We start from the raw sequence: 144,179 nt of genomic DNA, 5'->3' as shown, positions 1-144,179 counted from the left end.
AACACTGAAGGTTAATGCAGGTGATTAAATGTTACCCTTTGTTATTATGGTATGCCAATATATAGCTCAATAACAAGTCACAGAAAGAAAGATCTCACACATACACAAAGATCTCATTGTCAAGGCCACTACACCAAGCTACTGTTAAAGCTTACAGCGTGATACTAAAGCTTTAACAGAGGCACATACCCTGATGTGTAAAGCTATCACTGGTCATTTCCTTTAGGCTCATCAGCTGAAAAATATAGAAACGTTATGTTATGTGAGTTTGTGTGTACTAACACACTATATAAAATGGCCTCTTTCCTCCTCTAAACTCTTTTGCTTCCAAGTACCAGTAATGTATTTGTTTTCATTCGTTATATCAAGTGTCTGCTCAGTCTCTTAATTTTTTGTAATCCCATCCGCAGGCATTTGCGCAGTACTGTAAAGTCCATATATTGGCTGTAAGATCTATTCAAAGCATGTGTCTGTTTGTGGGGGTTCCTTCATGCTCAGAGTGCATTTGTGTAAAAGAAGCTATTTAATTGTGTTTAGAGACAAAGATGATGGAGCAGAGCGTTCAGGCTATTGATATGTTTCTGTGCCTGTGTGAACGCAGCATCCCATCATACCCTGAGATATTTCAACACAACCATCGATCAGCTTCAGCAACACCCAGATCAGATGATACCAGGCTGGGTTACAGGAAGCCTGTGTGTGTGTGTGTGTGTTTAGGCCAAGGACAAAGGCAGCAGAGAAAAAAAAAGAAAGCATCACCTGATTTTTTAGGCAAATTATTAGAGAAAAAAATGGAATTAAGTAAAAAATAAAGTCAAATAAATCATCTGATGAAAGGTGATGGTGTAAAAAAAGATTAGGGGTCACATTTATCCAAATCTAAAACTCACCCTCAATCAAGTACGAGAGCAGATCCTCCACCATCACACTGTGCAACCCTCTGGATGCAGGCCAAGCAGGAAAGAGAGGCTGGCAGCAATTACAGACACACACACACATACTGATCACACAGCACTGAGAGCACAGAGCAGTGAGGCCAGTTCCATCTGTGATTCTTCAAAGAGTTTGGCTGATATTGATTTGGTGCCAAGGTTAGCAGCTCATTCAGGCAGAGTGGAGCTTTCAGGAGCAGCTGGAAGGAGCTGAGACCACAGCCGGAGACGGAGGCTGAGACCTTGAGCTGAAACACACGGCAGCAATCCTCTGTTGGGGCTAACAATGTCTCAAAGCACACCATCACAATCGCAGTGCAGACAAAGACAAATAAACACACCGACACATAGGCGCACACACACACACACACACACATGGACATGCATACATACATGCACTATTCCTCTCTCAGTCTTGGGCGTGCTGCAGAGAATGCAGAGTGGGAAAGAGGGCAAAAGAGTGTGAGAGAGGGAAGAGGTGTTCTGTGTGTGTTTGTTGTGAAGAGACAGAGGATTAGTTGTGTTTTTGAGAAAGTGATTGAGGCTCTGAAATTCAGCTGTCGTCCCTGGTCAGAGGACCTCAGGGGTAACACAGTGTATACTGTGTTGTGTTGCAACATTTGTCCATGTGCTCCGTAGGAGTGTGTGTGTGTGTATGTCAGAAACTTTGCTTTGTAGCTACAGACCTTGCTTTATCAATAGTGTAAATTTGCTTTGCTGAATAGAGGCAGTGCTGTGCGGTGCAGTTTTGTGGGTTTAATTAGTATTTCTCATAATTCTCGTTGTAGGATCTCTGAGACCTTTTTCCTTCTGACCAACTACTCAGAAAACAAACACAGACAGAAAGAAAAAAACACTTTCAGAGCAACTCTAAGAACACAAAAATACCTGCATTGTTGCTTGTTACTGTTCATTGGTTGTCTGAAGTTTCTTTTAGAGCGAGATATGCTTTGGTCTTGTCAAAATGCTTTCCCCTCCTTTGTCATGTATTTATGTATTTAAGATAGAAGGCCACAGGCCAATAAAAAGGTTTTTATACAGTTTAAAGTGGTCTCTTTTTAATGGCGCTACTTATAAACTAGTGCAGCACATTGTGTAAACTTTCATTTCCACTGTAAATAATGCCCGTAAAAGAAGATGATTACACTCTAAAGTTGTACTGAGCCAGGGCAGAAGCTCACCAAGGATAAGGTAAAAAGTGTGACATTTATCTGGAAGAGAAATAAAATAGTAATTTGTCATAAAACAGTGTTAGATAATAATCTAATATCAAATGTATGTATCAGTGTTCTGTTCAGCTTCTGAAAAGTTTACTTTGACAGATCTGAGGTTTTATTACGACAGTACCAACACACTTGTGTATGTGTGTCTGGGCGCGCTCACACACCCACGCACATCACCGCCTCTGCCGTCATCATTCAGACTAATCCCCTCACAGACCCCTCATGTTGCTCTTTGAACGGAGTACAAAGCGTGTTCTGGGCTTAAAACAGCAGCACAAAGACACAAATAAAAAACCTGCTGAGACTTTTGACCTTTCGGCTGGGATTACAGTTTTCAAACAGCGTTCAAGGAATTCAGCTCTTGCATCCACACAGTTTTTCAAACAGTCTCCCCGCTCCCTTCATCTCTGCTTGCTCGCCAACTTAATGGCCCTCATTCTTGTTAAATACCACAAGCATGCCAGAGCAAAAGTGTTGCATCTTAGCTTTATATTGTGTTGGGATATTTGGGATGATGTCAGGTACATTTACAGGGATCAATTATCTACTTCATGACACTAAACACATTGCTGAATATTAGAAAACTGACTAACCTGAAGGGAGTGGCTCAAAGAGTCCATGTCCAGGGTGAGAAGTTTCAGCTGTGATCCAACCTGCACGCCTCAGAGAAGATTGGAGGCTGCAGCCGATCACCTCCTCATCAGAGTGCACAACACGCTGCAGTCTGTGCTTCTCCCTGGCCATGGCCCCAGTCTACCACACTGTGATGGAGGAGGTGAGGATGGACTCAATGATGGCTGTGTAGAACTGAACCATCATCCTGGCTAGTACCTTGAGTTTCCTCAGCTGCCACAGGAAGAACATCCTCTGCTGGGCCTGCTGATGGTCAGCTCCCACTTGAGGTCCTGGGTGATGATGGTGCCCAGGAAACGGAAGGAGTCCACAGTGGAGGTGTGGGTATCTGTCAGGGTGAGGGGGAGCGATGGAGCTTTCTGAAAGTCTACAGTCGTCTCCACTGTCCTCTGGGTGTTCAGCTCCAGGTTGTTGCTGGCGCACCAGGACAACTCCTGTAGGCAGACTCATCCCTGTCTGAGAAGAGTCCAATGAGGGTGGTGTTGTCATCAAACTTAATCAGCTTGACAGACTGGTGGCAGTTGGTGTAAAGTGAGAAGAGCAGAGGGGAAAGTACACAGCCTTGGGGTGGTACCGGTGCTGATAGTCCAGGTGTCCAAGACATTCTTTCCCAGCCTCACATGCTGTCCCCTTTCAGTCAGACAAGCAGTGATCCACCGGCAGATGGAGTCAGGCACGTTCAGCAGGGACAACTTGTCCTGGAGGAGAGCTGGGTGAATTGTGTTGAAAGCAAAGCTGAAGGCCACAAACTGGATCCTAGCATAGGTTTCTGGGGAGTCCGATGCTGCAGGATGTAGTAAAGATGAGGGTCCAGGAGGGGGACTGGTGTAAGAGTTCTTGTGTAGGGGGAGGATTTGGGAGGGGGATTGACATCCAACATTGTCGTGACATTTAAAAACAGTATTTTTTAATCCATCCAATAATAAAGTGTGACTAGACACGGAAGCATTACACATCACCCGGCGCTCTTTGTTGAGCTTTGTGTGGTTGAACCCACCACAGCAGACAGTTTCTGCAGTTGTTTCATTTCAGACATTGTGACAACACCCAGAAAATATATTTTTCATTCCTCACAGTTTTGGAAATAAAATGATTCGTGTGGATGTCCACTGAATATCTCTTGGATAATTATTGATGAGGCCAGGGCTCTGTCTTTTGATTACATCACAGCCTGGAACTGTGGCTTTCTGGTTTCTGGCTTTAGGAGACAGTTTTTCATGTGCACAAATATTGATTGAAGTGTCGAGCATACAAGGAATAACTTATATGTATTCTGTTTTCAGGAAGGGTCTTCTTCCGCTTCAACTGGTGTTGCCTACGAGCAGTTTTCTGTGAATCACTCAGCTCAAAGAAAACATTTATCTATAACTTAATGAGCATATACATTAAAAAAAATGACACATAAACACATTCAGGTTATAGTTTGTCTAAAATGTTTGGTGACATCAGAATCTTACATGACATAAAAGCAACTTTCATAAAGGATATAAACAAACAGTTTTAAAACAGATCAGTTGTAAGGAGTCTGTCCCATGCAGGTGTATGTGTGTGTGTGTGTGTAGCAGCGAGAGTCATTGTCTGATGATCCTGCTCCAACCTACGCTCTCCCTCTCTCCTCTTCATCTACAGCCCATCCCCCATCTCTCTCTCTCTCTCTCTCTCTCTCACATACACAAACACACACACTCATTTTCTTCTCACTCCTGCTTGGCCGTTTACGCCTCTGCGAATCAATATGTGCAATTCTGGAGAAATACTGCATCACCATGGCAACCAGGCCTCCTGTCCTACGTTAAGGAGAGCTACAAACCATGCAGTCTGGTTTCCGTCCCGCACTTCTCCCCTGACACTTAATGACTTTGCAGTTTTTTGTTTGTTTAGTCAATGATCAACCAATGAGTGATTAATACTTAATGATCCGGAGCAAATTTTGTCTGCTTTGTGTCTTTCTTAGTTTTAGATGTTGCTGCAGAATCATTATTATTATATTGCTCGCTTTATCATTACTTGTATATATTTTATTACTGCATGAGTAAACCCCTTTTCATGTTTATTTCTAATTTGTCTTCCTTTGTCCGAGTGCCCCCTGCAAACATACCATAATGACCCAAATGATATTAGCTGGATCACAAAGCTCCAAAGACTTATCTGCCTATGATAATGGATGCTGTCTGTCAGGAGGAGGCCATGATGCTTATTTGTGTTTCCAGATTGGAATGTTTGTGGTGTTTCTGTTATTCACAATTAAGACACATTTTCTTCTGTCCTGCTTCCTTTCTCTCATGTTTTTCACCTATAAGTTCTGCTGAAAGTGTGTGTGTGTGTGTGTGTGTGTGTGGGACCATTTCCCCAATGCAAGGCTGAGGGCACCACGCTCCAGAGACCTGATGGACAGCAGCCATCAAAGACAGAAAGTCTAGTGACAGATATACAGTTAAAAATAGTCTTACACCATCTTTTCTTCCTTTTCATTTACCTGCTTGCTGCCTAAACATCTATAATTGCAGAATGACCAAACTTGATTTCCTTTTAAAAAATATAAATATTGCCCCATATTAAGTCAAGCATGGAAATAAAACAGTGTGAAGCCCACACAATGTGGTCCATAAAAGATGCCATGTTAGAATAATCTAGATTTCTACAAGTGATTGTTTTTTTTATAAATTAGGTGATTTTACTGCCTCCTGTTTGAACCAGCTACCTGTAGCTGCTGCTGGCACATAGCCTGAGGAAAACTGCTTTATGGAAACGGAAAAATCAATGGCAAATTCATGAAGGACATTCAATGACATTCACATTCAACACTCAAAAAGAAGGATTAAAACATGAAACAGTGGCGCTTTTCAGGTCTTCGGGGAGCATGCCCAAGAGGGAGAATAAAAAGACAACAGTCATTCACACCAAACTTTTTACACTATTAAAAACATCCCTGAAAATACAGCGGTTACAGAATCTAATGATCATGAATAGTGATTCATGCTTAAGATTGTATTAGTCTCATTGTACGGAGATGTGTTTGTTTGTGTCTGATGTACCAGACCTCCTCTGTTAGTCATGCCTCATCATCCTCAGCTGACACATACAAACGGGAATTACTCACCAGCTCATCAAAAGGAAATCAGTCCAGCACTGTGGAGAAAATCAATGACAAAACCATCAAGGACATTCATGGACTATCACATTCAACATCCTGAAAGAAGCCTAAAGAGAAAACCAACCAAATCTACGTGATTATCCTGCACTCTTCAAAGTATGAGACCTGCTACATAATGATCAATACTGTCTCATCTCCTTGTTGCTGTAATGCAGGATGCATAACATCTTGTAGCACTTGATTCAGGAAGTGCCCATCTCAGCATATGTTTCCTTGTTAAAGAGCAAGAGACAGGAAATATCTGGTCGTGTAGACAGGAGTGATGCTTAATATGAAGAAGAAAAACACACACGCTCCTTCAGTAGATTTGAATGAAAGCATTGCCTGCACCACAAAAAAAACTGATGAAGGACTGATCATTTATTCCTTTCATCTTCAATCGCAGTAAGGTTAATAAAGCCCCTTTTAGAATAGACAAAACCTATCACACTCTCTGAATAGCGCACTGACTCACAGCTGAGTTAAAAAAAAAACAGTGCTAGAGATATTTTACACTTTACCTGTCATTTACAGCACATTGAATAGTTCTGAAATGTTCATTTCAAGAACTTCACTTTACTGCTGAAGGACAGACACAATATTTTATAAATCCACCCTCTTCGGTGGAATATGTACACCTACAATTCCTGAGTGCTACATTAATAAAATATTTCTATATCTATCTCACAAGGGCAAGGACGACAATCTATTTACTCTGTCTTTTGGTGGAAAGATACATTTATATCTGCAAGAATGTAGGTATTCTCTGTCTGCATGTCTTGTATATTAGTTCACATGTCTGTGGATGCTCCCATATATTAGTTCACATACTTTTTCAACTTTACTGGAGAAGCAGGTGCAGTAGTAGGTGTGTTTGAGACTGTGTTACCTGAAATTCAGAGTGGAGCTGCAGCAACAATACGTCAGGTTATGCAGCATAACAGCTCAGCAGGTCTGATACTTGTACATTTTACACATGTCCATTGCTCTGATTGCCTGGTTATGGAATGGATAGCAAAGCTACTGTAAGTGAATTGGGTGTCTTCAATCTTCCCCAATCACTTAGAGCCTGTGCATCAGCGCATGTCATCCATCATGTAGACCAGAACATACCCCAGACAAACGGTGGATCAGCATTCTGTGGAGCCTCGATGCTGTCACCGAGGCTAGTGGTCGAGGCTACAGTCCCCCTGACCGTTCAGAAGAGAGATGACCCTGCAATTATATCACCATTGATATCAGACACCTGAGCTGACCTCTGGTGTTGCTCTTCAGCTGAAGGCTTTTGATTTTGCTGAGTGCCACAAATGCCTCATAAAACTATACAGTCATCTCAGGAGAAAGACAGATGGGGTCTGTATGAGATGGAGCACTCAGGGAAGCAGAGAAAGAAGAGATGTAGAAAGACAGTGAAAATGTGTGACAATCCCTGCGAGTGTCACCTGTCTGCACTGTGTCACAGTATCTGCGGTTAGAGGCAGGAACTTGGAGAGGTGTTGCTCGAACAGGGTCAGCCTGGTAACCTTGGTAACATGTCACTATAGGACAGTTGAGCTTATTACTGAATGCTTGACCTGCACCTCAGGCCCTCTCTCAGAGTGAAGGAGCCATCTCCTGATGGCCTAACCTAATCCGTAGATGGAGGGACTGCTTAATGGATTGCTACACCTCTTTCCCTCTCTCTCTCTCTTTCTCACTGTCTCCACACAAAGGCATGCACATGCTCACACACACATAGACACACACACTTGTGCTCACACAACACCTCAGACAAAAAAAGACTCATACAAATTGTCAGTAACAGTCCTGAGAGGTTGATACTCGTAAGTGGTCAGTATGTTGCTAACACTGATGATACTTTCTGTTAAGAGGATTGGGTTTTCACTCCTAGTGTATGAAGAAACCAATATTGAAGTCTTTAGATAAAGCCAAGCTGTGTTTGTGTAGCTTCTAATAGATATAATTACACATAAAATTATGTGACATCAGTCAAACATCAGAAGATCAGAACACATCAATCTTTATAAGAAATACAAATCCAGCTTCATTAACAGAATTTTCATATCTGCAGCACTTCAGGTGATGCAGAACCAAATACTTTCTGGGTTAAAGAATGCATTAATTGAGCATTATGTTTTATAGAAAGAGAATGAAACCACATTGTAACAAATTCACATCTGATATTATAATTACATCTGGCAGTGTTTTTCTATGCCAGGGTTGGACATCTGCAGGAATGAACTTCACAATGTTAAAGTAGAACACATTTTTCAGAGAAATGTTAAAACCTCTGATATCCATCTTTGGGAAAAGGTATTCATACGGCAGCAGGAAAATGTGCCCTAACAAACTCAAATCTTTAAAAAGGTACTTGAGAACCAAATGCAATGAATGGTTTACTGATACCTGACCTGACCTGACCTTAAATCAGATTAGTCCTCATTAGTGTCTGCTCCTGACTCAGCTTTAAATGTTAATAAAATAAAACCACAATAAAAGGCATCACTGTAGCTGCAGAAATGTTTTTCACTTGCAGTAGAGAATGTGTGTGTGTGTGTGTGTGTGTTCATGCCCATCGGAGAGTGTGTGTCACAGCATAGCAAGGTAATAGAGTATTTGTGAAAAACTAGGTGACAACCATGTCTCCCCTAGGAACCAATAGAGCCATAGCTCCCCCTGTGTATTAACGCAGTGCTGCAAAAATAGACTTGGCTCATGCAGCCTTTACTGGGCTACCTGCCTGTTACCTGCCCGGAATTCCAGAAGGGTTTCTGTCATTGTAACATATAATAACACTTCAAGTGTCACACAAGAACATGCAGCATTCATCGGAATCCTCTGATCCTAGGATCCCTGAGAAATGACCTTCTAACTGAATTCACCTCCGCTATGAAACTGTTCAAGGCAACAAAGACAAGCCAGTATAGAGATAGGCTATTGTATATGGGCAGCACTGACAGACAAACTGGAGCCCAGTAACATGGAAGCCTCACACACAGTCAGACAGAAAATTCCCCTGAGCAAAGCTATCGACAGGACAAACATCAAGGAGTCTCCGTCGTCTGTGCCTCTCTTTCCTCAGTATGTCAAAGCACACCCTTTTGACCTCGGGACTCCAGATCCTCTCCTCACACCAGTGGTCACATCAAACATTCAGAGGCTACAGCTGCCATGACATGAAATGACACACACCCAGCTGCATGCACACACACGCAAAGGACATTTGTGTGCAAGGACTTGGATGCAGAAAGAGACTACAGATGGATCCTGAGGATGCCTGATGAGTTGGAGTGTATGACTATTTCTCAACAACTGTGGAAACTCTGTGTTCAATATAAAAACAAAAACAAAAGTATTTCTTGTCAAAAGTGTCACTTACAAGCAGTTCAGCTTAGCAAATGGCACTGACTGAGTAGCAAAATTGATCACAATCTAATAATCTGATGATAAATGCTACTCCTCCGTCTCACATTGCCCATGCACGTGCCTCGGTGCCACCCTGCATGAACCCCCCCTGCCATATAGGACTATGTTGCATTATAGTGCTGTATGACAATGTAATTCTATAGTGGAGAAACAGCACTCCCACCATCTTCATTAGTAGGAGTTTAAATTCCTGCAGCCTCTCTGAGCACCCTCAACTGGGGGAACTGTATCCCACGCCACACCGGGGCAGACGGAGGTGGCGCCTCTGCAATTTCATTTTGTTTAAAAATACTCCCCAAATGTTGTTAGGGCTGCATTAAAGGATCCTGTGTTAAAACAGGCAGGAGGGGAGGATTGAATCAGCTCACCGTGGGCTGGCACTCCTCACAGCTCCACTCTACATTAAAGGCCTGTTGGGTTACACTCTCAGCAGGAGACAGTGCTACAGCGGCCCACGCTAACTGCATTAATTCCACTGTGTTGTTAGATATACAGCACCTGTGGATACAACTTGCTCCGTTGTCTGTAATTACTGTCTGAACAACAAAGCAATACATGCTGGAAGCGGCTGCTAGCTAGGTCAACACAAGAATCTCCTCTGAGGAGCTGACGAGAGGCTTGAACCTGCAAATGTTTGGCAATGTTTTTGTTTTTGCTTGGAGAATTTCTGTAATGATTGGCTGAAAATACAAATACAAAATAATTCAATCAGTGAAATCAATATGGACAAAAAATACTGTCATATAATTAGATTTGTGATGAAACTCAGATAAAAGTATTAAAGACACGTACAGTGAATCTCTGCCCTTGGATGAAACAAATGCTGCTGCTCTGTTCATCATTCAAGGTTTAACAGGCCATTCTTTTTCTCAATGTAAAAAATGTTGAATCTTTCAGCAGTCCACCCTGGAAAAATTCATCTGTATGTGGTGAAGAAAACTATTGATTTCCCTGCAGTCTGAATGGTGGGAATGTGCTCAGCCAGCCCAGCTAAGTACAAGTGGGATTTTTGTCCGTCCTGGCCGCTGTCTATTTGTCTTTTGTTTGTTCAGCCTGCATCCCCTCTGTCCTGATTTGCATCCGTCAGGCTGGTTTGTGTCTATTTCTGTGAACTGCATCTGAAACAAAGGCGAAAACCAGGCAGCTATAGATCCTGTATAATTTTACATACAGTTTCTATTGTCCATCAGCAGTGAAGCGTGCGACTGCTCACAGTCACAGCACACACAAGTTCTATGCAGTTGCATTTATTGACCTGCAGCTCTTGAACTTTTTCTCTTCTTTTGAGTTTAGATCTATAATAAACTGAAACTGATTCAGCTGATTAGACCCATTGTATCAGAAATATGCCCATAGGCTCGGTTGTGTTTCACTTTAATGCCACTCCATTATAGCTTCCTAGTCAGTGCACATTATGTACACCTAATAAAAGCCAACGGAAGGAAAACTGCATCTTTTACCTTTTCACCTTTTTGCAAAAGCGTGAATCGCTTCACAAAGGACAGATTCACCACAACTGTCCTTTTCTAATGTTTCAACAGGATGTTGTCCTCATGCCATCGTGATGTCATACAATACAATACAGCGCCGCACCCCAAATTACAAAGGTGTGGGTGGGCTGTGTGCTGCCGCCATGATTGGCAAACACAACGACCATTAGTGAGAAAAAAGATTTCTATCAATAAGACAGAGCTTCAGCATCTCATAGAAAACAGACGCCAGCAATAGGCAGAATCTTTCTCATGTTCCTGCACTTAAAAGGCCCTTTAGGACTCGTTATAAAAGCTGAATCACTTTGAATGTCTTTAGATACTGAAGGAGGGATTGTTACGCCTTAACAAGAACATGTGAGTGTGTACACTGTATGGAAAGAGTGGAGGGGGAGACAGTGATGCGAGTAGCTTGCATACAGCAGCAGACCTGTGAGGTCAGTGGTCTGTCTTTCCTTTTGTCGAGGTTCAGAGTCACGTCAAGCTAACAGATGGACATTGACCCTCCCCTTATGGACTCCAATGGACTCCTGAAATCAAGATGGATCTGAGCATCTTCACATTTGCACTCTGTGAAAATGCCCCAGGCATTCATCAAAATGACACACAAAGAAGCCATAGTTTGTGTATTTCAAGTATGATCGAACAAAATGACCGCAGAGAGCTGGCTTCAACTTCAGGCAGTTAAGGCTTAGCCATGTGTACTTGTTATTATCAGGATCAGGAAAATCATTGATTTATGTTTCAGATGAGATAATACTGCCATAATGTGCATTTTGAGAATTAAAGTGAGATCGTATTTAAATAATGCAGCTTCTCCTGGTATTCATTCACCTTCAGGGTAAATCATTCAGCTTAATCAGATAAAACCATTCATCGCATACAGGCTTTTGTCATCATTTTATGATTAAGAAGTTTTTAACTGATTTTTTTTCCTCCCTCCTCTGAGCCCCAGGTGGTGACGGAAGCTGTGCTAGACTGCATGTAGTACAGCTAGCTGCGCTGAGTGCATTACAGCTGGGGCGAGCAAAAGAGAACAAAACTCAACTGGTTCCGAATGAGTCCTTTTATCAGGCGATCGGTGTCCAGTGGGAAACCATGAGAGCCCAAACTGTGTTTTAAGTGAGACTGCAACTGCAGGGGCCATTATCCTTTCACTCTTAAACCTTTCTCTCTGTCTGTATATGTGTCTGTATATATGTGTGCATACATGTGTGCCCATGCCTATATGTGTGTGTGTGTGGGTGTGTGTGTGTCCTTCTCCTGCCTTGAAAGCCCTCAGAGCCTCGGGGAGCTGTGAAAAATCAATACTCTTCGGCAGCTCTGCCTCTTTATTCATTTAATAACTCACTACCATTGCATTACTGTTCCACTGATCTCCCATCACAGGGCCCAGATTGACACCTTTGTGCTCTTTTACCACACTGAAGTTTGATGTAATCAGTTAAACCTCCACCTCACGCCTGATACATGCATCAAATGGACCTTGAGTATGAACATGGGTGCATCAACAACACAGCAATATGAAAAAGAAGAGTCAAAGTTTATAGCGTAAGCATGAGAGAGGAATCTGGTGTCCGCTTGATTGTCTAATGGCGAGCTGCACTGCAATCTTGAAGGTGGGTGTTAAATAAGTGCAACAATCAGAAAAGAGTGAAAACAGTGGAAAAGCCAAGCTTGAAACAGAAGGACTGGTGAAAGTTGAACATCAGCGTCACGTGGCCGGAAGTAAGGAAATCAGCGTCATTAATGCACAACATGCAAGGTGAAAGATGATGACAGCTTTCAAAAAGGAGGGGTGTGTATGAGGTATTCAAAACTCAGGAAGACTGTGTGTGTTTGCATAAGTGTGTGTGTCTTTGTACAGTGATTGTGATGGTGAAGGTGGGGGTTGCCTCCCTGTGTGGGACTCAGAGCAGAGAGCAGGTGGGCTCGGGATGGAGCAGAGAATCTGTATTGATTGTTTTTGTGCCTCAGAGCTGTTTAGCCGTTGTCAAAGCTGCCTCTACCAGCTGAGAGGCAAATTGCAGCATTTACACCGGGAGGTGTTTTTTTAATCTATTTATTTATTTATCTTTTTACAATGGGAGCTGTATCTACAATCTACTCTGTCAGAATCCTTTCTGTAGTCTTAGCCAGACTGACAAAACAGCTTTTAAAAAGCAACTCATACCAGCACAAAAGTTGGCTTTTCTTGGACACAATGATGTCATAAAGCAAACAGATTCACAAGGGGCTGATTGCTTGTTCTTCTTCATTGATACGTTGTTTTAAAGCTACACAGTATTATGCTTGTTGTTCCCTCCAGTACAACACACTGATGTAATCCCTGAACAAACAACAACAACAACAAATTTTATTACATATTGAGTAAGTTTATGTGTACAGTTCTTACCATCCATCCATCCATCCATCCATCCATGCATCCATCCATCCATCGATCCATCCATCCATTCACCTATCCATCCATCCATCCATCCATGCATCCATGCATGCATCCATCCATCCATCCATCCATTCACCTATCCATCCATCCATCCATCCATGCATCCATGCATCCATGCATGCATGCATCCATCCATCCATCCATTCACCTATCCATCCATCCATCCATCCATCCATGCATGCATCCATCCATCCATTCACCTATCCATCCATCCATCCATCCATCCATCCATGCATGCATCCATCCATCCATGCATGCATCCATCCATCCATCCATCCATCCATGCATGCATCCATCCATCCATCCATCCATCCATCCATCCATGCCTCCATCCATCATCTGAAACCGCTTCGTCCTGCAGAGCAGGGTCACAGGGGGACTGGAGCTTATCTAGAATTAAAAAATTAAAATTCATGCGTTACTGCTATTACTATTGCAAAATTAAATCTGTTTTCTGTTTTGAAACATATTCAAAACGTGAAGTGTGGTATTACAATCAGATTAAAAACATGTTTTGCTCAGTTTAAAAAAATTATATTATTAAAATTTCAACATTTACATCTTTTCAGTTTCCTGGTTACACTTTGACCACTGAATAATCAGCATTTGTATTAAGAAAGTAACAAATAAATGAAGGAACAATCACAACCACACATCTTACAGGTATTTGATGCAACTTGTGGTTGCCCCTTTTGGCCTAACTGTAAGCTTAACTTAAACTTAAACTTTTAAATTCATATGTTTTTGTTTTCGAAGGACAAAGAAGACAAGAGATAAAGGGGAGAAAAGGAGAAAAAAGAGAAAACAGATGTATACTTGCAGCACAGAAAAGTGCACTTACTCGATTATGCAGCTATAGAAGCCTGTTGTCAGACAAAAGATAAAGATGCAGAAAAAACAGACAGAAAAGCAATGCAGCCAGTGTTTTACCACCATAAAACCCTGATTTAGAACCGCACAACTTTACAGTGCCTTGTTATATCTGATAGGTTGAGTCATCTGTGCAGAGGGGTAAGTATACGATTTTATGACGGTTCTCGAGCAGAATATGCACACTGCAGTGTGTTTGCCGATCCAATAACCAGCCGAGAAAGTTAATGACATGAAAGGATCTGCTGTTTGCCAAACAGACTGAAAGACACGCGATTGACTGATAATCCGAGGAGCCTAATGCCACGATAATCAATAATATAATAGCACATATGTAAAAGTAATGCATTAATACAGTCACAGATATTCTCAATGTGGGACTATTCAACAGTGATCAATGATGGGAGACATGTTGCATGCAAGGATAAAACACGTTCTTCCCTCACTTACATAAAGGCATCACTAAAGCCTAACATTTGTGTGCAGTGGAAAACATAAAACCTAAAACTGATTCCAACTTCCTACGAGATCACAGTGATTTACAAGGCAGTAAAGTAGAACATATAAAATGAAATAAAATGAATTCAACTTTTGACTTTGTTACCCGGTATGGCTTGTGGCCAGGTCATTTTGACAAAGTGTTGTCATAAATAAATAAGGCATCTAGTTCTTATTTAAATCTAAAGAATTCTCACATAAGTAAAATTAGACTCTGAGACGGATAAAGAAGAGATGGAGAGTTAGTGGGTGTGTTGTGTTGGTGGCTGGCTCGGCTCCATGCAGAGAAGCTGACATTAAATCATGCATTGTACTTGTTTGTCTCTCTCTGTGTGTGTGTGTGTGTGTGTGCGTGTGTATTGATTGGCTTACACAGCTTTATAGCGCTCTGTTGTAAATGTCATGTTTTTACAGGCTACTGTTTGATATAAACCTGATTAAAGTATTTGCTTGCTAACACAGATTGCAAGCAGCAAATGGTTACAATCAGACGATTACTCAGCAATTAGGAGCCGACTAAATGACTATATGACTGTCTGATCAAGCAAAGTAAACACGCCGTTTCCGTCCTCCCCCATCACCCTCTTTCTCTCGAGCTGTCTGTGGGCTTAAAGCTGCTCTTTCCTCCATGCAACAGTCTAACTTTTTACCTGATTTCAGTTTTTATCCCCAAACAGGGTCAATTATTGTTTCCCTTGTGCTGTGATCATGTATAACTTAATATTGCTGATGCATGCAGGTACATGTAGTGTTTTTACTACATTCTATATGTTATTATGTTCATTTTTTTTTACTAAATTATTGTTATACAATAAATCCATGTGACAACCGTGGTTATTATTACTAATAAAGAATTACAGTACACACAGAATATGATACAGGCTGTATAAGTGACATGTTCAAATGCTTCATGAGTTCAGCAGTGAAAACCCCCACATTAAATGCTGCTAATTCTTTTATTGCTGTAATTGTAATGTAACAAATGTATGCATAAAAAAGCAGTACATCTGTAATGATGACATCTACAGATATGGTTATTAAAATAATGTAAAAGACACACTTGTAGAAGTCATATTGCATTTTGCTCTGAGATACAACATATTTTTCCCTTTCCTGTTTTTTAAGTCATAATCAAATCGCCTTCACAGATTTTATTTGGAAATTCTCAGAATTTTTTTCTTGCCTTTTAGAAACATTTTAATGATGATAGAATATATATTATTAATGTATCATTATGGACTTGGAGAAAACATTGTAAACCTACTATTTGCATGGTCTATGTGTTCTACAGCGTCGATGAATCAAACTGTGCCCCCAAAGAAATGTCTGGTGTACTACAGGCCATAATGCACTTAACACCCACATCTTATGTGAGACCTACTGATTTGGACACAGCTGGAAATTGTGTGTGAATATAAAGCAGGTGTAACAGAGAGAAATTACTGAACCTACACTAGCTGCAGGTTATACTGAGTGATGTGTTGTGTAGAGAACACAGAGGTGCATGCAGGGTGCTGGTGTCTGGTTCTTCAGTGGACTTACAGCTACACTCAGTGGCTGAGAAGCACAACTGCAGCAATAATAGAGATACAGTCCACATATGCCTGAGAACAGCTCTGCTATTTCCTGATGTCAAATATTATTATACATATGTAGGCAAATATATGTCAGTACAGCTCCTTGATTACATTCACAATGGTATTATGGTGAATTTTACATTGTTATGAAAAGCCCACTTCACACTATATCTATTACAATGATCTCTGATACCATGCAGTGTCATGTTGAGCATTTTATAAATGTGGACAAAGGGATGATGATCTCTTCCTGATAACAGTCTATTTCGATATATGCTGATGCAAATATGTGAATGGATAAATGGTGATTTATGTCACCCGTTGCAGTGCTTTGGGCCATGCCAGTCTGTGAGGTTTGCAGTGAGCATGCTATCTGTTGCTCAGCTAATACTTAACAAGAACCCGAGGTATATATCTTTCCTTGTTACAAACTTTTTAAAAGTAACTTTATGGTCGATGCCAGTGAACTCGGGCCAAAACAGCAGGAGGGTGCCGGTAGAGCCAGCCTTTCTCCAGGCGTTCTCATTAATTTGTTTAACTCCAAACCAAATAAATGTGTTTATGATGATCATTAGTATTGCAGTAGTAGTGTTTAATGTTTACGTGTCATATTTTTTAAACAGCAGCCAAATACCCTTTCACTGTCTCAGTTTTCCATGCAGTTTGGCCAGTGGACCCTTTGAAATATTAGTAAGATTACTTTCTTTAACATCTTCCTTTTATGTATCTTTACAATCTTTGCAAGTGTCTATAAATGTCCAGCACTGTCCATTACTGTACCTATCCATATGTGGGGGTGGTGACATTTTACAATACTCTGAACAGCATCTCAAAACATTTTATCATTGCCTCCTGACATAAAATGTGTGAGTAATTGGCGATGCGTGTGTGCATGTGTGCGGCTGTATGTGTGTAATTACCTTGTGCATGTATGCCTGGGACTGAGTGTGTATCTGGCTGTATATTGAAGGCTCCCATGGAACGGCGTCCTGGTGGTTTTGTGAATATGCATGGCTGTCTGCATGCATGATTAATTTCTTGTGCAAATGTCAGCGTATATGAGATTAGAATGTAAATCCAAGTGTACGCCTGCAGTCCATGTAGCCAGGGTTTACCTTTCTAACTGTGCTCTGCTTCTGCATAGGATGGATTCATCATGTCTTTGCATTTTAATAAGAACTATGAAAAAATATTACAGAGATAAATAACCAAAATAATTTAACGTTTAAATGATCTGTGCATCATTGTTAAACGGCACAGTGAGCTGTGAGATTTTACTGTGAAATATGAAATATTGTAAGGCACTCAGACCCTCAATAAAAATATGAAAATGACTACAGAAACGTGGGTGTGTAGAAAAGCCACTGAATGTGACCGTATACACTAAAAAGGTAAATACAAGACAGAGAAGCAGTGTATTAGTGCCACCTAAGGTTGATACATGGCAATGCACACAACACTGTGTGATGACTTACGCATATCAATGAGGACTGAAATTGTTTGTGAGTGAATCCATCTGTGATTTACAGATTCACTCAAAATATTATGTTTGATTCCTTTTGTCCCATAATGATAGTGATAATATTGATTATTAGTTGATCAAATTGCAAATTTAGCTGCTTTGGTATGCTCCTCAATATACGTATATGTTTGGATGGAGCCATGATGTTGGATGCCACCCTATAAGCACAGAGTCATTTGGCTGTATTACAGCCTCTGCTACATCAGTGTGGTCTTAACATAATGGAAAGACAGGCAGCCTAAAACCAGATTGCAGCTATTACCATATAAACATCCTGAACATTCCTCTAATAAAGCCTACTCCACTCAGTGATTGTTGTTCCAGTTCATGGGGAGGTATGTGTTTATATATTAGTGATATGTCTTATAGTATTGAGTACTGCTGTACGTGAACACTGGGAGCTGGGGGTGGGGAAAGGGTTGCTAATAAAACGTGATGGATGAGGAAAACAATGCAGTCAGATGAGAAGAAGCTGCAATAAACCAGGCCTGTCAGTGGCCTAATTGCAATGTGGAGAATGTCTCACAATTGTAAATTCCATTCCTTTTTTATGTGATTGTTTATTGTGAATAGAAGCAGCTTATGCTTTTATGCATTTAATAAAAAAAATGTATGAATGTTAGAGAATGCTATACAAATCATCCCAGTCATGATATCTACTAATATCCTTTACATTATTACCATCATGAACATTTATGGTCTCATTTATCACTCATTGTTTTCTTCACCACACAAATTCCTTTGAAATATATGTTTTATAATTTATAACACAGGTTTTTGCTATTATTAATGTCTACTAATAGATCTTTTCAAAGTTGGTGGGAGATAAACTGCTGAGTCTGCAACAAAAAACAAAATTCCAGCAGACTATTCACTACACTTCTAGCAAGAAGGCCTCCTCCACATTTAGCTGGTATTAGGTGGTTGATGGCTAAGTCCTATGGGCCTGTATGAAGGGATTAGTTAACTGTTTGTGTGCCAAATGCATGGTTGTTATATTTTATTTATTTAATAATTTTGAGTTTTTAATACAACCTAATATTAAATGAAACTGCACCATTTGTTTTTGAAAAGTTAGTTATTATGAATCTATATGTGAAGGCTATTATGTTTGAGCGCATTGAGTAAAGACCAGGTGAAGTAATGAACAGTGTTCATGACTTTTTGTCGTGTTATAAAGTGTTGTGTAAGAAAACTGCAGACAGCTTCAGTTTGAACTAAAGTTTAATTTTGAGTCTGTAACACTTGCTGTTATGAGTTTGAAGCCTGCAGGAGCTTTTGAGCTGAAGGACTGTCACAAAATGTCAACTTCTGAGACAAGAGAAGAGAGAGGGCCAGTCCCAAATATTTATTTTGCTGACTGTGACGAGAATCCACAAGTGATCATGGCATGACAGGACAGAGCACCGTCTTGAATTATTCAACAGAAATATCAGCTTTTCCTTTTCATCCAGGAGAGGGCACCATTGTCCCACTAGCTCCATTCTGCCCTGCACTGCTCAGGGCGTTTTCCCAGGCCAAGGTGCTTGAATGAGCCAGATGCTGGATACATAATGATGTTAAAAAAATGCCAGAGAAATGCTGACATCTTCACCAGCTTCATAGAAAGCTAGGGTATGCCCTTTAAACCCAGGAAAGGGTCAGCAATGACCAGAGAGGTGAAGCAGGGAAAGAGTAGCAGATGCTCCAGTCTGCAAGGCACAGAGGCCAATAAAGGGGCAGCAAACCTATAGCACCCTGTGCACCAAGGACATGGAGCATTATAGAATCAGATAGAGAACTACTAGACCTTAGGTCAAAGAGCAAGAAGAAAAGACATGCAACACCAAGGTGTTTTCATGGTACTCATACTTAACAGCATTTCAGAGCAACATCTTTTCCAGCATCCCTTTCTGTCATCAAGTGCTTGTTGCTTCACAAATGACAAATTTTCCAGTCTACAATGGTTGTGACAAGAGTAAGTATGCACATTACCGATGTAGGCGAAACACAAAACATTAACAAGCAGAAATGATCATGTACAGTGGATGGAACTGGCTGGAGTGAGCCTAGGAGCAAAACAAGGGGAAAAGCAGAATCACTCCAGTGAATTCCATTCAGCAGTGGTTTTTATGGATAATTTGCAGCCAAAAGTAATTCCTCTATGGAAACAAAAACAAATAACTCACCACTGCACAAAAACACAGGCCTGTTCAGTTAAAATCTGAATGTTTGGGTGTTGCAGATTGCACTAAATAGCATCAATGACTGCCTGCAGGCAACAGAAAGCAAGCCCATGTGGATATAGTCAGTATATTATTTACCCAACTCTTTGATTAATTTCCACTTTACCTTCAAAGGTCACAGCACTCATAAAGCAGAATATACATTTGGTGGATGAGACAGATGATCATCATGAGTTTATATTGGTTCTTGTACTGGCTGCGTGTGTGTACACACAAAACCTGAGTCAGATGCATTGAATGTTGTTGTTTGGATTCAGGGTTGCTGCATGCATGAGCGAAATGCGTTGCAATGGGCAGTTACTGTATGCCTTGCAGCAATGAGATGTCTCCTGATTAGAAGGTTCACTTCAGCCTAGTCACGAGTTGTTGCAGCAGGAATAGATGAGCAGCCCCAGGTTATTTGCATTTGTTTTCTATGTGTGTGTGTGTTTGCAGGCTGGCAGCTTCCTAACTGTAAAATCCAAATAACTGATACACTGTCCTCACTCAGCACAGAGCCCTGGTGGTTTTCTCTGTCAGCACACACACCCATTCCTTCACACTCTATCTCTCCCTCTGTTGTAATCTATCTGTTTGTCTTCTCGTTGAGTTGTAGGGTGCAAATAACCTTTTCTATGTTGATACACAACATAACTTGCTTTTCACACATGCGATTTACCGCTGAACACAAGTTGGACATGACTCAATTTGACATTAAAGTCAAATATGTAAGAACAAAGCAAGAGTCTCACCCACCCACAATCACACATACACAGTCTCCTTATATCTGTTGTCCTTGCTGTTGATGAACATCACCTTATTTTTTTTTATATTTGTTTCTGCTATCAGTCCCCGTGAGATCATTAAAGGTCATGTAGATAATAAAGATTCCATCTAATCTCATCTAATCTAATCCAGCCTAATGTGATATGACATAATATAATCACTCGTGCACACAGCAGAGCAGTGACATAGAGCTGGCATTCTAATTTCTCTGCAAATGTAATAGAGGTTGCATTTAGATAGGACATTAGCAGATTTCAGCACAGATGTGTAAACACATTGTATGAGGTGGAACCTTTCTCCATATGGAAAAATCAGACTCTAATCTCGTTATGATATACACTGATGAGCCACAACAGTATGATCCCTAACAGAATAATTATCACAGCGGTCCATGCAAAGGTCTGTTGTAAACAATGCGTTGTGGACAAGTGTAAAGACCAAGTGACCAAATCATTAGGTCACCTGAATGCTATGGATCATTTTTAACATGGCAAAGCTTGTTGAGTGCTACTGGTCTCTTTGGGGTGATCCTAACATGCGGACGTGGGGTTGCTCCAAATCCCAGTTTGCGTCTGATATTAGAGGAGGCCTTGATGAGTTCAGACCTCACAGATAAGATGGATCTTGTTGTTGGCGGGGGCAATGTTACTGCATTACTGCTACAAATATTACATAATTTAGTGATATTTTTGATTAATTTATTAATGTCTGAAAACAAAGTTGCATATATGAACCCTGCTGTGGGATCAGACTGTTAACATGCACTCAGTGTATCCACAGTGCCTGTTTGACTTTGAGCCTGTCTGTGGATTAATGCCCAAAAAGCACATGTAAATAAAAGATCCAGAGCACAGCTGTTAGTTTCAGGCAACGTAACTCAAGTGGGATAAAAAAAGGTATACAATATTAAACAAAAATAAACAGTGCCTCTGGATACATGCCAGAATGAAGAAGGTATCCTCAGCACTACCTAAAAATAACAATAGCTCAACAATACTGCAAACAAACCACTAGTTAAAGTGAGGCACCCTCACAGACATCATCCATACCCATTAATTATCTCACCTGTGGCCTAATCTGAGTGGATGCATGGTGTTCATTGACAGCCCATTTTTGTGGTATTTCATTCGCAGAGAATCAGCCATTTTACTGACAGTGCTTGCCTCCCGATGATGCATGTCTGCACTGACACTATCCTCACTTGTCCTACAGTCTATAGTGCCCCCCATGATGATTGTGATTTTTTTTTCCTGCAACATTGCAGCAGGGACAAATCTATGGTGGATCTACTACACTCTGCATGTGTTGATATCTCTTAAAATGCTAAATAAGATATAATACAGATTTACAGTACCTGGACTTGTGCGTGTATGATTCCATTATTCACTGTTCAACATTTGTTTCTTACCTGTGTCAAATATTCATTTAAAGAGATGAAGAATGTCCCTTTTTGACAATAATTTGACTTGAGCTTTTAATAATACTATCTGGGTTGGTCTGTATGTATGCTGAGTGTCTGTGTTTATTAATGGCTTTTCGTTCGTCATTTCCTGTTTTATTTTGAAAAGTTCCCTTTTCCTGTTCAGCTTTCACTTCCTGTTTCTCTTCCCTTGTGCTCGTTGGCTCCGCCCTAATTAGTTTCACCTGTGCCTTGTTAGCTTTTTAGCTAGTTAGCTCTCTGTGTGTGTAATGCTGTCTCTCCTGTTTCCAGCTTCATGCCTCTGTTTTTGAAAGCCTGTGAGTTTTCTTGTGTTCCCTTCTTTGCTACATTCAGCATTTTTGTTTCATTAGTTTGTATACCTGCTTCTATCTTGCTACACTTTTGAGACTTTTTTGATGTAAACTCCTCCTGTGCGTTGCATTCAGGTCCTGTTTTGAAGTCTTGATCTGTAAGTACACCTGTTTTTTCTTCATGCTCAGCCAAAAACTACTTCTGAGACTTCTGCAATCTCATTTTAACAAGCTAGTAAATTTTTACATTGACAAATATAACTTTTAATCACATTTACCAAGAAATGTTAAAATGCAGTTTTATTTTCATGCTTATATCTCGATTAAATCCCATGTAAAGGTTTTTAAAATTTATGAGTCCTTAAAGTAACAGTGTTGTGTATCATCAACCACTGATTTCTCTGTCTATTCAGATTTTAATTGTGGACATGTAACAGTAAGGCATAGATCTGAGGTTGAACAGGTGCTGTAATCTGTGTTTACTCTGATCTTGCTGTTTCATCTCCACCATCACCATTGAGGTGTTGAGATAATTATGGTAGGAACAGCTGACTTTAGGAGGATTCTGCTGAAATATCAAGGAAATATCATCAGTAACATTTTACTCTAAGCTGGGCCAGCTTGCAGGTCAGTGTGGCTTGGCTTTCAGTGTGTAGAGTCAAAATATGCTGAGATGCACTCTCACATGTAAATTAGATGATAAATTCTCAAAGTTCGCCTCAGAAAAGAACAGTCAGATCTGTCTCTGCCCAGAGGGCAAGAAGTGTAATCCATAAATGTTTTGGGTGCCTTATCGAAGTCTGTTGATATAGAAGGATGCATGTGTAAAGTTCATTAATTTTTCTGTCACTTTCCTCACTTCCTCTCCATAAGGGGAATGAGAGTTATTACCAAGGATGGAAATGAATCTTTTGGTTATTAATCTACAACACTATAGTGGATAGTGTGTTTTAGGATTGCTTTGAAACAAAGTAAAGGTTTTGTCTTGTAGATTCTTTCATCTGGGTGTTTTTGAATGTGACAATGAGGAGTCTGTTAAATGGACCGATGGCCATGTTGTCCTTGTTAGACATTTGTACAGCTATTTCAGAAGCTGACCTAAGGAGCCGTGAAGTAATAACAAAGTTCTGCCTTGCTGTGTAATGACTGCTCATGAGTTAATGGATGTGTTGGAAGGTGTGCTGCTTTATGAGATGGGGTGAGCATTTTGGGCAGTTCAAATATTTGACTGACTAAAAGACTGTTTTCTTTCAATTGGGGATAAAATTAAGTTTAAATTCAGCAAAACATGCCATCACTACAACTGCAACTCCTAGCCTTAAAAAAATATGAACTGTACCTACTGCTGCTTTTATTACTCATCACCATGGTCACAAAGGAAGTACATCACTACAGTACATACAGCACATCTGATTTCACTTTCTCGCTGCACAAAGCTACAACAGATAGATAAATGAGCATCGACGCCCCAGGATGCATCACAACACCATGCTCCAAAAAGCTGAAGATTTACTGCTGCCCAGATTGTCTCATCCCATCTACCTTGACTACTGATCATGTCCCTGTGACACACTGGCAGAAAGTGAAACCACAGATGTGTGTGTTGTTGGCCTTAAGCACTAGTGCTAATTGAATTTTTATCTAGAGGTCAAAACAGATTTTACACATTAATGGAGACGTTTTTTAGCGAAGATCCATGTGACAAAAATGACACTTTATAGTAGTACTTTTTGCCTTATCTTTCTGAAGATACTACATAAAATAAATGTCATGGCTGTTCCTTTGGCTATGTATTACTGCATTTTTTACATTAGTGTTATCCAGTGAAAGTAATTTGAATTCATCATTTGAATCCTTAAGAGTTTTTTTTTTTTATGAAGGCTTAAATCTCTGTCCTTGACTTCTGCTGCACCTGCTACACACACACTGCCTTTATTCCATCTTTATTGTCGGTCAACTCCATCATGGCTTGGGGAAACGCTCTTAGAAATCTTTAAATGCTCTCCACGTCTCCGTCTTTGAGATTGTTTTGGTAACGGTCCTCTTTTAAATTCAGCCTTCTGTGTCTGTCTGCATTGGCAGAGGCGAGATGACATATGAGTGAAAGAGGAAGAGTGTGTGATAAAATGAAAAGGAGGTACTATTAGCTGCAACTGTATGCGCTGCACCAAGCTGATTCTGAACTGTGATGGGAGGCGACACCTTTCTGAAGCAGTAAAAGTCCCCATGAATCACACAGCGCTCGCCTCTTTCTCGCTCTGTATCTTACTCTCCCTCTTTCTTCCTTAGGGACTGACTGTGTGGCTCTTTTTGTTTGTTTCTCCACTGTCACATGTACCTGGCTCAAAGCGCTATGGGATAACATGGGATGTGCCAGAGAGAAATGAAGTGCATTTGTCACAGTTTTCACATTTATACACTATTGCTGTCACATGCTGTTTGATCTCTCCCTGTGACTTTATGCCTGTTTCTGTTTTGAGGCTTGCCTTATCATTGCCTGGTCACAGCACCTGGTGTGTAGTGCAGCCAATAGATGCTTGATCAGATTATAAAAATGAAACTGCTTGCTCTGAACTCTGTGTTATGTGACTCATAGTATTTGTCTGAGCAGTTCTGTGTTGCATGTTTAAGTGGATAGAAAATGCAAAAATATACTCAAAGGATATAATCGCATTAAAATACACCTTTCAGGCTAGAAAAAGCACAGTTCTCTGCATACCCAGGAGATGTTCTCAGGCCTTGCGTGGGAACGCTGCATTTAAGCGTCACATCTTCATGATCAGATTTCAGCAGATTATATTAAAATGACAAGTGCAAGTAAGGCCTGCGTTTGTGTGCTTACTTGCAAAGAGGAAAAACAGATCTAAAATAGAAGCTCCTGCAGCAAGCGCAGAACAGTGCTGATAATCAGAGCTGACATATACTTCATGTGTGCAGGGGCAATGGGAAAGCCGCTCTTCAGGGTCCCGTTGAGTGTGTGTACATTTGTGCGTTGTTTGTATGACGAAGGAAAGCCTACTCCCTGGGAGAAAGAGCGGTAGAGGGACACTGATTGATGTGAGGAGATGTGCTCGCTGAGCAGAAATAGGCTCAGACAATCCCAAATTCGCCCCTCGGATTTCCCCAGCGTGTCTGCAGCGGTAACGCCGTACACCACTTGTTTGTGATTACACAGCTCAGAAGTGCCTCAAATATAGAGCAGCTGGTGATGTTCAGGTTCCAGATGTGATATTTAATTGGTTTATTGACATACACTTATTCAGTGAGTAACTTATTAAGATAATGTGAATAACTGAGTCACTAATCTGAAAGGGAAACAAATGTGTTTTTCATAAATGTGGAGATTGTACTTACTTTTCAGTGCCACCTCTTCACTTAACAGAATGTGCAGCATTTACACAAGATAAGTGTCCACTTGTTTTGCTCCACTCTTTGGTAAGTCAAAGAGTGAGCAGTATGCAAACAATGTCATGGCATTAGAGAGCTGTGGAAAGAAAGGTGTACTTCTTTCATGCAGAAGAGTAAAGTAGTTTAAGTCTTCTTTTTTGTCTCTGGACATCAAAACCAAACATCACAGTATAGAATTAATCACTAATATTTTATAGTTCTCCCAGATAGCATGAGTTGCAGAGTTGTGTCTACAAAAGAAGTTTGATTCTCAGTTTAGTAAAATGCTTCCCTGAGGTCAGTCATAAATTCTGTTCTTCTATTGTAAAGAACAAGACATTCAGAGCAGGCAGTCTATATTAAACTTCAAACAATAGAGATCATCTGGGGAATGTAAAGGTAAAAATTATTTTTAAAATTAAAATAAAAGTGGCGGTGTGCTGTATATATGGATGCACAGCTCATATATCACCGACAGTGCATTGTCAGATAAATCTGTTACTCTGCACTTTTGCAATACTGTGTATGAAACCATTATTGCAGACTCGAGGCTTTTGGATGCTGCAGATCGTGGCCCTCTTGTAGTAGGGGACACCACACAGTGTCTTTGCTTATAATGTTAACTGATAAATCTATGAAACAGATTAAAAAGTGTACCTAACATTTTGCTAACACCCACTGCCATCTCAGGAAATTCTGGAGGCAAAGCACCTAAATATTTTACCAACTAAAGAGGATCTGAAAATGGACTTTTAAGAGTGGGACAAAGTGCAAGTGGGACATACTGTATGTACACAAATTTGTGTGCGATTATACAGCAGCTGCGTTATTACTTTGCAGATTGTAGAGCCCTGTGTGGATTATGTGCTTTGATCTAATTAAAATGCTTTTAAAGCATTTCTTGCAGCTAATTATGGATATTCCTGTGGGGCTCCTGATGTGTCAGCGGATCAGATGACTCCCTCACCGTCTCCAATACCAAGTCTCTTTTGCAACACAACCAATTTTAAATCTCCAGAGCATGGCCTGACTGGCTTTAAGCAATAAATTGATGGATAAACCAGACTCATATGTTCGGCTGAACGTGGCACTGAATCTGTAATGTCTTGACGTTTGCCGTTAGCCAGCTCCACAGAAGTTACCAAGAGAACATGAGGTAATCAACAAAGCTCGTACCTGGTCTGTACAATGTGAAGAACAGGTTGTCATCTGCTGCTTCTTCAGGTGGGAAGCATTGGTTGCACCACTGCTAACGTCACACATTATCTCCACCAAACCCAAATGTCCACGGTTACATTTTGAAATCCATATATAGAGGGATCCCCCTGTAACTGTTTCAACTAAATTAGCAGTTTAATTCAAAATCTCATGGACACAAGTGTTGGTAGCCAGGATTTAGCTGCATTTGGCAGGTGGTTGGTGTTTTGTTTTTGTCACTCTGCCTGCTGGAAATATCTTTGACTCCTCAAAGCCAAACGGTTGAGTGGATTGGAGACTGGAGTATCTGGTCCAGAATGAGTCATCAGAGAGGTCATGGATAAGACTTCCCTGCAGTCACAGTTGGCCATCATTTGCTAAGATTAGGTTGCTTGTCTGGTGGCTGATGGGGGGGACCCTGATGATCGATCGTCAGAGAATGCATTGATCAGCAGAGACAGTTATTGCCTCTTCCCACTCTGATCCACTCCATCTTGCTCTTGCACCTTCTCCTCCAGTCCCTTAGGACAGAATTGATAGGAAGCCTGCTCTACTTGTTCATCTATTGATAGCACACTTTTTGTTCACTGTTTGTGTGAATACAACACTTTCTGTCTGTGCTTGGGTAAATGTGTCTGCCTTCTCATGTTTGCAAATGATAAGTAGGTAAACACCCGGCAGTGCAAATCAAAACACAATATTGCCAGCATATTTGACAAATTGCATTGATGAATCTTGTTCTGTTGTATTCACTGCTTCTTACTGCCTAAGTGGCCATAAAAATCTGGTATTACACGCTTGACTGACTATAACTTTGTATTTGAGAACAGGTCTGAAAAATTAGAAGCAAACAAACTCTATTAGGAAATACTTAATTTAACAATGCAATGATAACATAATTGTGAGACCACGTGCTTCATTGCTTCAAGTATAAAGAGCAGGCTTGCACAGTTGTATCCTGATTAACTGACTCATCAAATACTTTGATGAAATGTGTTTGCACTTTGCAAATCTTATCAAAGTTTGTCACCACTGTGCTGCCACCTATCCACTATTCTGCATGCCGAATTAAGTTGTCAAACACTTACACCACAGTGTGAGTTATCATTTGCAGTTTGTGGATATCCATTAGCTGTAGCAATTTATTTTTGCCATCGGAACTCTGATGCAATTCCACTTTGTATTCTGGAGGCTGAGCAGGATTCATAAACAATGAATTCATTAGCAACTGTGGACATGTATTTGTGGGCATATCCATATTTACACTGTCCAGCATAAGCTGCAGCAGTAATGAGTTAAATAGGAAGCAGTATATTGACCTCTTCCTCTTCTCATATGAGACATGTTAGCTCATCACTGTCAGCAGAATAAAAGGAAGAAGGTAATTTAGATGATAGTTGAGACACTGACACCCATACAGTGAACAGACACTGGCATAGTTCTGTTATTCTGAGTTCAATGCTGCATTTTTGTTTGTTGTCCTGCAGAAAAACAAAGGAACACTTTTTTCATAGATGACAGCAAAACGGCAAAGTATGAAAATCTGCATGTGTTACCAATATATTCACCCTCATCAGTAATTCTGATTCCTCAGAAAATACAAATGCAAAAATATCATACTTTGTCAGTATTTGTATAGTTTATCCAAACTTTCAGGTAAACAGCCTCTGCAGTTCTTGTGCAAATTAATATGAAGACTGTATTACTTTTATCTGTATCTTTCAAACAGTTTTTGCAGATTTTCAGGTAATTTTTAATTGATACTTTTACTTAAGCATAGACTATTAGATTGGACATCAATAAATACTTTACTTTTTCTTATTGGCCTTTCCTCATTAACATTATTGGGGAATTCATTCTAATGTTGAGCAGTAAGTGAGATCAGTACATGAATCATGCTTTAGTGAGTAAGAAGATAAGACAATTTATGAATGAGATTTAGGAAAGGTGAAGAAGAGGAAATCCTCTGCCCTTACTTGATGTGATTGTAGTGGTTGCTGTTATTGAGTGCCCTTTTGCTGGAAATGTAAGATGACATTTATACGTGTGAGAGAAAGAGACAGTTGAGCACCGCTGCTGCAGAGGAGATACAGTTGGGACCTGGGTGATAAATACCTGCTTCATTTTATTACGCTGGAGCCGAGCCTTGGAACCTGCATGCGTACAGTGGAGACTCAGATTGATTCTTCTTTGATGTTCTGAAACTTGGCAAACTTCCCCTCAGTGATGAGAATATTAATTATGTCCTTCCTTTGCTTTTTCACTCTGAAGCTCCTCCAAGTGAAGATGACTTCTGAGGGGTATATCAGTCATTGTTAAGACAGATGTTTGCTTTTACTCAAAGACTATTGTTTTTTCTTTGTGTTACTTTACTAACACTGTTGGAAAATTACCTCCATAACAGAACTGGCATTGTTTAATGATGCAGGTATTCAGTCGTTTCAATGTCAGTCTGAATTTGGGCCATAGGACTACTTTTGATACACTGAACTCTCTCCGATTGGACAAGGATCTGAATAATATCCTTGTGGGTTGTCTGCATGCTTGAGTTAAGTTAGGGCTTGAACTACCCAACCTCTGAGATGCTGCAACAAGACTGTGAGAAGAATGTATTTCTCCTGTAGGCTTCTCTACATGGACTCCCTCTAAAATCCAGAATTGAAATTCTTTTTGCTTATCAGACCCTTAATACATCATTGTACAAAGTCTTTCAGGCTTACTGAAGATTCAATGCAAATTGAAAGTCTTATTATCATTATTAGTCTTATTTCTTATTTGTCATCAAAACTGCCACCTGCTAAGTCTGAGTGATAAATCCCAGCATGTAAAAAGACATTTCATGGAGCCTCATGCTATTTAACATTGCAGTTGGATGAAGGTTATTGTTCATGTTCATAGCTGTATTAGATCAGTAAAGCATGTGCTTCCAATTTCATTCATTGCACAGCTGCCATCTCAGGGCAGTTTACATAGAACCCCTTTCGACAGAGAGAAACCAACAATTATTGAGCAGCACCAGAAAATTCTTTAAACAGAAAGAAGCCTTATTGAAAACTCAAATTTTTCATAGTTAATTAGTATGTAACATATTTTTAGAATGTTTATTAGTTTGAACTCTTCTTCTTCTTTCTTCTTTTTTCTTCTTCTTCCGTACGTTTTTTGGCGCAGGGTATCTTCAGCATACATTGACCGATTTCAGCCATTCAACTATCAAAATGTTCATCTCATAGAGGACATTCCAGTCAACTTCAAGTTTTCTTAAAAAAATTATAGTTTTTCAAATATTAAGCAATATTTTCGTCATCTGGCAAATGTATCTCTTCCTACAAATTTCAAGCTACAGACTCCAGTTTAGTCTTAAAACGCTCACGATATGCTGCTCTACCAAACTTGTATTCAGAATTTTCTAATTCTGAATAGTTTCTGCGCTCCAGGCTCTCAAAGTTGGAGTGGTTTTTGAGGTCTCCTCTGAGTTTAACATGGCAGGCAGGGCTGTTACCATAGTGACAGGCTGACACACAAGAAGCATACAAAGAATATTTGTAGTCTTTATCACATTTTAAGCGTTATATGTGTCATATTGATCATCCTTCAGCTGGATACTACTTTTCTACATTAAAATCACACAGCCTGTGCTTCTTATAAGCTTATGGTATTATTCCAGCCTCAGACCTTTCATATGGTATATTCACAGGCTATTCTTTAATTTCATGACTTCATACTGTTCTTGTCTTCAGCAGTGTCTCTTTCATATCTCCATGAAATTCTTAACTGTGTTTCAGCAAATTAAATTCACATTGCAGAATCTCCAGTAATTCAGAGCAATTCTTCACATCAGCATTCAAAGCAATGCTTCAGCTGCAGCAATCAAACTTGCATTTTCTTCAGGAAATGCTTTTTCTAGTTTGTATATGTCCTTTTGTTACCTGCTTGCCATATTTGGTATTTAGCCTTCAATTGTTGCCTAAATCCACATGTGTAGTTTTCAGAGCAGTAGAAATATCCTCACACTTTGTATTCTGTTTGGGAGGGAAGTGTATCCAATATTTCAGAGGAAAAGATAGGAGGCAGACCAAAGACAAAGATCTTAGTGTGAAGGGTGGTGTGCGCACGCCTGTGTGTGTGTGTGTCTGTCTCAATGTGTGGGTCGGTGTCAGAAAGGCCTCTCAGAGGTGTCCCAAAGAGGCCTGACGCTCTGAGGCATGACCAGGTGTCGCTGCACCGGGAGTCTGTCTGCACACTGTGCAGAATATTAACAAGCCTGACCACACTCATAATAGACACACACACTTTTATGCATAGGTCTCAAAACAGGCATGTACACACACATACAAGACACCAATATTCCATTCCATTTCCTCAGGGACATTCCCACACAGTTGTGTAACATTGCAACATTGTTTGTCAGCTTAGTGCATGCGCATGCACGTTCAGCGCACCCTACACATATATATACTGTACAGACACTGAACTGAATGAACACACAGAAAAGCCAAGGATTAAGACAGAAATCCTTCCATTCCCCTCACCCCAGCCACACATAGTCAGAGAAAGAGGTTTTCTCAGCTTTCATCCCCTGCCGCTGACTGATGGAGGACTGAATGAGAAAAACACTTGGCTGAGGGTAACTGCTGCCAGAAGACTCCTCAGATATTGACTTAAAGAGTGAGTGAGGGCATTCGAGCAGCCATATGCATGTGATGGACAAGAGCACAGACGATATATACACATCCAAAGAAAAATGCACCTATGAGACTTTACATACAGTATTTCTGCTCTCACATGTGTTTCTTGTGTGTGAGGTGTAATTGCAATGTCTCAGAGTGTTTGCATCACGGTGAAGCAGCATGACTTCACTAGTGCTAAAGGCGGCTAGCCACAGATTATAGTAAACTGTGCGTGTGTGTGTGTATAAGCCTTCAAGCGTGCACGTGTACACAGTGAGTGTCCTACATGTGTTTGTAGATTTCTGTGTAAATCCTCAGTTTGTAGGTTGGAATTAGTCAACATCTCGTATTTGTAGAGGGATGGTGGGATTAATGTCCTGGGATTATTTCTCCTTCAGATCCTCATGACTTTTTGATGCGGTGATGCTGATGGGTTGTACATGAACCATATCATGTTCTTTGTTAGATAATTACATTGATTACCATGCTTTGAATTATGTATCCCACTTCAGAAGCTTTTTTTTCTTTGTAAGTCTTCAACTGGCAAGAAAATGGGGAATGCGCTTGTGTATTGGACAGATGTTGGTCAAGGTGGAACATTTACTGCTTTAAAAATGATCATTTAGGTTCATACACATTCTGGATTAAAACATCCTTATGTGGTGACATATTTTTGTATAAATGTCACTGCCATTTACCAAGGCTCACATAAATCCCACCCTCAAGAGATGTGGATTAAAGGACTGTTCCAGTAATTTTCCATAAATCTTGTAGGGACTAGCAATGAAGAGATTTAAAAAAAAAAAAAAAAAAAGATTTGCTAAAATTGATGTTGCCGTATAGATGAAGCTCCAAAACTGCTCGTTAATCCACTTCCTATAATGAATGATATTGCCTTCTCTTATCCAATATTAAATGGCAGGTCTGTCTTGTAAACTACAGTCTACAGGGGGGTTGCCCATTACGTCGATCGCGATCTACCGGTCGATTGCGATCTACTGGTCGATCGCGGAGGAGGTGCAGGTCGATTGTGTGTCATTTAAAAAAATATCTTAGTCTATCACCTATCCTCATGGTTATAACACAGATGTCTCACTCTGTCCTGATCATCCGCGCCGTTGCGTGTTTGTGTGTATGTAGTAGCGTGAAAGAGCGAAGAAGTGAGAGCCCCTAGCATTAATACAAGACCTTTGGGGCTAGTTTTTGGGCCGTGTCAACAAACAGGAGAGACAGCTGTAGCCTGATGCCAGTTCAGACTGGATGCTGTGCACTGTGTTTTCATAATGTTCTTCAATCATGGTGCCAGTGCTCTGGCTTGTTAGTTAGCTAGCTTGTTAGCTAGCATCTGCTAACATAAGTCCGTCCATCCATGACGAGCTGATTAACATAACTAGTAGGAACAGCGGTTCAAAATGGATGGATGGATAAAGTAGGAAGACTTTGCTTGCTGTCAGCGAGTTTTATCACTTAAAACACAGTAAAAATAGGGATTGTTTTTTTTTTTTTGCCTTTTCTTATCATCCATTTAGCAGCCTCTCTCTGCCCACAGCCTTGTCGACTGGGTACCTTTATAATATGTTTGTACTGAAAAATGTAATTTAACTACACATTGTCATTTTTAATTTGATAAAGATATTTCTTTAGATTATTTTAACCTGATTATATATACTTCATATGTTCATATATCCTAAAATGGAAATCAATTATATACACACATGTATATACGTGGATTAGAGTAGGTAGATCACTTTGACTTCATTGTAAAAAGTGGCTTGCGAGCCGAAAAAGTGTGGGTACCCCTGGTCTACAGGCATGCTACACTGCATGAACAATACCGTTTAATTATGCAATAGCTAACCTTTTCTAGCCACACATGGCCAGCAGAAGCAAGTTGCAAACAGGATATTAAACAGCAACATTATAAAATTTTTGGACTTGTTTCTGACAGTATGTATGACTGTATAATAGGATCTTATTATTATTGGGACAAGCTCTCTGGTGTAGTTGTAGTTGCCTGGAGCAGAGTGAACCTATCTCTGACTTTGTAACTGGAGTTAATGCCGAAATGCCCGTTCCTGTGAATACATGCAAAGCCAGGACTGTTGCCAAGCAACACTTATATCCAAGGCACACTCTCATTTCAGATATGGATGACATGAAAAACGTAAATCAAATGAAAAGGAAGATAAATTTTACTGAGAGAGAAAGAAGAAAACTTACAGAGCAGAAAGAATCTTCTTTCAGCCATAGGTACTCCTCTAACAGCCCTGCATACTGCTGTCCAGCATACATCAATCTAATGCCCCAAAGCGCTGTGAAAGGCACTGTTTGCATAAAAAAACTGACAGGCTGTTGAGACTGTTGTACATCCCATACAGGTGTCATGCGCAGTGACTTTTTTGTGACCATTTGAGGACAAACACTTTATGACGCCTCTACACTGGCTTAATTCCCCAAAGACAGTTCCTTGCAGATGTTTTGCAGCTCATCCAAGCTGCTTCATCAGTTCTGACTGATGATGATCTCGGTATGTGAGAAAATTCAATCAAAATGTTACATTGCCCTTATTTCCAGAGTTTAGAGATTTCTGGTATGATTACAAGATTTACTGCAAGTAGATTTGACAGGAGACACATGGCGTGTTGGAGGCAAATAAACTGCTGCTTTCTCTCCACTTTCCTAACAATGTGCAGTCTGTAAAAGGTATGCCTACTGTAATTTCTCTTCCAAACCAATTTCTCCTTGTCAAATTAACTCGTCACCTGCAGACCCTTGTGTCCTCAGTTCCAAATCCGACAAGCTGTAGATGTAAAGCAAAGTAATGGTTTCTGACAGGACCACCTGTTTCAGGCTTCAAGAGAATCTCTTCTTTGAATGAATCTGAAGCTGTAAATCTTTTCCTCCGTAAACCTCTTCGCAGGGTCTCTTGATTGACAGGACAGATTGATAGCCTTTGTGCCTCTGTGTTTGGGTCTTATTGATACTTAAGATGAAGAGTTGTTTCCTGTGGACGCCTGTGTGTTCTGTATATGTGGGTATAGCGTTGATGTTCCTGGTCATTTAATTAATGTGCTTCCTCCAGTATTGGCATTGCAGTTTCTCTCTGCATGTGCAACGAATGCTAATGGCAATTCTAACTACCTGCTGCATTTGTATAATTCAGAGAAAGTGTGTCAAATGGAGACGCTTGTGAATTTCACTGCACCATTAGCTTTACCATTAATCAGAGAACTAAGTGTTTCTACCTACTCAAGATACTCAAAGCACAAGTGTCTTGCCCAAGGATGCAGCCAGCTATTAAACCACCAACCTCCATGGTTAGTGGACAACTGCACTACCACCTGAACCACAGCTGACCCATGCTTTAATCCTTCCCATGTGGGATCAGTGAATTACTGACATTTTTACTGTTTGTGTTGACATTTTCTGGCATTAGTGGTATCGGATGAGAGATGATGAAGCTTGCATAGGTCCCTGCATGTCCTTATGTCATATTTACCTCCAAGATGTTTTCAGTCTCAGTCTAGTGCTATAGGCATAGCATGCAAGTCAACATAACAAATCAACTGGTGCATTATAATGCTGTCAAACATGTGTCTCATGTTTGTCTGCTTTGTGTCACTTTGACCTTTTTTTTAGGATTGTGTTAGTCTGCTGGATGAACCTAGGGTAAAGATTTAGGTTGGACCATAACTACATTTTATTTTGACGATTATGGCTTTTACACTTCAGCAGCAGATGGGGAGCTTTACCATTAAAAGCTATATCCGATAGAAATCCATCCCACTCCACCGCCAAAGTCAGGCTGAAAGTCGCATACTGGGCCAAAGGTCAAACATTGATTTCCAGGGAAACACAACACTATATGGTTCCACTAGGGGATAAAAAACATCAATAGTGGTGTTTTGTGTCTTTTCAAATAAATCTGTCAGCTATATTTATCACCCATATTTTTTATTGTAATACCCCCATTGTAAATGTAAAATGTAACACTTTAAGTTTATTGTGAACAAATATAAATTATGTATTTATGGTAGCAGTTGGTATTTTTATCATCATGTCACAGAAGCATATTTTAGAATATGTCAGTGGCCGTTTGAGCACAGAACTTCTTACCCTGAGCTCAACCTTGACCTAAATAGGGGGCACATTAAAGATCAGTGGCTACATTCACAGAAAAAAGTCCTGTATTTGAAGCTTTAACTGCATGCCTAAAATACCAGTGTGAGTATTTTACAGTGATCTTTAAATTGGAAGTAATATTGAAATTTAAAAATGTGCTGTTGCAGTGTTGGCTGCATGCTTAATAAGAAAGACTTGAAAAATTTTTGAGTTGGCTGCGATCCACAATCTCACTGCTGGTTGCGACAGTCCTACACACTGATTCCTTAAACCACTGGAACTTGGGTTGAGATGCCATTCTGTGATATACAATAATACTTTTCCACTCTAAAGTCAATGGTTTATTCTGAGACATGTCGGTATGTTTACAAAAATACTGAAGTGCTCTAGATGTAAAGCTTACAATGTTTTCTAAGGGAGGTGTTCTTAATCACTGCTAATGCCACAAATGATCGCCGGCTTTATGTCAATGACACTTGATTACATACAAGTGTGGACTGGTGTGTGTGTGCTTAGTGAATTATGCTGATCCAACACTGTTCACATGCTTGCTGTTCCTGTATGTGACACTGTGGTTTGCAGGCATGTATGAGTGTGATTGCTCTGGAGCTCATGTCTCTGGCCTACACCCTGGTGATGCTATCGAGGATAGGATGTCACAAGACATTACATCACTTGTAATCTCCTTATATCTCCTTCCATTGAGTTGAGGAAGTGTAGGCGGAAATAATAATGCCACCTCTAACCAGAAACATGCCTGAGGCACACTGACGATGTCTCTCGATGGAGAGTTGTTCCCCCAAAGAACGGGCTTCTCACCTCCCACATACTGTAAATTGAGGTAGAAGGACTGATGGTATCTAAGATTTTCAACCAGGAGGTCAGGGTTCATGTCCCCTGTGGGTCAGTGGCTTTCATTTATTAAAGTGCTTTATGACCCATTACAAACTCCCTTAAGACTCGGGGGTTGTTTAATTCTTCTTGCTTATGCAAACACAATCCATGTTTTATATGTCATAAAAATGTGTTTCTGTGCTGCTACTGAGCTAGTGTATAAATGGGATTAAGACAGTTCATTTCCTAATGTCTAAGTAAGTACACATTGTTACTAAGGCAATCAATATTTGTTTTACTCTGAGACAGTGTGAAAGATCCTTATGTTTTATCTGTCCTCATCCCTTCATGTTTTTATAATAGCACATCATCCATTGCAGTGTGATAAATATTTGCACAGCTTATGAGCTGTCATTAACAATCTGACTCTATTAAAATTATTATTAATAAATAAATATATGGGAATGGCCGTAATAAGGATATATGTAATGGTTGTACCAGAGCAGTTGACTATAAAGATAGAAACGGCAGTTATACTGTAAAGTTAAAGTTAAAAATTTAAAATGGAGGTCCATGGTGAATGATTGGCTTTCAGAGCCAGCCTTACTTATCCCTTTGAGGAACTACATTTTTGGCTTCTTTTCTGAGCCCCTCAGGTACCTGCGTGCCCTATAAACAGCAGCAACACCAATGTTAATTAGCTTTTGACCATAGCTACTATTAAGAAAATGTCACATAGGCCTCCAAAGGATGTAATGTAATTAGGTGGGTGTGTAGGCAGTTATGTTGTGGTGCAGGCCAATCGGATGATTCTTTGGTATCTTTCTTTAGAGATGTTCACATTTGATACCTGTTTTGCAGTCATGGGGCCGGTCTGCAAAGTGAATGCTTTAAACCACCCTGCACAACACAGAACAATCACCAATCTACAAAGATGCTCAGCAGTAACCTGGTTTGTGTTTACCATTCAGACAAGAGTTAATGAGAGTGATAATAAGGCTGCTGGTATGAGGAGCATTAGATGATTTAAAGTGGAAGGAAATCAAAGGGGTGGCATCCTTTTGTTTATATTAGCCTAAAATGGATTCATTAACGCAGACTTTGAAATGTTATAATTAATTAATTTGTAATATTTGTAATAATTAGTTACCATCAAATCTCTTAAATCAGGACCAATTATAAACAGATGCTGATGCTCCCAACATGACAGTGATAATAATGGTGATGGCAGCCATGATGATGACTTGCAATAAATTGTTCAGAACCTATTTTTTGATCTCTTACACCCTGATTGGATAACTAGTCCTAGACCTAATCCGATCTCTTAACAGGACATAGATTTTCCATAATGAAACTTCTCTGAAGTAAACTGAGGCAATGGGTCTCACTGACAGGCGTGTCTGAGTCCACTCACAGTGAGTCCTCTGCCAGCCCCACCAGTCTGATCACAGCCATGCTTTGGAAATCATTTCTGTTCTGTTCTGATGCAGTTCAGCTAAAGCTGTTTCCAAGGAGACAGCATTACCTGGCTGCACTTTCAGGACTGGTTGGCACTCGTGTTTACAGACAGACTCACAAACAGATGGGATGTCTCTTGAAACATGGTGTTTCAACCCTTGGCCACACCATAAATGTAACGGTTGTATTAGGACAAAGAACCTATGTGTTTGAATTCAATTCAGTACATCAAAGCCCCAGCTAAAATGATTGGATCATACACATGCTACCTTGAAGCCCTCTGGATAATGCACTTTGTGTGTTGTTCTTCTAAACATTATAAAAATCACACTTTGTTATATACATTTGTTCTTAAGGAGAATTTCTAACCTGGTAGTTGGTAAGAGTCCTCTATTGGACAATTACTGCAGTGATTAATGTGTTTCCAGCAACAAATCATTTAATGCTGTAAAATAACACAAAGCACGAAAGAGCACAAAAAAAGCTTTGCCATGTCATCATACTGCAAAATATTTGAAAAACACACAGTTGTCAAGAATCATAGCAGGATACAATGAGAGACAGGTAATCGTATTCCTGAGCAAGAGATGTTACACTACGTCTTTTTGTGATCAGCAGGATCTTCTCTTTTTCTTTCATCTCAAGCTGCTCACCCATATCCTACTTCCTGGAGCAGCTCACTTTGAAGCACCAATGATAATGGGCCCCTTTGATAGAAACTTATAGCGATTTTCGTACAAAAAGGAATAGGAATACTCTTGAAAAGGTGTCATTACCTTTTTTGTGCACATAATGTGTATGGATGTAGGGTTGTTTCACATCCATTGATCAACCAGCAGTGCAAAAAGCTGCAGAAGTGGTATTATCTGCTTATCACACATTCGTGCCCATCATTCAGAGTCTGTTAAGGAGTTGGAGAGGCAAGTCTTATCTAACCTCAAGAAGACATGACAGACAGGAGCCTGAGCCAAGGGCAGCTGCTGCAAAACTGTCAAGCCAGTAAAAGACTCTGCACCAGATTAATTTCCACCATTCTCCTTTGCCCCTTCAACTCCCTTTCACTTCTACTTTATGGTTCCGATTTTATTCATCTTTATTTTACCCTTTGCTCGTGTATACTTTGTGATTCGTCAGAAAGAACAGACTGCTCAATGAGGACAAAACATGTCTGATTAGAGATTTAATCAATAAGTCTTCCAAAACAACAAAATAGGTCTTTTATCAGTGTCTTCTAAAACAACCCATTTAACAGTTTCTAAAATTAATTCTACAGTTATTTTCATTTAGGCAGCAGGAACTCCTGTATCTGAGATGCTCAACCCAGCATGTTTATTTCAGCAGTTTATTACATCTACATCTATTTGCCTGTTTTTGTTTTATGCATTTTAGACACAGGAATAAGAATGTGTTACACACAGCCACACAGCAAATAGCAGAAATATCATCAGATACATTTTGCAGATTTGATTGAGACCGAAACAGATTTTTGAAAACTGACAGTGAAGTGCACAGCTGAGCTCCTTTCTGTGGTTATTTAGTACTACTATGCCAAACATTCATAGGTTGTTTAAGGAAATCATTGTGTTGTGTTCTGTAATTTATATGAGGACTTTTATTCAGATGATCTCATTCCATTGTGGTCATCCATTTCAGGCGAGGCTCTTATGTACTAGGATACACTGCCCTGCATTATTTTTCAAGTGTTTCATTTTCCCTCTGCCCATGCGATCTTCTATCCCCAGTGGCATCCTCTCAAGCTTATAATAAATGATTCGAATCATTATTTCTGGAAAGTCTTTTTTTGAATTAGGTGATTTAATGATGTGTTATGAAGCTAATGTATCTTGCGTTGTAAAGAACACTACAGCCTCTAGGGGTTGCTATTAGGGTTTTATTCTTATGTTGCTCTTCAGTGCAAATGGCATTACAACCTGAAACAATATCCTTGCCTTACCCCATGTTGAGTACTACTGTAGTGGTACAGTGGGGGAAGGGATGGAGAGTAGTGATGAGACAACAGGAAACCACAGCAATGGTCTTCAAACCATTAATTCATCTTTTCCAAATGGCATATCCTTCCTGAAACAGAGAAGCAATGTACTTCGTCCAATGGGGAATTGGAAGAAGCATTTTAAGAGGGGGACGGTGCAAAGACAAGCCAAGGGAATACTTCATTTCCCAGGGAACTGTGGTGGAGAGAGAGAGATCAAGTTCTGTGGAGTGTGTGCAAAGAGGAATGTTATTGCCTCCATGTTTTTCTTCTGTAAACAGTGCTTATCTATATTCACCCCCCCTTTACTGTAAATCTGAGTCTATTGGTTGCATTTTAAAGCATAGCTGTGTGTGTAGGTCCTAACTGAATCTTGCTGCTTTGTCAATGCATTCCTTTAAATCAGTTTCTTGTTTCTCCCTCCTGTTTGTGTGACTCCCTTTCTCTCTGCGTGTCTGTCTCTTTCTCTTTCCATTGTAATTTGTTTTGTTCCCTGTGTGTTCTTCCTGATAGTGTGTCTTTGTGTGTGCATGCTATGCAGTTAGGGAAACGAGATGTGGGCGAGTGTCAGCCCGGATTATGCCCAACCGGTCTCATCACGCTGGCACCCACACACCAGGAAGTTCTGACGTAATCTAAATAGTCAGACGGCCTAAGGATGAAGGCTGCAGATATCTTCATCATTATTATAATTTTAGTGATTATAATTTTCCCACCTCAAAGCTGTGGCCCTGTTAGGTCTCTTCAACAGGATGTGATAACTCTTGACACATAAAAGAACTGAGGTTTGACTCGATCTGGTGAAATTTTACATCACATTTAAATATATTCATATATTTTTGTAATTTGTTAACAAGTGGAAGTGTATAACGATGGCAGAACTGTCACTTTCACTGCACTTTACATTTACAGCTGATAGTGAGAAAATATGAGGGTAGCAACAGTTTTTCCTTGATTAAACAGCAAAGGAAGAGTTCAACTATCATTTCTAGGTTATGGTTTGCACTGAAATAGCAGTAATGTAATGATAGGGACTCTGTTTTCTTCTACTGCATTTCCTGCATAAAAAAGTAGGGGTCGGTGACGATCAGTGAGGCCAACATTAGTCTCTGTGGCTGCGTCTCTCCCTGCTCTCCCTGCTCTCCCTGATCCTTTTTCACGTGAGAACGTCAAACCACAGCAGAAGAATTGTATTGTCAAAAGTCTGCAGTGAATGCTAGTTAGGAGCTTACTAGCCTCCAGTGAAAGGCACGCAGTCTCTACTGATCAGCCTTTCTACACCTATCAAGATGCTGATCTGACATCATGATTAGTGCACAGGTGTACCTCAAACTGCCCACAATAAAAGGCCACCCTGAAATGTGCATTTTGTTTCTGCTTTATTGGCGGTCTGGGGACTCAGAACCAGTCAGTATCTGGTGTGACCACCATTTGCCTCATGCAGTGCAACACATCTTCTTCGCATAGAGTTTATCAGATTGTCTATTGTGGCCTGTGGAATGTTGGTCCACTCCTCTTCAATGGCTGTGCGAAGTTGCTGGATATTAGTGGGAACTGGTGCACGCTGTCGTATACGCCGGTATATGTCCGGTGAGTATGCTGGCCATGCAAGAACTGGGACATTTTCAGCTTCCAAGAATTGTGTACAGATCCTTGCAACATGGGGCCGTGCATTATCTTGCTGAAACATGAGGTGATGTTCATGGATGTATGGCACAACAATGGGCCTCAGGATCTCATCACGGTATCTCTGTGCATTCAAAATGCCATCAATAAAATGCACCTGTGTTCTTCGTCCATAACAGATGCCTGCCCATACCATGACCCCACCACCACCATGGGCCACTCGATCCACAACATTGACATCAGCAAAGCGCTCACCCACACGACGCCACACACGCTGTCTGCCATCTGCCCTGAACAATGTAAACCGAGATTCATCCGTGAAGAGAACACCTCTCCAACGTGCTAGACGCCATCGAATGTGAGCATTTGCCCACTCAAGTCTGTTACGGCGACGATCTGGAGTCAGGTTAAGACCCCGATGAGGACGACGAGCATGCAGTTGAGCTTCCCTGAGACGGTTTCTGACAGTTTGTGCAGAAATTGTTTGGTTATGCAAACCAATTGTTTCAGCAGCTGTCTGAGTGGCTGGTCTCAGACGATCTCGGAGGTGAACCTGCTGGATGTGGAGGTCCTGGGCTGGTGTGGTTACTCGTGGTCTGCGGTTGTGAGGCCGGTTGGATGTACTGCCATATTCTCTGAAACGCCTTTGGAGACGGCTTATGGTGGAGAAATGAACATTCAATGCACGAGCAACAGATCTGGTTGACATTCCTGCTGTCAGCATGCCAATTGCACGCTCCCTCAATGCTTGTGGCATCTGTGGCATTTTGCTGTGAGACAAAACTGCACATTTCAGGGTGGCCTTTTATTGTGGGCAGTTTGAGGTACACCTGTGCACTAATCATGATGTCAGATCAGCATCTTGATGTGGCACACCTGTGAGGTGGGATGGATTATCTCAGCAAAGCAGAAGTGCTCACTATCACACATTTAGACAGATTTGTGAACAATGTTTGAGAGGAATGGTAATATTGTGTATCTGGAATGAAGTTTAGATCTTCAAGTCCATCTCATGAAACATGGGAGCAAAAACAAAAGTGTTGCGTTTATATTTTTGTTGAGTGTAATAAAACCAGTGACAGCAGCAAATGGTCTGTTCTTAAAGATGTGCACACATGTGTGTAACAGTAAGAGGGCAGAATGCACAGTGTATTAAAGCTTGCTGCTTGTTACTTTTGGAACTCTGTTGCAGGTCCTGTACTCTGTAGGCAGGTGGTTTTAATGTTTTTGTGACTTACCTGCTTGCATTGTGTGCATGGATTAGTAGAGTATAATTGATTTTGGAATTAATATATAATTTGTTAACACAGCCAGCAATGACATTTAGGATTTGCTCATGTGATGGGTTTAAGAAAAGGTGAGGAACATATATTAGTATTGATTGCTCGTCTTAGAAGTCAAAGCCACTTTAACTGCAGTCGTCTTGGTTTAGTTCCAATTTGTCGCTTTCAGCTGTGGATGCTCTTTACTGTGACCTGTAATAAGTGATGTCATCAGCCATCACAGCTATTGTTGGGAGGGCACCTCTGGGATAGCCCTTTCTCTTCATAGTCTGTTGGAGAGGAACTAGGAATGTCCTCTCCCCAGGCTCTGATTACACTGCTTCCTGTGTATCTGCAGAACAAGCCAAAGCCAGGATCTATGTAGTTGGTGTCTGTATAGCTCTGTCTTTCTGTGTCTCATACCTACACACACATTATGTAAATTCACCACATGATGTATTGATACATTTTGATATATTGACACACAAACGTATGCAGATTTGGCTATTGATACACTAAATTACAAATGATGCATATTATTGTTTGTCTATGTGAAGACGTTTTCTGGCATGACTGAACTAAAACAAAGTCTTAACTCTCATATAGAAGTGGTGCAAACCATTAGACTACTAGTATATAGTCCAATAGCAACTGGTCCTCACAAATGCTGCTAAAAAGTAAACGCACAAACTTTCATTCATCTGAACCAATTTGGCAAATTGTATGATTTAGCAGTCGGCACTGGTGCTTAGAAACAAAGCAAACCCCCTGTTGTCACCCAAACAAGCAAACTACACACATTCATTGTGAGGTACTCAAAGTTCAGCAGAAAAAGGGCAGTGGGTAGACAAATAACTGCTTTTGCTAGAAAGCTGTTGGCAGACAGAGTGCTGAATGTTATAATTTGAAGTAAGAATGCACAAATTGTGTTTGGCCAGTTGTACTTTGATAGCCTGCGATTTTTTTCCGTCAGTGGCAGATCTTCCTGTGGATATGTTAACAATATCATTCATGCAAGCAATCACTTTTCTGGATGGTATTTGACTACACTCGCACCTAGAGGGGACAAACACAATAAACAGCTGAATGTATTGTACTGTGCATTTACCCAGACATCAACAAGTCAACAAGAGGTGGAATTCATTGTTATGCTGTGTGTAGCCATGCATGCCAGGAGTTCATCAGAGGCAGGTATAGGTTTTGCCCGTGGAGCTGTTGTGACAAAGAGAGTAATTGTGTCATGAGCAGTATGATGTGCAAGGTTCAGTGGTCAGTGCTGGTTTCACTGACAAAGATGCTCACTGATGCTTTTTTCATATCAATCAAATCAGGCTTTATTGTCACTTTGCTGTACATACAACTGCAGTGCAGGCAAAATGAGACGGTGTTTCCTAGGGTCAGGAGAGTGAAGGTATCAGTATTTCAGTATCGAAAGCTGTCATATATGATAATCTTTTCTTGTATAAGAAGGGATCCATATTGTGAAGCCAAAACTTGAATCAAGCATAAAAATGCCCAAACCTGTTTTTATGGTGAAGCTATTTGCTTTAATGCCTAAAGCAATAATACAGGAAGCTCACATTTATCATGGAAAATGAAACTGTTATGATGTTACTGCCCAGTTTATTCTCCACGTCATTATGTGTTTGTTTTAATGAGTCCCTTCAACAAACATAACATCATCTTTTTCATTGAATTCTAGCCACTTGTGCATTTAATGGGAAAGTTAATAATGCAGTATATAGTATAAAATTTAAAAATCAATGAAGTGTATTAAGTCTTACTAAATATATATCTCTCCATTCTGAAGAAAGGATGTTAATACTTTTATTTTTATTTATTTTACATCTAAGGAAAGGGAAACAAATAAGAAACATGTAAACAATCTGTCCTGCATGTACAACCCTTTGAGTTACCTTTGATCCTTCTGTTTACATCAGGCCATTTTCTCCCTGACTGTCATGAACAAGCATTACTCCTCTGCATAGGAAAGAACATTCCTGCCACACCGATCCATTCTTATATTTTATTTATTGTGTGTGTTTCTTGCTATGAATGGCATCATCTCTGTTTCCAAAAAAAAAAAAAAAACAGCAACAGACCTTAGTCAAGCATCTTAGTAATGTTCAAGTAATAATGTTGGAGGTAGATTAATGTAGATTATTGTAAGTAGTTTTCAGTCTATTCTGCATGGATTTATGCATTACACATTTCAGTGCACATAAACAGATAGAAGAGCAGATTCTCTGCTGGATGAGTGTCTCAGATGCAGCTGGTATTACTTGACACTAAGCACTGTGGGAAGATTTTTGACGTTGACTTTGAATTCTGATTTTGTTCAGCCTCTTTCACAACTTCTCTCTTAAAATCCACTGCAGCCATGTCTGCTTAAATTGAGAATAGACAAACGGGAGGAGAGGATCCTCATGCCTAAAAAACTTATGATTAAAGGCCTTAATTAGAATACCAAGAGGTCTTGATGAGAAGGTGGTTATTGATGTTTTGATAGTGTTAGAATGCCAGAACCTAAACACAGCATAAATGCTAAAGGAGAGATGGATAATAGGCTTATGTCTGAGACCCACTGATGTCCTCAGGAAGGTATGCATAAGAGACAGTATAAGAACAACTTCAGAATGATCACGAAGTAGAGATACACAACATAATATTTGCATTTCATTGTGTCAACATTTTGCTAATATTTTGTGAACAGAAAATATAACCAGTGTTTTAATCCAGGGTTGAATTTAATAATCACGGTAAAGGACTGAGAAATCACTGCATACCGATACTGAATCGAACTAATGAGTGTCACTGACGTGATTCCCTTCATGTCAAGCCAATTAAAATAAAAAGATGAAGGGAGACCTTCAGCAAAAACAGCCTGTGGGTAAAATCCAAAATGTAAGACATGGACAGTTTTGGGTGGTTTATCTATTTATGTTGTCAGTTCATATGTTGTAGCTTGCATTATTTCCCCTTTGATTTTCTGTAAATTATAAAAAAAAAAAAGCTTGTGCTGTCAGGGGGACATCAACCACAGGGTCCTGAATCAATGCCATGCTGCATAAACTTCTACCACCTACCTCCTTACTCCTAGTTTTGCGGCTGTATCATTCGTCTGATTGGGTGACATTTGTCAATAAATTCCCATGTTCTGTTAATGTAAAAAATGTATGTTGATATGTTCTGTTAGTGTTAACATAACCATGTGTTTTCTCTGGCAGATTATTGACCAAATATGGTGATTTTTCACAAGGACATGTTGAATTTTTTAAATTTATTTTTTATTTAACCTTTAACCTTTATTTAACCAGGTAAAAAAAAACCCATTGAGATCCAGATCTCATTTACAAGGGTGACCTGGCCAAGTGGTCAGCAGCACACGTCAAGAGCATTAGAACAACAATTAAAAGTTGTCAAACAAGATGAAGACAGTTATCAAAGCAGTAAAATAAGTGCAGCAATAGAATGACATCTTAAAAACACAGACACTGATGAATGGATGCTTTTTGCCTAATGCATAACAAACATTTAAAAGTTTTAAATGAGATACGCTCAGACATTTTTAAATCAGTCTGGAGGGTATTCCAGGCTGAAGGGGCAGAGTAGCTAAATGCCCACTTTCCTAGTTCAGTCCGCACATGAGGAACCTGCAGGTGGTAAATGCCACTGGAACGTAAGGCATAGTGGCTGGTAGTTCGCTGGAGAAGAGTACACAGATACGATGGCGCCAAACCAAGGAGGGTCTTATAGACCAACGACATCCAGTGGGTGTGCCTCCTTGTGCTCAGGGAAGGCCACTCAGCTTTGGCATATTTGGTTGAATCAGCACTTTAACACTACACTCATGAAATGTACCGACTACACACTGTACATGGGGTTCTGTGTGGATGTTTACCAATTAAAGTATCTATGAGCCACCATATATGTCCTGTAGCATAGGATTGACTAAAGATCAAAGTGTACATCAAGGATATAATACTGTGTGCTACAAATTAAAAGTAACATCGATTTAATAATATATGTCAGGGTATATATACTCTGCTCAAAAAAATAAGGGAACACTTTAAACAACACAATGTAACTCCAAGTCAGTCACACTTCTGTGAAATCAGCCTGTCCAGTCAGGAAGTAACACTGAATTTCAGCAGCTGTTGTGCACTTTCTCCCCTTTCCCTCTACAAAAGAACCCTGACCCCCCACACACCCAAAAGATAGGAACTCTGTGCACCAGCCACTTCACCCTGTGTAGTCTGTTGCACCTTAGTCATGTCATACCAGTCTAATATAAGCTGCTATAACTTAAACCATTCCTGGACTGTTTACATTATGCCAACTGCACTGTCTTGCACTATACATCTTTGCACTCTCACTGCATTGTGCCGTCATTTTGTACCTTGTATTTTGTGTGTGCCTAATTGTAGGTACACCTTTTTACACTTTATATTTATCTTAAGTTTTTAGTTATATGTTATATGTTGCAGAGTGAAGAGTAACGCAATTTCGATTCTCTTTATGTCCAGCACATATAGCAGATTTGACAATTGGAACAGACAACAGGTGGAAATGAGAGGCAATTATCAAGACAAGCCCTATAAAGGAGAGGATCTGCAGGTGCTGACCACGGACCATTTCTCTGTTCTCATCCACAGAAGCTGCTCAAGTAGTGCAGCTCGTCCAGAATGGCACATCAATGTGAGCTGTGGCAAGAAGGTTTGCTGTGTCTGTCAGCACAGTGTCCAGAGCATGGAGGAGATACCAGGAGACAGGCCAGTACACCAGGAGACATGGAGGGGGGCGCAGGATGTAGGATGTGTGTCAGCAGTTCCTGCAAGATGAAAACATTGATGCTATGGACTGGCCTGCCTGTTCCCCAGACCTGAATCCAATCCAGCACATCTGGGACATCATGTCTCCTTCCATCCACCAACACCACGTTGCACCACAGACTGTCCAGGAGTTGACTGATGCTTTAATCCAGGTCTGTGAGCAGATCCCTCAGGCGTGTGGAGGCCACACACACACTACTGAGCCTCATTTTGACTTGTCTTGAGGAATTTCCGCTCAAATTGGATCAGCCTGTAATGTGATTTTCCACTTTTACTTTGAGTATGGATCAAAATCCAGACCTCCATGGAATAATAATTTTGATTTACATCGATCATTTCATTGATCAATATTTCATTCATTGAGACTTAGCATTCCCTTTATTTTTTTGAGCAGTGTCTTTTTTTGGTTTCAAAGGTAGTTTTGAGTTCTGTTACGATAATGATTACAAATTTCTTTGGGTGAAAACAAGTTCAGCTGTGGCCCCATGCATCATTGGCTGTTATTATAATGCACAGAAGTTCTCAAATGATTAATCATCATTTAGAGTTTCCCTTCAGCTTTTTCTCCTCTACAAGTTCGAAATGAGAGCTTCAGCAGTGATCTTCCAACCTCAGCAGCATACAGCGTTCTATTTTGTTCCTTCTATTTCTGCAACAATACACAAGAGCTTTAAGACAAAGCATACAATTAGTATATGTTAACAAGGAGAGGTTACACATTCAATGAACAAGCTAATTGCTTTTTGCTCTTATGAGAATGCTTTAGATCTCTTATTTTATGCTCTCAAGCAAATGAAAAGGCTGCCCGAAGGCAAAGTGATAACAGAATACATTCAGATTCATTAAAACTGGTCACCTCTGGTCCACAGTAAGATTTAAAACTGAGGGTAATTGGCAGGTCACTTTCAGATTTACAGGATAATCTGATAGTCTTCTTAGTTGCAAATAAACAGGAAGCTGTATATCCTGGTCACCTGTTTTCCAACAGGCATTTTTATTCCTAGAATGCATGCTGTGAGTGTGTATGCTGTGTGTGTGTGTTTATGAGGCCTATGGAAGAAGTCCAGAGAAAGGCCATCTGTTACAATTTTTCCTTCCCTCTGTCTCTGTCCAAACCCCTGTTGTCTACCCGCCCACAGACTCATCCTGCTTCTCAGTAATCAGGCTTGCATATTGGAAACTCTGTCAGCGTCTTCGTCAACCAACCACATCTCAGCAGCCGACAATCCCACAATCTCACTGACTTTGCACCAGGATAGGCCAACTATGTTATTACTCAACAAGTGAGGGTGCTTTGTGTCGATGAAGATTCTCAGTCATCCGGACACTGTCATTGTCTCCCTGGAGAGCCTGTCTAAAATGTGCTTCTAAGAAGTACGATGCAGGTTAATGCAGGACAGAGATCGTTACCAGATGCAGTCTCAGTGTTTCTCACAAAACACTATGGAAGGATGGTCAAATATATTTAAATATTTCAAGCACTATTCACATCTGTAATTATTGACACAGTCTTCATCTTACTGTGCTTCAACATGTAAAAAAGCTCAATGCACTGCAACTTAAGAAAATACATGCACAAATTATTCTTTAGCTTCCTGCTTATTAAAAACTACTTAATAATAATACATCAGTAGTCAGGCAAATGTGGGACTACAACTGGTTTCCATACCATTGAATTGAATAATCTTCCACCTTCTACCCACCTGCCCCTATTAAAAAAAATCCAGCTTCCTTTTTAAGGTGCTGGGATTCCATACGTCAGCTTATTTGTGCCTGTAATTATAGGCTGCAGTAAAACCCACTGACCATGAATTGTTCTGTAAATAACTGCAGAAAGTGCTGTATTGTCACAGCAAAGTCAGTGAGGAGATTAATAACACAAGTACATACTGTAGAACTCCATGACAATTGCTCTCAGGGGAAATTGAACTTCATATAAGTGTGTGTGTGTGTTTTTGTGTGTGTATATGAGGGAGGAAGACAGGCTATGAATACAGTCAGGGCTGCTGCAAGTAAATCAAAGCAGAGCCACATTTATCATTGAGGCTTAAACGTAATTAGCCTATTGTAGTAAAGGCAGCCCTATTCTCCAACGACAGACATATGATGCACAGACATTTACAGCTTCATTCTGGCTAACCTATGAGTTGGTACATCCTTCATCCTTGTATGTTAGGTGTACTTGTACATTTTTCTGGGTGATATACTAGGCCACATCTTCCTGTGCACTTGCATTCTTGCAGCATTCTGTGTGCTGATTTAACTTGTATACTTGTGGGGACACCTAGACACACTCAGCTCATTTTAGACATGTGGCACAGATGTTTTTATGGACATGCAGGGACAGTGCTATTTCACATGTGTCTGTAAGTCTGCATTTACTCTTAACAAAGGCACTCCGATGGGTGTAGTTATTCTGCCAGCCGGGCACTGCATGGACAGTACAGGTTAAAGCGGCCTCTCTGCTGTTATTGTACATATTGTACTTTAGCTGCTGCTAAATTTGAGGAATTGGTGTGACCTTTTAAAACAGAAAGGATGTCAGTCACTTTTACAATGTGAATACATGGAGCCGGTCTATCTGGTGAAAACACCTTCAAAACAACACACTTTTGTGCACTACTACTACTACTTCTGGAAGCATAAGAAACTTTGAACAGTATTCTTTCAGCCGTATGTACGGCAAACTTTATTTGTGTGGCACCTTTATTAAAATGCAGCTCCGAGCTTTGTGTCCATGTCTTAGCATTACAGATATGTGGTGAATATCACACTGTTAAATATCAACTACTTAGCCAACCCAGTCTTATCCCATAAGTTCGACTAGTCATGAAAAAAGTGACGATTGGTCTCTGTGTGCACAAAACTGTAAATTAAATCACATGATTAATCGCTAGGCTGTTTGACTTTTGGACTTCTTAAGTTATGCCTGTTTGGTGGTTACAGATAAAGTGTGAGGAACACATTGCACTAGCAAGTAAAGCTTCAAAACAGATGAAAGAAATCAGCATTTAAGGAAATGTCACTGTGAACATTCCGCACTGACATTCAGCTCAAAGGGTGTTTGGGTGCAGTGAAGAAATTGAAGCCCTTTTGCAATTTCAGGAACAGTGATTCTAAACATGCACTCATGGAAGGAAAGCTGGGAGGGTTTGGTCCAAAGTGAAATGTCGCTCACCTGACATCAGTCAGATGTAGTTTTTATTTCACCTGCAGAAGGACTGACTAAAGGGGGGAAAAAAGCTGAAATGGGTGGCAGAACAGGCTACTCAGAATGCAAGGCAGTTTCTTAAAGTTGCATGAATGTTAATTTCTGAGCAAAAGCCCAGTAAAAAAATAAAAAGTTATCAAGACTGCGAGGCAATCCTTCTCAGTGTGTGTTGATTGTTTTCTGGGGCTGTTATGATATTGAATGTGACAACCCAGGAAAAAAAAAACACTAAGCAAACTCTTCTGTTAATGGGAAGGTCTATAAGCCTTTTTAAATGTTTCTACTTGCATTAAAAACTGCATACATGCACTGATTTTTATGTAAACGCATACAGCATTATACACTTCAACAGCAAATTGTGAAAGTGGTGAAAGCATAATTTGCACACACAAAATTACAGATGGCGCCTCAGACATCCATTTCCAGTGTTCTGGAGTCAGGAGCCAAAACAATAAAAAAACAGTTTTGCCATCTACATATATTTTGCCTGTCTTAGACTGTACATTTAGTCCAGAAGAGTTTTTTCTGTTTCTTTTTTCTACATATCCTTTTTATTTTTTCTAACAAACCATACCAACTACATTTTCATGGCACCAATGACCCTGTAGCTGAAGTAAGAAATGTCTCAAGGCCAGAGCAGCTGGTAAACACTGGCAATCAAAACACTAGCCCCCAGTATTTTTGCTCATTAATATGGAATTCAGATCTGTGTTTTATGATTCTGCCTCTCTATCCTTGGACCTTCTGTTAGCCTTGGACCTTCTATTCTTCACAGCCTTTGGTTTTAGGCAAGATTTCCATGGAAATATGACCACTCAACCAGACATATGTGGCACAAATATAACTTAATGTTTAGAAGTAGGGTGTTGTATGAAGTCTAAAATTATAGTTTTTGTGTTTTTTTTTTTAATACTAAATATACTTTGTGGACAGCATCACAAGCATACAGACCTTTGTTTTGCACTTCCTTCCCCTCTTACTGGTTTGTCTAAGGGAGTATCGTCCTCAGCAGTATTTGTGACTGATGCCACATCAGGCAGCAACAGGCGCTACGGGGGCCCCAGCGCATTTTGTGGCTCTTTTATCTCCCAGCATGCTTTGTGCTGTTATCTGGTGTCTGCAGCCTGCTGTGGGACTAAACAGTAAACAGGAAGTGCTGTGCTGACACAGCCGTGCTGCTAACGCTGTACTGTAGAGAGCCTTTGCATCGCTCAGAGCTAATTTCAATGATAATCAGCTATGCACTCGTGCACATCAGGCATCAACACCTGAGCAACTGTGTGTGTGTCAAAGTAAATGCAAGTGAGAATAAAAAAGAAAACAGAGATGGCTGTATCAAAAGTGAATACTTTCATGTGATAATAACTAATAGCATATTGCCATTGTGTTTATTTGTAAATATTTAATTTCTCTGCAGTTTTTCTTGGTTATATATTTAATCCTTAGCTTTATTCTTTTCCGTCATACGTGGGAACATTTTGAGTGTGTACATGCAGGTGTTTGTGCGTGCTGTCGTGACTCAGCTGGAAAATTAGAAGTGAGATAAGCTTACAGGCAGAAGTGGAAATCAACAGGTTGTCACCTCTGGGCTACTGTACGTGTGTGTGTGTGTGTGTGAGAGAGTGTGTGTGTGACAGAGGAGAAGCTCAGAGCTCTGAGTGGGGCTGAACCATACAGCAGTACAACCACCCAGGGGAAAGCCATGGTCACCCTTGCTGGTCGCAAGCTCTCAAATTTTACATTCTTGTCTGGAGCCAAAGGGCCAATTCTCAAAAGGAGTCTCGGGTCCTCACTCATTAAGTCGCATCAAATCAAGTCATAAATTGAGCCTTAATCAAATTAAATTTAACTGATCTTGTCTGCTGGAGGTGAGCGTGTCCCCCATGTCAGGTTTATTTTTAACTGGCAGTAATGGTTCAAATAAGGTCATTTCGATCAGCATATCGTATTTTCCTTTGTCAGTCAAAAATGATCATAAACATCATGCAACACATACCACTGGTATGTATCCACTCAGGTACTGAGGTCAGTATTAACCTTACTGTAACAATCCTGAAAACTGAGCACTATTGGAGTAACCATCTTTCATTTATTGCATTACAGTCTGACAACTCACCTCAAACTCTGCACTAATCACAGTTAGGTATGGCGTAACCAGCAGAAGTGATTGAGACAATGTTGCAGTGAGCATCAAAAATGGTTCAACACTGTTTTTCAGAGATAAGCTTCCAGCCCATTAAGGTTTTAAGTTCCGAGCCTTATTCACTCTCTGAAGCATGTTGGTTTACCTGCTGCAGCCAACAACACAGATAGCATTTAGCTTAGTGAAGCAGCACAATGCTACCCACTGTAGTTTAGTGTAGAGTCCCATGGTTTATATGCCTAGGTATGCCTATAGGTCTTAGATAGGTCTTATTATATCTCTGCGCGTTTTAATCTTATACAATGATAGTATTTCTGCTTTGGTTAATTTAAAACTGCAAGTCAGCACTGTCTGAGAAAATAGACATCAGCACCCCACCTTCCCAAGAACATGACAGTAACACATGTGATGGATTCTCACTCTGTGACCTGCTAAATTACCATGTAGAAAGGTCTGTAAGGTCTGTCCTACAAAGGACTTTCACAAGATTTGATTGTGAACCAATTCCTACCAGAAATGAAAGAACAGTAGAAACATCCATAACCCCATAAAGGTGCATGGGCAAGTTGCTGGCCTCTATTTTCCAAAATGCAAGAGGTACTGATAGACTACCTGGAAACACTATTAAATGAACCTGTAACCTGTGACAGCTACAGCAGAAAGTCATGAAAAAATCAGCATGAGGAGCTCTTTGGTAGGAGATCTCTCCTAACCAACAATCATCTCCTTTAATGTGGGTGAGAACAGTGAACACTCTACTCACCCTATTCATATTCATATCATATGAAGAGGCTTAACCAGTTGACCAGTTTCTGGAGTTTCAGGCTTCTGTAAAAAAAAAAAAAAGGGATCTGGACCGTGCTGCAGTGTATAAACACTAGAGAATTCGGTTTGTATCACAGTTCTGAGGTCACCGTTTTCCCTTTGGTTCGGTTTACATTGTTTACATAGATCAGCATAAAATATATAGATTTATATAGAACACTGTATGTGTTTTGGGGCAGGGGAGGAGCTCACAGTCGCACCCGCTGCTAGTTGAGGACAGTAACTGCAGAACAATACGTGCTTTCACGTCTCCCAAAGTCACCAAAGAAGCTAGATGTTCTTTTTTTTCAGGTTGACTGTTTGGTCCTCAGGCCACAAACTTAAAAATGACCCCATATATATTTTAATTGGGTAGCAGCATCATAGCAACACCAACATTATTACTTTTTATATCCTGGTTAACCACATTGACCTGTTATGTTCACAAGCTTAAACTCCACAACCTTTATTTTTGTAATACGTGAACACCCAGTATACTTTTTAACTTTAGACAACAACTGAGTCTGATACCACATGGATGTCATAGAAACTACTTCATGCACAACACGAGCCATGTGGTGATAATTACAAGATATCTGTGGGGGACATTTTTTTCTTCATTATCCAGCTGACAATGAAAAGCAATTAAGCAATGCAAGAGCAACAGCACATCCCTCAATGGTGGTACACTAATAAACCATACTTGCACAAAATGAAAAATGTCTGCTATAGTTAACTGTGCTCATTTATGTACAACATGCAACAAACTATTTGAAGGCTCTTCAGATATAATTAGGATTAAAAAAGATACAGAGTATGAGGGATACAAAAGTTAAATGGCTTCTGTAAAAATGTTCGGAGATAATTGATAGCATTGCATGGGTGTATGAAAATGCAAGGATGATGTGTTTTATTGATGTGGTTTGATAAATGCAAAGAAAATCCTCCACATCTGTCACATAGAAGGATGTCTGCAATAAACTGTAGCAACAAGGACTGCAGACCCTATCTTTGATTTATGCTAAATGGTACCTGAAGAATTGTATCAACATTTGTTGCTCTTTGCCATGTTATTAAAATTTAATATATAAAAAAACTGAAACTGAAAAAGCTGTAAAACCATACCCTCTACCTGGCAGTGTGTGCTTTCCTGTGTTTAGGAGGTTAGTTGGTCCCTGTTGTGTGCAAAAGATGTCTGGCAGTGGAGGCTTTTTTATCTGCAATGCAGCAGTTGGGTGAACTGGGAGGACTGACTCTGCCAGAGACTTGAACACTCTCTGATTGATCCATAGCGTCTCTCTCAACGTCTTGTGAACCCAGAGACCGCTCTACTTCTGCAGACTGAAGTCCAAGCAGATTTGTGGGTGTTTGTGATCCTGAATGACAGAAAAATGAATAACATCCTTGTTTGTTCCACAAACTGAAACCTCTTGTTTTTTTTATTTCCCCATTTTATTACCCTGCTTCTAACCTTTTGGGAGCTTTATGTACTGTGCTTCAGTTATACAGCAGAACATTATCTTTCACTTGGTGAGATCCCTGAACATTGAAGGTGGTGTGTGGTGACATTTGTCTTTTGTTGATAAAAAAAAAAAAAAGATGTGATCAGCGTGCACTTAGATATTTACAGCCATTATTACTGCACAACACACACTATAGGGTGAATGTTATAGATATAATTCTGCAGTATCCCATGAGAATTTTACTCACATATACATTGTCTCATAAAACCAAGGTTCTCTTGGGAGATCTTGTCATACTAGAAACCATACACCAAAAGGTTATCCTTCACAATAAAAACCTCAGATCTAAACTAAATTTTATACATATTCACAGATTTCCTGATGTTTTGGCCTGAATCAATAGATTTGACTTACAACACAAGGATTTGGACCTTTTGGATTTTTGTTGGGTGCTTGAGTTGTGAATTATCAATTATTCAATTATCATTGAAAGGGTGATTTAGATGGATGTAAATATCTGCTACAACCTTTAATATCTTGACCCCCCTGCTTGTTAATTCACTTTGTTTTTGTTGTTTTTCTGTAGACACGCAGAAACATTATTCCTGTTCAGCGGGTGCTAATATGATGAACAGTTTAATCCTATCCTATAGCGCAGAGGACAGTGTGGATTGATGCCAGCTGTGTGTCGCCAGCTGCTTACTTGTGTGGCCTCTCTCTTCTCAACATAAATGAAAGATAGTTTCTTTCAAGCTGATGGTCATGTACTAGATTTAATGCTACATTAGCCCACGGCTATCTCTTTATGCTTCAATGGTAGGATTTTAACCACTAAAGGGCTGAATAAAGGCCATCTGTGTGTCTCATTAGTGCCAACGTTCCCATGATCTGCCTCCAGATGATAAAGGTCTGTCATAGGAGATAGTATATTTTTTTTGATTTCCTTATGTGTTAAGATAACAGCATCAACGTGTGTGCCATGACTCTTCTTAGGCATAGAAATCGTATCTGTGAAAGTCACAAACACAGACCGGATCATTTAGCATCACTGCAGGTTCTCTGCTCTGTGTTTTTTAGAACTGTGGGCTTAGCCAACAGATGAGTACAGGGAGATAACCCTTTGCAGAAACGATAATATAGAGAGTGTTATAATAATCACAGGAGCTTGGCCAACTGAGAAGAGAAGAGAAAAGAATACAAATACAGTCTGAACAGAAGCCAGAATATATGTAAATCTATTCTATTCTTTCAAAGACATTTTAGTAACTTAACCAGTGCTCATCAATTCTTTGCAAGATTCTACTTGAGATTTTAATCCATGCTGTTTTAAAGTAGCAAACAGTGAGTGGAAACACATTTAGGCCTTTACCTTTGTACATGAAACAATGTTTATTTTAAGGGACCTATAGTCATCCCTATGTTGAAGGCATCATGTTCTCTATGTTTTGTGTTTTTAATGCTGAAACTGGATTCCTGGGTGAAAGTGTGGGGCAGTTTTAACCTCTAACCCTGTTCTGGTCTTGTGTTACCCTTTACAGTTAGCAGAGTGTTTGGATAATTGTTGGCTGTTACATAACAGATGACATTTTCTAGTTGATGATTCTAGTTCTTGGTTGATTTAGGAAACAGGATTCAATCATTTTAGCACATTAACTAATTTGTTGCCAATACTTAATTTAACCAAACAGAAGACAAAATCCAGTTGTTTTCTGGTCAGTATGGTACATAAAGGTGTCTGGCTGTGTTCAGTAGCAGTGAGCATCTGTCTAATAAAATATCTTATGGGTAGCATAACTGGACCCAAAATTGTCCCATGAGGAACACCAAATTAGCTGATAAAGATATATAACCCATACATCCCAATATATTAATATATATAAAAATGTATTTTCAATATTTTAACGTTTATGCAATATGGTTTATACTGGATGTGAAAAAAAACATCTGTTTTTGGAAGCATGATATCAGTTTGGTTGCCAGTGCTTTTGTTGCTAATGTTCACTAAAGAACCATGAGTTTATTTTGCTTATGTACAATCAGTTCACAGAAATAAGCAGGTCACACAGCTTTAACTTTATGGCTGTATGGAGCCGGAAGCTATTTCAGAAGTAACAGCTGCACCTCAAGTTTGTTTCTCATCTGTCAGCCCTTGGACTGTCTGAACCTGAGCTTCAAAAGATCCTGGAGAAGAATTGAAGTGGAACAGACCTTGTTTTTAAAAGACTAAGATTTTCAGGAACTCTCGTTAAATCTGTTTACCAGGTCATCAGGGTGCACCGAGATTGTTGGCTTGCCAATCAAGAATATTTTACAAGAAATAAATTCACCACAAACATGCAAGTTTCTTTCTGCCTTCAGAATATGTGTTAGAATTAAAAACAGACAGAAACCATTCTGTAATACAGAGATTAAGATTCACAAGCTTGGGGAGGTGACCACTGAGGAGAGGAGAGGGGAGTGTGGAGGCGGAGAAGACCTCCGGGGACTTGGATAGTTGTCCCTTGGCTGCTGAAAGAGCAAGAGTCTCCCTGAGGATAAGGCAAGAGTGATACAATATGAACCATAACCCTTTGACAGTCAGCAGGAATGGGAGAAAAGTTAGCCACAATGATGTGGCAATATGTGCTAATTAACTCTGTATATGATAAATGGATCATAACCAGGCACAACTAATTTGCTCACTTACCCCTGCCTTAGATCACATTAGATTTGAACCGAACCGTGCCAAATGCTAAAATAAATCAGCATTTGCTCTGCTGTCTTTGTCTGAACACAAGTGTGCAGCAGTAATTGGCGTGGATCATTTAGGTCAGATTGGCTGAGAAACAGCTGAGGTTCAAGGCAGCAGTTGCTTTTATCACCAGCAGGAGGCAAGTGGGAGCCATAGAACCATCTGCACCCCTGTCCCCGTCTTCCCGTCCTCCACTCCTACCCACATGCGCTTGCGCACAAAGCCACACACATCTTCCTACACCCTACCTTTTTGCTATGTGACGGCGAGCTGGAGAGGAGATTTTGCTAGAAGGCCAAACAATTAGTGGCTGTTGGATGAAGGCATGACACACATCTGAGCTGAGAGAGGGGAGGAAGACTGACACAGGGCAGAGGCACAAGGAAGGGAAGCGTGCTGAGAGAGATGGAGAGAGATGGGTTTTATTTGAATGCTTAATCACCATCATGGCAGAGGGAGTCAGAGAATGATGTGGACTATCATGTGACACTCTACCTGCAGTGTTTTCGTCTCACCATGTCTGTCTTCATTTGTCCCATGCGGTGGGAATTTAAAGCCGCAATTGTGTAAAATGTGAAATTCTGCCACGTGCATTAAGGACAATGATCATGTTTTAATGGTATACACTAGTACATCTATGACAAATCTTACAAATCAAGCATCAATGAGCAATCATGTACAACATCATTTTCACCGAGAAACGCAATTAGATGTTGTGTGTGTGTGTGTGTGTGTGTGTGTATGCACTTTTTTTAACTCATACAGTTAGCACTTCAGCCAGACTGCACACGATCTATGGGGACTCATTTCACCATTTCACCCACCGGCAGAGCCCCCCTAACAGCTTCAAAACAGTGTTTAGACGTGCCCCATGGGATTTTTCTCTGATGTCACCATAAGAATCAAAGACAGACAGACGGAAACAATCTGTGTATGTGTGTGTGCAGGGAATATTGCTTTTTGCTCACTCTCAAGCGCCCCAATTGATCAAAAACAGTATTATAGTTGTGGAATATTATATTTTCAGTTCAGTTTGTTCTCCTTCTGCAATTATACATGATTAATTTAACACTTAACCACATTTACATTGTTTCGATTGCAGATACAAGGCTGTAGTTTTCATACATTTTTAAACCATTCACCTCAAACCCTTAAAGTAATTCTTGTTATTTTGCTGAATTTAAATAATTATACAAACACACTAACTTACTTTTATTTTCTATCCTTTTTGTTAAGGGCATGTATAACTGGTAAAATGTTCATAGATGGTAGTGTCACCCTTGATAAAAACTATCCCCAGGAAGTCACACAATGAAAACAACCAGTGGTCAACCAGTTTCACCACCAGAGTCTCCCAGCAGTATCACAGTTATAGCCAGAGAGACTAGAGCTTCAACAGTTAGAACAACTAACTCAGTGATGGGGCTGATCCGATTCAGTATCGGGTTCTGATACCAACATAATTCATGGATTGGAAATTTCTGCAGGTTGTATTGGAAATTTCTGATCCGTGATTTACATTTATGACCTTATACTTATGCCCACTAACTGAAATGTCAGTCTATAATTTCAATGGTTGAACAGTGAGGAAAAAAAAGGAAAATTTGTTTCAAAAAAGTTATAAATTTATTTACATTCTCATGAATGAAATAAATATTTTATCTCTGATCAATCAGCAAGATTTCTGGCTCCCAGGTGTATTTTATGCAGGTAAGGAGCTGACACTGGGAGGCCAACAGCATAAAAAACACCTGTCCACAGAAGCAATCAATCCAGATTCCAATGTCTTCTCCATGGTCAAGACTAAAGAGCTTTCCAAGGATGTCAGGGACAAGACTGTGGACCTACACAAGGCTGGAATGGACTACAAGACCATCACCGAGCAGCTGGGTGACACACTACGCTGTAAAGATAACATGAGGTGAGGTGATCATTTATAATTGTAGAAGAGAAGAAGTATCTGAGATGGCCCTCATTAGCTTTACATTTGAGGGATTCCTCCGAGACTCAACCAGATGTGGAATTTGCTTTGACATATCTTAAGACGAAGCTCTGTCAGTACTTCCTTCATGTATATTGATGAGAAGCAAATGTAGACAAATGGTCCCCATTATACTCATGCCTGATGTACTGACATCATTGATGATGTCACCCAAACTGTGCCTGATGAGATTCTGTTGATGTTTGGAAGACCTGAAGCACCAAGTCACTTTAGAGGTTCAGATGGTATCCGTCAGACTGCTCAAATTGTGGGACAAAACACCCTGGGCCATTATCCTGTACTAAACCTAGGAAACATGTGGCAACAATGTCAAAGGACAATGAAATGGATGACCTTGCTGACTTCTTGGCCACAACCTTGGAGTGCACTGCCAGTATTACAGGCTCCCTAAAGGCACGTTACAGCTGGCAAAGATAAGTAAAGTTCTCTGGGCCTTGGAACAAGGACAGCTGTCTGGATTCAAAGGAATTAATCTTGAAGAGATCCATAAACCACACGGTATTTATTTAATGATATTCTTTAAAATGCTCATAAAAACATGCTTGCTTACACATTTATGTGTCCTGTTTTCCAGAGGAAATAGCTTTGGACAGTGAAGCTGAAGATGAGGATGATGATGTGAAGTTGGCACAAGATTCTTTACAGGTTTGTATGTAAGCAGTTACACAAAGTTTTCCACATATAGCCCATTTTAAACCAGGTTCTGTTAAAGAAATGCTTTTGCTTGTGTAGGCATCAGAAGGATTCCCGTACTAGGCATAGCTGCAGCCGTTTCACAAATTAAATACAGATTCCTTCCGACTGAGAGTTGATCGAGTCTATGTTTAACCAACGTTCAAGTGTTTTCTCAACATGTTTTAGCTGCATTTTTATTTCAGTGCTTGAACATTCATATATATTCACATATGCATTTATACACTTGTTGCAAGTAACATGTTTGAGCTGGTCACATTTAATCCATGTCCGTTACTGGCTGCATTACATTGCATTACAGTTTGAACAGCTTTAGTCTCTTTACCTATGTCACTGTGTAGTGTACAAAGATAAATGATGAATACACTAACATAAATGCAATATAAAATTAATATTATCAAATATTCGCAAATGATGCTAAAACTACCTCCACTGCCACTGCCCACCTTATTCAGCGTTCCGACTACATATCCTGTTGCAACAAATTTGTAACAGTGTCGCTGGGTGGCCATTTGTGGTATGACACAATAGCTACATCACTATGAGAACAAAAAAGTCAGAAGAAGAAAACAAATAAATAGAAAATACGATTTGATAGTTGAGTTATTTTTGTCAACCCAGGACCATAAAAGGGACTTACAGTGATGCCTCTATTTCATTCAGAAAGTGGTGTCCCCATCAGGCTGTCTCACAAGGTAGTAAAAACAAATGTGTGTGTGTTTGTGAGAGAGAGAGAGAGAGAGAGAGAGAGAGAGAGATACAAATGGGAGACTTGGAGTTGTCTCGGATCATAAATGTATGTTTGACAGAAAGAGATGAAAGTGCTCTCTCTCTCTCGCTCTCTCTCTCGCCCGCCCCTCAGGCCTGCCCAAAATCTCGTGCATGCGTGCACAAAAGTGGTGGCGCGCGCACTTGAACCTGACGACAATGATAGCAATACCTCTCCTGCATTGCTCCTAAATGTGCCTGTGTTTGTTAGTGTTTTATTAACATATTACACCTCATATAACATCAACATTTTTTTTCACATCGAAATGTTTTTTTGTTGCAGTTCTGTGATCATACAGTCACCCGGCCAACACCGCCAAACCTCAAATGTCTTGTGCAGTATGTGCTCTTTCAGTCTCACTGAACACACACACTCGCGCGCGCACACACACACACACAGGGAGAGAGAGTGAGAGAGAAAGAGAGAGAGTGTGTAAGAGAGAGAGAGAGAGAGAGAGAGAGAGAGAGTTTTGTACATGGGAGGGACGGACATTGCACAGCCGGGGAGCAGAGCCTCAGTCTGGGCAGCCAGGAGCAGCAGCATCGCTGTCTGCCTTCCCATCAGCAGCATCACCGCCCGCCTGCATCCCGTTTTGGACGAGACATACCGTCCTGTGGCGCTGTCTCCGAGCAGTGGTGTGTGTCTGGGTCTGGGTTTCAGCCGAGGGGCAGAAAAAGAAAAAAAAAAACGTCTTCGCTCCCCCATACCGTCAAACAGGGAACACAGCAGTGCAATGACAGAGGGGGGCATAGCCTACCGTCGGTGGCATGGCATGAGGGAAAGGTGTGTGCGCGCGTTCCTTCGCGGAGGCTGGGCTGTGGGATGTGGTGTCTGACGGACGCGAAGAGATGCTGTGAGCTCTGGTATTAGCAGGCAGCTGCGCACCGAGCCGCTCTCTCCCCTCCCTCCCCTCCCTCCCCAGCATCGCTGCTCTCCTAGCACCGACCATTCTCTGAAACCGGGGAATCGGCTCCACACGGCTGGCTTCGCACACTACTGCTGACGTCCTGCATGGGGATTTGACACAACCAGGTATGTGTAGCTGCGCAGCCCATAATGGGGCTGGATGTGTGTTTGCATGGCGTGGGGATCTTGACTGTTTGACTTCATCCTGTATCTTCTTGTTGCTTCCCTCCCCTCCCTCTGTGGCCCTGTCATTGTATTAATGAATTTGAATTATTTGAGAATGATGCGGGTAAATGGCATCATCTGTCGATGTGGCAGGTGTGAAAAAGAGCTGAAACGCGAGGTGTTGATAACATTTAATCGTAGTGGTGTTGATTCTGAAATCTCAATCAGACACAAACACTGTCGATTCCACAAATGTCCCATTGCTCTCATTCTCACCTTTCTCAGTGTTGTTATGCATAATGTACAACATGAACGCATGTGAGCAATGCTGTTGTTTTTGCTCACACTGAGCAAAAGCGATGAGAGTGGTTCTCTCATGCCGGCCAAAGGAATGATAATATTTTGATTTATGAGGGGAGACAATCTGTTGTGATGTTGGCTGGTTTCCTGGGGCTGCAGGCAGATATTTCACTGTTGGGAAATGGACTGCACAGGTTAGGAGAAGGGAGACAGAATGTAGCTGAGGATGGGCGTGAGGGCAATATGATCTGAGAATGCTCACACACCCTCTCCCTCTCTCTTTCTCTTTCTCTCTCACTCTCACTCTCTCTCTCTCTCATACACACATACACACTCAATCCCCTCTGGTGTACTTCGCTCTTCTCTCTGAGCTGCAAATGCATGCTTAAAAGCAATCATGCACGGAGGCATGCATAGTGCACATGTGTGTGCATGCACGGCTGCACACAGACGCATAGGCATGCACACACCCACATGTGCACTAATCCACGCTCGGCCATAATCCAGAATCATGTGTTGTGGAGACATGACGTAACACAAGAGCATCTCTGATCTATATGCATCCGTCTCTTAAGGTTCACACAAAATATTACTCAGTCACACTCAGAAGATAAGGGAATGGACCGTGTGGTATAATTGCAGCATAATAACCTCATTTTGGCATACTTCATCAGGAGGAAGGAGCAGTAGTAGTATTGTGAGATATAGGTTAGCAAGCCACCAACTGACACTCGTTTTCCTTAAAGGAGAGTGGCAGACATTGTTCTGTAAAAAATTGGATGCATTTTCTGAAAAAGGGGAACATTCCCTGGATAGTGATGCAGAGCCTTGGCCAGCAGTGCCTCAGAGCATAGGGAGTGGGTGTGGCTGAGGTGCTCCCCATTTCTCTGGAGGTTTCTCTAGTCTGACTCAAAAATGGGAGGAGCTGTACCTCTGGACTGCAGGAATTCCCACATTTAGATTTTGTGTCACAGCAGCCACTCATCTTTGACCAAACAAACTTACTATGGAATTATTTAATGCATTATGGAAGTGTTATGTCAGTTTTATCAGTTGGAGATTTAATGCCTTGCTCAAGGCTTATAACCTCATTAACGTCGTGGATCAGACAGCTCACAAATATAAAAAGCAAGTATTCATTCATATGGCAGGTTATGGAGCATATGGCATGCTTGGCCATATAAAATCATATATGGGAGCGATATAATTTAAACAACATATTAATACGCACTTCAGAGTGAATGTGTATATGGCATAAATTACTAATGAGCAACGTGCCAGCATATGTTATCCTATAATAAAAAATCATCAGCTTCTGTCCATGTTTCTCTATTGGTGCTTCACAATCAGTTCTATTACGCTGAATCTGCTTACATCCTGTTACTTTCTGCAGTGAGAGGGCATAATGCCACAGTAGATGCATTCTTGTGTGTTTGTCATAATGACTTTTTATTCGTCATCATCATTTCATTCACTGCTGTCTCCTTTCAGAGGCCCACCTTTGCAGATGTGGCAGTCAGAATTGGTACATCGCTAAAGCACTGTACTGTGGCTACACTCTGGCCCACCTTTGCAGATGTGGCAGTCAGAATTGGTAAATTTTTACATGAGTGGGATAAGGTGATCTAGTTATCTTTCATCCACTTCTCTTAATTCTTGCATCATTACACTGTAATGGGACGATACAGGCAATACCTCGTGGGCATTAGCAAGTCATTTGCGCATCAGCTCTAGCTCTGGAAGAGGGTGAATGCTTCATTTGTCAAACCCTAACATGCAGATGTCAGGATGCTGGCTCTGTAAAGCGAAAGGCAGCTCCCTAATTGGTGATCAACACTCATTAAACACTAGTACTCTTTCAGTGTGATATGTCCAGACAGAGTGTAGCCACAGTACAGTGCTTTAGCGATGTTACTGTGTCTGCTCCGGTAAATGGCAACAGATTCCAGACACCGTCAGCCATGATTGCTGCAGCTGTACATTACAAAAATTACATCAAATTCTTAAGTTGTAATTGTTTTAAATTAGTCATGGTTGTTTTTTCCATGTGTGTATCAACCATGGTTGTAAGAATAGTTTATTGGTTGAGTCATTCAAGATGCAAATCAAAGACACATTTATGAGAACATTGTAAAAAAGGTAAGAAAATAAGTAATCAGAAATGGCATACTTTCTTAATCTTAAAATATTCTTGTCACCCATGTGTACACAGCATTCTAGCACTTTGACATTAGAGGGAAAGCTGTGCATTGGTATTACATTGCTGCACCTCTGCCTTTGTTAACCGTATAGGGGCTGCTACATGCAGGTGGCACACCTAGCAGCTGAATTTCTTTAAGCAAAGTTTTGTTTGATCGGACAAGGTTAAACATGGGGAAGACTCAGCACTAGTGACCCATTGAATCCTCTGGCATCAGGGCTGAACAAGAACTCAGCATCTATGACAAATGTTAGCTAAGAAAGAGTACCAGTTGTACTATCATGCACCACTGAAATTGATGTAATTCCTATACTCAGTCTTAGTCATTTAAGAAATGTGTCTTTCTACTCCGCTTTGTTTAGATGCATTTTAGTGCACTGCCTTCCAGTCATAATTTCCATACTAATTTCATGCCAACATCTCATTCTCATTATATTGTGTTATCCAAGTGTATAGATAATACATTCATTTATTCTTACAGTCGTTTTGGGTCTTCCTGCATGCTCCTGTGAAAGAAATCACTCAATGTGAAAAGGGCTCACTGATTTCAGAGGGGACTGATTATGTGAAGACTTGTTTTCAAAATAATTAAATGGTGCCTTGTGTGACAAAATAATATGAATTCTCTTGTCTTAGTTAATAACTAGTCCCGCTGAGATAATACTTGTTCTATCTGTTAACATAGATGGTTTGGGGGGGGGGGGTGAATTCATGCTAGACTTCAAGCTACACAGTTATTCGGAACAGCAAACTTTCTCCCAACATATCATTACTGTAGATAATCTGCATGCTTTTCAAAACTGGAGTTTATTGTTGTCTGTTTTCTAATATCATCTTACACAGATGGTTTGTCTAATCATCTGCTGTTTGCTTAAAAGTGACTTCTCTGTTGGAGAAACCATCCGGCTTATCAGGCCAACACAGATGTAATTCAGAGGCAGAGAAATTTATGCATTTTACAAAATTACTGAGGGTACTTCAAGTCATGAAATTCAAATAAAAGCACGAGATACATTTTTGTATTTTCTACATTGCATTTTGTAAAATACATGCAGATCTTAAAATTAAACCTGACTGATAAAAACTGTGGACCTCTCAGGTTTCAAGTTTGAAATTTAAAAGAGCGCTGATGGTGAAAGTGGTGGAGGCAATCTCAGGACATATTTTAACACGATGTGCTGTGATTTATTTATGGGGGGGACAGTTTTGGGTCATGACCCATCAGTTGCAAAAGACCGCTCTTGGCATTATGCCAGTCCATGAGAGAGCTGAGTCATGAGCCACCCCTTATCATGATATATACTGTAGTCCTTCCTCACCTTATTGAATACTGTATCATCACATGTATTTTTTCTTACTTAATTTAAGATAAATTGGATGTGTAACTACATAAGAAGTTAGACTGAAGTATTTCATAAGTTGGAGATCATTCATTTGATTGATAAAATCTATACTGTTTTCGCTGGACCTTTCAGCATTACAAAGCACAAAGTACATGTATTGCAATTAATATTGCAATTATTTGGTTTCATTCCATCAAACCTTGGTGGCTGAAAAAAATATAAATATATGCAGGCAACTAAAGGCTTAAGCTCTGTTTGTTAATGCCTGGTCCTTCAAAAGGCCAGCAATAAAAGCAAACTGTGATGCTGTGTTTCACAGCTCATTTGAAGTGAGCATGTCTCTGTGGTCATGAGACTGTAGACACATCAAGCTCTAAACCCCAGAACTAATGTGGAGCAGCTGTCAGATCCCCTGCACAATAAACATCCCTCTTTTGACTCAGTTGATCGGTTCCCCTGTATAGAAAACACACTTCTCAGTGCCACTTCAAGCCCTTAAAGGTTTTACACTATGCAGCATCATTCTCCTTTACATTGACCTAAAATAGCTATTTTGTCTTGAGTGTAGTCGACCATGGTACTGAACCATTCTAATTAGGCTAATCGGGACGAAAAATGTACAACAACATGCAGCGTGTGATTAACTCAACCATTTGATAATTGCAAATGGCAACAATAAATCCTTATTATGATCAAATTGTAAAATAAAATGCTATTTCTGTTTAAATCAGATTTTATAATATGTTATGTGACAATTAAAAATACTTCACCATGTATAAAGATGAAACATTCTTCAATTTTCATCAAGCTAGATACTTATTTATCATGACAAAGTACAATCATTGTGTGGTTTAGAGTTCTCTGTGTTCAACAGTCAATCTGACATGAGTGAGTATTGTGGCACTGAGGCAATTAGAATAATTGGCTAGCTCCTGCTGTAGAAGCCGGATACATCAATGCAGCCAGTGGGTCTATTGACCTTGACTGACACATACACACATACATGATTGTACACAGTATCTCTATTTGTCTTTTTCTGGCCCGTTCTTTCTCTCTCTGTCAGCAATGCTGGCATTCAGTTAAAGGGGCATCAATGCGGGCTGGATTTTTTTTGTAAAACAGAGGAGTTGATAATTATACATTATATGAAAAGATGTCCTTGGATCATTAAATGGGTGCTCAATAAGCGACTTCACATTTACAAAAACAGTGGACAAGTTATGCATAATGTCAAAGTAATGACTCTGCTGTATATAAGTAGTAACACTAATATTCTTTTTTTTTCCTTTGACAGAGAGATGTTCCTTTTCTGGAAGAAGGCCCCGGGATTCACATGTCTTAGTGAGTCGCTGTGTGGACTGTGGTTTTAGTTACCGTGAGCTGGACTTCCACCGTCAAACACAGGTTTAGTCTGCGTGGCTCACCGCATTGCCAGCCAACTTCTCCTTTTGTTAAATTATAAACGTTCACAGGATTGCCATCCATGGTTTCTGCCCTAATCAAGACTATATCATCCTACATTGAAAAGATTTGCAAAGGAATGTTTACAAAGAAATTGGCAAACCCAATAAAGAAGAAAGAGAGAAGCGAAAATAAAGAGCCCAAATTGACCACTGATTTGCAAGCACACAATCTAACTCTCTCCACCACACTGAAGACTACAGTGAAAAAGATTTCCAAATGCTCTTCGGCACGTAACATATCACTTGAAGAAGACGACGGGAAGAACGATTGCTCATCTCTGTCTCCCACTTTTAGTTATCGCGTTGCTATAGCAAACGGACTCCCAAAAAACTCTCTTTTTTTGAATAATAATGAAACTATCTTTCCTGAGGTTCTTTCAATTGATAGTAGTTACTCTGACTCTTTGAGTGAGACGAAGCCTGTCCGCAGACTGGATGAGCATAAATCACACACTATGCCAGTGAGACGAAACAGGAAGAGCCTCATCAGTTTGGCTCCCTCTGATGGTAGCTCTGAGGGTGAACGAGTGGAACGCTCCAGTCTACACACGCTTAGGCTGGGTGCTCTACGCAAGTTAAGAAAATGGAAAAAGAGCCAGGAATGTGTCTCTTCAGACTCCGAAGTGAGCAATTGGAGGAAAACCTTGGGAATCCGGAGCAAATCCTTGGACCGTGCCGGGCGTCAACAAAAAAGCTCGACCTTGGAACCTGGGTCCTCCTCCACAGGGTGCATCAGTCAGACCCAGGATGTAATGGAAATGATCTTTAAGGAGCTTCAGGGGATCAGCCAGATAGAGACAGAACTGTCTGAGCTTCGTGGCCATGTCAATGCCCTAAAAAGCTCCATTGACGAGATCTCCAGCAGTGTTGAAGTAGTTCAAAGTGAGATTGAACAGCTTCGCTCAGGATTTGTCCAGTCTAGAAGGGAAACACGTGACATCCATGACTACATAAAACAAATTAGCCACCAGGCTAATAATTCAACTTTGCGGTTCCTCAATGTTCCTGAAGAGAGGTCAGAAAAAACAGAGAATCTAATATATAAAATATTGAAAGATAAAATGGGTTTCATTGATGCCCCAAAAAATATTAGAATTGAGCTTGCCCATAGACTAGGGCAACAACGAGAATGTTCTAATGCAAAACCTCGTCCTATTATTGTTATTTTTGCAACACCACAAGATAGGGATGTAGTCTTGAAAAAATGCTATAAACTTAAAGGAACAGGCATTACAGTCTCTACTGATAGTTTAACTCATGAGGGGAAGGAGAAAAAAGACAAAACAATGTCATCCTCACAGACCTATGAAAGCATGGATATAAAAGTCTCAGGAAAGGATAAAGTAGTGGAGAGCGATGACTGGGACTCAATGGATAGTGATAAAGAATTGGATGAATTAAGCAGAAATAAATATGCAATGGTTATTTCAAAGCCTGTTCACAAAAGCAAATCAGAGAAGAGGCGGTCCCATGACCATAGCCGGTCAGGAGACGAAGCAGGCTACTCAGGCACAGTTCATTATGCTGATGACTCTTACTATGACCCAGACAAGCATTCAAAGGCTTACTACTCTGATTTGACCCCTGGTTGGCTTTCCCAGAGTGACTACTCTACCCCAAAACTCAGCCGCTCTGAGTCTGACTGCTCAAAACTCTGCCAGTCATATTCAGAAGACTTTTCAGAAAGTCAGTACTTTACACGGGCTAATGGCTGCTCCCTGCTGTCCTCCTCAGATCAGGAACTGTGGCAGAGAAAACAAGAGGACATGGCCTCTGCCTGGTATGCTAGCCCCAGTCACCCACTCGCTGATAATCAAACTTATGAACATAATGAGGTTGAGACCACAGAAACGATTGACAGCGGGGTTAGCAATGGACTTGTCTGCATGTCTGGTGATAGAAGCCACTATAGTGGCTCCCAGCTTTCCCTGCAAGGGGATCTGTCACCCTGGAAAGACTGGCATCATCTGGAGCAAGGTGCAGACTCTGGCTTGGAAGCCTCCATAGAGGTTAGCAGTCCCTTTGACCCATCCACCATCCCTGGGTTTCCAGAGAACATCACTAAATGTCAGGAGGTTGATTTACAATTTGAAGGTGATGAGGAATTCATGATGCTTGATAGAGAATCTTCCCTACCTCCTATAACAACCCACATTATTCCACCCATTACAGAGCGGGAGTCTGTTAAGACCTCTTCCCGGCAGTCTAAAGAGGGATGCAAGGTTATTACAAAAGAAAGCACCAAGGTATCATCTAAAGAGGCTCCTAAAGCTCCTAAAGCAACACATAAACCATCTAAAGTGGCCCCTAAAGAAGAAACTGCCAAGATATTGCCAAAGGAAAGTCCTAAGGTATCTGCTAAGGCCTTACCTAAGGTGACTTCTAAAACAGCTCCTAAAGAGGCACCTAAAGAGTTTTCAAAACCAGCAGCTAAAGAACTCTCTCAAGTTCTGCCCAAAGACAGTCCTAAACACACATCTAAAGATACCACAAAGACAACAGTGAAAGAAGTATCTAAAGTGACATCTAAGCTAAATTCTACTGAGGCAGTCAAAGCAGGTTCGAGGGTGACTCCAAAAGACAGCCCAATAATGACTCCTAAGGACAGTCCTAAAGAATCCCCTAAAGACAGCCCTAAAATGACCCCAATTGACACCCCTGTATTGACCCCTGACTCAACCCCTAGAGAGTCCCCTAAAGAATCACCTAAAGTCATTGTTAAACAACCCCCTCAAGTTGAACCTAAAGAAGGTCTGAAAGTTGCTGCTAAAGAGGTTGCCAAAGAAGCCTCAAAACAACCCCCAAAAGAAGTCCCAAAGGAGATGCCTAAAGTAGCATCTAAGGAGACAGCTAAACCTGCTAGAGAAGTTAACGCAATTTCACCTAAAGAAGCTCCAAACGTAGCCGCTACAGAGAGTCCTAAAGTGACACCCAAAGAGACCCCTAAAGCAGCCCCAGCAGAAGCCACTAAAGCAGCGCCAAAAGTAGCCTCTAAAGATGTCTCAAAGGAAACCTCCAAAACACTTCCAAAAGACAAATTTCCTGAACTAGATGTTAACCATAGCTTTCATCAGGCTCAGAGTAAGTCCACTGCTATGTATCGCAGCCAGAGTGAAATTCGAACAGAGAAGGTTGAGGAAGTTCCCAAGTCTTGGAGCAGCAGACTTAGTATAGATCTCAGTGAGAAGTCCTTTGGCTTTGGCTTTGGATCAACTCTGCAGAGAGCTAAGTCAGCTCTGGAGGTTGTTTGGAAGTCTGGTTCCCCAGGTGCTCCTCCTCCTCCTGAAGAGCCAACCAACTCCTCATCCTCATTTATGGGGCGTTTCCGCACTCTGTCCACATCCACTGCAAATAACTCCAGTACTACAGCTGACTCAGATATTTCCAAAGAGCCTGTCATCTTTAAGGCAGAGGAAGAGAAAAAGCCTGCAGAAGCAGAAGAACAACCAGTAGACAGTGAGACCCACTATGTTGAAGTGATGGAGCAGGTACTAGCTAACTTAGAGAACAGAACTAATACAAATGAGACAGAAGAGCCTGTGCAGGAATGTGAGACTTCTCAGGACTATGATGTGTCTGATGATATTGAGGCCTCTCAAGACAATGATGCCTCTCAAGATTTTGAAGCATCTCAAGATTTTGAGGCCCCAGAAGACTTTGAGACAAGTAAAGAGGCTTGTGTGTTGGAATATGATTGCAGTTTGGATGATCAGTATGATGAAGAGTACAGTGAGGTCACTGAGGACACTGCAGAATATGATGCGATGGTAGAGTATGTAGATGTAGAAGAACCAGACGAGACAGAGGACAATGATGTGACAGAGGAGATGGAAGAGGGTGATGAGGAGTTAGAAGAGGTGGAGGAGATACCAGAGGAGACCGCTGAGGTATCTGAAAAACAGTTGGAAGACGAAAACAAAAATGTTCCAGAGGAGAAGCCTGAAGAGGCCCCACCTAAGAAGCGCATTCGACCCACATTCAAGGAGGCAGCGCTGAGGGCCTACAGGAAACAGATGGCTGAACTGGAGCAGCAGATTTTGGCCGGAGGTATGACTCTTTGCTTCTTATTGTTTGTCACACAAAAGTTATTGATTGTAGATATGTGGCAGGTCACCTGTGTTTCTCTGTAACACTGTAAACAAACAACAGCAACTACTTGTCATCACAAAGTGACAGACACTGGGACAGACGTTGACTGTTTAAGTGGTTTTTGTTTTACAATGTGAATATTTTACATCAGTTAACAAAATAGCCTTCGTGGCAGCTGTGTGTAAGCCATTTGTTTCTTTAGAAACACACACACAGAGGGAAGTTTGTTTTGAAACAGACTAGAGTTACAGTACGACATTGCATGAGATGGTCTGTCAGCTCAAGCACACTTGAAACCTGGTGGTCTAAAATAACTTGATTTATACAAAGCTATAACTTTGATACACGTGAAGGGTGTTTTTGATTTGGTCACTTAGAGGTAAAAGATTGAAAGAGAAGTAACCTCTCTGATGTGGACGGCAGTCGTGCTGACTTTGTACTTGTTTTCCCAGGGTGCAGTACTGAACTTGCTTGCAAGAAATTTTAGGGGATATCATTGTCCTAAATGTTCTAGAGGTTTATCATTTATCATTAGAGTTGAACATACTTTATAAGCTACGTTCCAAAAAGATAGCTCATCACAAGAATTACAAATGTTTTACTTTTACTGCTGCTCTCATTGTGGTAACAATCTGCACAAGCATGTGTGGACATTCAGTTTGTACTGACTTTAACACAGTCTCCACATTGTTTTAAATTGATTTTCTATTTATCATACAGCATGTAACAGAATACTGAACCAATACTGTCTTTTGTCTTTGTATCATATGGCTGTAGTGGCTCAAATTTTTGCTGATGGGTCATGGTTTACTTAGCAATAAGATTGAGTTATTGATGGAACAGTCTTTCACCTGGAATGAAAGAAGGCATGAGGGATTTTCCATTCTTACTTAAAACCAAAAAGCTCTTGACCTACATACAGTATGTTGCTACAATTGTGTTTCTCACAGTAAGATGGGTTAGCTGAGGAAAGGCAGGTGCACCTCAGCGCTGGCTCTGTGACAGACATGAAATGTTTTTCAGTAGACACAATTACCAAACATCCAGCAAAGAATAAATTCAGCCCTCTAGACATCCCCTTACCTGTCATGTGGGGGTAAGTGGCTGTGACTGTCTGAGCTGGGATGGGAATGGGAATGTACAGTACTCCGTGACAGTATCTGGACTGTCACTAATGTTTTACATGCATTTAGACTTGAGTAAGGTATACACCAAATATTCTCAGCACAGCTGATAATATATTTTAGCCTTTTGTATTTATGCAATAGAATACAATGTATGTGCCTACATTTGATTTTGTTACATTTGATGACAAATAATAAATTTAGATGATGCTTTTGCTGGGCTACCAGGCAAGAAGTATTAAGAGTCAATCTAACTTATTGACTGATTGAGTCATCCCTCATTGTTCAGTTGTGTATGAGATGCATGGAGTTTACGCCAGGCCTTTGGGGTTCAATGCAAAACTGCAACCAGTTGTTTTCACTTTATCTAAACTATATCTAAACTTTATCTACCCATATTTTCTGAAGGCACCTCAAAAAGTAGGCCCCTACAATGGTAGTTGTTTTAATTTATTTTCATCATTGCTAGACTCTATTGCACAAACCTCAACACAATGGCATGCTTGATCTTAAAGCAGTGCCTGAATAGGGAAAATTTAATTTTCTGGCTAAAATGACAAAGAATTGCAGATGAATTGTTACAGGCACACATGTCCACCCAGGTGCTATGTTTGGACCAGGAGATAATAAATACCCATTACTAAAGTGGTGTCATTTCATCTGGGAATGATTCCTAAAACACCCCAAACAGATACACTTATGTTAAAGAACGTTGATAACCAGATTTCACCTATCCAACTATCCCCAACCTCTTGACACTGTACACTGAACTTTATCAAACAAAGCTGATCAAAACACATTCAAGATACAATTTCATTAACAATTGTGGCAATTAATATTACCTTCATCACATCATTAGGAAGAAATCGCCATAAAGGCATGCATACTGTGTTCTCCTCCTCATTAGCGTTTTGCTTTCGTCTCTTGTAGCTGATGTGTGCTCATCATGCTTGTTCTCTGAAGCGTGCTGACTGGTCTGTGTGGGAGCTGTGTAGGGAGTCTCAGCAGTACTGCCACTACTGCCAGCCCTGTCTTCAACTGGCTACAGCAGCGTCTGTATTCAGATGCTAATTCACACTCCCAAGGGCATTCTGTAACCAGGTCAGCCTTGCTTGGAATATTTATAGAGGTCTGCTGCTAGTGAAGTTTGCTGCTTGCTCCTGGGGGAGCAACGGAGGTAGACCCTCTTTATGCTTAGTGCACCATTTCTCAGGAAAAGTGTGGATATGAAAAATGCAGACACAGGGAATGAAAAGACTATGTTGTTGTTTTAGGTGATACTATCTGATTCTGTTTTGTTGAGAGGGGGAGACCTCATCTCCACAGCATGCAAACATTACGCTCACAACTTTGAGAAGCTCCACCTTGCTCTGACTTTACAATGTCACCAAATTGTCAACATGCTGGTACTATTACTATCCCTGTACATGCACTTGCCATCCACCAATCCCTTCTCGGAACTACTTAATTCATCAGGGTGAGGGTAGGAACAGAGGGAGCAGAGACACCCAGACCTTCCTGTCTCTGGCAACTTCTTCCACCTCTTCCTGAAGCAGAAATTACAAACTCCTCACCTGATCTTAGAACAGAAACCACGCTACATCATCGACATTGCTCAGATATCTTGACCATAGAATGTAGCCTGACTGGCCAATTGAAAGCTTAACCTTCTGGCTCATCTCCCATTTCACTACAGTTGTATGTGCACACATCACCCAGGCTGTAGTTGTTCTGAACAAACCCCTATACTAAATACTAAAGCCTCCACCTAGTACAGCCCCCTCCCCCTTTACATGGAGGAAAGAATTGCCTATATTACAGTCAATACCTTTGACACAAGAACTCAGTTAAATCAGAGATTCAAAAACAAAACATGTTTGTCTTTCATTTTATGAAGGTTTACCTCTGCTCTCTATTCCTTGTTCATGCCTTGAGGAATTGTAATTTTGTATGAAATATTGGGGTAAATTACTCCTCTGACATCAGGCTGCCACAGCCTCCAACAGTTAGTCATCGCTAAAAAAAAAAGGAAGTGATGGTAACAGTTGTAGTTGATGTGTTCTCTGCTATAGTAGGAATGCTCTGGTCATGTGGTATTGTTTGAGTCATCAAAAGGACAAGCAGTGAAAAAATTGGTTGCACAGGCACCCAGGACATTCATACCTCACTCTGAACTACCACATTTCATCTAAGCCTTGAGGCTGCAGCTTCCCTCTGCACATGGCTCTTTCCTCCCATGTTCTGTCACAGATTTATGTTCCATAAAGTAATATGTGACATTATTAAAGATGCAGCTTTTACTTGCATACTGAAATATGAAATGTTTTTGTGTTGCTGTCATTTGTATTTCCTCACCAATGAGCATATTATAAATCACAAAGAGAATATCCAGGGTTTGCTGCTATCTATCAAGCTGTTAAAACGACTAGCAACACCTACAAAAGTGAGCCAGACAATATTATTAAAATACTTATAATAAGTTATTATAAGCAAAACAATTATACATGAATAGACCATAGACAAGTGCTTTTTAAAAGTCTTACATACATTTATTACTGTACAGTTAATTTGCAGGCTTTATCTAACATTATGCCAGTTGGGCTCATCTATGTGTTGATACCTTGACCATAAGAAACCAGGTTATATCCCTGATTATCCAGATTTGTGATTGGCTGTATTCAGCTCTGCCTTGATTTCATGCCAAGGTATAACAATTTTGGTAATGGAGTTACCAGGATATGTCCCTAATCAGGTTTAGCATGCGGAACACATAGTCCGATTACTATGGGAGGAGCAGCAACTGTACTCCGACCTCCTTTTAGAGATCTCTAAGGGAAATCCACCTTGTGGAGGAAACTCATTTCAGTCGCTTGTATCCATACGCTTATTCTTTAGGTTGATATCCACAGTTGAGGGTACAAATATGAATTGACGTATTGAAGTAAATCAAGACCCTTGCCTTTTGGCTCAGCTCCGTCTTCACCACAACAGACTGGAGAATCACTGTGGACAGTGCACCAATCCTCCTGCTCAACTCGTTTTCCACTCAGAATTACTTTTTAATAATAATTGACTAAGCTGATAACTGAACTGATAATGGAAACTATGTAGCTTATTATAAAGAAATACTCTGTAAAAAGCAATAAAAGCACTTAATGTAGTAAAAAATGTTGTGCCTAGTAGTTGCTGTGTAAAATGTGTTCAGTGGTCACCACCACAAAACTGGTTAAAGCTTTTAGGCTGTAGCTTTTAAGAGCACATCAAGCAACCACATACGGCTGGGATTTGTTCATTCACATTTTTTCTTTCTAACACACATACAAGCTTCAAAGCCAGAGGTTTTGAAAGACTGTCACAAGCCCTGATTCTTTTCATGATCTCACTTTCCTCTGTTTTTCATAAACTGTTTGGAAATATCATACCATCACACATAGCGTTAGATATCATGACAATCACTCGCAATGTGTATGCACTCACCAACTAGTGCCTCTCTGTAAATTTGTTCTTCAAGGTGTCTGCTTAAGAGGACATATTCCTGGGTGTGTTGGGGCATAGGTCAGTCCTGGTAATACTATCAGCCACGTGCAAGATTTTCTGCTCAAGAGAGGCCTGATCTATGTGCAGTGTGGCCATGTGTGTCGGCACTGCAATGCAGGATTTACTGCTACAGTTGCGACACCAGAACCTTCGCTTGAAGCACACATACACACAGAGGTTTCCTACCAATCAATTACATTTTTGTTCCACAGATTTAAGGCACCTGTGAAACGAGGTTTATATCTGCACTGCAGCCCATAGCCTATCTTTGTGGCCTGGCTTTATCTAATGCAGCTGCAGACTTGCTGGTAGAGGAGATGGCTCTATCTTGTATAGCTGTGCTGAAAGAAGCTTAGCTGATCGCTGTCCATGGTACCCACTTGCAGCTTAGCTTCTTTGTGTGTGCTGTTTCTCTGTGTGCATTCAGCATTTGTTAACTTGTCCCTCTACAAAAATCAAGAATATATTCACATTGGTTAACTAGATTGCAGATTAAAAAAGTGCACATCCTTCTGTAATGTGAACACTAATACTGTTATAAAGCAGTCACCCACAAAATACTATTTACAAACTGTCTGCATTCACGCAAAAATCAAACAGATAAATTTAAAGAGTAATGCTATCTAGCATTATCTCACGCTGTGTTAGTGGTGCAGTGACAGCACATCCACAACAATCATTTTGTTGTGTCATTTTAATCAGCGCGGCAATTGGATCTTTCTCTGGGAAACAGCTGTTTTGTGTTTGTAGCACATTAGATCATGATTATGCTGCCATTTATCACCCATGGATCAATAGCACAGTAATTACATCTCTGCAGTCTTGCTTATTTAAAGGGCTTGCCCTCTTGCTGTTCGTCTCTAAATTGGTAACATGATAGCAACCGCTTATGCTTACCTAATGTCCCATGTATCTATAGATGTATTTTGTCTTAGGTAATGTCAATTAGAGGCAATGTTTATTATGTCATTCTGCATTTATTTTGAATATGTTGTTTGTTATGAATACTCTTTACGATAGACCCTTGAACTGAGAGCTTTGTGTTTTACAGCAGCTTTCCACTGATTCTACTGTACATAGCTATTCTTCCTGAGGCCTTTGTTGACTCTTGTCTCCCTTTCTGCATAAACTGTTTGGCAAAACAGAATTGTGTCATCAGGTGGTAATAGTAGATCAGTGTTCTAAGTAAGTATGTGCACCTAGTGAGCTGATTCTTCTAACTTCACTCTCTTCCATTTCTTTTTGTTTTCTCTTTTCAGACACCAGTGCTTTGGATACTCAGGTTTTAAGTCACTGTTTATCTCAGGAACTCCTTGCATGTGCATGTGTGTTTTTGTGGTTGTTTGTTGATGGTCCGTTCATGTCACATTGACCAGATACTAGTGAGTGTTTTGTTTTGGATAAATTAAAGTGATATTAGGTATAAAACAGAATACAGTATGTGCGTTTTAGCCATTTTGCTGCCATTTTGTTCTGCCCATCCCTTTATTCATCTTTCAGAAGTTCCAAATTGGATATTTGGTCAGTGAGGATGGAGTTACACAATAGGCAAATTTGGCCTGAAGCACTAAGAGCGGCAAAATTCTCAGTCTTGAGCCCACAAACTACATTGATGTGGAATAATTTGGTCTTTGCCTGTGGTGCTCCCCTCTCTATTCTCTCTGTACTCTGCGATGTACTACTCCTGTCATTTATCTTATCCCAAATTGACCTCAAAATGTACTGTATTTTCCCAAGCACATTTGTATTAGTTTTTATTTAACTGTATGGTTGCTTGCCTTGTGTTCACGTGAGTGCCCCTCTCTTGTATTTCTTGTTTTTCACAGTTTGTCTTCTCTCTGCAGCCCCGCAGTATTCTGGATCCCAAACTGCTTGGCTTGCAGTCTGGAGGGTGAGTGGTGATTGATCTGATTGGTTCACAATTCACAGAGCATGAGATGCTGTGCTGTTCTGTACCCTCATGCTGAGGCACATTTAGTTGAAATGTTACAGGCATGCTGAGTCTCTGGTTGGCAGCCTTAATTATGATGTCATGCTCTCCGTTTTGTGACATACCACAGAGAGATAATGAATTTCTAAAATGCTGTCATAAAATTAGCAGGCATCATATCTGATAGGCCAGCAGTTATTTGCAATAGCCTTAATGTGAGATGCATGCAGCCAACTGTTGTGTCATATGTGATAAAAGACCTAATAATTATTTAGCCTCCATTACCCCAACACATGCCATGCAGCCATCTGAAGCATGTATTGTGCATAATGACAGCAAGAGCCAAGGTCCCTAAGATGAGGCAAAGGCCTGTGTTGCTTGTCACGTTGTATATCTTTAGGGTCAAGCCACTGATGTCGCTGAAAGGGATGACATAAAAGCTTGAGGAGCTTTATCTGTGTGGAGGCATTGGGGCCTAGATGTCATGTTGAGGTCATTAAAGATGCTTTGAGTGACAGTTGAGGTGATGCCACTCAGAGCCTCACAGGAAAGGAACAAGACTGGTGGGAGAGCAATGGAGGGGCCGTGGAGTGTTCACATGGGAGTTAGAAGATAGAGGACTGGAGCTGAAGTGTTTTAGAATGAGAAAAACTCAGTGAATAGGAGACAGTAGATTGTGGGCCCTCACCTTTCCATTAATCTCACATTCGGCATACTGTAAAAGTAATATATATCCAGTGATGGGTGTAATATGTATCAATTACTGGTACCTCTGCAGCTGTACCCTGTAAACATAGATAACAGAGATAGCAGAGTCTCGGAAGGATTACTCTGATTTCTAATGCAGGTGGTCGGCACCATGCGAAGTGAAGAGGAAGGGGGTAAGACAGGTTAGGAAGGAGGCATGATCCATGGTGTTTACAAGCTGTGTAAATCAAGGCCCCCCTTTCAGTGTTGTAATGTCTCCCCCAGCATGGCATTATTATGATATTAATACACCTTAAATCTGTCTGCTTCTCCAGGGCTGGCAGTATTCTTTATGGTATTGACAGCATGCCAGATTTACGCCGCAAGAGGACAGTGCCTCTTGTCCGAGACCTGGTGAGTCATCTGCCTTAAACAAGGTTATGTGTGATTTATGTGGAATCTATCTAAGTGACCACACTGTTATGCCACAGTAGTGGAATCCTGCTGAGCGTGAGTATGGACCCCTGCTGAGGACAATAATGTTTTTATTTTAAGCTGATAAACTGTGGAAGTGCCTCAGAGTGACAGTGTTTATTTAGTATGATTATATTATTTTCTAAAATGGCCTGCAACAATATGGTTATTAAAAAGCAACTTAGTGTAGGTATGTTGTTTTAACTATAGTTTTACAGCATATGATTGTGATGATTCAAAATGTTTACTTTAAATGCTACTCTTAACTGCAACAAATCCACATCCACTGTGATAAAATGAAGCTACTAAGGAGCTGATTGGTGATAAAAGCATCCACTTAGAACTCTGGCTGTTTAGAGTACTGCCTTATGGGAACGTTAAATGTAACCTTAGCCATAACTCTGTTGCTTGATTAATTATCCTAAGAGAGGATGTTTAAGACACTGCATCACAGAGATGCTCCACCATTTGTTTTTATAGCAGCATAATGTGTCATAACATATCCCACAGAGAGGCCTGTTGCAGTGAAGTCCACTTTAGCACGGTGCCACATGGCTAGTGTTTCTGAATGACAACAGTCTGTAGTGATGCCAATGTTCATGTCTGTTTACAACTGTTTGTCTATTATGTGCTGTACAGTATGTCTGTCTTGTGTTGGTTTGTTTCTCATTTTCATGTATTTTATCCAAAACATTAAAAAATATATTATTACAAATCTCTTTAAACAACCTATTTATGTTAAAACATATTTTGAAATAATACAAAATGCGTATCATGCAAATGATAGATGCTGATGAATGTTTATATCACGGTGAACAACATGAGTTGATGCTGTATTTGTCCATATCTCTCATGAAATTAATAACCAACAATGTCTTGGTAAGTATGGGTTGTCGTTTTTTTATTTTTTTATTTTTATTTTTTGGATTTTGCGTGTATATCTGCCATTCCTACATAGACCCATAACAGCTATGGGTAATATTTTTCAGTGAGTTGTCAGATTTCAGCCTGGCCGATGCTCGCCATTTTTCATCCTTTTTTTTTTTGTTGCTCGGCAGGTGTCGAAACAAATTGTATATAACTTGAAATGTTGACAACTCAACCCAAAAATATATCTGTGAGACTTCATTGACTTCTGATTTAACTGTGTGAGGCTTTTAAATCATGTAAAAGTGGTGACAATGAGCAAGCCTTTTACACTTGGGATGAAGTCAGTAGTCGGCAAACTAATTGGTTCCCTTTCATGCCTCTCCTTTGTCAATGTCCCCCATTTGCTGTGTGATTGCTTCAGGGCAGCAACAGCGCTTGATTGGAAAGGACAGCAGGGGTCCCCCTATATTATGGCGGGATGCAAAAACTCAAAACGACAACAACAACGAAAAAAAAAAAAGATGGAAGATGGATTCACTAAAGTCGGTTGAACACAGTGTTGTAGCTGAATAGATTACATCTGGACACAGGCTCCTACTGTATTGCCCGCAGCAACCTCAGCATTGCTGGTGCATGTTGATAAACTTACATCAACACTCACAGTTCATGTAGAGGTCACGTTCCTTCCTACATTCTCCATGGCTTTCATGGATCTTTACCATAGCTGGGCTGTACAGACAAGGGGGTCGTGGTAAAGACTGATCCAATATTGTCAGCTGTCCATGTCTGCATTCCTTACGTAACTTCCCTCAGTATGGGATAAATGTTACTCAATCTCTGCTCACCCAGACTCAATGGATATCAATATAAGAGCTAATTCATGTAAATGTGTGTATCCGTGTGTGTGTGTATTCCATGTTTGTGTTGTTGTGTGGGAGTGTACAGGTTCGTGTTTGAGTTCGTTTGACTGTTTTGGAAGTTTTGTGTGTGTGTATGTGACTGTGTGTGTGTGTGTTTTTTAAATGTGTCAGAGCGCAAGTTGGTCGGTGTTGTGCAGTACAGCTGGCTTCACCCATACATGAGTGTGTGCATCTTGTGTTTCTTCTGTTTGTGTCAAACTAATGTGCAGAGCAGACAGCAGAAAATATGATCAAAGCTTCATCCAACAGAGAACTGAATATAAATGCCAAGCATGACTGCAGTTTAGTAACTTCCAATGCATGAGTGGATAAAGAATCATGCAGCGGCTGTATAATCTCACTTGATGAATAGTTGAATCTTTCTAGAGCTCTATGCCTTTAACCAGCAGTCCTGCATGGCAGTTGAGACACCTGTGCACTCAGTATGGATAATAAATTCAATTCCTCTGCTGTTTGTGCTTTCAGAATTAACCCTCTTACTCACTGTCTAATTCAATTTTTTTCTTTCTGTCATTCTCTTTTCATGACCTCCTGGAAAACACAGGCTTTGGTAAGTTTAGTACCTATGTTTTCTAAAGGGTTTGTTTTTAGTTGATCTTAGCCACAGAAATAAGATATAATGCTGTAACGTTATACTCTGGTGTTGTGTGTAAATAAGTGCAGATGGATATGGATGTATAATGGGTCGTTTAATGTTTCCCATCTCTCTTTTCTTTTTCTTCCCTCAGACTCTCACTGCTCGAAAGGCAGGCATCTCGTTCGCTCTGGTGAACCGGTCCACCCTGAATAATGAGGAGCTGGTGAGTATATGGAAGTCATTGTGCAGTTATACTGTGGAGTCTTAGTGGGTAATGGAGGGATCTGCTGGGACAAGAGATGCTGGATGCATGTTCTCATTATTTTTTAGGGTGGTGTTGGGAGAGAAGGGGTGCTGGAACACAAACACACTTTTCTAGCTGTTTGCTGCAATCATTGTACTTCACTATGTGGCGTCATCTTGCCCGAAACACAAGGTTACTACAAAATTAAATAAATGAGGTGGATTTCATTAAGTGATTGACATTTATCATTTAGATTATACATATAGCGTGTCTGTCCTCCTGTCTCTTGGGCTAAAACATACATTGTAGTTTATTAAATTGCTCTCCATGAGCTATTCACTTTTTCTGATGCGCTCCATCTGTTGGGTCATTTGGCTGATCGTTTTATTTAGACAATGCCCTGCGATTAATAATAAGCATTGTGTATTGAGGATGACTGAGCCATGGAAAAAAAGGGCAGAATGTCTCAGTCGATGGTGTGAGACACTTTCGTGTTGACCTCTAAAGCTCTCTGCATTAATTGATTGCAATTCTTCCCTCCCAGAGGGAAGATGGCGTAACAGGAGGCAAACAGCAGGAAAAAGCAGTTTCTCAGCAAGCCAAACAAGCAGACAATTTCATATCCGCTGATGTGCAACAAGGAGCTGCCTAAGCCTACAAGATTACAGAATTCATATGTACTCTGTACACATTGTGCAGAGATTTAATCTTTTCAAGAGACCCTCAATATGGTCCTCCATTTATGCTCACTGATTTGTGTACGTTTTTCATATCACTTATCTGTTTCACACACTTGACTTGCTCCTTGTGGTCCACATGCCCAGTTGCCTTATGGGGACTTGGTCTCAATTGCTTAGTAAGAGCCATGGGTTTGATTAAAGAGGCTTTAGGGATGAACAACTCATGTCCTAGATGAGACAGAAGTGATGCGAGTGATGCAGCATGTTAATTGGTGTAGGAAGGGAGCAGAGTCTGTTTAACTGTGGAGATTGTGCTGCAGTGGAAAGTAATGACTTGAACTTTGGGGATGGATATCCAATACTCTGATTAACGGCCAACAAGAACAACTTTAATATTTGGTGGAGGGAAGCTGCCTTGTGAGCAGAGTTGTAGATTGTATAGTCTTGGTAAGTAGGACGAGCAGATGTCAGAGTTTTATCTGCGGCATTAAGTCCAGGAGAGTGCTTCCCTGTGAGAACTGCACAAGGGCACAGTAAGCAACCATATGCCGTTTAAGAGCGTAGAAGAGAGAGAGGGTGGAAAAGATGGGTGAGAAAGGGACAGAAATTAGGAGAGAATTAGAGAAGATCAGGGCAGACAGTGATTTGTCATCATGACCCCGTGGCCCTTGATGTCACTGGTCAGGCAGCCGTGTTGAACAATCTGCTCTCCCTAGAGAAAGAATCCCCCCACCCCCCTTGTTTTTGTTTCACCTCTGCAAACCCGCAGCCATTTTTTGCTCTTTCAATGTTTTAATTTTATATTTTGATTAGAATTTTTTGAGATAGAGTTCTGCACAGCTCGCACATGGTTATTGTCTTTCTGAGTCATGTTTCCCATGCTTTTTAGAGCAGAAAGAAATGTGTGGGTTGGTTAACTGCTTGTGTGCTTAATGTCCACTTAATGTTCTGAACTGCATGTGATCTGAGCACCAGAGTCTTTTAACAGTGACAGTCAACATAAACTCAGGCTACGCTTACCTGCTGAGACAAGGCAGGCAATTTAACAAAGGAGGGAGGAAGCTACGACCTGACATGGGTCAATGAGTATCTGGAAATAAGATGTGATGTGTTGCTGTAAGTCAGTTCAGATACCATCAGGAAGGTTGTTAGCAGCAAAAGAAACTAAAATTGCTTCTCTGATTTAGCAGGGTTTTGTGAATCAGACAGAATGTTACACTTTAAAGGTAGGGTAGGAGATTTCATTCTGATGCACTTTTTGTCAAATTATTGTAACGTCTCTTTACAATCCGAATCCATAATCTGGCTGGTTCACTGAGTTTTCAAAATCTCCTACCCTACCTTTAATATAATCTAAAGCATTACTATGAAGTTTTTCAGCCTCCAACTATATTTCCAAAATCACTCTTTTGGTACATTAACTCACAATAGATTGCATGACACCTCCGTCTTTGCTTGAGAGCATCTGTATCGCCTGCACTGGCACTAGGAAACTTTGGCGTTCGGTAGGAACCCGTACCTAAAACAGACTGCAAAATTGGCCTACTTTACGGCATACGTCACACCCGCGAAGTCATGACTGAAGCAGTGAATAAACTGAAGAAAGTGTTGAAATGAGTGAGGAGATGGCAGCCACTTTAAATACACTCGGTCATTTATTTGGAACTTGTGGTAGACAAACTGAACATGTATGTCTCTCAACAGTCAGAGAGAGCAAAGCAATGAAGCTGTAAATGCAGGAGGCCTACGCAAAACGACAGACTACTGAGCATGTGCACATCCTATTGCTACAATTGGTGTCCATGCAGAGCGCACAAACACAATCATTCATTCAAATGAAAAAGTAAAGGTGATGAGGAGACAAAGAGCAATAAGAGCTAAAAGATGAGGAGAAATGCCTGACTGATGGTGACCTGGTGCTGTTAATATTGGACCAGTAAGTAAAGTTGATTGCTAGCTGGAAGCTAACATGCTAGGCAATTGACGAGTTCTGATGACATGTTTAAGCACACAGTTTAAAGGTGTTTGCTGGTGTCCTCGGCTGCTAGTCAACGTGTCAATGTGTGTGTGTGTGTGTGTGCAGAAAAAACTAAAAACTAAAGACAGTTGTAGCAGACAAGACTGTAGGGGGCCCCGTGAGCAATTCCTTCAAATCCTCCATAGTGTTGCTTTAATAACAAATGTCTACATTTTATGCTTTGTCATGTGGTTTTGAAAACAATGCAAGGATTCCTTGTTAGAGCTGAATGTAGTTAACACAGAAGATTAGATGTGTTGAAGGCCGGGGCAGGATAGGAATGATGGCAGTGTCAATGAAGTTGACAAGGACAATAGGTGGTGAAATTGGAAAGGAGGAGTGAAAGGAGGAGGAGAGATTAGATTCTTCTCTGTCATGTTGCTCTCAGGCACAGGCTGCAGCTGTCAATCTGTTCTAGCAGTGTCTTACACAAAATCACCAGGGTTACCTCGCAGTGTAACACATCAGACTCACACAGGCAGCTCTCACCTCACATCTGCTGCACCGCAAAGACACAGAAAGGTAAAGGAATATGAAGAAAACACAGTGGTAATGAAAGCAGTGTGCAATGGAGAGGTGACGTTTGTTCAGAACATGAGTTTTACAAATGCCACTCAAACATTTGACTGGGGTGTAAAGAGACGATAAAAACAGATAGATATTCAGCAGTTAAATTGACTAAATGAGAATAACTGTGTACAGAGTTGCCCGGAGTCTCTTCAGCTCAAGAAATTTGGAATCACTCATCTCCTCAGTATTACGTTTAGTAGGGAGCTGAGTCTTACTTTGTGTGTGAGTTGACGATGATCAGACATCTGCTTCATCTCACCGCCCTCAGATTAAAAGGAGAATCTTTCAGTCTTTTATTAAAGGGCCTCCAGCGGCATATCTGTTGTATCAGCAAAGTGTCACAATGCCCTGTCGTCTGGTGCCATTTAATCGTCTTTGCTAATGTAAGTGCGCTGTACTTGTTTGTAGTATGTCACAGCAGACCGTAGTTTTAGTAAAGTGTGGAGCTGCTATTTAGGTGTTAAAACACATTGTCAACACTCTGAGGGCAGACAGCAGCAGGAGGGAAGCAGGAGAACTGCAGCAGTGGGGAACAAGTACTTCCTGAAGATTTATTTTACTGCCATACATCTCCTTCTCTTTCTCTGTCATTCTTCCCTCTCAGTCTCTCCCTTTCTCTCTCAATCTGGATAATGCTCACTTTTAAAAACCTTATTTACAGCCTCCATTGATTCCGCTTTCAAGAACTGGCAAGTGCCTGCCCGTTGTCCAGCTCTTGTGGATGGCAAGGCTGCTACAGTAAAGCATTCAATTTGAAGAGGCTTCTGTTACACAGCAATCAGTCTAGACAGGTCTCCTGTAGACTTTAGTATTTGGTCTGGAGGAGCTTTAGTCAGCAAACCACTCAATGTGAACAAAGCCTGTGGGCTAAGTGTGCTGTTAATCTTTGTTTAATGAGATGTGAAGCTGATTTACTCTCATATGGCTGACCACCTCATTGATGAGACGGGACCAACAAAACCTCTTACAGGTTATCTTTTGAAAAATGAGTCTCTTAGAACACCTTTAAGAAAAAAAAGCTTGAGTTTGTCCAGTTGTCTGTTTGAAACTGAGTGTTGTGTTTGTGTTAAGCTTAGATTAAAACTTTATGTAATATTATCAGGTTATTGTGGTCCCTCAGCCAAACCTCAGCCTGGAGTGCTGATCTCAAGGTGTATTGAAAATTTCTAAAAAGCAATTTAAGGTCTTGTTTTTATTAACTTTTTGAAGTTGTATGAAATATTATTTTCTCCGGCTCAGGGTGTCATGAGAGTTGCAGCAGCTGAATTTCTTTTTGTTTTTCTCTTCCCTGAATTCTTTTCATCATTGTCCGTATACTTCATTATTAACATTTCTTTCTTCCTTCCTTCCTTCCTTTTCAGAAACTACACGTCCTCAAGAAGACTCTCCAAGCCCTGATTTACCCAATTTCATCCACAACACCCCATAACTTCGAGGTGTGGACGGCAACTGCACCAACCTACTGCCATGAGTGTGAGGGTCTTTTGTGGGGCATTGCCCGTCAGGGAATGCGCTGCTCAGAATGTGGCGTTAAATGCCACGAGAAGTGCCAGGACCTGCTCAATGCAGATTGTTTACAAAGTAAGTGAAAAAGATTTATGTATATAGATTTATATATATGTGAATGCTTTAGAGGCATGGTGGTGTATGGATGTGTGAGTGGGAGAGATGAGTGGGTGTGAAAATATAAGAAAATATAAACTGTACTGATTCTGATTCTGTCACCAGCTTCAGTTTTAGTGTTGAATTTCCTGGTTGTGTAACACAGTTTTTGCTCTGTTGGCTGACGAACAGCTGATAAATCATGATCAAAATCTGTTAAGTCAAAAAGCATATGGTAGCAGACAATGCTAGTGTGATACTTTATTGTATCCATAATGTTTTTAGTTCATTAATTTTCCTACATCATTATACTTTACTTTATACACATCATTGCTGTTATGGTGCTTTGCACAATATATTATGTGTTTATTACTACATGGTACATTTACACCTCTCCCTCAGTCATGTTTACTTATTACCATCTCCAATCACGTTTTTCAATCAGGTAACCCTCTGTCCTTACAGTTAAGACTAATACAAACGATGTGACATGGAAGATACAGAATGATCCTCAAGGCAATGCTCACACACTCTAAGTGGATTAGCTACACCCTGGCTGTTAGAAATCTCAATGTTTTATAAGGGGTTCATACTAGCATAACAGTGTTTTATAGTTCAATCTGTGATTCATTTTTATCACTTTTTCATCTGCACTTATGAACACATTGTGGATACATGATACGCTGATCAGATCTGACACATGCACCTCTTCTGTCTTGCGCATTAACCGACAAACACATGGATCTGACTGTACTCTCTTCACCTTGCAGTGTTTTAAAGATGTTTAACAGATACAAACACCCTGTCTAGTAGCATTAGGTATGCAGCCTACCAAATCTGAACTCTTCCTCTTCTTCAGGGGCTGTGGAAAAGAGCTCAAAGCATGGGGCAGAAGACAAGACCCATAATATCATCATGGCTATGAAAGAGCGCATGAAGATAAGAGAGAAGAACCGCCCTGAAGTGTTCGAGTTGATTCAGGAGATGTTCCAGGTGTCCAAAGAGGACATCAACAGCCATTTGAAAACAGCCAAGCAGGCTGTGCTTGATGGGACCTCCAAGTGGTCTGCCAAAATCACCATAACAGGTTAGTCTGACTTCTGATTATTACGGAAAGTTCATCCCAAAACACAATCTCAACTGATGTTGTCATGAACAATAATCATCAATCAAGCAAAAAGTGATAAATGATTTGTAGCCAATGAGGTCCTGATACTGCTGCATGTGGACCATGACCTTTAACCCTTTATCCCAATACCAAATCAAGAGAACAGCCACTAGTCATCTTAAATGACAAACACATTTTTTCTTATTAACCTTAAGGTCCTGGCCATTGACCTCTGACAGAAGCACAAACAGCAATACACATTTATTCAGATACAGATAATGTAATTGATTGGGTAGTTTGGGAAGAAGAAAGTTGTTGATAATACCATGAAGGTTATTACTTAATGGACAGTGTTAATGATTTTTTATTTTTTTTGTTGACATGATACACATTTTTACAATTGTCTGCACTTTTCATTTAGCTGAAAGGGTGGCTTATCTATTGTTAAATCAAAATAGACCACTTTAGCTGTACTAAAGAAGCTATGATAACTTATTCTAGGTTATTTGTACTTCCTTGAACTGACAGGGTGTGCGTGTGCTTCTCTGTTTCATATCTGCACTGACAGAACTTTGTGGAGTGTACTGTGGAAATGAGCCGCCCCAGAGCTGCACCTCAAGCTCTCTCAGAGATGCCAATCAAAGTGTCATGCCCCTGAGTGTAGTTTGACAGGAAGGAAATGGTTTTATTTTATTTTTTTTTATGATTTGTTGTTCTGTCTTTTTTCTGGGAGCATTCTTAGTTCCTTATGGATACCATAATGCTACATTGTATTTAGCATTATTTAACTCATCCTAGCTGTAACAATTTCCTTACTTGGTGTGTTGAAGGCAACATTAATAAGAAGTCATGTTCTTTTTTTTCCTACATGACCTCTTTTATCTTTGTTTACCAGCTCTCTCACTGAAATGGGATAGAACTAAAGCATATTTCCATATTTAGATATAATTCTGGTGCTAATTTTCAGACTCTTAGGTTACATAAGCACAGTTGTTTTTGTTTTATTTTTCTTTGTTGCTACACAACTTAATTTTCTTTGGAATGAAAGCAGCTAATGTAGAAATCAAACTCGTATAATATAAGACCACAACAGAACCTTCAGAAGGCTTCCATGCTGCAAGATCTTTATAACTGACTGAATTTAGGATCATGTAATTACAGGTTTATAGGTATGTTCCATGATATAACTGGTACCTGATAGAAGGTCAGAAAGTCATATCTATAACCTCACCTTGAACTCCATCTCTGTGGTAACTGTGCTGGGTCCAGCTCATTTATTCCACCTTGTATTTCTTGCAGAGTCAATACAACAGAGAGAAATAGCAACAGTGAGGAAGGGCAGTGGACAGATAGAGATGGAGGGGGCATGATGGGGAGGGAAAGGACTGGAACAGCAGAAGAGTAAAACGAGGGGGGGTGACAAAGACTCATGGTTACCTCTGCCAATTTTCTGGGGGCTTATTGAGTGTCCCATTTTAGACTGTAGGTATTGAGTTGTTATTTATTCACTTTAAAATTCATTAGATAAAAACAGACTGGCATTGACTCGGCAGCACTCAGTGGCTGTGAGGTATTTTGAATCTGGTGATTGTGAAAGTAAATGTGCTGATCGTCTTTTTGTCACACAAAGTAGTGCAGTACATTCTGCTTTGTCTTTGGGATTTCAGTCTAAAGTACTATCAGCCCCAGATTTGCTCCTAGGGAAATACCTATATTATATGAAGCCATACCTGAAGGTGGGGATAATGGCTGACCAGCATAGACAGGGTTAACATATGATTATTATTCAAATAGGGGTCATGATTGTGATAACTTCCCTTCCCATTTTTTTATTTATATATAAGAAAAGTTCTAAAAGTACTTTTGTCCTGGAATCGTCTGTTTCTATCAGCTGTGTTCGATTTCGAGTGCTCCTGGAGATAGAAGGCCATGGCTCCCCCAAACCTCTATATCCAGCCCACCAACTGCTGTCAGCATTGGGCTCAAGGATATATATGTACCCTGAATTATTTAGACTGTCACTTATGCATATTTAATGCAGCAGTGTCCTTTTTCCCTTTTATGGTGCAGTGAAATACTACTGTCTCTCCTCCTCTGCACCTTTCTCTGAGAGTGTGGAAGTCACATTCTGAATTGTTCATTGTAGCCATGTCTTAGTTCAGCGTGCACATACTGTTGCAGTGGGCCTACACATCTATACCTACAGCCTATATTTGGAGATAAATTGTAAATTTACTGAACATATATTAACCCTTAAATTGTGTCACGGCCAATCACAATATAAGGTTAAATTAAAAAAAAAAGCGGGGGAGGGGGGCTTTCAGAAAACTGCTGTAAGTGGTTCTCTTAATTTAAACTGTTGGATATAACATGAGCTGTGTGGTTGAGAGTCTTCACAGTCTCTAAGGTGCACTTCATGCTGCCTGAGCTGCACTTTTCCCTTAGCTGTGGTGAACTTATGAGTCCTTTTCTGCAATTTTATGGTTTTCCATCTAATACTGTCATTAGGTGCTAATTTATTTAATAGGTTATTCACCAATTATTAATAATTAATGATTGTTGGGGAACCTATTAAATGTTATATGTCTATTGCTTATCTTAATGCCTGACAAGATGGATTTGACCTTTTTTTCATGTATTGTGTTGCAGAATCTCAGTTGAAATAGTTCAGAGCAACCTGGTTAGTTTGGAGTAAATCATGTCATCAAAGAGTCAAACAATGATGTGTTTGTGTAACATCCTAAGTAAATCTGCGTTCATAGGTTGACTTGCCTTAAAAAGTATATGTTTGTTTATTTAAATTCTACATATGTAAGATGAGGTACTAGCATAACTCCCTGCCCTTCTTCTCCTCTGTCTTGTCTCCAGTCATGAGTGCACAGGGTTTACAGGCCAAGGATAAAACTGGCTCGAGCGACCCTTACGTCACCGTTCAGGTGGGCAAGACCAAACGCAGGACGAAGACCATCTTTGGAAACCTCAACCCAGTCTGGGATGAGAAGTTCTACTTGTGAGTGCTTTCTATTAATCTAATCTCTTTCTGACCAGATAATCCCCAATGAGATTAAGAGTCATCTGTTCAGGAGACTCTTAGGGGAACCCTAAACATTGCTACACTCTTACATAAAAGCTGCAGATACACTGAAGATGCAGACTGACCTCTATCGGGTTAAACAATAGAGGTCTGATCCCCTTAATTTTGCTGATTAGGCTTGGTGCAGACTGCTTTCAAGCCTCTCAAAGTATTTCCAACAGCATATCTGAAAAAGTTAATATAAAAGGAAGTGAAGTATATATATATATATATATATATATATATATATATATATATATATATATATATATATATATAGTAAAAGAAAAAACTAAACTATATATATATATATATATATATATATATATATATATATATATATATATATATAAATATATATAGTAAAAGAAAGTATAGTTTTTTGTCCCTAAAAGCTGCATAGTCGAATCCAGACCTGGGTGAAAAACAATCAATAAAAAACACTAGATGGACAGCTGTCTTGCCTCTGGACAGTCCCACTAGGAGCATGTATATTCAAAAAATAAGCCTTTCCAGACCTGTCTCTTAAAACAAGCAGAAAAATCGTGTGGACTTGTGATTTGACCCAAGATTGGCCCTAACCCACAAGGGATCAGCAAAGCCTTTGCATTATATAATTATTTTGGGTTGATTTTTTTTGTTTAACTGTAATCCTCTGTGTGTAGATTGGGCACTGTGAAAGGATCAGGGAGGGTATGTCATGTTGAGTTAAACTAAAGAGAAAGCAGCTAATGGCATTTTTTTTCATCAGCATTACTCCTCTGGATATTTTTGTCTCTTCATATTCATAAACCACTTTGTGTCTGTGCGTTTCTGCTCCTCCCAAAATGCCTTTATAATTCAGTAACACTCTCTCAGCTATTAATATTATAGTAACTTAGTAATATAACAGATAACAGTGCTTTTGTATCAGTGAGGCTTTCTGAATGTTTGTGTGTGTGTGTTCTAAGCAAGTCACAGACAAGCCTGCACACCTGTAATGAGACTCCTGTTGTGGCTGTAATAAAACTCTTTCCCATTACTACAGGGATGTAGATTAATAGAGCGATACATTACTGCGTGCTTGGCACCGAGCAGAGCCCTGGACTAGTGCAGCTGCAGCAGCCAGTGCTTCCCCCAGACAGGGATTAGTTAGTAAAAAAAAAAAAAAGAAAACAATCCTGCAGATACTGTTTCTGTGGGTGTCACACCCAAGATGTCATTAGAACAAAATGTAATCTGTTGGTTTTAAATCCAGAGCTGCACAGTCTGACCCCATCTTGGCAGAATCTCTGTCAGCTGCACAGTGCAAATGTTTGGTCATTTTACAGTAGAAATTTCTTACACATAAATCATTTATGCTGTGATTGCTACACAGTGTTTCTGAAACATTCAGCCTTTCTCTGATAAGATTAGCAGCACTAGAAGAGATTGAAGCCACAGAGATTCCAAATAAAGGTCATGCAATGTCTTGGGTTAATTCTTCCTGCCAGGCGGAGAGCTCTTCTTCACAAACACATGCTAGCCGAGCACACTCACTCATACATCACATAAAAACTTATGACATCTTATTTAAATTCAGACTCAGATCTCTCTCCTTATGTTACTTAGAAAAGGGTCATGGAGTACAGTGAGTCTGAACTTATATTTATGCTTCAGTAGTGCATTTGACTTCTATTCCGCTCTGTTGGATACCCCAATCTGATGAGCTGTCAGTGAATATGCTGTTGGTGTTTGTGTTGTTGTGATCGTTTTGACCTGGCATAATCATCATTTCTAACTCACAGTGAATGTCACAACGCTACCGACCGCATCAAGGTGCGTGTCTGGGATGAGGATGATGACATCAAATCACGGGTGAAGCAACATTTCAAGCGCGAGTCAGACGATTTCTTGGGCCAGACCATCATTGAGGTTCGCACTCTCAGCGGAGAGATGGATGTTTGGTACAATTTAGGTACGTTGTCCATGTGTTCTCAGTGTGGTCTAGTTGAGGTCCATCGTTGTAGTCCGTGTACAGAGTACCATCTCACACTGCTTCCGCTTTCACACATCACTGGTCTACCTTGCTGCATAGAGGTTGAATGGCAACATAATGGGAGCTCTCACTTCTGTTGAAGTATTATGACTGGCGGGTACAGTCTTTGTTTGCCTCTCCAGCTAAAAGGAGGCAATTTGTGGTAATAGTGACCCCTGCCCACTACTGCTGCTCTGTGCCTTTTTAAATGTCCACAATGAATGTTTAAACAGGCCTTTGCTGGTGTGGGTGTCCACCCCTCCAGCTGCTCTCCTCTCTAAGCCTCTTCAGCTCCTCTTCAATTTGGGCTTTTTCGTTTGCAGTGTTAGTCTGTGTCGTTTTGTCATGTTATTATTTTTCACTTGTCTGTCTCTTGACCAGCTGGTTGTAGAGGAAATGTTCTCTCATTTGATATAAAAGAGATGAATTGTATGAGAGCACAGAGAGGGGGCTTTTAAAGTGTGTAACAAACCCCTGCAGCTGTGCAGTCATTAACTCTCAGAGCTGTGAGATTATATGTCCATTATATGTTGGTGTGTTTGGGTATATGTTGATATTTATATGCATATATATTTATATTCAGAATAATCCTTACTTTCTTGCATGTTACAACTACATAGTGTGCATAGATGTGTCATGTTTTACAGTATGTGATGTCAAGCCATGGATATCTCTTGTCATTCTCATTGTGTTCCAGATGATGTCATTGATGCGTTTTGTTTTTAATCTTTTAGGACTTTTTATATGACTTGTTTTATGGAATGGTCAAGGACAGATCTCAAGTGAGAGGGCAATGATGTTGTGGATTGAATTTTATATCCTTTTGCTGACTGTGGTTATGTCTGTGCCTTACTGTCTTTTTTCCTGAAGACAATAAAACCCACAGGCAATGGTATTATAGAGTATAGAATAGTCATCCTTGAGCACATCAACTATAATATGTTGTACAAAGCAAATAGAAATGATTATATTTATATTTAGACTACCTCCCCAAAAAACAAACAAAACCTAACAAGCAAAATAATAAAGAAATAAACAATATTACATAAATATTATTTTATGTTCATAATAGTGTTGCTTGTAATTGTTGTTCAAGTCCTGACTATGCAGCTTGGTTTTATGTTGCAGATAAAAGGACTGACAAGTCTGCAGTATCTGGTGCCATCAGACTCAAGATCAGCGTGGAGATGAAAGGGGAGGAGAATGTGGTTCCCCCTCATGGCCAGTACACCTGTTTACATGAGGTAATCTGAATGCTGCAGGCAATTTATTCCAGTCGATTTATCATCACTGAGAAACTAAGCATGAGGACAGCTACATCTGTGATAAGGCTCCTCGTTCTCTGGCACACAAAGAAACTTCTCTTTAACATAGTGGAGACACTGTGCTCCATCACCATAACCTGTTTGGTCTTATCTCTCAGAACCTGTTCCACTACCTGACCGAGGTGAAGAACAGCGGGGTTGTGAAGATCCCACAGGTGAAAGGGGACGAGGCGTGGAAGGTGTACTTTGACGATGTGTCTCAGGAGATAGTGGACGAGTTCGCCATGAGATACGGAGTGGAGTCCATCTATCAGGCTATGACGTTAGTACCACCCTGATCTATGGCCTTTTACCTCACCAATCTGTCATTGTCTCATTCGACAGAGTGGAGGAGAGAAGGAGATGAGAGAAGGAGAGCAGAAGGTGAAGAGGAGTAGTAAAGATGTCTCCTCAGCAGAATTGGAGCTTGGAGGACTATCAAGCTCCTAAGAGTGATTGATTAATTGTTGGTCTCCTGGAAAAAAAACTCCTAAGCTGTCTTGGTCACATTGATCACGGACACATAAACAACCTTGTTTCCTTCTCTCTCTGTCTCTGATCTTCAGTGACCCTCTCAATCCATAAATGTCTATCTCCTTGTTTCACCCATACCCACTCAGGTGCATGCAAAGACGCCACTTGAACCATGAAAACCATTTACTATTGATCAAGGTCATGCTATGTCATTGCACACTTTGCAGTTTTGAACTAATGCTCGGCAAAAGCCTTTAACAGTCTTTGTGTTATTTTATAAATGCTCTGCATGTGCTGATTGTGATCTATCTCACAAAGATGATACAAGGAATGCGTTTCCTATCTTAGCCCCTGTGCTTTGTTTGATAATGACTTCTATTGCATTTCATTACTTAAGATTGTAACAATCTGTTATTGAGTATTTCTGGCCTGCTTCATCACAGGTTTCAGTCTGAGCTGCACCACTGAAACTCTCTCTCTCCCCCTTGCAGAATGCATTTGTTGGGCAGTCCCAGTAGCTGACTATGTAATTAGCTTCTGCCTAAGTAAATCAGACACTAATTACACACAGATTGTGTTGGCAAATTGAATGGCAGGCCTAGCTTACGTTTGTGCTTTCATGTTTAAAAACCTGGCCACGTCCATATCTGAGATGAAACTAAACTCAACATGATTTTCTCTTATCTTTGAAATGTATCAATATACAATGTTGTGCTACTCCTGGTGTGCACACCATGCTCTCCTGATTTAACCTTACAGGTCTTACACCCTCTCCAGCTATATATGCTGTGGGCCAACATGCCATCTGTGTCAGTTCAGCTCTAACCTCCTCATTAATTATTGTATATCCTCACAAATATAGAAACGTGTGGTTGATATATTTGGATTATTTTGCCACTGCATGGTGTTAGCATGACATTTGCATCAGGTTGTTGTTGCAGTGTGACAGCATACTGCTGCATATGAGTGATTGCCAGGTCATTTAAGTGCAGACAAGTGAAGCAGTAAGTGGCCTTATTATCAGCTCTATCAGGTGGAGTAAATGCTTCAGGCTTGAATCTTGTTTAAGCTTGGCCTCTCTCATATCAGCACTTATTATGCTTCATCAGGAATTTATGAAAGGCCCTACCTTTTCGTTTTCTTCATCATAGAACCTTGACTCCCAGTCACTCCTGACATGATGGCTGCATAAATCACAGCAGCTGCGAAGACTCACTCTCCCCTCTGTGCCCCAACAACTCCCAACATACCCCTCCCTCGTGTTCGTTTTTCTTCATCTCACTCTATCACCACTCCCTAACCCCCTCAGCATCCACCCCTCCTTTTCTACGTCTCTATTTCTCATCATCTTTTGCTCATTTGTCCAAGCTATCTGAAACCATAAATTGATATGTGAGTGTGTGCATAGTATGTTTCATCCGCTGGTAAAATCCAAAGCAGGGTAACATTGGGGGAACCAATGTCTTCCCTCTTGAAAAAATTGGCTCAGGAGATCCAGCTCTAAAAGCACCATGGGAATTCAGCGGATGCCATCATCACTCTCTTTGCATCACTCTCTTTGCTCGCCTAACCCCAAGTGCTCCTGGGTAATTTGGAGGCTGAAAGCAGAGTAATTAAATAGGCCTCCCGATGAGTACATGTTTGTGTTTGTGTGTGTGTGTGTGTGTGCATGAGCTCCACTTGGGAGGGGGGAGTAAATCTGTAAACGTTACTCCAGATAACTCTGTGCCTTTATGAAGCAATGACTCACTCGGGAAGATGTTCTTAGCTTTTAAATGTCTGTCTCTGTGCTCTCAGCTCAACATTCAGCTTTGTGGTTTTACATATATCCAGTATGTTACATAATATATAAAAAATAACTCCTATTTATATGCCAAGATGAAGAGATGTATGCTGTAATTTCTTTCTATCATTTCAGGTAACATTCAGGTGCAATGCAATAGGCAATGCAATGGGAGCACATAATGTGCTGGTCACCATAATACACAACATTACAACAGCACTACTATATATATTGAGCCCATCTTCATTTCTATTGCTCTCTGGCTCTAAGCTCCCAGGCACCTTTCCTGTACAATGTCCAATGTGTCCAGATGTTTAGTTGCTATATGCTATGCCAGAAACTGATAAGGAAGCACAGGTGTTGCACGTTGCTGTTGTCTAATAATCAGTGGAAACATACAGATTATTTTTTCTGAATGTGTATGTAAGGTTGCTGCCGGTCTTAATGCTAACTACTGCTGAGTTATGATGGAGGCATTCCACGTGGCTTGTGAAGCTGCAGGATGATGTATTCGTATAGTCTTCACTCAAACAAGGCCTTTCAGGCTGCAACGCCTAATTACTGCTGGGTGGTGCTGTTGCAGACGTGTTTAAACAGAGAACGAGATCATGACAAATCCTTAGTTCCAATACGTGTGCCTCTCCTACTGTGTGTAGTGCAAAGCTCACAGGATTAAAAGAGTGTTAGAGACAGGAGATATATTCAAACAGAAGGAATCAGGTGTGTAACAGAAGAAGGCCCCTGCTTAGTCCTCCAGACCCATGAAGGACTAAAGTGACTTTTGGAGCAGCATGTTGTACTAGAATGGTTTTAATTTGAGGATTGTAAATACTGTGTCTGAGAAAATGTTTGTTTTTATGCGTGTCTGTATGTATATCAGCTCCACTTGGGAAAGGGAGTAAATCTGTAATTGTTACTCCATACAGTGTGCCAGCAGTGATTAGAGTTCCTGCAGTTCTTACAGGAACTTTAATGGTACTCAGTTAAATGTATGTTTTTTACTTCTGTCCCACTGGAGATTATTACATCTCATTCGTCATAGAATCCGCTGATTTACTATAACTTGTGTGCTACATCTCTTACTTTGTATGCTTTTGCAGTTAATACTATGGGGTATTCAGCTTTGATCTGCAACATAATTTGTTAAAGCAGAAGTAATTGTTTGGATTATTAATATGCGTTTCTGCAGTCAGAAGGTGAAAATACAGTAATTCAGTGCTGCAGTCTGTACTCACTGAACTACAATGTAAAGCACTGTAAATGCACTGTATAACTTCTGAAACTGTCAGTTTGATTCGGGTCTTTGATTGAGTATGTTTCCATGTGTTGTGTTGTTCAGTTGAGAGTGATGTCTAATTTCCTTTTTGCTTCTAAGCCTCCTATTATTGAATAATAACTGTTTTTCTCCTCTGCAGGCATTTCTCTTGTCTGTCCGCCAAATACATGTGTCCTGGTGTGCCAGCAGTGATGAGCAACCTGCTTGCTAATATCAATGCTTACTTTGCCCACACCACCACCACCACTACAACCACTGCCTCCGCCTCAGACAGATTTGCTGCCTCCAACTTTGGAGTAAGTGCCCCTGTTATTGCTGTGCTATGTAATGATATTTATGTTACTATAATGCCAAATATAATGTTGTGGTTTATATAATCTCCAGTTAAAAGTACATCAGTTGCTTTTATATTGAACTACTCACATCAGCTATTTGTCAATAGCTCAACATGAAGAACATCTACCAAGTCTGTTTATGCTTTCCATTTGAGCTTTTAGTAATCTAATGTTTTAAGGTGTCAAGTAATATGAAAGTGAAAACAACTCACTGCAGGTGAAGATATGCTACAGACCACACTCTTATTTTTTATATTTATGTAGGCTACAATTTGAGTGTACTGACACTGCACTAAACCATACAATTCTGATCCCAACAGAGAGAGAAATTTGTCAAATTACTGGACCAGCTGCATAATTCATTGAGGATCGACCTGTCTAAATATCGGGTATGTATCAAGTTTTTATGTGTGCTGTGTGACATCATTATTTTACTGTACACTGTTTCTGACAGACGTTTACACGTCCCCTGGTTTAGTTCATATAGGCATCTATCCTATCATGGTGGTTAATTAGATTCTCATCTTTGTTGGAAACAGTACAGTCTTTGTAGTTGAATCCATAGGACACAAGTTAATGCCAAGTATAAAGGTGTTTTACTCAATATTGCAATCAAGACAAGATAAATGTCACAGTTGAAGAGGGAATATCATGCTAAGGATGAAACATGCCTGGTTCCATATTATTATTAGACATATTATTATTATTATTAGACATTTTGTCTTCTAAAGTGATGGCAATGACGCATAATGTGGTGAAGTTATGTGTGGAAATTTCATACATACATATTCACATAAATCATGGTGTTTATTTCCATTTGGGAAAACAGACTTTATGAAATTTCATTTTAAATGACTTACATGATGAATTGTCGGTCTTTTTTGCAGTTTACAACAAGGGTCGGCAGCCCACAATGTTACGGGCCCATTCAGCATCAGGCAGTGGTCCTCATGGTCCAATAAATAAATATAGATAAATAAATGCCCTGCAGTCTGTTACTGATAAAGTTTCTCCTGTAAGTATATCTGTAAAGGAGGCCCATAGTATCTACAGATGTTTGAATTTAGACCCACAGATAGTGGGTATAAAATGTGATCACTATCCTGCTTTTTATGTTAGAAAAGTGGTAGTCTGAGCACCAAACTCTTCTTCACCATGAGGGGCTCATATTTCGTGGGCCTCCCAAACACACTGCACAAAGGTCAACACTGCCCATTTTCTCGGACAGTGCTGACTTGCCATTTTCCTTTACCCAAAACAGAAATCACAAAACTTCAAACTCTCTTTTAACTGTAATCTGTCAAATAGTCAAGTGCACATGAGATCAGTAACTCATCACTTCCTCATTTAGGCTACTGATGTATCAATCACACATACCCTAATTATGATTTTCTCCACATCTACATGTTTATGTAGCTGAGGAGGAACACTGAAGTATGTATGAGTCAGAAAACTAATATATTTTTTGTCTAGTAGGAATAGTCACGAGCTAGCTTACTTATTTTTTATTAGAATGTTATACCATGGGGCAATATACTACACTGTAGTGTGACTTGCATTATCATGAAAACACACATGAACACATGCTATTTTTTCACTGTAAAAACAGCTAGTAACTTCCCATCACTTCATCAGTTACACTAGGCCGATTTGTTGTATAATTTTGTTCATACTTCATGGCCCTTTGTTGGGCTACTGAATGATGGACATCAATCATCATGTCTCTGTGAGCTTAATTGTGATGCTACAAAAGCTAAAAGTTAAAAAAAATAAAATAAAGTACAATAGGTAGACCGTAGCCACTCCTAAAGATATGCCTCTAAAGTGCAGTGTTCTACTCAGACAAATTGAAATCCTGACATACAGTACATAATCTTCTAGAACATTCCCAGGAGAGCTAATCCTGTTAGACACCACACACGCACAGTCACACACCCTTTTTTTCCTGCATGCTGTTGCACCCAAATGCTCTCAGATGTATTATGCAAACATGTCTTTTACTTTTCCTCACAGTGCATGAATACATACACATGCACAAAACAGCATTCACTCACTCTCCCAAACGTGCAGCCAGCCACACTACTGTGCACGCACAGGTATGCATGTGAGCACACACATCGCCACGCTGCTCCACAGCTGGTGGTCATGACACAGTAAACTGTAAGTGAAAGATGACCCACTCATCTTTAATGTGACATAGAAGGCAACATGTGGTTGAGTGCATGATTGCTTTTGGTCCTCTGTTCTTTGCCACACATCTCTGTGTGAATCCACTTATGATTAGAGAGACATGGTGAAAGCAGCGAAACTGTGTGCCTGTGAATGGAAAAAAAAGAAAGGAGAAACAAGCAGAAAGCATGATTGAGAAAGAGAGAGAGAGAGAGAGAGAGACGTCTTCAGGGAGACATAATGAAGTTGCAAGTGAAGGAGGGATAAAGAGGATTTGCAAAAAGAAACAAATTGGGAGAAATTGGGAGTTGGAGGAGAAGGATTTGGACAAAGAGAGAAAGAGTGGCGTGGAGAAATGGATGAAGAAAGGGGGGGGGTGGCTTGATGACAGAGAGAGAGGGAGCGGGTTAAGTGAAGGAGAGATGGCCCCTTTTATTTTCAGATGGCCTGGCTGTCTGGCAATGACACATTCACTGAGAGAAGTCACAGAATATCACCTGCCAGCACTGCCCTGCTGCTCTCGTCAAACCTGCCACAGACCAGTGGTTCTTGCACACACGTGCAGTATGCGTCCACACACAGTTCCTACTCTCCTTTTCATTCGCTCACTTTCTGAGCCCATCCTATAGAGCCACCTTGCCACTATTGGACAGTAATGAGATTCAGACAGATCTGGCTGCTCCGCCCGATCACTGTATGGATTTCCCTATAATGACATTCTGAGGAAGATTGAGTTTGCTTTTGTAAAACAGAGGGCTTGAATCAGCAGAGATGTAGCTCGAGTGTAGCTGCCATTCCACATTTTGCTACACATGCGTTTCTTCCCATTCAACTTTATTCTAACAGCCCAGATACACCGTGACACCTTGTATAGCCGGTCTGTCCCTGCTGGGATTTGTGGGTTTCTCTGGGTTGAACATAAAATCTCAGTATTCAGAGCGCACAGCAAGGGATTTGAGCTGTGGGCTTAGTTTGGGCAGTTTGATATAAAGTGATGTTTGTTCAGTAAGCACCACTGGGAGCTATGTGCTATTCTCTTAAAATGGAACTGTGCAGTATTATAATGGGCTTTTAGAGAAATGGTTGCTTAATGCAAACGACTGGTACGTTGCTTTGTGTGATACTTCCTGCTGCTTCCACAGTTGTGCCAAACACTACCTGTAGCTCTCTACAGCAGGATTCTGTCATATTCAGTGACAGTGATTTAATAAACAACCACATGAGTTTAAAACTATGCTTTCGGGATGATATCAATGAGTGCGCTGAGACACTAACAAGATATACAGACACGCAGTCCCCAAAGTCTGCTACAGAGGCATTTATTCAGCTTCTGTTCTCCATGTGTGACAGACAAATATAATCTTTTTTTTGCTTCTGAAGAAGGAAAACAAATCTTACATCTACAGTACATTGTTGCAGATATCACAGGTAATCCTCCATAATCCTGTGAAGAAAGCCAAGCCTTTAATATTTATTGCATATCATGTAAAATCTGACCTGTCAGTGTCACCTTTCGCTGACAGAAAGTAACCTCAGTACCAAGAGTATCAGATATAATGTATTTTGTTGATTTAATTTATTGGTTTAACCATATTAGACTTAGGGCAGAGTTTAAAAGGTGCCACTCACAACATATTACTCTATGTACAGTAAAGTGTAATGCACACAAATATTACCCATAAGCAGCAGAGTGCTTTTTGTACAGTGACATCAGACCACAATCATTATGATGATAAACGTCTTTGGACTTTTGCACTCAGGGAAGGCACCGACCCAACGTTATATTTAAAGTAGACCTGAACAAAGACAAAGAACTAAAAGCTCATCAGCATCACTCATTCCTCATCTCATCTCATAATGGACTTTCTGTCATCTGTGTAAGGCAGTGCTGATGTCTTTGCTTTTGGCTCAGAGATGGATGCTTTGCTTTTTTGTGTGCTTGTGCGCAATAAATCTCTTTTTGTCTTTTGTTTTCTGTTTTTTTTGTGGGGTTTTTTTCTGCTGATCAAGTCAGCGTTCTTATTTCTAGCAATATGTTTCCAGGGATATTATTAATATTACTTTGCTTTTCACTATTGGTACAATTAAAACCATCTGGATGATTTTTTTTGTTTCTCAATTTTTCAATGTGCAGTCGTGTGTTTTTAACACTTAATTATAAGTATGCTGTTTTAAGGCTGTTCTCATCCTGAAATGACTATAATTTAAATAAATCTCCTATAGATAATTCTAGTTTTATAAATTCTTTTTGTGAATACTTGACTAATGCTAATGCGTGTCAATAAGCACTTGACTTCAATCACCATAATAATACAGTGAGATTACTTTTTGATTTCTGCGGCAAAAATTAACCTCATCTGAAATGCTAAACTATGAAGCCTTCTCCTTTTAAATGTATGGAATATGATATGAGGTGCCATTGTGTGCAATTCAAATGAATCATTTAATTTCACATCGAAGCAATGGAACAGACCTCCATTACCACAGAGTGGCTAGCAGAAGTGGAATTGCACATTGCTGTTGAAAAATAAAAAATAAAATAAAAAAAACATCACTTGTTTATTCATTACACACACACACAAACATGCACACATATATATTATTTTAAAAGCTGCATTTTTTATAACAGAATATCATGCTTTCTGTATATCCAAGGTTACAGTGAACAGTGGACTAATGGATTCACTTGTGTTTGAAGGCTATAGATGGAAAAGAAATGCCACTGTCAGCAGGGGCAAAGCTAGTGACGGTTAACTCTTATTGACTCCATGCCGATGCACTGACACAGCTGTGCTGTCAAAAAAAGAAAAAACATAAATTAATAAAAATAAAAAATCATACATAAAAATAAAAAAAATCATAAAGTTATTAAATCACTTTTAAAGTTTAAATGAAATTGAATCCTGCTAGAAATAAATGATGAAATACTCAACATTGTTTATGTAAAAGGCAGTGATGCTAATGGGAAGAGAAAAACAGAGAAAAAAAGAGATTCTACTGATCTTTTTTCCCCACATCAGCAGCCAAATATAGAATGATCCACATTTTCTTGTGCCGGATGTATGTCAAGCTTGTTTGCGTGGAAGCTGTTTAGTTTATTGGGTGCTACACTTTCACCTCTATAGTTGACTTTTCCTATTAATCATGGCTCTTGAGCAAAATACTACATGTCTCAGTAGATTGTCTGTGCTAGGAATGACTGTGAAGCATGAACAAGCCATTCACATTTTTTTCTGTTGGTTCTCAGTTCAAGTGTTGCTGTAAACTCCATTGTCCCTTTTGTCTGTTTTACTTCCTCCTGTGAAACTGGTCATCTTGAATCATTTATCAAGCCAGGAAAGCTCGCTACCCTGTTCGCATCCTTAAGATGTCAAGCAAGTTTTTGCTTCTGCTGATCGGCCTTGATCTCAGATAGATCTCTCCTGTGCGTCTGCTGTCGAGCCTACAGGCAGCTGTTAAGATTTGGCTCTATTTACAAATTCTCTGGTGTGCATTTATTGACAGGGTAGAACAGGGATAGAAAACAGGCAAAATTTTATTAGAGCACTGAGAGCATAGGGGAAGTAGGATAATGTATGGGGCAGCGATGCCTTTCCTCAGAGCTGTCAGGGCTTTATATCCTCCCCGTCACGCTGCTCTGCACTGCCTGATGACTTCATGGCCCTGAAATAGAGGTTTTCATCAGCAGAGACCTCCCTTGTCCACTAAACGATTAGACAGACAGTCATTTCGTTATGATTGCTGTGCATTGCTCTGTAATCAATTTTAATGTTTTGGCCTATGCAATGTGACGTGGTCGTTGGAGGTGTGTGACGATACAAGGCTGCTGACAGCAGGATGTCCTCTCTCGCCTCATGCCATTTTTTTCTCTCCCCATCTTCTATCAGGATAATTTCCCAGCTGGAAACCCAGAGCGTCTCCAAGATCTCAAGTCCACTGTTGATCTGCTGACCAGCATCACCTTCTTCAGGATGAAGGTAGGGTAGCAAAGGGGACCATGGTACTTCCTTTAAGAGCAATTGACAAAAACATAAATGTAATAAATGATGATGAAGTATGTATCCTTTGTATAGTTTTAATATGCATGTGATCCTTCTATCACAAATGTACTGTGCCATGACTGAATGGCTCAGACACCTTCAGTGCTGGTCATTGCCATTAAATCTCTCAGCGTTAAATTATAAATATAAACCCTGATTGATTTTAAGCATGTTTCATTTAGGTAAAATCAATCCGAACTCATAATTCCTGAAAACCTGTCCAGTGCAACACCACTAACCATTCAAAACCAAATAATTTATTGTTGCACAATTCTATACTGGCAGGCTAATGCAGCAGAGTTGTCTTTGTGCAATGCGTTGACATCCATTCCACAGTAAACCACTTTGTTTAAAATGCTTCCAGCGCTGCCTTGTTTCCTCTCGCTTGCACACCCACAACAGTATACCGACGTGTCTTGGGCTATATGAAAAGCTTGACTCTTTTGGCAGAGTGGGGTTGTAGCACTGAAGTACTGAGGCATAGCTAAGATGGCAGCTGCGAGCAAAGGAATGAAAACTGTCACTTTATGTTACCAAAGCTTGCAGTCTGTGCCATACCCACGCTGAACCTTACTGTGTATATACAGGAGCACAAAACCGCCACTCTGTCACTGGAACTACAGTACTACTATGAGATACACTGCACTTAATGCACCTAAATGCCAGTCCACTTGACCACATGTCAATTATGATATACATAATACATGTAAGTAGGTTGCACCTTCTTCCACAAGTGATATTTGGCTTTTAGCACACGTAATATAATATCCTGACATCAGTGATAGATGGTATATAGTATTTCAAACATCTCAACTGTCACTTATTTGTGTTATTGCTGTGTTATGTACTGTCTGAATCATTTCTGTTTTGTATGTGTGTGCAGGTACAAGAGCTCCAAAGTCCACCAAGGGCCAGTATGGTTGTGAAGGACTGCGTGAAGGCGTGTCTGGACTCTACATATAAATACATTTTTGATAACTGTCATGAACTATACAACCAGCTCCTCGACCAGGTAATCATCTTACACGCTGTTGACTCTTACCTCACATTTTATCATGCAGTACTGCCAGGTATGTTGGAACCTTAGAGTAAATTTATACATAAACATGATTCACCTGTCTCTATATTAAGAGAGAGTAGGGTGTTTAATCAAAACAAATCTTGCTGGTTGATCTATGTGCAATTTCATAATTGCATCATGAGTTTAGACCTGCAGGCATGAATATCACAAACACTAAAAACACACCAACTAATGTTACCCACTATGAAGGAGAAACCTTCACATTTGTCTCCAGTGTTGGGGAAGCCCTACCAAAGTGATTGTAAAGTGATTGCAGCTCTTTGCCCTTACCTGTTTCTGACCCTTCCTTATCAGTTTACATTATTTGACATTTAGGCTGCTTCTCTGTTAATTCCATCCTGCTCGCACTGCTCCATTTCCTCTGCTGTTTCTGTTGTATGAATGATCCTGGTTAGGTTACTGGTGGACTAGAACAGCAGTCTTTTTTTCTCGTTTAAAAACTGAATATTAATGCAAATGACAGTTTTAAATTGCATTTGTGCCCCATGGTTTTGTTATTGGATTTGTCTTCCACATGTTTGCGTATTATTTTATTATTTTCAATATGGCTGTGGTTGTTATGGCTTCCCTGAGGTTTAAAACCAATGAGGAAAAACACACCCTTGCAAGACCACACTAACATGAAGATTTATTTTATTGTAAACACACAGGAATGGTGAATGGTTAAAGAAATTCTAGGCCTGTATGTTCATTTTTATCACACTAGTTCTTTATATTTTTTCTCAAATCTTGCACTAAGGAGTCAACAGTTCTTAAATTCTCTGTTGAGCACTTGCACCTGTCTTACACGCCTCCTCTACCATGCATCACCTTCAGCCCATCATAAAATAACCCTCACACCCTACCTCTGCATTTTACTGTGTTTTCCACTGATGCGTGACACTGCTGGAAAAATATAAATTCAATGCAAGATGGCTGGTAATCAATAGTCTTTATTTTACTACTGACATTTAGCATATAATAAAATGTATACAGCGTCTATAGCAAACTTTGCATGAAAGGATTCAACCTTGTAAGAAAAGGAATGTCTGCAGTGAAGAGCCATATGAAAGCAGCCCAGCACCAGGCAGTGCCTTTCTGATTCTAATCATCTTTTGAATGTTTGCATGGATAATGTATGTGCACAAAAATATGTTTCCACATGAATGAGATATTGTTCTTGCGTGAAACTATTAAGCCTCCCTGTCTACTCATGAAAGAATATAATAGAATATCAATAGAGGACTCACAGATTCACTTTCAGGGAACACAGCCACACCAACTCTTCAGTCAGGGTGTGCTTCTCCCAAATGCAAAAAGATTAGGATGTGAGTTTTCTTGTGTGTTGGCCTCACTTATAATCAGTCAACAGGCAACCCTGCCTGATTATTTTACGGTTTACTTCCCAAGGAGAATGGCCTCCACTCTGAAGAAGATAATGTCTTTTTAGGCCGTAATAGGGTGCAATCTGCTCAAAAGTTGAATAATAAGCTTCCTTTGTTTAAACAGCCTGAGGGGTTGTAAGCAATTACCAAACCGGTGAGATAGACGCTTGGCGCTAATTACATCTTCGTCCACCACAGTTTCACACTAGACAGCCTCTCCATCAATGTTTCCCCCACACAGTGGAGAGAAAAGAGACATCACCCCAAAGTAAACCTCACTGTGACCAAAATTATTATGTTCACATACACTAGGTAGCCTTTGGCACAGCAAATCGACCACATCTCAGACCCCAATTCTCCAGCTGCTAACACAACTGTGGTGACACAAGAGCTGACACGGTGGCCATGCAAGCAGTGAAATACGCCAGCCACAAGCAGGCATCTTGCATAACATAACAACAAAGCTCTCTGCCTCTGCCTAGGCGTAAAATGACTGCAGGGGGGAGGGGACTTAACTGTTTCTTAAATCCTGGCAGTAAAAGAAGAATTTTGAAAAGGCAGATGAATGGAGGTTGGAAAGAGGGAGAAGTAAAATCATAGAAAAGGACAAAAAGGAAACACGAGCATGATTTTCTTCTGGTTCGTTCACTGTGTAGGAATAAAAAGCAGCATCAATGGTGCACAGACTTGAAAAGTCTGGAGCGTGTGCATGCATTTGTATAGATACCCTGTACATATTTGTGCATGCATCCTGCATTATGCAAGTATTAATGCATAAGCAGGCAGATGAATAGAAGCCCTTTGGTTGTGAAGAGGCAGGTTAGTGATTGTTGACAGGCATGCAGAGGCAGCCAGCCACGGTGCACAATTTCTGAAAAGAACCACAGATGTGCTAGAATATACTCCACTTACAGGAAGCAATAAAAATGATTTGATGAGCATGTTTCTCGCCAACATCATCACACATTTTCAACAGCATCAAGAAGAAGGATCTAACTGTACCTTAAGAAGATGGTAATTGTCCTCTGAATACATGTTTTTGATTGCGTTTTTCCAAACTCCCAATATATACCTTCACATCAGTATTTTCACAGAGCTTCGAAATGAATTGCAGCAGTTTCAGTTCTACCAGCAGCTCTTTCTCTTGGGAATTTGATCACATTCTCAGAGAACATCCTTCAATCAGAGGCTCTGTCATTTGCGTCACATTGGGAGAATTGATGAGGAGCCAGTTGTATGCTAATGCTGATTTCTCCCGCACGGGGACTGAAAGTGCTAAACAATAACCATAAACCACTAGCTACCCTCTAGAGGAGTTCTACGCTGCTATCAATATTTCTGGTGGTGCCCCCACCACCCAGCGCACCACAAGTAATGAAACCTCGCTGGACTCTTAGCTCATCGCTGTATTCACCTCCTCCTGCAAATGAGTGACACTCACGGGTGTGTTGTTGACTGTAAAAAGACGATGAACTACTTAATCACCTTCTACAATGTATTTGTACCTGCTTGAAATGAATACCAATGAGCAAAGGGATTCAGTGTTACATTTTAGTGGGATGTGTACTGCATCCAATATAATAGGGATGACACAACCTTCAGTGTCCTTCCTATGTACGTGTTGTTATGCATACACACACATACACAAATACATGCACAGAAGGCTGACTCACCACCCGCAGAGACATTGTATTATTATTCATATCTTCAACTTAACAGAAATTTAGCTTTTGATATAAACAGTTGTGGCATCTTCCCTCTGATGGTTAGGCCTGTTTCTTTGAAGTAAGCAACATTGCATTGCCTAGTTTCACAGACTATAGAATAAGGACTAAAATGGATTACAAGCCCATCAAATAACCTAGGTATCTATCTAAAATATCTAGGTTAACCTTGTTAACCTAGATATTTTAATTACCGTAAATGGTTGATTGGCTTGTTGTATCACATTATCCAGCGCAGAATATATAGAGTTTGATGCACTTTAAAATGTGTAAAACAGTGCTGATGCCTCACTTTTCATTGACTTTTTCTTCAAACATGCATCAGTCTGGTTTGTCAATAACCTCCCAGAAAACACAATTATTAATTATAAATTATAAAGTCTTCATACTTCTCCTTTACGATTCTGTTTCATACAAACTCATCTTTCCACTTCCCCCACAAATTTTCCTGCTTCCACACAGAAGGCATAAGTGTTAATAACGTGTGAGCTTTTGATTAATCTGATCCATATGTTGGAAGCACCAGAGAATGTGTAGCAATCTGTTTGTACGCCTATAGCACACAAGATAATGCTTAACTCTTGCAGCCCCAAACCCAAATGATTACAGTGGTGAACCCTGGGTTGACATGATCTCCTGGCGCAGAATCTGCTGTGAGCTCTGTCTGAATTCCTTGTTCCTGTAAGATTAAATTCTCAAGCGCCTACAAATGCAATATAAGCAAGACACGCGACAGCACAACATGCCGTGCATCACACGTATTTAAAACAAGACTCAACACCATCAAATACAAGTTGCTTATTGTAGGAACTGATTGGAGTCTAAGGATAGTATTGAGAATAAATGGACTTTCACCCCCCCCACCACCACCACCACACACACATCTCCAATGTGTGCTGCACCAAAGTCAATATGCTGAAGGCTGTTAAATAATTCAAGCTAAATTATTCAATACTTGAACATGTTTCATTTTAGATAAATGTCCTTCTTTAGTCAGAATTACATGCACAAATGATAAAATGTGCACTGCTCTCTCTTTGGACGGTCCACGGTCATGGATTGTATTTGTCATTGTCAGTAATGTGCCTGTGTGCAGGTCTGTCAGGGTGTGTGAGTGTGTGGACCGTTCAGTGTGCATGGCTTTGCTTATTTTTCTGTGTAACCTGCTCATGGCAGACTGAACGACAGGGACAGTTACTTGCTGACTGGAGATCAGCGCAGTGGCACTCAGTGTGGGGCGAACAGATGGTAGAGTCAGTGAGAGGTTTTGGATTCAACACCTTTCACCCGCAAGTACAGCAAGGCATTTCTGCAACAGACTGTGGCACACACACACACACACACATTTTCATAGACACATATCACTGCTAATGATTTTTAAAGCTGCCAACACACCTTTTACTGGGGGCAACAATACAAGAGTGCTGCTACTTCTCCCAGAATTCCAGGGCTGTTCTTTGTGCTACTCTGCTGTCAGAAATACAGCAAAGGAACTGTGTGTCTGTTTCCATTGCAACCATACACAGCCATGCTGTTATACGTAAGGCTTAGTTAATAATACACCTTTTTCCCCTAACAACAGGACACAAACCGAAAGTAGTCCTGCTGGTAAATGTGTAGTAGGTCTTGTGTCATTACTCACTGCAATATTTAACCATGACCACAGTGTAAAAATGCATTAATGGACCGGAGTAGGAACTGTTGGTGTATTAGTGATATGTTCACAGTGAGGCTGAAAAAATGCGATACATTTAAAAAACAGTGCATGCACAATAAATAAATGATCATTCTTCTTCAGTCTCACAATCCATTTTTTTTTTCCTCCACAGAGCCGTAAGCAGGACCTTCCCAGAGAGGAGCAGGGTCCATCAATAAAGAACCTGGAATTCTGGCCAAAACTCATCACTCTCATGGTGTCTGTAATTGATGAGGATCGGACGGCCTATACCCCAGTCATCAACCAGTACGCACTGCTTTTTTTACTATGCATGCTTTTGACATTTGATCAAATATATGTTCACACTTAAAGTCTTGCTACAACAGCTAAATGGTTTCCTTACACATACACTTTTGAACATTTTGTTGAGTGAATCTTCTTGATTTAATCAACCATTCATGCACAAATTAGTTATTATATGTTTATAAAAAAATGAACCTCCATGAACCTCCTCTAACAGATTAGAGTTTTGTTTCTAGACATAATGAGCTGGTTGTAGTGATGGTGTGCTGAGAGATGCAAGGTGCTCACCGTTGAGATGGTATGGATAATATGATAAACATAATCGCATGACCTGCACAAAACACAGTGTCGCTCGCCTTAAAAGAAATAAGATGAAGTATGTTTTTCTCTTTCTGTCTTGCTCACATACATATCCTCTCATATGCCACCCCCTTTTTCCTCTCTCCTTGCTGATTTACGATGCTTATTAAGACTCTGTTTATGCCCTGAGCTTTCTCTCCTACACTATCTAATGATATATTTGCAATATTCATGCCCACTGCCTCCACATTCCCCCAGTCAAGTTCCAGAGTTGCAGCACGATAAGCCCAGGAATGGACTTGTTGCCTTTAAATAAGTGGCCAAAGGGTGGAAATGTTGTCCTGTTCTGACAATATTTACATGGAATCTCGTCTAAAATATTTCAAGCCAATAATCTAAAGAATTTGTTTTATGATTGGAAACAGTAAACAGTAAACTGTTGTTTTTACAGGAGTTAGGGGTTTAGAAGATTTAGAGATTATGTCCTAAAATACTCTTCATGTGGATAACATTCATCCCTCATTGTAACCCATCTACAGATATTCACAGGCTCATTTTATCATGAAGGGTTTTTGATTGTCTGGCTTACCTTCATTACAACATGTGGGTAGAAGAAACTGGACTAAGTGAAGGGAAAGATTTGGAGAGTGATAGATAAGGAGAGAGGAATATCTGATGGCAGCCCTTCTCTCTTCAGCTGCCACTGAGAAAACAAATTAATATTATAGTTACACTATTTGTTGCTGATGTGCCAAAGGTTGGGGAGGGAGAAAAAGTGTTTGAGCATGCTTTTTACATTATCAGCACAGGGTGTCACGACTGAGCAGATGATTACTGTTTCAATAGAAATTATTGGGCAGTGTGTTTGTTGTCTTAAAGAGGGCAGTCTCCAGCAAAAGTAAAACATTTCCACATAAATTGACCTTTCTCACGCCGAGCCCCTGTCATCGATAAATGTCCTCTATCACTGTCTAAAGATACGGATAATTAAACCTTTGACATCTCACATTGAAGCTTTGACTGAAAATCTATAGACATTCAAAATAGCAGATTACTTTCCACCCTCTTACTCTCTCCTTTATTTATTTCCTCCTGCCCTTTTCTCATCTTTAAACTACGTGTATGCATCTCAATTTAGCTCCAATTCAGCTAGGTTTGAAAATGGTGGGGGATTATTAGGTTATGAGATTCACCAGCCATGTCCTCTTGCACATCTGTTAAGTCATTTGTTAGAGATTCACGCAGGGCCAAGCCATCAGGGCGTCCACTCGAGCGTGTCATTATACGGAAATGAGTCTGATTGGAATCCCTTTCAATTCCACCAGATTTCCACAGGAGCTGAACGTGGGCAAGATCAGCTCGGAGATCACATGGAACCTCTTTGCCCTGGATATGAAGTATGCAATGGAAGGTCAGTAATGCTGCTGCTGTGTGTGTGTAAGGAAATGATCAGGATGATAAAGATAAATGGTCTAAATTGATTGAGTGCTGGTGAAGAATAATAGAAGAGGCATGCTGAATAGTTGTCAATGTATAACTACATGTTTGCTTTTTGCTAATTAGCAGTTGGGTTTAATTTGTTGCTCTCACTCAGGAATAAGTTCAAAGTGTGACAGTGTGTATGTGAGGGCTGTTTATTGGCTGATGTCACATTGTTGTTTATTGGCCTTGTCTGGCTGTGGTCAGCTCTGCTGCTGCTTATCTAGATTATGCTTCCCTGCTTTCATTCTATTGATCGCTATAGAGATACTGGAACTACTTTTAATCAAGATAAACAATTGATCAATGACAGAAATGGATGAAATGTTCAGTATTTTGGTCCTTATATGTTGGCTTTTGCATGCTATATAAAATAAGAAAAGACAAACGTATGAGTTAAAGTTGTTTATAGCTTGTATTCCTGTTAGAATTGAAGGGGAGAAAGCAGAGATATGTCTCTGAGGAGTAGGCGGCTTTTTAAAGCAGCTTCAGTAGGCAGTAGTAGGCTGGTAGTTGTGAGTCAAACTGTGAAATATTTTCCCCAAAATGGTAACACTATTATAACATAAATGCAGAGCGAGAGTAAATGAAAAAGTAAATACATAAATGAATAAAAATGGTTTAATAAACACAGTGTAAAATGTATTTTGTGTTATATATTGTACAGGCAGAGGGATAAAGGGGAAATTTGCCTGTGTAAGAGGTGATTAACTATCTGTAATCTAAAATAAGGTGAAGTAATCTCTTTTTTCCCATTATCACTCCATAATCGTGTGTACATCCATCATTTTGTGGCACCTATGCTGTAAATAATTTAACCAAAATGAAATTTATTTTTCATGTTCTCGCAGGCTTTGGTAGTTTAGTATAGATTTTGTCAACACAAGTCAGTCTTTTGTCAAAGATAGCGGAGGCTCGCAGTGATCAAGCAATAAATCTCAGATCTGCTCTGCTGGCACAAAGACAGATGTTCTCTGACTTAATGTGGGTTTTGACTTCAATCCCCACCCCCCTCTTTCTCCAGCTCACCTCCCAACAGACAGTAAGTGCCTCCTGGAGGCTGTTTCTGGGCTTCTGGATCAAACCCCACAGGAAAGATGGAAGGGAGGCGGAGTACAGACGGGAGTTAATATGACTGCGGTTGCGAATGAATGTTGAAAGGGTTGCATGTGAGCGTGTCTGTGTGTTTGCACTTAAGAGCTCAGCAGGATATCACACTTGGATGTGAATGATAATTTCTGCTCTGAAGTCATGCTTAGTTCACCATAAACTTATATCTGAAAAACAACGGGTCGCTTTGAGCTAATATTAGTAGGCAGCACAGACTACGCTCAAGATTTCCAAATTGATCTTTAATGTCTGGGGACTTTTTGTCATTCTTTGCATGGATAAATTGGCTATTTATCACAATATAGGTCAGTTTACATGAATTATATGTATTTAAAATGTATGGAGAAGTTACTGATGTCTTACGCCGTTTTGAAAATTATATCACATGTTTAATACCTCATATTAAAGATCAGTAGGTCCTGTTATCAGCTGTGGACCCACTTTATCATTCAGGCTGATGCCGCAGTGTTTTTAATCATATTTTGCTTGGTCCAACTTGAACTTTTGAACCTTATCTGTGCTGAATTAAACATGGCAGAGGGCATGATATTGGTTACTATGTTGATGACAGAGAAGGCAGAGAGGGGGCAGTACGAAAAACCAGATGATGTGAATGGGGTCAAAGATTGTAGATGCTCTACAGCCTGTGTGCGTGAGAAAAAGGCACTGGGAGCACCAAAGTGTGTTTTGGTGATTTATCCTTATCTACACAGCATATACCCACTGCTTTCACCGCATTAAGCCATATTGAGTTGCTATAGCAACCAGGTGCTATATGTGAAGGCAAACTGCAGTATCTTCACGTGGCATTACACAGACACACGCATGTGTGTATATAGGAGTCATATAGTTATTTATATAAGATGATTTTAAATGCAATCTGCTTTTTTCCCAGGGAAATGGTACATAATCTGTATGCACATTTCTAACCCTTCCCTTCATCAGGTTTTATTGAGACAGCTGTGGATACATGTGTGCATCCGTACACATGGATTGGATGTGCATCTGTATGAGAAGATAATGAGTCACTATAAAACAGGCATGAAGGTATCTGGTGGCTAAGATTTACATTAAATCATATTTTTTATGGTTTTACGTCCGTCTTTAGGATCACTCTATTTACTTTTACTGGCTACTATAAACCTTTAAGTTGAAAAATAATTAAAAAAAAGATACAAAGTGAGCTGTGTTGCTTTGCGTTTGTGTGTGTGTGAATATCTGAGTCAGGGCAGCTGGGCATGTGACCACCTAGGGTGTTAGTGACTGCTGTCACAGCAGGTTTAGGCTGTGGGTGTGTGTGTGTCTTTGTGTGTGTGTGTGTGTGTGTCGATCTCGCCAGAGGATGTCCGTGTTACAAAAGGAGACAAGAATCATAGATGCACTCAGTCACATATACCCTCCACTTTGCTCCTTGAGCCTGAACCCTCTTCCCCTGCTTTGCCTCCTCTTGCCTCTCCTTGTCAGTCAGGCATCAGTGCATGCCCACAGTGACACGTGCCAGGAGGAGGACATGACTGTCATGTTCCTCAAAGGAGCAGTTTATATGAATTATTGCTCATTTCTTGTTCCCTCTGCTAGCTGTCTAAGCTTTGAGAGAGTTACTGGTTAATTGTTAGTAGTTAATTGAAGGAGAGTTTGACAGAGATTATACAGTAAACCATATAATGTGTTTTACTACACAGATTGTAAAACCGCATAAAAACAGCAGATGTTGCAGAGCACGGTTTTTGCTGATCTGTTTGTTATTTACACTTGGAATGTGAGCTCAGTATATTTTTGTTGCAGATTGAGGTGATAATGAGGTATATTAGATTTTAAAATGCTTGAATGTTTGTTCTATTCCAGAGTGGAATACTGTTGCTTATATGAAAGGAATAATAGCACTGGGGATTAAATTCTCTAATAAAGTTTCATTGCTTTCTGCAAAGATCAATTACAGAACATTTAGCTGCATGTGTTATGGTGAGAAACAGTTTGGGCCCAGCTCTACTTCCATTCAAGGAAGTAGAGATACCCACATTTTACTATCACATTTTTAGTCTTAACAACCATACTGTCAAGCATCTTTAGCAACTTTTAACAGCTGTGTATGTGAAAAACTAAGCTGCAGAAAAGTGAGGTGTGTGTGCAAGACCATTCAGACCAATGGAAGTAACTCAGAGTGACCTGTTTATATAAGAAGGCACATAAAACTGGCAGGGCGGCTGACATAGACACCCTGAAGGAGGCAAGCCAGAATGTCCTGCTTTGTCAGTCTGTCTTCATCTGTGTGTGTGTGTGTGGATATATACATGTGTGTGTGTGCATGTAGGTATTATGTCTGTGCATTTTCTAAAGCTTTCAGTTGTGCACGTAAGGAAGAATGAATGAGCATAAAAGAGGAATATGTGTGTGTGTGCACATGTGCTCGTGCATTACTTAATGAAGTCTTTGATGCATCCTCTGCTTCCTGCTCGGAGGCCTTCGGTGCCTGTGCTGGTGCAGAAATGGATGCTGCTAATTTTAGCATCTCTGTGAGAATTTCTGAATGTGTGAGAGGAGAGGGAAACAGCAGCTGAGGGAGAGGTAGGAGGGAAGACAAAAAGTGAGAGGTTAAAATAAGAGGCAGGAAAGGAAGAGGAGTGAATGACTGGCTGACTCCCTCATTCACGTATTCACTAAACTACACAGGAGGTGCCAAAATGTACTGTAGCTTGGAATGGAGAAACATGTCTCCGTCATCTTTCTTTTTTTTAATTTAAATTGAAAGTATCTAAAAAACTGAAAAGATTCTTACTTTGCTTTGGCAGTAAAATGGCTCTTTGAAAAGAGGACAAGTGCAGGACTGAAGCAGTGCTGTTTCTTCTGTGATGAAGTTTTATAGTAGATGCTGCATATCCACTGTATAGCTGTTTAATGGCGGTGGTCTCTGGAGCATGGCATTATAGATCCAGTGCTCCAGTAGCCCATTAACTCGTCTTCAGTCTGCTAGAACAGCTTCACACCATAGAATATATTAATTGAATTTCAATGATTGCACCTCAGTGGTTGGGAATTTTGTTTCCATGCAAAGGGTGTGTTTGCAGAGATGAGGTGTGACTATAGGTTGTGTTGCTGTGTGATTGTAATGACTGTTTTCACAAAAGCACAGTATCCTCAATTCTCAGCTTATGGCTTTGCATAAAAACTATAAAAGATCAGGGCGCTATATCACCTAAATGATGTTTGTGCAGTGTTCTTTTCAAGCAGATGTAGACGGATCACATATACCATTACTAGTATCTTTTTAAAATACACAAATTCTTCTACTGTACAAAACCAAACCTTTACCATTAGTGAGTCACAGGTTTGATTGTGTCACAATTCGTTATATTTCAATGTAAACCACATCAGGGGATGTTAGTGTCTCTGTGGGCTCTGGTGTCACAGAGTTGTGTCAGTAGGCCCCCGTGATACAGCTAAGGAGCCCCTTTGACAGAACTGGGTCAGAAGCTGAAGAAGATGAAAGAATTATGTCACAGAGAAAACTATGCTGGCCTGCTGCCCTTCTGCTCCTTTTGTCTTGGACAAATCAGTCTAACCTTGCACCCGGATATATATTCACTGAATGGTAATTGTGGGATGGAAAAGCTGTGGTGAACTACTATAGTTCATCATAATATCCATCATAATATCCATCATACTGCATTTCAATCAATGAGGCAGGAGTGAGTGAGCGAGCCTCCTGTGGGTTGTCTGTCCCTGTGGGCCACGTCAGACAAGATGACATCCTCACCAGGGACCTTGAGCCTACTCCTCCCTCAGGACAGCCCACACTGTTTACCACCAGCAGGGCACAGAGGCACACACTCATACAGCAGTGTATGAAGGCATAGTTCACATATACACTCTAGTATGGAGTGGATGGCCCTAATTTACAGCGTGATTACAATCAGATGACAAGGGCACAGTCAAGTACCATTAGTACTTCTGTTCCTATATGTGTAGTGCACTATGAGTGCTGCGAAGTAGAATGTACATCGGACAGGGGCAGTAATTAATCATTATCTTCTCAGCCAGTCACATTTATCTGTTAAACAGCTGTGTCAATCATAATGACTACTAATGAAAATCTCTCACATGAAGACCTCAGGGATACAGTCAAGGAGATGGAAAGTTACAGGGGATGAACGTTCAAGTTCACATGTCCACATGTCAATCACCATGACATCATTGCTGTGCAACAGGTGAACATGTTAGACAGTGGTGTATACATCTGCTCTTTGAAGGACTGGTGAACTGTGTGTTCTTGGATTTTAACATAGCCTAGATTTGGTTCTGCATGTTCCTTCTTCAAATGTCAGTCTGCAGCTGAACACATATCCTGCCTGCCCCTCAGTCAACTGAGTTAGAGGGAGAGTTTATACAGGCAGTAGTGGATGACAGATGATGCTAATAATAAGTAATTAGTATCGAACTCCTTACAGACATTGCTTCACTGGGGCTTTTTCTTATCATCACAAGAATCATCACATAAATATATCTCAGGTAAAGAATGTGGAATCATGGACACATATTATTTAAGGGAGGAAAAGATGGTTTTACAGAATGTCAGACATTTTGCCTTGACAGGTTTTTTCTGTAGCTGTAATGTGTTGCATCATTCACACTGTGCAAAGCACAAGGAATGCTGTTAGAAAAGATGAGGTCAGTGGTTGTGCTGCACTTTACCCTTGTGCTTGTCATGCTACAAGAATACATTTACATGTATGCACATACAAGCTGCATTGGTCTTTTCCTAATTTAATATGTCCGTTTATGCGACATCCCATGTTGGCCTCTAGAGGCTGGATTTGCATGAATAAGCAGAGCAGCATAAATAAATATGAATTGACTATAAATGACATATTGACCTTTTTAAATAATCTGACACTTGGCTCACCAAATTATTATAAAAGTGAATTTTTTAAATGAATTATAAATTAATCATGTTGAACTTAAACTGCCTTTGATTAAAAATGTGAAGTGTTATCAAACACAAGGGGAGTGTATTGACTTTTTTAAATGGAAATATTCAATATAAAAAATTCAAAGCCATTGTCAGATAGATGACTCATTGTGAAGTCAGGCAGCTTCTGTATGTTTTATTGTATTATTTTTAAAACACCGTTCCCTGCAGCCTTATTTGCCTCAGATTCTCTCTGCTCTGTTTGAAAATAAAATACATTGGGTTCAGTGAATGGAAAATGATACCATTTGTCTTTGATGCAGGGTGTCTGATAGAAGCACATTCTTTACCTTTGTGCTTCTTTTTTTCTAGAGATGTGATATAATCTGTACAAAAGACAAGAACCTAATGATCTTTTACCCACAGATTCTTCTTTGTGTCACAGAAGGTGTTATTTGGCTGACGATATGAACAGCACCATTATAATGTAGCCATTTGTTTGTTGGAATGACTTTGTTTTTAAAAGCCAGTGCATTAGTAGTGCTTGTCTAAGGCAATGGTGCATACCTCTGGCATTGTTCCACTAAATTTGGCTCCAGTGCCACCATTGGGATGGGATTTCCACTTGCAAGCAAGAAATATTAAAGTTTAAGAGATATCTATGATCTCCAGAGGACAGACACTTCCAAGAACAATTCTCAGTACACGATTGTTCATGTTGAACAACTGACAAGAGTAATTTGTACATAAGGCTTAAACTGCTCATATTTCTTCATGTTGTTTACACTAAACTGTTAAAATTAACCGTTAAAGTTAATCAAACTCGGTAGGGAGGTTAGATTTACCAAACTTCCTGTATGATACTGATACTTTCTTACATTATGAAGAAGCTGGCCAACAACACCGAAACATAACACCTGCTGATCTTCAAATTGACCTCCATCTGTTTTTCTTTAGGTGACTGTGAGTGTATGACAGAGAGGGTGTGCACAGTCACAACTTTAGACAGAAAGGTTGAAAAACTCTCCTGGTGTGTGTGTGTGTGTGTGTGTGTGTGTGTGTCATCCCGCCTGTGTATGTGCCAGCTCAGTTATTAAAGAGGCACTACCACAGCGGACCTCTGTTCAGATATTACACATCCTCTGCAGCAGGATAACTGCCGGTCCTGGTAAGACAATCCAGACTCAATATTCACAATGTTTAAACCACCTGCTCCTTCTGTGACACAGACCGAATAGCTGAATTCAGGTGAAACCTTAAATCTCTTGGCAATTTCAGGCATCAAAACCAATGCGACCATGAAGGTTGGGGTGCTGATGAAAGTAGTGATATTTTTGGGTTCTCATTGAAAATGACTATAGGGTGCCTGAGACCAGAGTGGCTTTTCATTTCAGTAATCTGCAGGAAATTGCTTTAAACAGTTGTATGGTGCGGCCTCTGGGGTTTATAAAGTCTATATGTCGAGGTTCAACAAATTTTACCTTTTATATTATATATGGAGAAAATAACCTGGATATAAATCCTACTCTACACAGGTAGATATTTTAAGAGGTTGCTTCTGTGATCTTTGTGTAGCACAATTTTCACAGATCAGGTCAATGAGTGCTGGATATTCTTTGATCAGCCCTCAATATATGCTAAGCTATGGAAGCTATTGCACCTTTCCACACTTTCCATACCTGTTTAATGTAGAATTACCCTGTGAAAGTGACCCAGGTCCTTACATCACATCACGTAGCCTCAGGACATACTACCATCACCACATTTTGCAAGCCCTTAAAAAACACTGTTTTTTATGCACAGCACAGTAATACATATGCTGTTAATGACAACTTGCCTGTCATTTTAAAAACATGTTCGCTTAAGTGGCCTCATTAATTAAAGCAGCTTTGAAAAGAGCTGCCAACACACTGACTTGAGCAGAGTGCTCACTGTGTTCTCCCCTCTAATAAGTAAAAAGTTGTCTTGTGCGTTTGATTGCATTATCATACAGGTACATATGTTAATTACACATATGTTAATATTTGCCTCCGAGTTTAGATGGGAGTGTCAGGTGACAGGCTGTGCACTATTCATCAGAGGAAGCACTGAGGTTCTTATCAGGATTAAGACGACAGCGAGGGCTCAGTGCATTGGATTTGAATGTCTTTGAAGTTGTGTGAATGTATGTATCTTGGTTCTGTATTTGAATATGTGTGTGTGAGAGAATTTGTGTGTCTGTTTTTTGCTTGCTTTTTGCTGTGGTAAATAGAAGATTCCTTTAAATTCCCTGCTTCTTCAACCTCATATAGACTCAGTATTTGGTGTCCACATATAGGCAAATATTATTTTTATTTAGCTGAGGGTTATTCCAGCAGGAACCTTCTAGCTGTGAGGCGACAGTGCTAACCACTGTGGTTAGCACTGTTCCTGGTCTACATCTGACAGGGACATTTCAGTATGGAGTTTGTACATTCACTCCGTGCCTGTGTGGGTAGTCCAGCTTCCTGCCACATACCAAAGACATGTATGTCCACCATGTCCAGGCTGAACCTCGCCTCTCACCAACTGACAGATAGAACAGGCTCCAGTCCCTCCATGACCCCATCCATAATGGAGAGCATCCATAATTGTTTGGCTATTTGCTTATTGAAACCAAAAAACAGGGCAAAAATAGAAACAACTAAATGCAACTCATGGGAAGCAGCAAAGACAGTATGAGTTTTATTTGTATATATTGGTTGAGACAGCTAGAATCCCAGTACTCTGCAAAGAAGCAGCAGCCCAAGAAGACTGGCAGCTGCCATTTCCTCGTCACACCCCATGGGAATCTTTCCCATTATTACTTTCCTTCCCAACTGGCATGATTGTGCAGTAGTAGTGCCTCACAAAGCTGTCTAGCTCCTCTCATCTGTGTCGATTTGGTCATCTTTGTATGCAGTTCTAAATTGCTAAGTGGTTTGTGATCTACATCCTGTCTTATCTGTGTTGAAATGATGGTTTCCTATTTCATGATACACAAAGTTCTGCAGTGCTTCAATGAGAGGTTGACATTTCTATTGTGGCCTCTCCCTTTTTCTCACTTTATTCTCCCTTTATAACCCCACATTGTCCACCTGACCTGGGCTTACATCCTCCTCACTTCTTTATTGGTTTTGTTTATTTCCTTTTATCTCATTTGTCTTTACTTCCTCTCTCTTGGCATATTCACCATCCATCTCTCCTCCAGAGGATCCCAAGGAAATGTTTAAATGTTCTGAAACGTCTGCAGTGAGCTGGACTAAATGACTCAGCAGACACATCAACTGACGTGAAAGTCAAATTCATTTTAGCTTTACTTTGTTTGCAGCCATTCGAGCTTTCTTTGATGAGAGCTGGACACATTCAATGGCTCAGTTTTATTTTTCTCTCTCTTTGATAGCTCAAGTCTGTACATAATTGAGCTGGCTAAGATGTCAGATTAAAAGCAGCCCATGCTGCCCAGGTTTTTATATGTTAATGCTTATTTATCTGAGTCTCTTTTTTTCGTTTTGTGAGAAGCAGTTTAAGGAAGAAGTAGAAAGACACGGGGCACACACTGAAATATTTGGGCATTCCAGAAGTGTGAAACTCATTGGGATTGTCTGTGTAATAATGATGACTTGCTTGCTAACATGTGCCTCTCATATTCTATTCTTCATTGCAGAGCATGACAAGCATCGCCTATGCAAAAGCACTGAATACATGAATCTTCACTTCAAAGTCAAATGGTTCCATAATGAGTACGTCCGTGACCTGCCGGCTTTCAAGGGTGTTCCGCCTGAGTATTCTCTGTGAGTGTCCTCACACACATGTACTGTACATGCAGACACACAGTGTACAAGTGTGTGTACACATCATTTACATAGCTCATGCACAGTAGCATCTAGGCCTACCCTTGGCATCCAGATTACACTCAACAATATTCCCAAATAGGACATACAGTATATCATTTTTCTGTGGTAGCTTGTTATGCTGACATTTGCCTTGCAGGCTGAGTCACCTTTACTCAACTGTGTGAAAACTGGACGCTAAAACAGATCTTTATAATGCTATTCTAACTTTCAGTTCATGCATGAGGACACCCAAAAATTTAAATAGTTCATCTAGAATTTACAACTTAAAAACATTGACCCAAAAGCACTGAAAATAAATGTTGATGTATAAATCACCACCCCAAAGCTGATCTCTGCAGAGCTCAACAGGAGGCTGTTTGTAGCCAGAGGAAATGTTTCCTCCACATTATAAAAACAGTTTCTGTTACTTAATAATTTTAAGTAAATGTCTACCTAAGTAGCCGTTCTCCACGAGTAATATCCTATAATGGCTTTCAGTGTGGGCTGAAGACTGAATCTGTAGAAATGTCCACATAATCTGTGCTGGTGTAGTCATTACAATTACCTTTAAGCAAGCAGCTATGGATGAGGAGAACCATTTGTAGCCTACAATTGTGTTTTTTTCTTCATTGCACATACCCCAGGTTTTCTTTGTGCATGCATAATGATGTGCTGCAAAGCAGGGATAGCTGTGATTATAAACACATGTAAGCACTGAACGCCATGCCCTCTCCCATCCAGTCGGTCTATCAGAGTAATGACTCACCCTCCCTGTCTCCAACACTGTCACTCAAACACCATCTCTACCAGGATTGATTCCTCCACAGGCATACACATCACACACACACACACACACACACTCAGTCTTACTCTTCGTCTGCCTGTCTGACTTCTCGTTCTCTGTTGCCACACCCACCTTATTTATTGGCTTCCCCTCGTGTGGCAGATGCCCTTAGCTAGAGTACATAGCAGTATTTGAGGGGGGGGCATCCGTTGCTCTGAGGACAAACCCAGGCACTATATTAAACAAGCGAATGGCAAAGTGAAACAGACAGAACGGCATTATTATTCTGCTAACAAATGTACTTCTTTACTCGACTCGTCTGTCCCTGCCTGTCCTGTCCTCTGCTGTCCTCTGTCTAAGAACAGTCCAAACTGTCCACTAACTGAAACCTGATATCAGCTTGCATGAACTGCAGCATTGGTCAAACCCTTATTCAATTGTGCCAAGTTTGGATTTCCCTTGAAAAGAGTAATTTACCTTTATACTATGTATGTTTTTTTTAATAAATTGCCCTGGTCACTGAATTGCTCATGCAAACACTCACTTATCTCATTCTCCAAACAAATGACAAGAGCCAATTGGTAAAATAATGCACCCATCTTTGATTTGATCCTTCAGTGATAGAAGGCTTTTCTTTGTGTAGGTGGTTCGAGCCATTCGTCATTCAGTGGCTTGATGAGAATGAGGACGTTGCCATGGATTTCCTCAATGGAGCACTGGAAAGGGACAAGAAAGATGGAGTGAGTACAGCATTCAATTATTTCTCTCTATATAACTTTAATATTTACTCAACAAAGCCACTTAATCCTGCTTACTTATTCACAAGGACGGTCTGCTAAGACTGAAGTTACCTCTTGTGGAGGATGTGGAGGGATAAAGGAAATTTCACACAGTTAGAAATACATCTCATTTTGAGACACATCAAGAATATGAAGGCAATTTCAATTAAAAATTGATATAAGCAGGAAACAAAACATGATTTACAGGCCAGAAAAAAGGCACCAAATTATATAAGGCAGAGGAAATGTGTAGAAACTGTTCAAAACAAAAACAGCCTTTAATCACACACAGATGTGCAGTCAAAGCTGAGAATTGTATTGTTTGCATTGGAATTGATTTATACTTTTTTGTCACAAGTGAATGCCCTGCCATTTGAAGTGGCTCTGCAACCTTTAAGTCAGTCAGAATTGTTTAATATGTTCAAATGTTCAAATCAAATAAATCAAATAAGCTGTGCTCTGATTATGGATTCATACACAGTGCCTGCTTTAACTTCACAGTTAAACTGTCATTCATTCATGGCGTACATGACCACAGTTGTTCACACCACAAACATTTCCTCTAACACATTAAACATATGATTAAATATGACTTTGTGTCTGTCCTCTGTGACTGATGTCATTAGTTTGGAGTAGGCAGTACATTCATCAGATGTTCTCTTCACCATACCATGCAAAGTTACACTGTTATGGCTGAATAGTCTTCAGATCTGAGTTTCTTCATCTGTCTCATGTCAATCTCTCACCCTCTCTCTCTCTCTCTCTCTCTCTCCTGCGACAGTTCCAGCAAACCTCGGAGCATGCCCTCTTTTCCTGTTCTGTGGTGGATGTGTTTACTCAACTAAACCAGAGTTTTGAGATTATCAAGAAGCTGGAGTGCCCGAACCCACAGGCTCTGGCTCACTTCATGTGCCGCTTTGCGAAGGTCAGGCTCTTTGTAAAGCACTCCTAGTGAACCCTAAATAGTCCTGCTGTGCATAACAACTCAAAGTTAAGGAGTTTACCATTGATCTAAGGAGCCTTTTTAATATTTTGGTGTTTAATTTAAACTTGTGATTACGTTTTTATGGTTTGGAGTGTTTCACTGATTTTCTTAGATCCAGTAGTACTATAGCAAACACACTAATGATAAAACTGTCTTTGTCAATCTCTGCAGACTATCAACAAAGTTCTTCTGCAATATGCTGCAATCATATCCAAGGATTTTCCTTTACATTTGAGCAAGGAGAATGTGGTAAGTGCCCACTCAGTCTGCAAATGTTAGAAGAAAAGGTTACATTGAGGGTTTTTTCGGCAGGTGCAAATATGGTTAGTCAAATAACCGTGTTTCTATGATTCCCATCTGTAATGTAGCAGCAGTTGGCATGGAGACTATTTGGAAAAAAATAGCATCACAATCTTTTCTTTGCAGAACCCTGCCCTCCTCTGTAATGCACTCAACATAATGTCCCTGTTAACAAAGATACAATTATCTTATAATTATACAATTATCGCACAGCCCATAGCAGATGAAGAGAAGTCATTCGTATTTTCTGGGCTCTCTGTCCATTGTTTAACTGACGGATGACTAAACACAGAGCCCTGTGAGTGGCCTAATTATCCACATTGGTCTTTGATGTTGAATGCAGAGATGACACACACACACAGTGCACTATAACAGAGGAGGCAGATGTTATTTTACAGTGTTGACAGGCTCATTATAACTCTACCAGAAAAGCCGTGAAATGCCCCTTCCCCTTGACAGCAGTCAAGAAGCAGATGATGGGAAAAAGGAAATAGGAGGCAGATAGAGGTGACAATCAAATTAAACCTCATGTAATCTCCAGTTTGGTAGACAAGTCTTATGCACAGTACATGACAAGCATCACAACTATCTTTGCCAAGGATCTACTGTAAGTACATGTTTCAAACGTTTGACCTTCCAATAGTGTTTTTAAAAAAGAAAGTTCTAATGTTTTTGTAAACACTCTTTATCACTTTATCACAAAATCTATTAAGTCCAGTCTCACAGACTGTAAACCACTGACCCACATGTAAGACCCACTAGGGTCACTAGTGAGACCTGTGGTACTGCAATGACTCTCTCTCTCGACTAGAACCATGTGGCTGTGAGAACTCTCTATTGCTATTCATATTTAGGCTGTAGCTAGCTAGATGTTGATCTAATCACTTCCATACAAATATGCCCATAAATCTAATGGAGAACAAGCCATTATGTGTAGCCCCAGAGACACCGACACTTTGAGGCATTAGTTTTGTTGGGGATTGAAAGAAGTCAATCATCTGTCTCATGTGGGGTGTAGAATTATCATTTTAGTAGTATCCATTACCACTGTCATCATTTTAGTGTTCAGTTTTTTTTTTGGGCAGATAACAAAGATAATTCGTGCTTGTCTGAAGAAATATTCTGGGTCTCCATATAAAGCTGTGTGATTAATGTCTGGCATCCGTTAAACTTGTTGTGGTGCTGAGGATCGATAATGCCTGACACATTCAGTGCAGACATGTCTCTCTTTGTTGTGTTATGAATTGTGTTTCCCTGCTGACTGTAGATGTTGTGCAAAAAACATCTCCTCTTTGTACGGATATGTCAGGAAATCAAAACTGATGGATTTTATAGCTGTTACCATGGCGATTTTTATTTTCAATTACATGGACTAGATTCAAGATCACATACTGTAACAATGCAATGTTAATAGCTGCAAAAAGTCGTTAAAGATGTTTTTTATATTTTCAGTCACATAAAGTCTTACACTGCTCCTGGCAAAGTAATTTAGTCATATTCTTTTGTTTTGACAGCCCTGCATCATCCTCAACAACATTCAGCAGCTTCGTGTTCAGCTGGAGAAGATGTTTGAGTCCATGGGTGGCAAACAGGTATGTGTGCAGACCTAGCTGTCTGCTGTCAAGTCTGAAGCCAATTCACTTTCAGCTCTTTGAATTGTTTTATTTTATCACTATATATTTATACAGTATATATAGGATATAACATACATGTACATAATGCAGCACTGCATTGACCTGCTCCTTTCCCCTGGAAGGACAAACTGCAAGGTTAGTTGAAGAGCAGTGTCCCCAGGGCTTATAGGATTCAGTGTCTTGCTAAAGGACACTTCAGCAGAGTTGGTGCCAGTTAATATGGAAACTTAAGCCTCCCTTCTCAGATCAGCACTCCTGCTGTACAGTATATGCTGTGTCATTATTATGGAAATGATCAGTTCAGATGAGTTTTACATAAAGTGAAAGTGAATTGACCCCACCAGCGATGTGCTGTAATCCTTCTCTGAGTTCTCCACTTAATCATCTAACAGACTAATCTGACATGTAGCCCGGTTTGATACAATCACCTCTCTGACTGCTGCCACCACTACTGTCCCTGTAACCTCCTTTGTATCCATCACTATTTCTCCTCCCTTTTGTGTATAACGTGTTGATGTAACATCTGTGTAAATATTGCGTTAAACCCTTGAAGTCTGTTTTTGCATTGAAACATAGGTGAATACTCCCTGTTTTTGTCAGTCTGACCTGAGAAGCAGCTGTCAACAGCTTCTTATGACTTACATGCATGTTTCTCTCTAGTTTCTAACGCCTTGTCTTGCTTTGCGTTCTGTCTCCTGTCGTTGTGTCTTCTGTTTCCCCCCCATTTTCTTTTTTGTGCTTCTTTCTCTCTCTCTCTGTCTCCAGGAGGAGGGGGTTGTGTCCTTCTGTAAGGTGTGTGTAATAGGACTCTCAAAACCCCTTTCTCACCATTTTACCAAATGATACGAATAAGCAAACCCCCCTCCCCACTTTGTGCCTCGCTGTCACCCCTCACGCTCCTATGCTTCTCACTCCCCCACTCCCCCACCCCCTCCAGCAGCATGTGCCACAGAGCATACGGAATCTGAATTACCCATCACCCCTCTGGACAGGCTACTCAAGCTCACCATCCCTTGCGCTCTGGGGATAGTGGCTCTAAACTACCCAATCCCATCTTTATTTTTAGCTTGCATTTTTCCAGTCTGCCATGTACTTTATCCATGGCTAAATTAGAAGTGTGATGTTTATTTTAGTCTGTTGCTCCCTCTTTTTACCTTAATGAAAAAAGCAGAGGCTCTCCAAGTGGTTGGATGCGGTTTTGATCTAGTCTTTCTATCCCCCCAAAGCCACAGCGACAAAATGCTTCAGACAGGAGTTTTCAGACCATGTTTAATGAGCTTCTCAAACACCTACAAATCTCTCCAGCTGTGCTCTCAACTCTGTTTCTGCTGCAGAATAACTATAGGCACATATATACATTTGGAGCTGTTCCTGTCAGAATGATGACATCAGAAGTCTTTACCTTTTCTACAAAAAAGGCAAATTAACAGACAGCATCAGGTATCTTACAGTAAGAAATCCATGTATTTATCCTGAATGCTTATTATAGAGCCAAACTCTCACTGCATTGCAGACCACTCATTACAGAACAGCTTCCTATCAGCAGTTAACTCCCAGAGAGCCATTGTAATTACCAAGAGCTGTTATCATAGCGTTACCAATAACAGAGATTAACAATAATCTCTTGCAGTGCCCACTTATGGAATCGTTGTGGACTGATCTCCCACATTGGTATCAGATTTTATTTTGGACCTTGGTCTGTTGGTCTGCTAATATGTTTTTTTGTTGTTTTTTTTTGTTAAGAGGTGAGGGTTAATTAAACCTGTATTTACTTGCCAGTGTTAGTAATTTTGGACAAACACAGCTGTGGAATTACATCCTGCTAGTGAGTAGATATTGCATTATTGAAACAGGCAAAGGGAAGCAAAGCTGGGTTGCAGTCGATAGGCTGTCAGCCAGTGGAGAGTGTGTACACTCTGTAGGGCTCTGCATGCCAGTCAGTGTCGAGTGAAAGCAGCTACCATGGAGAAGCCAGGTGCTTCACGAATCCCAAAACTTTTATCGAAAGCAGGAAAGGCTGCAGTCTTTAAAGGAACATGTAGAAGAATTGTTGTAGTGACACCAGTACAAATATTGGCAGCCAGCAGCCAGCTCAACCTTTGGATTGCATAGAAAATCTAATCTACCAATGTGTCTTCACGTAAATAACATTCATCATTTGATTCCAGATTACATCCCTTTTCCAGGCAAATCAAATACCTCATTTTAACCTGACATTTCAGAATGGACTTCTGATATTTCAAACTACATAAGTATGTCTCACAGAAGATAGTTGAATGGTGTCAGGAATCATAAGGGAATTCCTTCTCACGGGAGACAGATTCCTCAGTTTATACAAGAGGCCAAATTTCCTTTATCAGCATTCCCAATAAGAACAAAATGTTCTTTAGATACTGCGAAACTACAGATTAGAACCCAATCTAAAACTTTCTAAAAGCCAGATGGGACTGATAACTGGCTTACGGTTTTTATTTTTTTAACTGATATCACTTCAAGAGATGTTATCCTCTACTCACATGGAAAAATAACTTAAACCTCTAAGGGCAATTTTCCATGTGACGTTGACTTCAATCTCTTCCGGTTAGGTGAGCAACCTACGTATGTGTGAACATATCCACAGATGTATAACTCTGTCTTGCTGTTTATGCTGCAGATGCAGAGGCATATCTGCAGAACAACAATGTCTATAAAAGGTTTTAGTTTGCATAGCCTCTTCCCAGCTGAGCCATCCGCCATGAGAATGTGTGAGATGTGCGGCTCCATAGCTAAGCTTATCGGGCCTAATGTGACGATCTGTCATGCATGTGGTGCGGTACCTCGCCTCGCACATCCATCTCAGCACTGAACCTCAGCGACATGTGTTCTCCACCCCCATTGAAAACATCAATATTTGGACATTTGTACATGGCGAAATGTGATCCATAAGCATTGAGACAGATGCGCTCATACATATGTGTACTGACGAACAGGGCACAGCAGAAAATAAATCGAATATCCATAAACACAAACATGAACACACCTGCGCATCCATTACATGCGCATGCATTACTATGGTGCTGCAGAAACCCAACACGTGCAATGCATGGGCATATAACTACTATTACTGTTTTTTACTGGTATTAATGATTTTGATTTGAAGTATGTGTCTTATTATTAGTCAATATTCAGATAGACAATGATTTGAGAGATTTAGGCAGTGATATTATAAACCTGATTTAATATTGTTGCACACTCAAATATGTGCATGTATAGATGTCAGTAATCTTTATTCACAAAAACAAATGGCTGACAGCTTCCTCTCTCTGCTCTATAACGTGTGTAAGTGCACAAAAATGTTTCCGTTTAAAAAAAAAAATAAAAGCTCTAGCTGGCTGCTTCTTTGCTGACACCATGTCTCATGACTCGGCAAGCAGTCATCATTGCAGCGCTCGGAGGTGAGCTGTCCATTGGTATTCAGAGCGTTGCTCAGCACAGATGGCAGGCAGAATAAGTGGGTGGCCACCAGCAAGGCAGGTTACCTCACCTCTGTGCCTGTTGCCCCCTTTCCCAGCACCCCCACCCCAGTTGAGGCGTTCTCCAGAGATGCCGAGTTTTAGTCAGAGTGGGTTAGTGTGTGGGGTATAATGATGTAGTAACTGTCTTCCTTTGACAGCTGGATGCAGAAGCCAGTGATCTGCTAAAGGAGCTGCAGAATAAACTCAACACAGTACTGGATGAGCTCAGCGGAGTGTTTGGGTCCAGGTGAGTGTTGGCATGACTCAAATTGTGCACTTTGTGTGGGATTATTTTTTAGGAGGTTAATGTTTCTGTTCAGCTTCTGTCAAAGCAATTGTACTACAAGGTTGCTTAGTTATTGACAGACGCGTACTCAAAATATAATTGGCTCAAGCTCTTGCTGTGTGCCATGCTTAGCAAGCACAGCAAGTTGTTTAACATTTCAGCTTGAACAAAAGACATCCCTTAGCACCTTTTCAATAATATAAGAGCAACAGCAGGAGTGAGCAAACACCTACTCAAAACTGGAAACTTTGCTGCAGCCTGAAATATGAAACAGTCTTTAATGGATTTTCCATTATCCATCACACAGTTTCAAACCCGTGATCGAGGATTGTGTGAAGCAGATGAACCAGGAGCTGGTTCAGATGAAAGGTACAGCCAAAGGGAGCAATGCTGCCATGGATGCAGAGACTGTCCTGCGACCTCTGATGGACCTTCTGGATAAAAAGTGGGTATCATTCCAATAAGCACTAAAACCATCTGTAGTAATAAATTCACATATGGAAATACAGGAACCCACAGAGCAAGAGCACATGAAATGATCTAGTTATAGATCACAGAAATTTAACAGCAAACCACACATACAATGTAAAACACTCCCAAATTACTGGTAGAATTAATTGGCCATTACAGCTCCTCCAGAGGACATACCCTTTTTACTACTGCAACTGAGCCTGACTCATTTTTTCCCCCAACTACCCTCAAGTCTTGTTTCCACCATGCTGTTTTAACATGGTCTTATTATTAGACCTTTGACTGTGGAAAAAAAGGAGCTCAGTGTCAGTCACTTTATTGATCTAGCTTCATCTGCTGGGATGAAGGTTGAGATCACTGTTTTTTTCCCCATTTAAATGCTAGTTTAGTTCATTTGACAGTATAATAGGAAAGTCACGTTATCTGTAAATGTCCATAAATTCAGCCTATAGGGACTGCATTTACTTCAATGGAATTTTTAAACAGCACTTTTGAAGGAACTGATACGGTTCAGCTGAGCTCTGTGACCCGCTCTCAACCATTTGTCAAAGCAACATTGAGGCCAATGGGGTATTACAGGGAATCCTCTTAATGATATGGAAATGCCAAATCCTTCGTCCCGTCTCTGAAACCCTGCCTGCACAATAGTGTGAGATTAAAGCTGCCGCACATACTCTATGAATCACAGGTGTTTTTTTATTAATATTATTATTATTTGTAGACATCATCAGTCGGAGGCTTCAGCCATGTGTGCTCAGTTTTGAAATGTGTGATTCAACTGTTGACCTGACAAGTGCCCCTCTTTGCTGCTTCACAGTTTGATGTTATTTGCCAAGATCTGTGAGAAGACAGTGCTGAAACGAGTCCTCAAAGAGCTTTGGAAAATTGTGCTGAACACCATCGAGAGGACAATTGTTCTGCCTCCGCTGAGTGACCAGAGCGTGAGTTTGATCAATTGTCTGTTTCTTTGTTTTTTCTTTTTTCATTTCTCAGCTTGGTTTCCACCTCCCTCCTCCTGTCCACCTGTCTCTTTCCTCCATTTCTGCCCAGCTGTCTGTTGCTCCAGCATAACATACAAATTATTGTACAGAAAATGACACATGGCATTTCTGAACACATTCACTTGATTTTTTTTTTTTCATTTTGTATATGCCATAATTGATACATATCTCTTTCTCCAACAGCAAGGAGCTCAGATGATCTTTAGTGCTGCCAAGGACTTGGGACAGCTGTCCAAACTCAAGGTGATTTTTCCAACTACATTTCACTTCTGAAACTGTTTTGTGAACCATATATTTTGTGTACCATAGGCAAGAAAGAAAGTCACAGTATGATTTGCTTGGCTAACTACATCCGCTTCACACTGCACAAAACCCACTAAGATCCACTAATATATTGCTTTTGTCTTGGTAGGCTTCAGCTGACAGTGATGTAAATTTTCATCATCTCCATTAAAGTAGTGTTCAAACATAATCATCATAATCATTGAACATTAAGTTCAATTAAGAGACTGGAGTGATAGATATTAAAAAAGTAGAAGCCTTCTAGCTTTCTTCAGTCTGTCTGTGTTTAAAACTGCATATACAGATTCATTAGTGGAAAAAACTTTCCCACTAATGAATCTGTATATGCAGTTTTAAAATCCAACATGTAGAAACTTAAATATCAAAAATAGATAAACTATAATGCAGGCTTTGGCATTATACATAACAGCTATGTGCAACATAAAGTACTGTAGGCAGGTGTCTATTTGTTGACGCGACTGGAAGATGTTTAATCCCCTGAGCTCTGTGTAGTGAGGCACTGGAATGGATCAGTGGATACAGTATATTTTTCCACTCATGGCTACAGGATAACAAATCCCCTGGGACATATTTCAGTTCTCAGTCATATAAGCAATGCAAACATACTGTATACTTAACATTATCATATGTGTGTGTTTCACACACGCTCAGATGTCCTTTGAGGCAACATCTGGATTCTGATCATCTATACACAGATGGGTGTTTGTGTCTTCCTCCCAAAGCACTAAAGTGCTTCATCATCTTCTTGTTCTTCATGATGATGACTGATAATCTTCAACTCACATACTTTTGTCATGTGGTCTAGTAGGTGTGTAGGTACATATTTTTTAACTATATTTAAATTCTACCCTTTTTTAGTGTGGTTAATATGTTAATGAATGTGTGTAATGTCATTTACTATATATAAATCTGACAATGTGCTTTTTTAGTGCTGTGACCTTTGGCCCACAAAACTCTGAACTTTGGTCTAACATATTGTCTCCAACTCATACCGCTGTTCACAGAACCACTTTGTTGACCATGCCCTCTGACCTCCAAGTCTCATGTTCATCTCAGCTCCTACTTTTCTAAGAAAATATGTTCCAACAAGATGATTTGCACAGTTTGGCAGCACAGTTTATTAAAAGGAATAATCAGCCATGGATAAATCAGAATAAAAGCCTATCCATACAAATTAAAAGCCTTTTTGGTCAGATAACAAACACCATATCTGAATCAGCATTTTATTTTTTCCCCTACCTTGACTGGTTTTGTGGGGGCTTGCTATGACATTGATCTCACTGAAGGGGATACTGCTGAAACAGAGAAAATGCAAATGAAAAGGATCCAGTAGAATTTTGGCATCAGAACCCAACAACATCTCCATGTGATGAAAGCACTTGAGCTTTCTAAAATGTAACAGCTGTGTCTTTGTGTGTTACCTGTGGTGTGACATGTGCATTTTCCACAATGCACCTTGTGTCTAAACATCCGATGCCAAGCACATGTGAAAGTTCAGGCTTCATGTCGGGGGGCCAGCCACAGGCAAATCTGTAGATTAGGATCAACAACTGTGGCAGTGTTTGCAACAGTTATTTCATTTCTTCAAAGCCCTTTCATGAAACTTTAATGCTGTTTTGTCTATGGCCCATAAGGGAAACACCTGGGAAATAAGGCAGTGCCAGAAGGTATTTACTGCAATCAATTCACAGCTCGGGATCAGGCTCCAATTAGAATTGACAAAAATATTTTTCATGATTAAAATAGATTTTTAGAGTGCTGCTGTGAGTCAGCAAGGCTCATATTTATCAGACTGTCTGCCGTTTAAGTGACTGCCACTGGTTCTGTCTATAGGCAGTGTATGAGCACTGTGACTCCCCTAAGGTTGTTTTCATTATGCTGAAAAACAGTTTAAAATTCAAAGTGTTTGACTTTGACTTTTTCTGGTGCCTCTCCAGGAGCATGTCATTCGAGAGGAAGCTAGAAGTCTGACACCACGTCAGTGTGCAGCCATGGACCTTGTGCTTCCCACCATCAAGGTGAGTTTTTTGTTGATTGCAGTTAAACCTGACCTTTAAAAAGCATGGAAAAATCACATTGTAATGCAGCAATGTGCAAATGACTTATAAATCAAAGACAGCGCTGTGGCTCATGCTGTGTTTGGGACATCATGGGCTTATCTCCCAGATCTACATCCTTTTATTTCTACACTGTATACAGGCATAATGTTAAACCGTGGTATGCATAAATGCAAGGATTAATGTGTACTAGGAGAGCACTAATATGCATGGACTGATGTTTACATGCTGGTGAACAAGCAATAACTAATGAATTAGAGGAAAAATGTGACAAGAAGACTCAGTCAACAGAGATATACTTCTACAGTAAAACACAGACCAGATCCTCCTGAGGGATGTTATTACCACCTAGGAATATTGAGAGATGTCCCAATTTTCTTAGCAAAACTATCTATAATCTGCAGCATTTTATTTCACTGCCATGTCACTTGTTTTGTGAGGAGATTTCTAGACCAGACCTCAGTTCTACAGGGACCGTAGAAAAGTTATGGTGAGGTGCCATGGGGCAGACACTGCATCATAAAGTGCAGAAAAACCTTAATTGATTTTGCTGTCACCCAGGAAGCTACCTGCAGGTTTAGATCAATCATGTCAGAAGAATTCTTCTCATCAGTATTCCAACGAGAACAGTCAATTAACACAGTATGAGTGGAGGGGAATTGGGCCGGTGATATGATGAAATGCTATTCAGTGGGATGCCTGCAATTCTTATTTGATTTTATCATTACTTTCTATGTGTCTGTCTAATCTAGAAAAAAGACCTGTGTTAAATAATTAAATAAGTACTCCAAACAGAAAATCAACATGCTCAGGTGTTTCAATTAAAAAGGAAATAACCTCTTATGTTTACTTGAATATTTGTTCACAGTGCATTAAGGGATGATCTAGCTTAAGAAAATTCATTCAGTCTGAACTTTGAACTCCTGAAAGCTAATGGGTAGGAAAATGGGCAAATGCACCAGCCCATAGAGAAGTCCATATGTGACAAAGAACTCCATGTAACAGATTCCCCAAAATGCTTCATTTATCCTTTCATTTGAACTCTGACCCATGAGTGATTGTAGAAGGAAGCTGTTTCATCAGCTAAAGTATTATGGATTTAGTGCATTTCAGAATAGATGGCTTTTTGTTCTCTGCGATTGTATTTATTAATGTAACACTTGTTTATCATTTTGTCATGGGGTCACTAACTAATCAACCTGAAGAAAAGAAGAAATGAACAATATAAGGAAAGACCCATTAAGAAGAAAAAGAAAAAAAACAATATGTCAGGAGGGTGGCGGTTTATCTGCTGATCCTGCCAGAGGCAGAGGGCTGTTTGGACTATCGTTAAAACTGGACATAATGCAACATAATGCAGCATGTTTCTCGACCAGTGCACTTCTTCTGCCAGTCCTGGCACAGCAATGAGGGGTTAAAATTGTTACATTCTTTTTGTGTTCACTTGGGGCATCTTAATGAGGGGAATAATGTCATTTAAGGTATCCAATTAGCTGAATTGAAAAAAGTTTCATTTTTTTATTTTTCAAGCACAACTATTTTATAATTTATGAAAAGCTTCCCTCATTTTCCATGCTCATTTATAACAAAAATACTCTTTATTTTTATTGTTTGCTCTAGGCAATTTGTGAATTAAGTATGAGCAGGTTACCTTTGAGTGTATGCTATTTTATTTTCTTCCTCACAATGAACTCCGCCCATGACTCACCTCGTTATTCATAGTTCACCAGAGGCTCATGTCGGTCAAATATTATGAAGCATGAGTCATTGGTGAGGCCCAAAACAGTGCTGCCTACTGAGTTGCATCACAGCCAACTGCTGACCTGACACCAGTCAAAAATATTTGCAAACACCCAGTCTGCTGAGGTGTTATAGGCTTGATGGTGTTGCTCAACTGTCGCCTGGCAGCTACATACAATGTGTGAACTCTGTATATATGCCGTATGTTTTCTAGAGCCTCTAAAGATGTGAGATTAGTGTGTATACATATTCAGCATAGGGAAAAGTCTGTTACTGTGAGTGCAAAGGCCTTGACTATATGCTGCTGCTTTGTCCCTGTGATAATCACTTGTTACAATAAGAGCTAGCTAAACACATACATTGTTTAGAGATGCGTGTCCAGGCTCTTTTAGTCATCATCTTTTCTCTCCTCCAACACTTTAATAGGATCTGTCCATGGCCACCCTCCTACCTTCCACATGTGGGAGTGGTGACAGCATTCGAAAAGAATGTGTAGTCATGTCTGTCCTCAGCTATCAGGCTTATCAGCACAAATGTGCATTAACCACCCAAGCAGAGGAGGTTTCAGGTTCAAATGCATGGCAATTAGGCACAACACCAGCTATTAGTGCTGTCTCCTGTCTCGCCTGGTCTCCTTTTTGCGTACTGGCTATATAATCTTTGGCTGTTTATCAGCTAACCGTAGCTTACCGCTGCATATAAACCTACTGATATATAATTTTTTTTTCTGTTTTGTTGTAGCAATACTTCCATGCTGGAGGAAACGGGCTGAAGAAAACCTTCCTCGAAAAAAGCCCCGACATGAAGTCCCTCAAATATGCTCTCAGCCTTTACACTCAACCTACAGATGCCTTGATCAAGAAATATATATGCACCCAAACCTCTCAAGGTAAGGTGAAAGGCAAGGTCGGCTCGCTTTGGTTTCAGCTGGGCAGTGAAGGGAGATACTTCAGAATTTAAAAAAAAAACCTTTGTAATCAGAGTTGTTCTCTGTCTCTGAAAGAAATCTTCCATGAAACATGGTGAAAGTGTCTTTAAATGGTGCAAAAAAGCACAGATTGCTGATGCTACATTTTCACAGTTTCCTGAGGCAACAGTAAGTGCATATATTCTACTTTAATTCACCATAGTAAAACAGCTTTATTCTCTTTTGCTGCTGCTATTCACAGTTCATATCTAACATATGTGTATCCCTTACACATAGTTTTAAAGTGGCCAATATAAAATGAAGGCTTTATTTTATGTGCTTTACTTCACCCTGGGCTTCTATTGCTAGTCAGAAATGACTAATAGTAATACCCTACCCTCATCTGTCCACCCATCTATGCTCCACTTACATTGCCATATGTGTGTTCTGAAGTTTCGTCTGTCACTTTATGTTTTGTGGGCTCATATGTTTAGTGGACATTGCACTTACTGTATGTTGTTTTCATCTCTTACTGTAAATACACAGAAAAACAACTAATAATCAAAGCTATCTGTGGCCTCTTCACCTCATATGCTAAAGGGCTTTGCTGCTCCCGTTTCCTCTCTGACATATGATAAAGTGCATATGTAGTGAAATCTATAAATTCCCATATGCACTCTCTCTCTATTTTCCTTGCCATCATCACTGACCTACTTTTATGTGTTCTTGTTTCATTCATCTGTCTCTATAGAAATGTTTTTTTTTCTCTCTATCTATAACAAGGTGGAAATACCTTCTGATGTTCAGGGCAACTCGAGCAGGAATTCAGTCCAGCAGGGTGTTGAAGCTTTAAGCTCCTGGTTGCCTCGATGTGTTCAGCCTTGCAGAACACTGCATAGGCAGTCAGCAGGAAACAGAAAGGCTGTATGAGAAAGCTATTCAGCCAGGCAGCCAGCAGGCCAGGCAGCCAGCAGGCCAAGCAGCGTTGCCACTCTAACTGACTGGCATATGGGCATACACAGTGTTTCACTGCGTGCTATTTTGAGATAGCCTGATGTGTTCCTCCTCTCCCACTCCACCCCCCGTCCTTAATTTCACACCATGTTGTTGGTCTTTGTCTGAAATGTGAGGTCCATAAGTGGAAGTAGTGAGGTGGCTGATGTGCATTAGGTCAGTAAATAGTTCGGAGATGTGCTGATGCTTGATGTAACACAATGGACACGTCCATTAATCACCAACATCTGTGCTCTCACAGTGACACATTTAGACCATGACATGTGCTAGTTTAATCCTGCCAAGTGTGCTCCTGGAAGCATATATGTGTCTCTATATTTGTTAGAGTGTGCATGAAGCTGTGTAGCTGCTTTCTGTTTTAGTCAGAATACATAGAGTATAATCCCAGATATAATAATATTACATTAGCATTTTGCAGCCTCTGGCTTTTTACTTCTGGTGATCTGTATGCAAATGGTGATGTATTGACTGAGGGGGCAGGGGGGAATAATGTGACTAAGAAAGCAACTCTTTGACACTTAATCCTGCCACTCACCTGTCCTCTCTGTTCCCTCCTGCATTCCTTAATCTTAATTTAACTTATTCACATTTTGCACCTCTCAAACTCACTACTGCACTGTCTGCTGTGTACATCTGTTCTTGTTTCATGGTTTCATAAAGGCAGTGTGTGCGTCACATATCTGGCTCCCATCACAAAATACTTTCTTTTTTTTTTTAGTTTACCTGTAATGTTACTTCCGCCTAGAGCTGAAGTAAATGTGCAGTGGCACTGTTCTGGTCATTTTCCAGAAGCTTAGGGCTTAATTGTGTGGCAGCAATGTTTTTTTTGGTGCAGGGCATCGTTAAAAATATCTTAAGGCTTGTTTCTTTATTACCAGCTATTATAGACGCTGTGTGTTTGGCACATATTGATTAGCTATTGGATCAACATGTCCCTTAATCAACCACACAGACACTTACCCTCCTGTGCTCAACATCTGTTTGTCCCTCTGTGGGTGAAACGCAAGCGTCGAGCAAAATGAGACACATGGTCAGCAATCCATTCTAATTGTTTATCCCTGTGTGATTAAAACTGTAATGGCTGTTGTTGTCCCCATCACTTCAGTTCCATGCAGGCAGTCACATCCATTGTTGTGTATGAGTATTGTGCTAGACAGTCTGATGGTTTCATCATGTAAAACATTATTAATTTAGTGAATGCCTTCAAACCATCTGGCCTTCAATCCAGACAGATGATTTCATGTTTTTTTTTCCCCATGTTGTTTTTGTTTAGCCCTAAGCTACAGGAAACCACAGCTCTGCTTGCTAGTGGTGGCTGTGGAGGTCAAGTCTACTACTCTTCTGTTTTCCTTAGCTTTAGTCTTTCAGCTTTGACACACATAGAGGTGTTTACACACGGCTTTTTGGATCAATTTTTGGATAGCTGTCTCATCTACAAAAGAAAAGCTGCACCTACAGTTTTGGATGCAGTCCTTGTATTCTCTCACTCTTTCCCTCTCTGATCTCTCTATTTCTTTCCTGGCTTCCTCTCTGCCTCTCCTCCATTCTCTCTGATTTTCATTACACCTCTTTCCAATTCTCCTGTTGCTGTTTTGGTGTGTGTCCAGGTCAGTCATCCAATGGATCCGTGGGGGAGGTGTCGATGCAAGTGAATCTCATCTCTCACCCTGGCACTGGAGAGCACAAAGTCAGCGTGAAGGGTGAGCTTTTTCCTATAATCAGACCTGCCTTTCGTCGTTTCTATTCAAATGTATGCGCACCTGTGAATGTTAAGACATAATCTCATATGTGTTAACAGACCTGCTATACCACAGTCACCAGCATTAGATACAACATGTTATAGATTACTGGTGATGTAATCAAAGTAATTGATCAGAAACCACAAGAATGACCATTGTTTTAAAGCCATTATGTAATAAATACTTGGTCAGGTTCCCAAATCATATTGTAATGCAGTGGGAGAGACTCACAACACAGGGGTTAGAGGATCATCCTACTATGTGAGGTCATACACAAAACACACATCAAATATTGAAGACTCAGTAGTGCTTTCACTGTTTTTCATGTTAGCATGCACACAAGACATAGAACTAATGATGTATTTGTTTGTTCAGACTGTTGTGTAATAGCTTGTATAATCGTTTTACTTCATTGTGAGGAAAAATTGTCAAAGATCCTTGTCTTATCGTATTTCCATATGCACACAGGTTTAAATTTTTCATTTTCAGTAAAAAAAATTGACTCAACCAAAAACATCGCCTACATGGGTACAACAATATCCAGTCTGTCTCCCTACAGCAGCTCCATATGCACTGCAACTGGTAGCTGTGATCAGTGACAGTACTAACAGAATGATGATTGGCAGTGCGGTCACCATAGCAACTAAATACTGTGTTCGTGTCTTCTATAAAAGGAAAATCCATTACTACATGTTAAAGAGCTGCACTTCAGCATTTTACTGCATTTCTCACAATCACAAAAAAAAATACGCTACACGGTGTGTAAATGCATCGATCAGCACGTCTTCATGGCAGATTAGTCCCTGTACAGCTTTTCTAATGGCGACTCTGGAAAGACATGTTAGCAGTGTGATTCACGGGCACTGCCTCTGTTAGATGTTCACCATTACAGCTCCCGATAACTGTAAATGTTTGTGCTATCAGGCTCTGTTGTGTTTACTGATGGTATCTCAGCATAATGTGGCATTTCTGCATTTACCCAGGTGTCTGTGGGAAAAGATAAATACACAACCCAGAATGGACAGTGAAATGCACCATTATTAATATTATTATTTAACTGTATACATCATTCTCAGCATGATCACTATTTTCTCTTCCTTTCTTAGTGGTGGGAGTGAACAACCTCATCTGGCAGACCAATGCCATGTTCCGACCATTTGTGGAGGTTAACGCCGTGGGTCCACACTTGGCTGACAAGAAGCGCAAATTTAGCACCAAGACCAAGAATAACAACTGGTCACCAAAGTATAATGAAACATTCCAGTAGTGAGTATTATTCTGTCTGCACATTTTGCAGTATTTTCACTTGCAGATGTAGAGAGAGCATCTGAGACACACAGACACAGTTAGTTCCCAAAATGTATTTCACACAGACCTTACTGCAAGGATGCAGAAAGTATTACTCAGGCTTCACAATGATGATCCATTCAACTGTTCAAAGCTTTAGCAGCATTTGTTTGTTGCTTTGAAGCCTCTTTGAAGACTCTTTCTCTTTGACTCTGTGATTCTTAGTGCCAACGCAGCTCACAGAGCTAAAGTGATCGTTTGCCCTATTCACACAGGATTAGTATTACTAGAGGGCCTCATATTATGAGTTAGAAATTAACGCCCCACATCTCTCCTTTGTGAGTCACATGAAAAAACAAATTCTAAGTTTTACTCAAATCTACTGACATTATCCCTGAATACGAAGTCAAGACTCATTTTCATCTTTTTTGTGTGATTTTCTAGCCTTGATCAGGGGACAACTATCTTTTATCAACACCTTACTGCAGTGAATAACACCACAAAGCTAAATTTAGAGTAATGACACAAACTGGTTGCCAGTGTGATCAGTTGCTGCAAATGTATACTGTACTGTCATGATAATTTAACGAAGTCATTAAGTTGCAGGAGATCATTAAAAAAGAATAATGGTTCATTTGAATAGAAACGTTCATTTTACAGACAGAACACAATTTAACTGAGTCATCATCCGTTTGCATACAAAAAGAGGCATTTCGGTGAGAAAATGTCACCAACCCAGACTCCTTTACTGACAGGTCATATTCAGCTGTGAACAAAGCCTGATGTCAGGGTCCAAAATGGGATTGGTTTGCACTCATCTATGATTCTTCAATACAAGGCTGTGAGCTATTTATTATGTTTGAAAAGTAATAACAAAATGTGCATCTGAAGCAATTTAATACACTTCTCAGTGACACACTGAGCACACCCATCTGCTCACAATGGAAGAGGTGGAGGTGTCAGTCGCCTCCTTTTAGCATGTACTCAGTGTTATTCTATTTATAGTGTTGCACTCTTGAGTTCAACTGCTTGAACTTGTCTCCATGTTATTTCTTTCAGTGTTCTAAGTAACGAACATGGTCCAGAGGCCTACGAGCTGCACATCTCAGTAAAGGACTACTGTTTTGCTCGGGAGGACCGCATCATTGGCATGACGGTTATCCAGCTCCGGGAGCTGGCAGACGCGGGTAACATCTCTGCCTGCTACCCGCTGATGAAGAGCATCTCCATGGATGAAACGGGCCTCACCATCATAAGGATACTCTCTCAAAGGACCAACGACGAGGTGGCCAAAGAGTTTGTGCGTCTAAAGACAGACACACGCTCAACGGAGGAGGTGTCGTAATGTAGAGCAAAAATGCAGTATTAAAAGAGTTGTGTTGTCTTAAATGAGAGAAAAAGAGCGGTAGCGTCAGTATCAGAAGAGAGTCGGGAAACAGCAGTGAATAGGATTGTCCAAAGAGAAGCAGAGGAGGCTCAAATGAGGCAAGAGAGAGAGAGAGAGAGTTGTGTTTGTTTGTTTTTGTGCATGTGCGTAAAACATCTGTTGGAATGTTCATTTTAAAACTACAGTATGTACAAGTGTTTACTTACCGTATGCTTACTATTAAGTACTATATTATACGAGTTATGTTAATGAGACATGATACCTTTTGTACAACATTTAGTCTTTTTGAACAGAGATTTGTTCCAATAAAGTGCCAAACCAGTGGAAAAAAGAACAAAATCAACGTATATGAATTATGGTGAACTTAGTATGTTTGAAATTTGCTCGATTAATTTTGTCCGGTGTAAGTCATTTTCTGACAGTGTGGCGTTTTGATTGTTGCAAAGTCGTTCATTTTGCACCTTCGTTTTTTGGCTTCACGTTCTTCCACACAGCACTGTTGTGCATGTCCTCTTCGTGGTCATATCTCTCCCATGATTCCACAGTGACCGCCGAGCAGGGTCCTGTCCCCTTGCCTTCAAACTGTTTGTATTTTAAGTCAACCTGAAAATAGACCATGTTTTTTTAAATGGCGATGACTGCTATGTAAACCTTCATAGGTGTTTGTAATTTTATAACCATGACAACAATGACGACAGCCTCCAGTGCTAACAGTCTAAGCAGAAAGGATGGAAATGTTTTCTTTTTCTTTGGGTTTTTTCTTCTTTTCTTTTCAGCCATCATCGGCTTCCAGCCTTTCTGAATGACCACTGTGAACATGAGCTTTGGAAGGCAAGCTTACATGACATGACAGTTTGATATTGTTTCATATTTTTCCGATAACTTTGTTCCTCAAAAACTGCCAAAGTTATATAAAATATTTGTACAAAAGCAATCCATTACATGTATGGAGATATATATGTACATGTAATCAATTACTTTTTCAATGCTTAATATTTGATTGTTGATAGGGTGGTACTAAGATTTTATTTTTTTTATTTCCTGTGAAGCTGTTAACCAATATGAAAGTTGCACTTGTTACTTTACACATTAGTTAAATCAGCTTCTGTCATTGGAATTATTTTTCTTCATAAAGGAAAGAGTCTAACATTTGGTAAATATGCAACATTCCTATGTATTGCACTGATGGCGAATTGTATGTCATGTAAATATATTTAGTGAGATATTGTACAAAAGTCTACTTTTCTTCTGTGCATAAAGTATGTGCAAATGTGTTAAAAAAAAACAGCTGAGTCATTTTAAACGGTTGTCTGGGAAGCTTCCCTTTAACACTTGA

The 144,179-nt window shown here is 40.2% G+C and overlaps 1 protein-coding gene across 1 annotated transcript; it reads left to right on the top strand.

Moving 5' to 3' along the window:
* The first annotated feature begins 62,626 nt into the window (after positions 1-62,626).
* Positions 62,627-143,852, top strand: unc13c (unc-13 homolog C (C. elegans)). Its single transcript, XM_028402359.1, has 33 exons — positions 62,627-62,694; positions 67,871-72,086; positions 78,049-78,071; positions 78,634-78,680; positions 79,742-79,820; positions 82,215-82,220; positions 82,399-82,470; positions 87,120-87,339; positions 88,220-88,447; positions 91,337-91,478; positions 93,308-93,477; positions 94,666-94,781; positions 94,961-95,124; positions 98,514-98,670; positions 99,030-99,098; positions 104,766-104,855; positions 105,802-105,930; positions 110,917-111,050; positions 112,673-112,758; positions 122,507-122,633; positions 124,103-124,199; positions 125,020-125,163; positions 125,395-125,472; positions 127,038-127,115; positions 130,810-130,898; positions 131,245-131,382; positions 132,226-132,349; positions 132,593-132,652; positions 134,650-134,730; positions 137,251-137,398; positions 140,038-140,130; positions 141,276-141,435; positions 142,516-143,852. Exons 2-33 carry the CDS (start codon positions 68,060-68,062, stop codon positions 142,799-142,801), a joined length of 7,662 nt encoding a protein of 2,553 aa, XP_028258160.1. The 5' UTR covers positions 62,627-62,694; positions 67,871-68,059; the 3' UTR covers positions 142,802-143,852.
* The last annotated feature ends 327 nt before the right edge of the window (positions 143,853-144,179 follow it).

This window comes from Parambassis ranga, chromosome 3 (genome assembly GCF_900634625.1).
Source record: "Parambassis ranga chromosome 3, fParRan2.1, whole genome shotgun sequence".
NCBI lineage: Eukaryota > Metazoa > Chordata > Actinopteri > Ambassidae > Parambassis > Parambassis ranga.
Note: the sequence above shows the minus strand (reverse complement) of the source record. Positions and strands in the feature narration are given on the sequence as shown.

Bases quoted from the DNA above. Each gene is read 5' to 3' on its own strand.
- unc13c (XM_028402359.1), top strand. From the start codon at position 68,060: ATGGTTTCTGCCCTAATCAAGACTATATCATCCTACATTGAAAAGATT. The intron at 112,759-122,506 runs GTCAGTAATGCT...TCTTCATTGCAG, and splicing joins TATGAAGTATGCAATGGAAG to AGCATGACAAGCATCGCCTA. The intron at 127,116-130,809 runs GTATGTGTGCAG...TTCCTTTGACAG, and splicing joins AGTCCATGGGTGGCAAACAG to CTGGATGCAGAAGCCAGTGA.